At 45.3% G+C, this 123,071-nt stretch overlaps 6 protein-coding genes, 1 long non-coding RNA gene, 1 other non-coding gene and 1 pseudogene across 13 annotated transcripts; 6 read left to right on the top strand and 3 right to left on the bottom strand.

Moving 5' to 3' along the window:
* The first annotated feature begins 12,269 nt into the window (after positions 1-12,269).
* On the top strand, positions 12,270-13,153 carry LOC114695970 (5'-deoxynucleotidase HDDC2-like). Its single transcript, XM_037208822.1, has one exon. It carries the CDS (start codon positions 12,300-12,302, stop codon positions 12,705-12,707), a length of 408 nt encoding a protein of 135 aa, XP_037064717.1. The 5' UTR covers positions 12,270-12,299; the 3' UTR covers positions 12,708-13,153.
* A 2,030-nt stretch (positions 13,154-15,183) lies between these two features.
* Positions 15,184-23,196, bottom strand: LOC114696010 (O-sialoglycoprotein endopeptidase). 2 transcript variants are annotated; one of them, XM_028873529.2, is made up of 11 exons: positions 22,974-23,196; positions 19,945-20,064; positions 19,632-19,807; positions 18,047-18,142; positions 17,618-17,667; positions 17,396-17,474; positions 16,767-16,832; positions 16,577-16,667; positions 16,290-16,365; positions 16,097-16,195; positions 15,184-15,605 (listed from the first exon to the last, which is right to left on the bottom strand). In XM_028873529.2, exons 1-11 carry the CDS (start codon positions 23,086-23,088, stop codon positions 15,521-15,523), a joined length of 1,053 nt encoding a protein of 350 aa, XP_028729362.1. In that variant the 5' UTR covers positions 23,089-23,196; the 3' UTR covers positions 15,184-15,520. The 2 variants fall into 2 exon arrangements, with proteins under 2 accessions (XP_028729362.1, XP_028729363.1); XM_028873530.2 differs by lacking the exon at positions 15,184-15,605 and adding an exon at positions 15,625-15,834.
* On the top strand, positions 18,626-18,728 carry LOC114696062. The gene has a single exon (XR_003734952.1). It is a non-coding gene; the product is annotated as a U6 spliceosomal RNA (small nuclear RNA).
* Positions 23,197-23,240: 44 nt separating the features above from the next.
* Apex1 (apurinic/apyrimidinic endodeoxyribonuclease 1) lies at positions 23,241-25,567 on the top strand. 2 transcript variants are annotated; one of them, XM_028873531.2, is made up of 5 exons: positions 23,241-23,343; positions 23,521-23,635; positions 23,851-24,038; positions 24,523-24,715; positions 24,824-25,567. In XM_028873531.2, the coding sequence occupies exons 2-5, from the start codon at positions 23,581-23,583 to the stop codon at positions 25,339-25,341; spliced, it is 954 nt and encodes a 317-aa protein (XP_028729364.1). In that variant the 5' UTR covers positions 23,241-23,343; positions 23,521-23,580; the 3' UTR covers positions 25,342-25,567. The 2 variants fall into 2 exon arrangements, with proteins under 2 accessions (XP_028729364.1, XP_028729365.1); XM_028873532.2 differs by having other exon boundaries at positions 23,263-23,348.
* An 80-nt stretch (positions 25,568-25,647) lies between these two features.
* On the bottom strand, positions 25,648-29,264 carry Pip4p1 (phosphatidylinositol-4,5-bisphosphate 4-phosphatase 1). Of its 4 annotated transcripts, none has more exons than XM_028873533.2 (7): positions 29,030-29,262; positions 28,540-28,730; positions 27,951-28,057; positions 27,607-27,712; positions 27,405-27,457; positions 27,220-27,310; positions 25,648-26,467 (listed from the first exon to the last, which is right to left on the bottom strand). In XM_028873533.2, exons 1-7 carry the CDS (start codon positions 29,190-29,192, stop codon positions 26,324-26,326), a joined length of 855 nt encoding a protein of 284 aa, XP_028729366.1. In that variant the 5' UTR covers positions 29,193-29,262; the 3' UTR covers positions 25,648-26,323. The 4 variants fall into 4 exon arrangements, with proteins under 4 accessions (XP_028729366.1, XP_028729367.1, XP_028729368.1 ...); XM_028873534.2 differs by having other exon boundaries at positions 29,051-29,261; XM_028873535.2 differs by lacking the exon at positions 27,607-27,712 and having other exon boundaries at positions 29,030-29,264.
* A 15,646-nt stretch (positions 29,265-44,910) lies between these two features.
* On the top strand, positions 44,911-53,204 carry LOC114696009 (purine nucleoside phosphorylase). The gene is made up of 6 exons (XM_028873528.2): positions 44,911-45,185; positions 48,296-48,465; positions 51,458-51,561; positions 51,744-51,919; positions 52,032-52,222; positions 52,573-53,204. The coding sequence occupies exons 1-6, from the start codon at positions 45,022-45,024 to the stop codon at positions 52,791-52,793; spliced, it is 1,026 nt and encodes a 341-aa protein (XP_028729361.1). The 5' UTR covers positions 44,911-45,021; the 3' UTR covers positions 52,794-53,204.
* Positions 53,205-69,136: 15,932 nt separating this feature from the next.
* LOC119088586 lies at positions 69,137-71,210 on the bottom strand. The gene is made up of 2 exons (XR_005092253.1): positions 71,171-71,210; positions 69,137-69,713 (listed from the first exon to the last, which is right to left on the bottom strand). It is a non-coding gene; the product is annotated as an uncharacterized LOC119088586 (long non-coding RNA).
* Positions 71,211-109,363: 38,153 nt separating this feature from the next.
* Positions 109,364-112,237, top strand: Rnase10 (ribonuclease A family member 10 (inactive)). Its single transcript, XM_028873486.2, has 2 exons — positions 109,364-109,511; positions 110,922-112,237. Exons 1-2 carry the CDS (start codon positions 109,406-109,408, stop codon positions 111,569-111,571), a joined length of 756 nt encoding a protein of 251 aa, XP_028729319.2. The 5' UTR covers positions 109,364-109,405; the 3' UTR covers positions 111,572-112,237.
* A 2,883-nt stretch (positions 112,238-115,120) lies between these two features.
* On the top strand, positions 115,121-115,628 carry LOC114695954 (annotated as a pseudogene).
* Positions 115,629-123,071: the final 7,443 nt, after the last annotated feature.

Below are 123,071 nucleotides of genomic sequence, written 5' to 3'. Positions count from 1 at the left end.
AAAAATCTAGAATACTGGGCAAAAGATATAATATGCACTTTACATGCTTATGAAGAGATGTTTAATCTCATTAATAAATTAAAAAATATAAATCTAGGGACTGGAGGAATGGCTCAGAGGTTAAGAGCACTAGCTGCTCTTCCAGAGGTCCTGAGTTCAATTCCCAGCAACCACACATGATGGCTCACAACCATCTACAATGAGATCAGGTGCCCTCTTCTGGCGTGCAGGCAGAACACTGTAGACATAATAATAAATATTAAAAATAACTTGATTTCATGTAAAACTAAAGACAAGAACTAAAATTTCACAAGTCCCGCTTTTTTTTTTTCCCCTTTGGACTATTGCTGTGGTTTTCCTTCTGTGTGAACATCTGCCAGAGAGTTGCTACAATGAAGAAGGCCTTGTTTTGAAAGTGTATTATAACTGGGAAGTGCTATTTGTCAGAATAGTTTTGGCTACTATGGGTGGAGACACAGCCACATCAATCATCAGATTAGGGTAGGAGAGAGTTGCTATTGCATTGCCCAAGCTCAGCACATCCAGGGAAATCTCATCGCAGACAGCAGCTCTTGCCCGGGCTGAGTGAGACCTGACTCCCCTGCATGGTCTTCTCCTCCCCTCAGGAATTAGCATAGAACTCTAGTTCTGATAGGCTTAAGTGCTGTGGATATTGTTCTATATAAATAAAACACTGATGGCCAGTGACCAGGCAGGAAGTAGGTGGGACAAGGAGAGAGGAGAATTCTGGGAAGCGGAAGGCTGAGGGGAGAGACACTGCAGCCACCGCCAGGAGAAGCAGCATGTGAAGACGCCGGTAAGCCACCAGCCACGTGGCAAGGTATAGATGTATAGAAATGGGTTAATTTAAGATATAAAAACAGTTAACAAGAAGCCTGCCACGGCCATACAGTTTATAAGTGATATAAGTGTCTGAGTGATTATTTGATAAGTGGATTGTGGGACTGCGGGGCTTGGGGAACCTGGAGAGAAGCCCTCCAGCAACACTTAAGTCTTACATTTAGTCCAGAAATCAACTTCTGAGACTGCGGTTGGTGACTCACGTGTGAAGGGTTTATAATGTGGGAACTATGAGGTCATTTTCACTTTTGCAGTTGTGGGGAGGAAAGTCCACATTTTCCACTGTGTAACCCGCCTGGCAGGGATGAAGATGCTCTGAAGAGACACTACACCCCTCCCACTTGGCTATCAGACTGGGAAACTAGGCACTCCAGTGCTGTGGGATGTTCTGTATGTCCTGTGGGAGCCCTTCTTGGGTTCTTTGTGGCGTTACCCAGCAGGTCCGCATAGAGGATGATTAGGACCATGGGCCTGAGTGCAGGTGTCTGAGATGGTCTGCACTTGGCTGTGCTGGGGGATGGTCTGTATGTCAAGTTGCTCTGATTGGTCAATAAATAAAACATGATTGGTCGTGGCTAGGCAGGATGTATAGGCGGGACTAACAGAGAGGAGAAATAAAAGAACAGGAAGGCAAGAGACACTGCAGCCGCCGCCATGACCAGCAGCATGTGAAGATGCCGGTAAGCCACCAGCCACGTGGCAAGGTATAGATTTATGGAAATGGACTAATTTAAGCTATAAGCACAGTTAGCAAGAAGCCTGCCACGGCCATACAGTTTGTAAGCAATATAAGTCTCTGTGTTTACTTGGTTGGGTCTGAGCGGCTATGGGACTGGCGGGTGACAAAGATTTGTCCTGACTGTGGGCAAGGCGGAAAACTCCAGCAACACTCCAGGGAACTGGAATTTCTCCCCTAGAATCTTATGCTGGGAGAAGGAAAAGGCCATGAGGAATTTGTCTCCCAGAAAGATTTCACAACTGTGGTAGCAAGAATTCCATAAGGTGTAGCATGCAGGACAGAGCTTGGCAGGGGTAGATGGTGGTGGGTTCCTGAGGGTGGTCTGGACAGGTAATAGTGATGCCAGGCTTCAGTTCAACAGTGAACATCTTTTATAACTCTCTGGAGTAAACCATCTATCTGTAACACTGGTCCACTAGAAGGCAACTTTACAAACGACTCATGGGACCACACTGGGAAACATTCTGGTGAACCTAGAGGTGAAGCAATGCTAACTTTAAAGGCTTCCAATACTCCTCAGATGCCCTGGAGAGGCAGCAACCTTGGGGAGGAGGCCAGAGGCTGGAGTGAGTCCTAGTACCTGATGGAGGCTTCCAGTGGTCCCTCTTCCTTTAAATCAAGTGTCCACCCCTCCCCCACCCTTCCTTCCCTCCTATTTCAGAACCCAGGCCATGCTAACAAGTACAGTGTGAATAATAAAATATAGTTACTGCAGTGAGACATCAGCAAATGATGCCTTTTATGAAGAGGAACTCTGTTTTACAGGGGTTGTACTAACTCAGAAGAACAGCATGCTTCTCAGGAAATCAAAGTGGGTGACCACTCTAAAATGACCAGGACAAGATTCTCCTCCTTTTTGGGAGACCTGCTGTTGCTGGACAGAAGAGTCACTGGCCTGGTGACATTTTCAAACATGTCTCTGTGCTGACTGTTGTATTTTAAGATAACTTAGTTGTCCCCTCCCCATATGCCCACTCACTTGTTATTCAGTGCCAGACACTATAGAAATTCAGAAGAGTCATAGATGCCCTTTAGGAATTTCAGTACAGAAGGAGAGATGCTTGATAGTACAGGTACTGATAACAATAGCAGGTGTTGATTGATAATGTACTATTTTTAAGTACTGTTCTAAGGCCTGAAATTTCTCTTCATTAAAATAACGATTGCCAGTCATGGTGGTGCATTCCATTAATCCCAGCACTCGAGAGGTGGAGGCGGGTGGGTCTCTGTGAATTTGAGGCCAGCCTGATGTATATGGCCAGTTCCAGGCAAGTCAGAGCTATATAGAAAGATGCCTTCCAAAACCAAACAAACAAAACACACATACAATCAACCAACTAAACAAACAAAAGTGCTATTAATATGAGTGGCGGGGACCATCATCTCAGCTAAAAAAATAAGCAAACAAGGCCTAGAGAAATGTTTCAGCCATTAGGAGAGCCTGCTGCCCTAGCAGAGCGCTCAGATTAAGTTCTCAGCACCCAGGTTGAGTGGCTCACAACCACCTCTAACTCCAGCTCCAGGGAATCCAATTCCCTCTTGTGGCTTCTCTGGGCATCGGCACTCATGTGCAAGTACCCTCCCCTGCCCCCCATACACACATATACACACATACACAATTAAAAATAAGTCTTTTAAAAAAGGGTGGCTGGAAAGACAGCTCAGAGGTTGTTGAGTCCTCTTCCAGAGGTTTGGTTCCCAGAAACCACATGGTGGCTCACAACCATCTGTAATTCCAGTTCCGGGGGGATCCAACACCTTCTTCTGGCCTCCTCAGATACCAGGTATGCACAGACATACATTCAGGCAAAATATTCATACATATTCAATAAAAATAAATAAATATAAAAAAATGAGGGGAAACAGATCTGTGGAAGTGAAGCAACTCACGCAGAGACACGCTTTGCTAACCCACCATAACACAGTGAATTCAGTGACGAGTCTGGCAGAGTCTAGGAAGGCGTGGTGGCTGAGGCTGGATGACGGGATACACCACAAAGGAGGCAGTGCAGAGCAAAGCCCTAGCAAAGTTCACTGTTATTTAAATCGTGATTCTCAAGACATGTCCACCTGGAACCTGCGAGTGTGACTCCATTTTGGAAAGGGCCCTGTGGTGGTTTGAATGAGAATGGCCTCCATAGGCCATCTGTTTGAATGGTCATAGGTCATAGTTGGTAGAACTGTTTTATAAAGGAGAGGGAGTGGTGGCCTTCTTGGAGGTGTGCCACTAAGGGTGGGCTTTGAGGTTTCAAACACCTACGTCATTCCTAGTCTCTCTCTCTCTCTCTCTCTCTCTCCCTCTCTCTCTCTCTGCCTCTTGCTTGAGGATCAGGATGTACACTCTGAGTTCCTGCTCCGGCACCATGCCTGCCTGCCTGCCTGTCTACCACCATGTTGCCGCCATGATGGTCTTAGAGTCTAACCCTCTGTAACTGTAAGCCCCTAATAAGCTCTTTCTTCTATAAGTTGCCTTGGTCATGGTGTCTTATCACGACTAAGACAATCAACTTGCTAATGTGATAGTCTCAAGATGATGGGGATGGAGAGGACTCAGCAGTCAAGTGTCTGTTGATCTTGTAGAAGACCCTAGTTTAGTTGCCACACCCCAAATTGTGTGGCTCAGAACTACCTGTAACTCTAGTTCCAGGGGATCTAGCACCCTCTTCTGGCTACTTCCAACACCTGTACACACATGTGCACATATACATACTCAGGTATGCATACATACATATATATATATAAATACGCCTTTTTTTTCCCAAGAGATTCTTAATGTGAGCTTACCCTGAATTTAGGTTTGGCTGTAAATTCAGTCTCAGTTGCATTTATACAAGGCAGGTGAAGACAGAGATAAGATATTAAGAAACAGAGAGGATCACATGAAAGTAGACGGAAATGGCAGGTCTGAGATGACAAGAGCCCCGAGCAGTCAGCAGACACTGACATCAGCTGCCAGACCCTGGAGACAGACATGGAGCACATTCTCCTCGGCAGTCTCCAGGAGAAAAACAAAGCAAACAAACAAAATCAACCCTGTAACACAAACAGTCTTATTAATAAAAACAAAAAACAAAAAACCTGGAGCCAGATATTGGGGTGAAAACTGAGAGATCAGAGGAATAGAACAAGCCAAGCCACAAGTTCTTACTGCTAGGAAATCCTCAGCCCAAGAGAGAGCTACTTCCTGTATATTCACACCTATGTACCTTTCTGTGCCCTCCCATCTTACTTCCTCTCTCCACCCAGCTCTATCACTTCCTGTCTGTCTGTACAGACCTCCAGACCTCTACGGTTAACTAGTGCTGGGATTAAAGGTGTGTGCCACCACGCCTGACTCTGTTCGAAGTGTGGCCTTGAACTCACAGAGATCCAAGTGAATCTTTGCCTCCTGAATGCTAGGATTAAAGGCGTGTGCTACCACTCTATATTTAATATAGTGGCTGGCTTTTTCCTCTGATCCCCAAGCAAGCTTTATTTTTTAGAGCACAAATAAAATATCACCACACAACCCTGCCTGTTACTTTTCTAATGCTGAGATAAACACCATGACCAAAGCAGCTTATAGAGGAGTTTGTTTGGGGCTTATGGTTCCAAAGGGTTAAGAGTCCACCAGGGCAAGGAACTGTGGCAGCAGATGGCAGGCATGGCAGCAGGAACAGCTGAGCGCTCACATCTTGAACTATGAGCAGGAAATAGAGAGCGAACTGAGAATGGTGCATGGCTTTGAAACCTCAAGGCACGACCCTGTGACACACCTCCTTCAGCAAGGCCACAGCTCCTGAAACTACCCAAACAGCGCCACTAACTGGAGACCAAGTATTCAAACATCTGAGCCTACAGAGGACGATCTAGTTCAAACCACCACAACTGCACAGTATTTACAATTGTTCAAAATAGACCAACATTTAAGGTACAGGGACCATGTCATCATGACCCTGTATGACACACTCAGCTGGAAGTGAGTAACTGTCCCCCAGACATGGCAGGTGATGCTGCGGTCCACACTCACTTCACTTTATTCTTTAATACTAAAAGACTGCTTCCTTACAGGCGTTGAGTTTTATATCCATGCTGTAGAAGTAAACCAGCTCCCTCAAATTTGGTGAGGGAAGTGGAGGAAAAGGTAACAATAAAAGGCAGGCAGGCAGGCGGCAGAGTTCTCTGAGAGGGTGGCTCTGTGGGAAGACTGCGGCCCTAAGAATAAGTTCCCAGCTCCCCTTGCAATGCTACAGGATGGAGAGGCACCTCTGACCTGGTGTCTCTAAAACTCTTTATGAGTGGAGAAGAGCCTACTGTTTCTCTACATCATACATCCTTTCCCTAGGCCACAGTGGTGCTGACCGCCTCCCCCAACCCCCAGCTAGCATCCTGCCCTGGTGGATTTTGTGGGGACCTCCACCAAGAACATGAGTTTCATAATCTGTGGGGACACAATCAGGAAGAGAAGCAGCAATGTACAACTAAAGCTGGCAAGTGGACCAGAGGAAGTCAAAAAGATTAGAAATTCTGGTATGCTGGTACATGTCTGTAACCCCATCACTCAGGAGGCCTGTCTCAAAATAAAACAAAAATCCAAAACAGCAAAAAACAGGGATAGTGGGGAGAAAATGAGCAGTTGTTAAGACCAGGGGTAGTGGGGAGAACATGAGCATTGTTAAGGTCAGAGAAAAATTAGCAAAGCAGTGAGTGGTCAGGGCAAGGATGCTCAAAGGAGTAGCAGTCCCAAAATTACAGTTTTAAGTTCTGCTTCTGTAAAATTACAGTTATAATGTAGCAAGGAAAATAACTTTATGGTTGGATGTCATTACATGAGGAACTGTATTAAAGGGTTGCAGCATTAGGAAGGTTGAGAACCAATGCTGTAGAGCATTTTCTTAATTAGTGATTGATGTGGGAGGGCCTGGTCCAAGTGTGTCATGCCATCCCTGGGTCCTGGGTTCTATAAGAAAGCAGGCTGAGCAAATCAAGTAGAGGAAGCCAGTAAGCAGCACCCCTCCATGGCCTCTGCATCAGCTCCTGCCTTCAGATTCCTGCCCTGACTTCCTTCAGTGATGGACTATATTGTGGAAGTGTAAGCCAAACAAACCCTTTCCCGCCCAACTTGCTTTTTGTTCATGGCATTTCATTGCAGCAATAGAAACCCTCAGGTAGTATCCCAAACTGGCTTGGAACTTGATTATTTTGCCTCTGCCTCCCAAGTGCTGAACTTACAGGTGAGCACCACCGCAGCCAGTTCGGATCATTTTTCTCTTTGGGGCAGTATAGTCAACACTAGCAGCCTCGAGTGGCGGTCAGTCAAAGCAGGGCCTGCAGTCAGTGGACATGTACTAACTCAGGGATGATGGGGTAGGAAGCCTATGAGACCCTTTCCGTTTCGGAGGAAGAGAAGTAAGAGAAGTTAGTAATTTAATAGGAGGCACCGTTAGTGTCGGACATAGTGGTACATGCTCACAATTCTAGCACTTGAGAGGTCAAAGGTCAAGGGAGACAGCTCAGGGGCAGAGTGCGTGCATGGTGCAAGCAAGACCCTGGGCTCAATCCCGACATCATGCACAGAAAACTACCAAACAAGCCTAAAACACAGAAAGGCACTTTGTGGGGACCTGTGTAACTTAGTGTGAACCATGGATGGGGCACATTGCTGAATGTTCTTCCCACATGGTGTCCTTCTTGAAAGAATTGCAGAGCCAGGCGTTGGTGGCGCACGCCTTTAATCCCAGCACTCGGGAGGCAGAGGCAGGCGGATCTTTGTGAGTTCGAGGCCAGTCTGGTCTCCAAAGCAAGTTCCAGGAAAGGCGCAAAGCTACACAGAGAAACCCTGTCTCCAAAAAGCCAAAAAAAAAGAAAGAATTGCAGAAACTATGATAAATGAGCATACTTGAAAGCAAGGACCTGAAGGGAAGCCCTGGCATGTCCACAGTATCTCTGTGGGAAAGGCAAAGGCCTGGGAGTATTCTTGACTCTCTCATATGACCAAAAGTAATATTCGGAAAATGTAACACTAGGTATATTCCCTCGCTGCATGTGTATGTGTTTGAACTAACTATAACCATCACTTTATGCATTTCTCGCTCTAGTAATAAAAATGAGATGTGCTCTTCGCACTGCTCTTGTGCTCCAATGCCCGGAGCCCCAGACTCCCCCATTCAGATCCTCAGCGTTTCCTTCCATCTGCAGACTTCGCCTTGTGCTGGGGTGGGTCAACACTTTACAAAGCATTCATTGCCCTCCTCCCACTTGAGAAACCTTCAGGCCTTACACTTTCTCAGGGCCCCCTCCTCCCTACCCCGCAAAGGTGGACAGGAAGACTGCTTGTCATCTCTCTAATCTTCACAGGACTATGCTAATCCCCTATCTACTGAGATTCAAGAAAAAAAAATGGGCTCAATGACCTTTGTGACCTTTTGTGAGCAGCCCTGTTCTGAGAAGCTGCAAAGAGTGAGCTGGACATAAAAAATCCAAAGGTTATGGCCAGAGACCTAAAATGCAGAAGATCAAAAGAGAGGAAGGAATTGAGACATTCTGAAGATAAACCACTGCCTTGGTTCAGCTTAGAAGGAAGGAGGAATAGGATTTTGGTTAAATGTTGAAAGTAAATCCAAGTGGATTTGATTAACTGGGTGTGAAAGACAAACGTGCCTATCAGAGAATGCCAAGGCCTGCTTTATTTATTCGTTTTTTACATGAACCAGAAGGGTAGTTATCACTGAGCTAAAAATAACTGAAGGAGTAAGTTGGGGAAAATATAAGTTCAATTTTGGATACCTTAAATTCGAAGTGTGTGCTGGCCAGTTTTATGTCAACTTGACACAAGCTTGACTGTGGGAAGTCAATTGACCTCAATTGAAAAAGTGCCCCCATCAGATTGGCCTACGGGCAAGCCGATGGTGCATTATCTTCATTGATGACTGATGTGGGACTGTGGGGCGTGCCACCATCGGGCTGGTGGTCCTGGGTGCTCTAAGAAAACAGGCTGAGCAAGCCAGAAGGAGCAAGCCAGCAAGCAGAACTCCTCCATGGCCTCTGTTCCGGTGCCTGCAGGTTCCTGCTCTGACTCCCTTAGATGATGGACCACAAACGGTAAGATCAAATAAACCCTTTCTTCCTCAAGCTGATTTTGGTCATGGTGTTTTATCACAGCACTAGAGACCCTAACTAAGACCAATTGTCTAGTGAGTACCCAAGTAGAGATGCAAAAGGGCAGCTTGGTGTTTGGGAGGAGAGTCTAAGCTGGAACTGCAAGGGAGTTACCTGTATCCAAATGAATTTCATGGAGTAAAACTGGACAAAACCACCCCACACACCTGTGTCAACAGTCTGAGGACTAAATTCTAGCAAGTCAGGACCGCAGACAGGCATGGTGGCACACACCAGCACTCGTGAGACTGAAGGGAGAAGACAGCTCATTCCGAGCTAAGAGGCTGAAATGAGAAGCGGCAAAGGAGACAAAGAACGATCAGCTAGAGAGCAGACCACACAGTCTAAAACCATTTCAAAGAGCAAGTGTCACATGCTTCAGACAGACTTAGACATGAACAAGAATCTACCCTTATCTGTGACCAAGTCATTAATGACCCTGGGGAGAACAAACCTGTTGGGATAATTTTATTTTTATTTTTTTGTTTTGTTTTTGGAGACAAGGTTTCTCTGTGTAGTCCTGGCTATCCTGAAACTCGTTCTGTAGACCTGACTGGCCTTGAACTCACAGATCTACCTGCCTCTGTCTCCTGAGTGTTTTTTTTTTTCTTTTTCTTTTTTAAATAGTCTCATGTAGTCCAGGCTAGCCTTGAGCTCATTATATGCCTAGATGACCTTTAAATACTCATCTTCCTGCCTCTACCTGCAGAGTGCTGGGGTTCCAGGTGTGCATCACCACTGGAGGGCTTTGTACTAAGCAAGCATTTTACATCCCAGGCGCCATCCTCAGCCACAGAACAGACTTTAATAGAGGATTCAGAAAGAAACTGGAGACCACTTTTCTAAATTGTGCTGTGAAGTACACTTGTCCTGTCAATTCACTCACACTCAGTGGCACCTGCTGGATGGCTGTTTAGCAATTAGGACATAGCTCAGAACTGCCCAAGTCAAGCAACTGTATATAGGTACCCCATAGAGTGCAGTGGGAAGTTTCTCTGGTCCCGCCTTGCCCAGCAGTTCAGACGAATCTCTCTCACCCACAGTCCTGCAGCCATTTATAAAATAATCGCTCAGAGGCTTGTATTAGTTACAAACTGTATGGCTTATGGCTTCAGCTTCTTGCTAGCTAGCTCTTTCATCTTAAGTTAACCCATTCCTATTAATCTATATGTTGTCACGTGGCCATGGTGTTACCGGTCTGCTGGCATCTTGTTGCTCCTTTGGCGGTGGGTTGGTGTCTCCCCCAACTCACCCTTCTTCATCTTGTCTTTAGTTTGAATGTACTGCCTAACCTTATTCTGCCCTGACAGAGGCCAAAGCAGCTTTATTTATCAACCATTCAGAGCAACACATAATCACAGCATACAGAAAGATATCCATAGCAATAGAGTTCTTAAAAAACCAAAACTAAAACCAAACCACATTTTTCTGCCAGACGGCAAGACCTACTTCACATCCAGGAGCAGGAATATGGGCTGTTTGGAGCAGTTTTTCAACCTTGATACCAATGACATTTTTGCATAGAGCTTCATTTATAGGGCTTTGCTATACACTGTAGGGTATTTTCTAGCATCCTTGGCTTCTCTTTTTAGGATTTACTTATTTCATGTGTCCTGGGTGTTTCGCCTCGTGTCTATGCACATGTATCCCTGGTGCCTGAGGCCAGAAAGCATCAGATCCCCTGCAACTGAAGTTACAGACAACTGTGAGCTGCCACCTGGTGCCGGAAATGGAACAAGTCCTCTGCCAGTGCTCTTAACCACTGAGCCATCTCTTTGGCCCCTCCTTGGCTTCTCTTTAGTAGCATCATCATTTTGTCTTCCTAGGACAAAATCAGACCTGGTTGAGAACCTCTGCTGGTTTGTGGTAACAGGACAGAAATCAGAGTATGTGAGTGGAAATGCTAGAAAGTATTCAGTATGCTGGGAACTCGGTAAATGTGTTCTCTTTGCTTCTACTTTAAAGAACCAAGGGGTGGTTTGAATGAGGATGGCCCCCACAGGCTCATATATTTGAATGCTTGGTCCCCACTTGGTGGAACTGTTTGGAAAGGATTGGGAGGTGTGTGACTGGGGGTGGGCTCTGAGGTTACAGACGCCCACACTATTCTCACTTTCTCTCTCTCTCTCTGCCTCTAACTTGTAGATTAGTTAGTGCTCCCTGATGTGATAGTCATGGACTTTATTACCCCTAGAAACAGAGAACACCAATTAAATGCTTTCTTTTGGTTATGATATACTGTCTCCTCACAGCAATAGAGTAACTTTTTTTAACTTATTAAAGTACTTAAAATTGTTAAAATATATACAATAAAAAATAGTTGAAAAGTAACTAAGGTAATAATGAGTACAGGAGAGAGACATTGGGGATTTGAGGCTCAAAAGATAAGGCGTTATTAAAGACAGTGAGAGGGTTAGGAAGGTAATGTTGCTGAGTGGCAGGAAGGACTCCCTTTGGCTTCATTGTGATCAACTGGTTAGAGTAGTCAGCATGGCTACTTTGCTTGTCCTTTCAGTTGCACAGATACAGGTATAAAGTAGGTGATGTGTACGACATAAATAGAATGGGAGGTTAGGGATTCAGCTCAGCTGGCAGACCTCTGGGTTCAGTTCCTAACACTGTGTAAATTGGGTGTGGTGGGGTACACCTGTAAGCCCATGCTTGGGAGGTAGAGGCAGATCAGGTCATCCTCTGCCAGCTTGTTCAAAGCCAGCCTGAGCTTGATGAGATCCTGTTTTGTTTTGTTTTTTAATGGCAAAGGGAGATGAAGCATCAGCAACAAGGTGTTTATTATTGGAATTTAACCAAGGAAGGAAAACTATAATATAGAAAGAAGTAAGATCAAGGGGCTGCAGGTCCTAGCAAAGGGATGAATTCAGCATAAAAAACAGAATAACCAGATTATGGGAAAAAATGGGATGAGACTGAGGTATATGTTGCACAAATCCCAAATGGTCTTAAAATGAAAACCTGGAGCCAGAGTTAAAGCTGAAAGATGAGAGGAAACAAGCCACGGCCACTTCTCACCTTGTCAACTCCTCAGCTGAAGAGAAGACCCTGTCTCCACGAATCCTCAGCTGAAAGGGTCTCTAGTTCCTGTCTCCTACACCTTATGTTTCTCTCCGCCCAGCCATTTCACTTCCTATCTCAGCCTTCCTAGTGCTGGGATTAATGGCGTGTGTGCCTCCCAAATACTGGAGTTAAAGGTGTGTGCCACCACCGCCTGGCATAAATGATTATTTTATAAGTGCTGAGGGACCACAGAGCCGGGTGGGACTGGAAAAACCTTCCTACTACAAGCCACCCTGGATTACATGAGATGAGTCCAGTCTAAAAGAGAAACAAAGCCAGGGAGTGGTGTGGTAGTATTGTGTTCCCCAAAATATTGTGCACCCTAATAGACTTATCTGGGATCAGAGAACAAAACAGCCACTAGACAGACATAGAGGCCAGAAAATGGTGGCACACATGCCTTTAATCCTATCAAATGGATCTCTGTGAGTTTAAGGCCACACTGGAAATAACCAGGCATGGTGACTCACACCTTTAATCCCAGGGAGTGATGGCAGAAAGCAGAAAAGTAGAGGTGCACTCCGGCATGGCTTCGGCCTCTTCCTGCGGCGGGGCTGGGTTGTTGCGTTTCCTGCGGCTGGTCGGGCAGCTCAAGAGAGTCCCACGGACAGGCTGGGTATACAGAAATGTGGAAAAGCCAGAAAGTGTGTCAGATCACATGTACCGGATGGCGGTTATGGCTATGGTGACCAAAGACGACCATCTGAACAAGGATCGATGTATATGCCTAGCCCTGGTTCACGATATGGCAGAATGCATCGTTGGGGACATAGCACCAGCAGATAACATCCCCAAAGAAGAAAAACACAGACGAGAAGAGGTTGGTGCTGACCATTGGCTCTGCAAAGGACCGCGAGGAAAAGCTGTCGCTGAAGTGAAGAGAATTCACCAGCTATAAAGAAAGATGGGGAAGGTCGGAGAGGATGTGCTTAGAGTTTTAGGATGTGCTTAGAGTTTTAGGGCCAAGGTGTTACGATGGAGCGCATCCGATGATAGACAACTAGCTGGGTCTGTATAGAGTTTAGTACTTAATGGCTCACGTTTGGTGGGAATAGCGAGGGAAGGTCTTCAAGAGAGTCTTGAAGTAATAGTCTTCTCTCAGCAAGGGTTTCTTGGCCAGCAAAGTTGTTTTAGCTTATTCTCAGCAACATTTTATATAAGAATAGGGCTACATCCCTGCTCCAGCCTTGACACTGGAACAAATAGTCATGTTGGCGTCAGTTCTTGTTAGTGTGCATGGAGAGATGGCATGGATTTCATAAGAATAGTACAAATAGCAGGGATGTAAGTCAGTTTGTGGAAATTATCCACCCCCCCCCCCCACACACACTTAAACTATTTGGAGAGAAATTCTCTAAATCACAAATATATTTAGTATTATAATTACTATTTAGTAAATTTTAAGTTTGTCCTTTAGAGGCTAGAAATTTAAAAGGTAAAAGAAAACATTTGCATTCATAGACATAAATAGCATTGATAAGCTATTAAATCAAGGTCAGTGGCTGCTCTAAACTCAGAGCGCAGGACTACAAAGAGACATTTTTGAGGCAGAAACAGAAAAACACAGGAAGAAGGCTACCCTTATCCCTTCCTCCTTCCTCCCCTGCTCCTCGCTCTTTCATCCTTTAAAGCTGAAGAGGTGACATTCAGTGTAATCATTATTGCAAATGACTGTTCGTGTAGGCCTTTGAGATTGGTCCTAAGTTATTTATTGAGGAAGCCTTTACTAAGATGGTTTAATAGAGAAGGTGGGTTTAAGTAGCTATTTTCTGAGCTGATGGAGACTAGATCTAAGTAGCCAGTAGGGCTTTTGCCCATGTAGAAGCAAGATCCCATACGGAAGTGAAGGTAATTTAGGTTCCAAGCCACCCTAAAATACAGGCATCTTGGGAATAGAATAAGGCTGTATCCTCCATCCCTCTTCTTCCCAAAGGACAGGTCCAAAATATAGCCTGTGCATCATGACAGAAGGAAATATTTCTCAATATAGGTCCAGACTGTTGTGACTCATATAGGTCCAGACTGTTGTGAAAAGAATTCTTGACAGAATCCATACAGAACGAAAGCAATCTGCTTAAATTCTCAGTTGTTGCCGGGCGGTGGTGGCGCACGCCTTTAATCCCAGCACTCAGGAGGCAGAGGCAGGCGGATCTCTGTGAGTTCGAGGCCAGCCTGGTCTACCAAGTGAGTTCCAGGAAAGGCGCAAAGCTACACAGAGAAACCCTGTCTTGAAAAACCAAAAAAAAAAAAAAAAAAAAAAAAAAAAAAAAAAAAAAAAATTCTCAGTTGTAGAAAGGAATCAGTCAGTACTTGAACCAGAGGATAATGGGTAATGAAGTGTCACCCGGGTTAAGAGGATGGAGAAAAAACTCCTCGTTCGTAAAGCCCGTTGGAGGATGTTGGTTTCATTTCTGCATAAATATGGACATTAGAGTGAAAAACCATGCTGAAGGTGACTGGGGCCTTAGACTGAGGAGCAGGCATGGGGAGATATGACAGAAGAGAGATGCTGTTCCTCTGGAAGTGTGCAAGCATTTTCTCCACAGAAGAGCATGCCAGAAGCTTCTAGAAAAGAACCACAGACACTGTAAAGGAACTGCAACCAATGCGGGAAGAGGAAGCCTATGACTCCTCAGACAGGATGGGTCCTGATTAGTGTGGCCCGAGGGAGGGTCACTAGGTGCTGCTGTCTTCTTGTGTGCCCACCCCTGCTGATTCACAGAGGAATAAATGTCAGAGGCAGAAGGACCAGGAAAAAAAAAAAAGAAGAAAGCAGAAAAGTATATAAGGTATGAAAACCAGGAACTAGAAGCATTTGGCTGGTTAAGCTTTTAGGCTTTTGAGCACAGTTCAGCTGAGAGGCTTCCAGTCTAAGGAAACAGGATCAGCTGAGGAATTGGCGAGGTGAGGAAGCTGTGGCTTGTTCTGTTTCTCTGATCTTCCAGCATTCACCCCAATACCTGGCCTCAGGTTTGATTTTATTAATAAGATCTTCTAAGATTCATGCCACACAGTGGTCCCAGCACTAGAAAGGATGATACAGCAAGTGATATGCTGGGCAGAGAAAGAAATACAAAGCAGGAGACAGGAGTTCGGTGCCCTTTCAGCTGAAGACTCGGGGACATTCAGTCTGAGGATTTGTGGCAACAACAGGATCTTCCCCTTTTGGCTGAGGAGTTGGTGGGGTGAGAAGTGGCCATGGCTTGTTTCCTCTGAACTTTCAGCATTGACCCTGATACCTGGCTCCAGGTTTTTATTATAAGACCATTAGGATTCGTGCAACAGAAAGACACATGGCTGCTAGTGGGTAAAAGAGGAGCTTGGTAGTTCAGGACCTCGTGTGGCACTATATACAAGATAAAGGGCATGGTGTCTGTAGTTCTGATGCTTGTATTGGTGCAGAGGCATTGTATATCTGGGGTGCCCCCCAAATTAGCCAGTGAAGTGTTTGTAGGAGTACATCAATAAAGTTTATGAAGGACAGGAGTTTTAGTTATGAATTAGAGGTATTTCCAGGCCTTGTTAAGGGGCATCCTGAATATCTACTTCAGTGAATGTGAACACAATTCATTAGGTGTAGAGCAGTCATCACAGGGAGGGGCACTAGAATACTCTTAGTTAGGACACCGTTGTTAGTGGGAAGGTAGGAGAGCATCCACGGCTTCCTCCACGGCTTCCTCCAAGCAGCCGCCATCAGAACTCTCTGCACCATCAACCGAGGGCCACTTGGGCGCTCACCCGCTTGTTCACTGACCTCACCAGTAAGAATTTCCTCAGCGCCAGTTCTGTACTGGTCCTGAAAAACAATCCAATTATCAATGTACAAAAATATTTTTTTTATTGTGGAGTTATCCTGGGGTCCCACAGGGACCCCACGCCTTGTATGGGGTCCCTACACTCTCGAAAGAAGAGGGGAGTCCGCAGCACTCCCCAGACTCCCTCCCACGCCAGCACTTGGAAAGCTGTTGTGTTCCTGTTCACGTTGTCAGTCCCTCCACGTCACCTCTACTTCGTCTGTCCTGTACCTGCGGAAAACAGGAAACCCTGTGACCACCCCTTAGCACTCTGTTTTCTGAGACAGCCTCTGCAGGCCAGGCTTATCTCAAAATCAAAATCCTGCTGCCTTGGCCTCCCACATGCTGGGATTAGCGGTGCACGCCACCACACCCATCACCCACAGCATTATCTGTTCTTCTTGACCCTCACGCTCTTCGACTTGCTTACCTGTCGATTTCTGCCTCTCTCCCGTACCTACTCTCTCCTCTCTCAGAGGGGGATGACACTCACCTCTGCGTAATTCCAGACTCTCTGAGAGGGGTCCTGTGTCCAGCCTGAAACATCTCCCAACCTGCTTGGGCTATCATGGCTCCATTGTCAATGCAGAATCTGGGGAGGAAGAGAGAAGGCATCTTGTGGTCTAAACACAGAAAAACCACAATAATGGGAAGAGAAGAACTCAAGACGAAGGAAAGGACCTCACCTCTCATCCGTTGCAAAGAGCTGGGCCCCCCGCTCCTGGCACATGGCCGCCATCATCTCCTGCAGCCTCGTGTTACCTGTGAAGGGACGAGAACCACAGTGAACTTAGAGTTGGCCATCTCACTAGCAAACCAACTGTGCTCCCAGGGCAGTTTCCTGCAGGAGACTGGGGAAGAGGATTGGGAAGGAGGTGAAGCAGACACTCCTCCAATCTCTGGTAACTGAGAACATCAGGAGGAGGATGACTATCAGAACTAGGAGGAAGGCACACTGCCTGGTGATACACACATCCAACTCCTCCTACGATGAGCGCTTCCTTGGAGCCGCAGTGTGCCATGGCTCGCTCTGTGATCTCCACTAGCATTGCAAACACAGTCTCCTGTGGGAGACAGACAAGGGAAGACATGAGAGCAGCATCCCACCTTAGTTCAGCTCTGCTCCAGAACAGGCTTTGCATCCCAGCTTTTCCCTCTTTTACCTGTAAGGAGAAACACAGGTCCTCGGGGGTACATTCCCCCGTGGCCAGCATTCTCTGTGCTGCATCCTGCAATTAAAGGGGAAACAACCCAAAAGATGAGTAACGGTGTGAGGCTCCCATGAAAACAAAAATTCCTGTACTTGGAAGGATTGCTGACTTCATCACAACTGAGATCACAGGAGTGCTGTACCCCACATCGTCTTCTTTCCTTTTTGTTTATTTGTTTTCAAGTCTTTTTGGTTTTTTGTTTTGTTTTGTTTTCAAGACAGGGTTCCTCTGTGTAGCTTTGGAGCCTGTCTTGGAACTCACTCTGTAGGCCAGGCTGGCCTCGAACTCACAGAGATCCGCCTGCCTCTGCCTCACGAGTGCTGGGAAAGGTGTGCATGCACCACCACCGCCTGGCTGTTTTCAAGTCTTTTTCCCATGTAGGGAGGGACTGTTTTGTCCTACACTGCATCCCTATTATTAGAATAGTGCCTGGCTCACAGAAGGATACAGTACCTGCTAAATGAATCTACCCGGCACCTATCATGAGTGAATGCTTATTCAGGAAATTAACAGTGAGCAAAGTAGAGACATCACTTTAAAAGCAGGGATGTGCTCCTGTCTCCTTACCCTCTCACACTCACCTCGATGAAGGACAGAATCCCTGAGAATGAGACATCCATCCCCTTCACAGTGTATGGCAGCTCAACTAGCTTCTTGCCTCTAGTAGAAATGAATAAAGGCACTAAACGTAGAGTCAGCTGGCTGCTCACCCTCCAAACCCCCTTCCGCACCCCATCGCTACATATGAAAAGAAATCTCTAAAGCACAAGTGGCCAGTGCTCTTCAGCGTTATGTCCTCTTACCGCTTTGCCATCTGCTCAATGTTGTAGCCTGGACTTGGGTCATTGGAAATCTACCAGCAGGAGGAGAGAGAGAGAGGCAGAGAAGCGTGAATACATCATGTAAAAAATGCATTCTTCTACACACATGAATATACCCATCACTCTGGGTCCTCCCCAAATCAAGGTGAAGAAAAGCAATCAGTATATATTTTTATAAACTGTATACACAGAGAGAGGAACAAACATGTTTGTACCAAGTAATAGATAACATATGGACATAAATGCTTAATTATGCTACCTATGTTAAATTATATCTACCCATGCTAAAGAAAGTTGCAGAGAATGAAATTAGATATTCAAAAGCCCAAGATCTATTTACTATTTCCTGCAATTTCTTTCTTTTGCTCTGCAGATCCACATCTTACGCACTCCACAGTCTCAATGGCCTACCTTCAGCACTCGAGCAAAACGGTCCAGACAGTTTCCCACAGCAATGTCGATCGTTTCCCCAAAGATGCGGTAACGGTGTTCTGAGTAGGAAATCACCTAAGAAGGATGAGAATGCCCAGGAAACTTCAAGTCTATAGAGAGGAGCACTTAGCTATGTGGAAGAAAGCAACACAGTGTCAACACTAGACATTCCAGTAAGAAGGGAAGGAAGTTGTCTACGAATGGCTTAGCCCTGTAATTCTACTACTGGTGAGGCGGAGACAGGCAGCCATGGCTGGCTACACCGTGGAATGTAGGGCCAGCCTAGACATACAGCAAGCCCCCATCTTAAGAAAACCAAACCAGGAGTTGGTAAAATGGCCCAGAAGGCAAAAACACTTGTCATGTGAGCCTCGAGACCTCAGCTTGATCCCTGGAACCTACATAAAAAAGGTGGACTCCAATAAGCACGCACACACACACATCCGCATCTCACACATCTCATACACACACAAAATAAATAAACCCAAATATGATCAAGATATTACATACATGTATAGAGTTGCCAAATTTAAAAAAAAATCAAAAAGCAACAAACCAGTGTTTACTTTGCAGCACACAGACTAAAATTGTAATGATGCAGAGATTAGCAGAGCCCCTGTGCAAAGATTACACAAACTCATCAAACATCCTGCATTATGTAGCCTTAACAAACAGAAACCACACACAGACACAGACAGACAAACAGACACACCAAAAACAAACCCTAAAAAATAAGAATACAAACCAAACCCAAAGCCAAAACAGAGTTTGTTGTGGTGATCCACACCGACATTCCATGAGAAAATAGAAAAAGAGTGTGCCAGATGTGGTGGCACACACCTGTAATCACAGCCCTTGGGAGGAGTTGGGAAGATCAAAACAATACAGGGAAAACCTGTAACCACAGCGAGACCCTGTCACAGACAGCATAAAACAACAAAAATGGCAGTCTTGTGATCCTAGCTGCTTAGGCTGAGACAGGAGAACCATGAGTCTGGGGCTGGGTTATCTAGACATTCTGATTTTCAGAAAAGGAGGGGAACAGGGTGGACAAATGAAAAAAAAATATATTTGTGGGGCTGGAGAGATGGCCCAACAGTTAAAAGCACCTGCTGCTCTTCCAAAGGACCTGGGTTCAATTCTCAGCACTCACATGGTAGCTCACAACTGTCTATGACTCCAGTTCCTCAGATCTAATGCTCTCTTCTGTCTTCCTTGGGCTCCTACATATATGCAGGCAAAATACCCACATACGTAATAAATAAATAAATAAATAAGTGTGTGCGTGTGTGCGTGTGTGTGTGTGTGTGTGTGTGTGCGCGCACGCGCGTGCGTGTATCTTGAAGGGTTAAATCCACATTCCTTCCCTTTTAAACTGGAAATTCTAGTTGCATGTATAAAGTTCTAGCATTTTAATTCTCTTCTAAAACTTGCGACTCTACACCTCTGTTCTGCTTCCTGTATTATCTGAGGTCCAAAGAGCCTGGTTTTGTCTCAGCAGCTCCTACTACTCAGGTAGAACACCTCAGAATTAGGATGAAACGTGAAGATTACTCTTAAGTACCTGAGTATTTCCTCCGCTGACATACAAAACAGTTGGGCTAACGGCTCCAGTGATGAGACGGCCCATTTCAATATGGCCTATGCAGTGGTTCACACCTAGCAAAGGCTTATTCCACAACTGGGCCACAGTACGGGCAACGACAGCTACAGAAGCCAGTGGGGCTCCCATACCAGGACCTAACAGGGTACAAATGGGAATTAGAATCCTAGAAATTAGGAGAAGCAGGTGAAGAAAGGAGATTTGAGAATGTGTACCGGTAGTGACTGTGGCTCCACCCATATTCCTCCCTTGCTGACCACTCTCCCAGACTGACCTTTGGTGTAAGCAATGCAGTCAATGTCCTGGGAGGTTAGTCCAGCCTCTGTTAGTGCCTCTTGCAGTAGATCAAGGATAACAGCTCGATGGTGCCTGGCCGTATCACCTGGGAGGAATCCTAAGCAAAGGTACACAGATCAAGAACCGCGAAAGAAGGTAGGTATTAGCTTGGTGCAATGGCAACTGTGATATGGGGCTATAAATTGTAAATCATTATAACTAGGTTCAAACACATTTTTATTAATCAAAATGGGAACCATTTTAACCAACACATTTTGCCAAGAAACCAGTTTGTTAGTTGGGTGAGGTGGTGCACGCCTTTAATCCCAGCACTCAGGAGGCAGAGGCAGGTGGATCTCTATGAGTCTGAGGCCAGCCTGGGCTACAAGGGGAGTTCCAGGACAACCAGAGCTTTGTACAAAGACCCTGCCTCAAAAACAAACAAATGAACAAACAACAGCAAAATAAACAAATAAAAATCAAGACAAAAAAACTGAGTTTGTTTATTCCCAAAGCAAACCTATGTTTCAACAAATTCTCAGAAGGCACTTTCTGCACCCTCCTCGGTGTGGAAATGTTTTCAAAAAGTTGTCAAGATGCTGAAGAGATGGTAGTCAGTTGATGGGACGTCAGGCAAGTGTCGTGGATGAGGTAAAGCTTCCACAGTTGACTTGATTCAGCTTCTGAAGCACTGGTTCCGCCACACGCAGTCAGACACTGTTCTGTTTGCCAATGCAGACTGCAGTTTTGGTACATCCCAATGACTTGCTGAGAACACCTCTCAGATGCAATGGTTTCACGGGGATTTAGAAAGCTATAGTGGACCAGAGCCCTAGCAGACCACCAGTGTCTGCGACCTTTTTTGGTGAAAGTTTGGCTTTGGGAAGTGCTTTGGCACCATTAAGCTGGTTGTGGCCAGTTTTCCTACACAATCCACCTTTTGTCATGGTCATAATCTGACTGAGAAATGGTTCACGGCTGAGAGCTGAAGATAATGGCTATTTCAGCTCTGTCTGTTTTTGAGGCAGCAACTTACTGAGCTTTTTTAAAAACTTTTCAACTCACTTCAAATATCCAACCATCACTGACTGGTCCACCCCGAGTTCTCTGGCAAGCTTTTCTGCAGCTGTAAGACTGGCTTCCACAGCTGCTCACAATAACAAGGTCACAGTCAACTTCCAATAGCCAGCCATTTCAGGCCTCTCAAACAACCCAGGTCCTGCCATTAGCAGTTCCAGGGGCCAAGATGTTACGGACTGTTTATGTTTTCAAGCTGTCTCCACTGCCCCCTACCCACTCTGAACTCAAAGTAATTGTTTAATTCTATTTCTATTATCTATTTATTTTGAGACAGGGTCTTACAATGTAGCCCTGGATGGCCTGGGACTTGCTCTATAGACCAGGCTGGCCCCAAACTCAGATCCCTGCTTGCTTCTGTCTCCTGGAGTACTGGGATTACAGGTTTGAGCTTTAGTTTTACTTTTTGTCTAACATCATTGCCATAGTATAAGATAAATATAAATAAACAGCAAGTAATGTTATTATCAAAAAAAACCAAAAAACAAAAAACTCACCCCAAACCAAAACAAGATGTGATAAATGCACATTAAAATGAGACCCTGCGGAATTTTCCTAGCTAAGCATAACGGCACAAGGCTGCGGTCCCAGCACAGGGGAGGCAAAGGCGGGCAAGAGGGGAAGGAGGGAGAGGGAGAGAATGATAATGAACAACTACACATTTATTCCAGTCTCAAACAACAAACTTCAACAATGCAAAAACTGCAGTTACTTTTGCACCAAACTATTAGAAATAAAAACCTACAAAATAATGTTTTAAAGATGTAGGGGGAAAAATCCATTTACTCGCCTAGGTTTTAAGAAATCCTCGACTCAAGGCCCTAAATTTGAGACAAGGTCACACCCAGGATGGCCTTAAACTCAAACCCTCTCAGCCTCTCTAGTGTCATGTTTACATATTGCACCACAACTCAGCTTTCTTTCCAACCTCTATACAGGCTACTTAGGTTTCAGAGATGCCCATGTTCACATACAACCTTCAGAGTCAATTCAACGTACACATACCTCCTACTCTTTAGTGACTTTCTCTGTGCTCCCACAGAACCCTACCGCGCACAAGGTCATGTTGTTGGACTTAACACATAGTAACTACAGCACTACAAGTGTCAGTAGCTTCCCCTTTAACTAAGTAACCCAGTCCCAGTGCCTAAAAGAGGGAGTCCTAAGCACACATATTCTTCTACCGTGTAACCTGAAACACCACACCTGTTTGGGGAGCCTTTACAGCTACATGCAGCTTATATGTGTGTGCAGATGCTTTGGGGGAGGGTAGGCAAGATACAATTTGTAAACAATCTTAACTGAGAATTGTGCAGTGTCTGGTGCTTTCACATAGTTCTCAAAACCCACTGGTATTCATTTCCACTCTAACAGTAATGGAAAACAGACACCTAAAACAGATTGAAAATACAGTAACTTCTGATATCCGCCCTCCTGTCCTTTCTCATTCTAAACTATTACACGTATCATGGGTAGTATAAAGCAATCTCTATGTGCGACTACAGAGGAGCCTCGGAACACTTATTTTCGAATGCTTAGCACATAAAAGGTGCTCAATAAAACCTGAAGACAACCGGGCGTAGTGGCTCACACCTTTATTCCCAGCACTCAGGAGGCATAGGCAGACTGAGTTCGAGACCGGCCTGGCCCACACAGCAAGTTCCAGGACAGTAGGGGTTTGGGGTTACATAGTGAGACCCTGTCTCAAAATATTAAAAAAACAAAACCCTGAACGAAGCCACTTATGTCCACGTGCCTGTGACACTTCTGGCCGTCAAAGAGTTAGCAACCAAACGCGATCAAGTCTTTGTAAAAGGGTGTCGGGGCGCAGATACCAACACCCGGGAAGCCGAAGCAGGCAGCGGGACAGAATATCGGGGAAGAACCCCCCACTGGACAAAACCCTGTGAACGGGACAAGGCGCCCGCGACCCGGGCCGCAGCCACTCACCGGTGCCCGGGGCCGTGACGTAGGTGCGCCGCGGGTTCGCCAGCACCGTGCCGTCGCGCACCACGCCCACGCCGATCTTGTTGGCGCTGCCTTCGAACCCCAGCACCGCGGGCATGGTGCGCCCGACTCCGGTTCCCGGGTGGCAGGACTAGTCGGAACCGGCACCACCACGAACAGCCCAGAACCAAGCGAAGGGACCTTCAGGCGCCAGAAGTGACGTCACGAGGTGCCAGGCGGACCAATCACCGCACTCCCGGTCCATGTGGGGGGGGAGGGCGATCTCGCGTCACGTGACCACGCCAATCTCCCACGTGGGAGCGGGCAGGCTCCATTCTTTGTGCTGCGAGGGGCTCCCTGGCTTCGCTGGGAGGTCAGGTAGCTTGTTCTAGCGGGTTCGGCGACCCTGCTCGCTGAAGGGCCTAACGGGGGCGAGGCGCTGCGATGCCCACGGCGGGGAGGCTGGGGGACCCGAGGCCCCTCGGCGTGCGAACGCCCGAGGGGTGGCTCGCTTCCTCCTGTGTTTGATTTCACCGTTTCTTATCTGTAGGCAAGGCAGTAAACACTGCTTCTTCGGTGCTCCGGGCGCCTGAGGGCTTTCGTCACAGGGATGCCAAAGCGTGGGAAGAGAGCGGCGGCAGAAGACGGGGAAGAACCCAAGTCGGGTAAGGAGGTGAAATGAGCATGGGCCGTACCCCCCCCCCCCCGACAAGTTTATAGGACTCGGTTAGGAGACCACCATGAACTACGGTAAATATGGACCAAGTCACATTGCAGGAGTCCGAGAAGTTAGGGTAACCAGTGCGTCTCAGGGGCCTGTCGTCAACACTGGCCTGAGGTTGGAAACAGCCAGCTCTTAATGCTTTACTCGTTTCCACAGAGCCAGAGACCAAGAAGAGTAAAGGGGCAGCAAAGAAAAACGAGAAAGAGGCCGCAGGGGAGGGCCCTGTTCTGTATGAGGACCCTCCAGATCAGAAAACCTCACCCAGTGGCAAATCTGCCACACTCAAGATATGCTCCTGGAATGTGGATGGGCTTCGAGCCTGGATTAAGAAGAAAGGTTTAGATGTGAGTACAATTCAAGAGGGAAGTAGACTTTCCTTGATAGACTAGTCTTGAGAATGAATCATCTTGTTTCCTTGGAGTCCAGAGGGTGTTACTTTTCTCTTGCCTGTTTTTTTTTTTTGGGGGGGGGAGGTTACGACGACGACTGTCTGTTCCTTCGATTCCAATCACCTTGTTTCATATCCTTTTTAACTAGTCCCTAGAATGTCGGGGTAAAAAAACTCCGGTCTCTAGCTTGTCCTTGATCCCCATAACTAGTGAAGATGAAAGTGGGGGAGGGGGCTGGTGAGAAGGCTCAGCAGTTAGGAGCACTTTGCTGTGCTTTTGGAGAGTCCAATTAGGTTTCCAGCACCCAAGTCAGGCCGCTCACAGGCATTTTTGTCACTCACGTGATTGGTTATATTCTGCTGCTTGAATTCCTTATGTACAGGGACTTGTTAGGTGCATAGTACATATAGCTCATTTAACTTTTCACGGTTTCATTCAGTGGGTAAAGGAAGAAGCACCAGATATCTTGTGCCTCCAAGAAACCAAATGCTCAGAGAACAAACTCCCGGCTGAACTTCAAGACCTGCCTGGACTCACCCACCAGTACTGGTCAGCTCCATCAGACAAAGAAGGATACAGTGGTGTGGGCTTGCTTTCCCGCCAGTGCCCACTCAAAGTCTCTTATGGCATTGGTGAGACCCTATTGAGTTTTATGTCTGAATGTTCTTCAGCCAGTTGCTAACTCTGCTGCTGCTTAGATTTTTTTTTTTTTAATCTTATGCTGATTTTCATTTCTTTAGGCGAGGAAGAGCACGATCAAGAAGGCCGGGTGATTGTGGCTGAATTTGATTCCTTTGTCCTGGTAACAGCCTACGTTCCCAATGCAGGCAGAGGTCTGGTAAGACTGGAGTACCGACAGCGCTGGGATGAAGCCTTTCGTAAGTTTCTGAAGGACTTGGCTTCCCGAAAGCCTCTTGTGCTGTGTGGGGATCTCAATGTGGCCCATGAAGAGATCGACCTTCGGAACCCCAAAGGGAACAAAAAGAACGCCGGCTTCACCCCCCAGGAGCGCCAGGGCTTTGGGGAGTTGCTCCAGGATGTGCCACTGGCTGACAGCTTCCGGCACCTCTACCCCAACACCGCCTATGCTTACACTTTCTGGACTTACATGATGAACGCTCGGGCTAAGAATGTCGGTTGGCGCCTTGACTACTTTCTGGTGTCGCACTCCCTTCTACCTGCATTGTGTGACAGCAAGATCCGCTCCAAGGCTCTTGGCAGTGACCACTGTCCCATCACCCTTTACCTAGCACTGTGACACCCCTGCTGAAGTAACTTTACGCTTGGGAAGCAGCCGCCTCTCCCCCAGTAAACTTACTAGCTTTCTAGTAAAGGCCAATGTATTTCTTACCTCTTCTTTAGGTGTCCTTTAGGCCCAGGTTTTGGTTTTTGTATGTGCCCCCCTCTGTTTTAATGGTTAAACTAAACCTCTGGTTTACTTTCAACCATCCAACTAAAAATAAAAAGGCCCTACTTTCAACTTTGCTACCTTTGTTTCTCTTTTGTGAATCTACAAATTCCCTTTTTTATTTTTTCATACACAAAAGTTGTTAAATGGGAAAGGTTAGAGTCATGACATTATTTATTTACAAGCACAGATGAATCCCTAACCTCTCCCGAGACAGTGACCCTACCTCAGCCCAGTTCAGTACTGCAACTGGAAGTAAGGAAGGTCGGAAGGAGGAATTCAGGGGAATACAGGATTAGGGGAACATATCCCATATTAAATAGTTCTATCTACATCAGTTCCTGTAGTTCTGTACAGAGCAGTGGCTGACCCCACCCCACAGGACAAGAAATGTGGGGAGACGGGACTGAGGATGAGGCCAGAGCCAGCCCCTGGTGAAGTGCAATAGCAGCAGCAGGTCCTAATGGTGCACAAGAGGGAGGGCAACACCCCCCACACACACTTCCCACCCCCACCCTGCCCTGGAATGTATAAGGGTCAGGAATGGTTCTCAGGGAGCACAGAGGAAGGACATGGCTAGAACCATCTTTAGGATCCAGGCTTAGGGGCAATGTTCGCCTAGTTACCCTAAACAGCAACCCTTGGAGGAAAGCAGACAGCCAGCAATGGTCTTACCTACCCTTCCAAACCTAAGTAAGGGACTGGTTCCTTCCTACCTCTCCCCAGGGAAAAGGGAGGCAGCTGCTTGGCTTCCTTGCAGAAGTCCAGAGAGCCTTTTGTAGTGTTAATGTTGCTGCCAGGCAGTCGCCAGGCACAGACTGGATCAAGGGGCTCAGGAGAAGTTCTGGACAGGATGGCTGACCTTCATACAGCCCCAATAAAGGGCCCGGCCCAAACATAGAACAGCCAGCAAAATGACAAATGCCCAGGCTGCGTAGATACCTCCATATTGCTGTGCATGCTTCCATGTGCCAAACTGACAGATGAGGAAGAAGAAAAAGAAGAGGTTACTTTCAGTGTCTGCTACTTCAGTGTTAGGAACAGTAATCAAAGCCAACTTCTGCTCTGTACCCTAGTCCCTTGTAACCCTTCAGGGACCTTTCCAAAGATCAGGTGGTTTAGCTTCCTTCCCTTATGCAGGAAAGTACTCCTGCCATCCCAGACATCTGCCAGTGTTTCTCACGTCTAACAAGTGAACCAGGATTCCTAATAACAACTAATTTTTCTCTCTAGAGTGGGAATACCTTCTTTTACTTCTTAGTTTATTAGTCACTTTTAACTTTAGTTTATCTGTACCTGAAAGTGTTCCTCCATCCTGTCACCACGTTCTTTCGATTTAGTTTGCTTTTTTAAGGCAAGGGTCTTACGTAGCCAACCTGAGCAGCCTCAAATCCTGTAGTTGAGAATGACCTTGAAATCCGATCCTCGTAAGTGCTGGGACCTAGGCTTGTACCACCATGCTTAGTTCATATGGTGCTGAGATTAAATCCAGGGCTTCATGCATGCTAGGCCAACACTCTGACCAGCTAAGCCACATCTGGAACTGGCAACAATCCCCTCCCTGTTTTTGTATTATAGATGGGGTCTTGCTTATGTAGCCCGGGCTACCTTACAACTGCCTCTATTCTTGGAGTCAAGGACATACTCTTTCAGCATCCTTTAAGGGACCAGCTTCTCAGATCTTAGCCTGTTGATGAGACAAATAAGTCCTGCACCAGGACTACTCACAGCAAGGCCAGTGGCAGTGACTGCCAAGAGTAAGCCAAGCAAGAAACAGCAGACACATCTCTTCCGAGGATATCTGCGCCCAATAGACGACCTGTGGGGAGCCAACAGAAATGGGTATTTGGAATAGGCCTGCTGATTTTATGCCAGACATTACCCAGTTACCAGTGCAATGCCTAACCACTTACACTTTCCTGCAGTGAGGGCATCGTGCCAAGGTTCGGTCTGTGAATTCTGTCCACTATGGAAAAAGAAAAACAACCATGGGAAGCAGGTTCTCCTCAATGAGAAGCCCAAGGCAAGAAAAGTGAGAAATAGGATAGTCTTTTCAGGATTTATTACTGTTCCTAGTACTTGCCTCCTCCAGGGTTTCCCAATATCCCTCCTCACCAGAAACGTATTCTTGCAATGTCCACAGATGACCCTGACACCCATTGGCTGTGGTTCTGGACTCAGAGGTCCTGGATGCACAGGCCCTAGGTTGATGATTCTTTTGCTATACAGGGGGAAAAGTATATTTGTAAAAGTTCTTCATTTTAACTGGATCTGATGACACACAGAATCCCAGCAGAACAACCAGGAATCCAAGATGCTATCCAAAGACTCCTGCCTCCGCCTCACAGGTGCTGGGACTGATTATAGGCATGCACCACCTTGCCCAGCTTCAGGTTTGGTTTGGTTTGGTTTCTTTACAGTTTTGCCCAAGCATGGCCTTCCCACCTTATGTCTCTTACCAGTAGGGCCGAGGGCAAGCAATCCGCTGGGAAGTCACCTTGCAGATAAGGAGACAATTACAGGGACATCGAACATACTTCTTTCCGGGGGGTGCATTCTTGATGGGCTGGAGGACAGTGAATAAAGGAACAATGGGTATATCAGCAAGCAAGCCCGTTATGCCAACCCTCTCCAACAACATCACTGAGAAAGGAGAAGTCAAGACATTTGAGAGATACAAATGTTGCCAGCATAGTAGTCTGTAATCTCAGCACTCAGGAGGCAGAGACAGGAAGAGTGCAGTCTGGGGTGAGCCTGGATCACTGTGAGACTGCCTCAAAACAAAACAAAACAGGAGAACCCCAAAATACAAAAATCAAAAGCAACTACAACAATTGCCAGTGAGAGCTAAGCTTTAGGATCCAGGAGAGGCGTAAAAGTGAGAGCTGGCGGGCGTTATCTTTGGTGAGCGGCTTCTGAAGAAATGGCTGCTGAAGATCCAGGAACTGAAAGTGGGTGTCATGAAGAGGTCTTGAATAGGGTCTAGAATCGGAAAGAGGATGCAGGAAACGGGGCCCATTTTTTTGCAGATAGGTATAACTAACTCACAGTGGCTTCGTTGCAGACACCACATTTGACTACATGCTGATGCATCTTGCCTTCCACATTGATCGGAGACTGACAGACTCGACAGGTAATCATGGGGGCACTCCCACTATCCGGGCTAGTCAGGGGTGAGTAGGGGGGTGGGTCCTCTCCAGGCAACACGGCTGGGTGCCCCTCGGGGAACGGGGGAAATGCTGAAGAGGAAGCAGATACACGCACATCATCATTCGGGCACTTGCCACGGGTGCTTCCCCCGGCGGTGGGGAACCCTGCTGACAAAGCTCGACGGGCTTCTGGTGAGCGGCGGTCGGTCGGAGCGTCTTCCTCAGACCCCCTTCCGCGCCGGGCTCCGGCGGCAGGGATTGCCGCCGAGGAAGGATGCCTCGCCCGGTGACAGGTGCCATGGAGCCGCACCTGGCGCCGGAGCAGGCTCCGCCCCCCTCCGCCCCGATCCGCCCCTGGGCCCCGGTGCACCCTCCGACCGCCGGCTTACCCTGGGGCGGGGCATGTTTACCGGCTCCGTACGGAGGTGCGGAGGGCGTCAGGCCTCCACCGGGCCCAGTCGCGCTCCCGCCCGGGCCCGCTAAGCCGTTGCCTCCAGCGCCGCCATCGCCGGCCTCGGACAGCAGCGGAGAGCGCTCTCCGTCCGCCGCCATGGCGCCTCCCGCTCAGTCAGCCACCAGCTAGCGCCGCCGCCGCCGCCGCCACCGCCGCCGCCGCCGCCACCGCCGCCACCGCCACCACTGCCGCCGCCGCCGCCGCCGCTACCGGGTCCCCACGGCGCCTGCGCGCCGCGGTCGCCCGCAGCCAGTGACGCCCCGCCCCGCCCCGCTCACGTGACGGTCTGGCCCCGCCCCTCGGCGCTGTCATTCGCGGAGGGAGAGTAGTTCCCGGTTTGCGAGGGAGCGTTCCTTACTCCATTGGACAGCGGCGGGGGGGGGGGGGGGGGGTCGCGTCACGGTCACATGACCCGCCAGCCGCTGCTGAGTCCGTAAACACCGCACGTGACTGCGAGCCGTGCGAGCCATTGGAAGTGCGGCCATCGCGCTACCCCCGGCCCAGGTGGGCGGCGGCCCCGGCACGCGTCACGTGGCCAGCCTGTCGCGGGAGCCGCCCCCTCATTGGTCCGAAGTCTCCCGGGGGACTCGGCGCCACTGGCCCAGACTTAGCGCCGGAACGTGAGGGCGCCTTCCGTGCTTCCGGGCAGCCCGGCCCGGGGGGTCCTGGTCTGCAGTGGGCCGCGGGGACCGCCCCGTGTCCTGGACAAGCGGTGGAAAGCCCCGGGGAGCTGGGGGCGCGCTTAGCGCGTCCTGCCCGGCATGGCACAAGGCCCCGAGTTCAGCCCCCAGCGCTGCAGACAACTGGGGACATTGGAAGCGCGCGCCTGTAAATGCACGGAAGGTTAGGAAGCCAGGGGATTGCAGGCCAGCCGCGGAAGCAGCGACATATCCTGGACAAAACAAGGTGAAACAGGACACAGGTGGGCGGGGCACTGGAAAGATGGCTTGCTACTTAAGAGCACGTACTGCCAAGTCAGAGCAGCCTAGTTCGAGTCCCAAGACCCTCCTAGGGCGGTTGCTACCTGAAACTCCGGCTCCAGGAGATCCAGTGCCAACTGATGGCTTATCCACACCCATGTGGTTTATGTGGGTGCGTACGTACACATACATAAAGCCACCCAAAATTAAAAAAACAGCAGGTCACAGTGTAGGGCTTTAATCCCAGAGTTTGGAAGATGGAGACAGGAGGGTCAGACATTCAGGTTTGAGGCCAGCCTGAGCTACAGGGAGACTGCCTCAAAACCTAGTATGGTGAACATACTGGTTAGTCCAGCATCAATACTCCGGAACTAAGGATGGCTGAGGCAAGGGGATCAGGAGTTTGAGACCAGTTTAACACACAGACAGAGAATTGAGTGATGATGCAGGCTACTGATGGTATCTGGTTAGTTTAGTGGTGACCCATGCTGGAAGCCCTAGGTTACCTTTCAGCACCTAAAAAAAGTAATAATAATTTAGCTTTTTTTAAAAAATGGAAATTGGACCCAGGGCACAAATATGTCAGAAAAGTACTACCACTGCTACATCCCCAGTCCCTTTTCAGTTTTGAGACAAGACCCTCGCTGGCTTGGAACTTGGTGATTCTGCCAAGGCCTCCTGAATAATTGAGATTGCAGGCATTTGCCACTATGCATGGCTGTGAAATTATAATTATTATTTCTACAAGGGTCTCTACCAGGATTCAAGCTGGAACCGACTTGAAAGCCTCCTCCTAGGGGATTAGCTCTCATTAGCTTCTCAAGGTGCTGTGCAAGCTGCCAAGGAAGAAAAGCAGTTAAAAACCCTGAGCAGTTAGCTGTAGAGCCTACAAACAACAACAATGACCAGGACAGCAGGATTGGGTGCAGTAGTGGTGCCTATATCTCAAGGATAACCTACAGTCACCTAGTGAACTTTAGGCCTAGAATTGTGTAGTACTGTAAAGCAACCATTGCTGTCCTCCTAAACCAGTTTAATTCCCAACAGCATTCTAAATACCTATGCATATGTCTACAAATATGTAAATGTGTATAACCCACTTCCCACGCACCCCCACACACCCTATTTAAGAAACTTTGCAGCAGATGGAGGCCACTACAGTGATCCACAACTAATCAAAATGAAGAGAACAACTGGCTGGTGTGCCTGTCTCCAGTTGATGTATCTACAACAACCCTTACACCTAAGGGAACATTTTGAAGTGGGGGGCAGAAAGACTGAGAGTGAGAGGACCAGGATGTCTGGTGTACAGTCGTGTCTTCTGCATATGACAGGGATCTGCCCCCATGACATCTTGACAGTTATTGTCTAAATAAGACCTGCACAATGCCAATGCCAGTTGACAGCCAGACATGGATGGGGCTCTCACAAGGCCCCACCTTTAGATGAAGAGCTACTGGAAGGCAATAGCAGCTAAGAAAAGGACAGTCTGGTTTTTCCAGGGATGGGCCCTCTGATAGAGTACCCATCCATCCTCCAGTGGTTATCCCTAAACACATATACAGATAAGCAACACTAAATCGACTCAGCAGCTTGTATTTATATATAGGTGTGTGTGTGTGTGTGTGTGTGTGTGTGTGTGTGTGTGTGTGTGTGTGTGTAACAAAGAAGATGAGGTCATGAAGATGAGAGGAGTTGGGGGAGCATGAGAAGAATTGGAGGGGGAAGAGATACACATGTTTGAATACTCAAAATGTTTTTAAAAATTACCCACAAAAATAATAAAAAATAAATGTCTTCACCACTGAAATGAAAATTATATTTTTGTGAGTGTGTCCACAGATGGAAGGAGAGCTCATCATTTTACTTGATGTATACTGATCCCTCAGATACCTACACAAATGTTTGTTGATTCATCTAGTAAATCAAATCCACAGATACTTAGTCATATTTGGTAGATGGAAGACTCTAATTGCTATTTTTTATCTTCAGCCAAGAAACTGAATAGAGGTTATTTTTTAGGTTTTGTCTTTGTTTTGGTTTTTAAATAGGGTCTCATTCTTAAAGTAGGCTGGTTTTCAATTCTTGTCAAGTCCCACATCTCCCCAAAGGTGGGAGCCACCATGCCTGACTAGATCCTGATATTCTTAGACACAGTTTTCCCAGGTCAATTTCCATCATCGGGTCCTTGAACAAGAACCCCATCACTCTCCAACACACACTTGGAAGAAATGAGGAGTCTCCAAACACAAAGTTCGAAAGGGTTATAGTTCTGCAAGGAACAGGCCAGTTTGCTGTTCTTGCTGATGTTTTGGTACAAAGATTTTCAAGTATTAATTCTGTGTTCAGGGTAGGTTTCATTATTTGGGCCTTGGTTATGCACAAAACCCCAAATCTACCCTTTTGTGATACCTCCATCCTTGCTAATGTTGTAGTTTATGATCACTTAAATCTGGTTCTAGCTATGCCAAAAAGTGAAAAATAGAACTAAGACTGTAGCTCAGTGGTAGAGCACTTGCCTACCATGCATTATCCCCTGGATTTCACACTTTGCCCTACCCCTCACCCTCAACTCACCAAAAAAAAAAAAAAAAAAAAAAAAAAAAGTGGAAAAAAGAGTCCATTTCATATTCTTAAAGGATTGAAGTAGAAAAAAAAAATGAGTAGAATGGTTTATGTATTAGCTATTCATTCATTTTTCATTTAGCCTGTAGGTGATGTTTTTATTATAAGTTAAATATAGGGATATATGACTAGAAATAAAATGAAGTAAATGTTAGCCAATAGGTCAGATATTTTCTGACAGGTATGTGAAGTGTTGAAGGAAGTACATGATGGATGAAGTCCTAAGTATATATTTTTATATCCTTTTGTGCGGTGTTTTGAGACAGAATCTCTGTATGAGACCTAGGCTGCCGTATAGTCCAGGCTCTACTGGACCTGATGATTCTGCTGCCTCGGCTTTCTGAATGCTGCGATTACAGGCTTGAGACGCAACACCTGGGTTAGATACAGACACTGCCCTCCTTGGCTTCCTTTAAACCTCTCGGCCTTAACTAACCTTTGCCTATGCAGTTGTGGGAAAGGTTCAGAAAAGAGTGACTCTGTAAGTGTTCTTAAGACAAAACTGTTGTAACGAAAGTCTTGGAAGTTTTTTCTTTTTTTGTTTTAATTATTTTTGTATTGATTATTTGGAAATCTCACATGATGCACCCCAATCACACTGAACTCCAAGTCTTCCCATATCCCCTGTGCCCGCCCCCCACAAAGTACATTTTGGGTTGTACATATATTCACTGGAGCATGTTCAAATTCCTAGTGACCAGCCCTCTATGGAAGGATGAATCTTTCTCTGCCTGTATCCACTCCAGAAACCATCAATTGAGGAGAGCCTTGCAGTGGGAACAGGGCGAGGCCAGCTCTCCCATTGTCACTGCCTGTACCACAGTGCTGTGGGCCAGCAAAGGCTGGGGCTAACTCTTTTGAGATGGGCAGGGCCAGTTCTTTCGGGCTCTCGGGGGTATTAACATGGTTTCAGGTGGTAGCCCAGACCACAGGAGTTCACAAGGACTTCAGTGGTAACACAGCTACAGACCTCAACATGGTCCTTGGCCACATCAGGACCCTTGACCCACTCATGGCCGTCAGTGGCTGCATGGGCCACAAGCCTCGACATGGCCTCAGGTGGGTACCTATGCCAGTCACATCAGCATAGCGCCCTGAGGCAGCAAAGCTTGAAGATATCACCAAGGCCTCAGGCAACAGCACAGAGGACATATGATCACATGGATCTCAGGCTTCACTGTAGCCTGGGACAGCAGCATGGACCACAGATACCAACACGGCCTCTGGTGGCATCGCAGGCCACAGTGGTCCTTCAAGGTCCTTCAAGGTGGTCCAATACAGAATGTGAACTTCTCCTCATCACAGGTGGGCCTCTGTCATTGCCAGGTCCTGATGCCAGGTGACAGGTTCAGGGGCTGAGTCTGCATCTGCTTAAGCTCCAGGCTGTTATACGCTACCCTGTATTTGCTCTGCCCGTGACCTTGAGCTATAGGACCCAAAGGAGGCAGTGCTTCCTGCCTTTGTGTGTGACCTCTTAAAAGGAGAGAGAGAAGGGTCACATGCATGTGACCCTTCTCCCTGCTCCTGCTTGCAAGGTGGATTCATTCCCTGTCAGATCACAGGACAACTTCAGCTGTCTGTTCTGTATTTGTGAGTGAATTTCCTCAATTTATATCTTAATAAATCCCTATTACCCATTAAATAGACTCACATGGACTGATCTTAAAAAGTGGCACCCAATGGGGGACAAGAATTTTCACCCAAAACCTGAGAAAGCTTTTAAAAAGGGTTCTAAAATGGAGCCAAGAGCATCTGCCTAGTTGTGTCTCTCAGGCAAGCTGTGATACAGAGACGCAGCAGCATGCAGGCTTGAGCTACAGTATGGCGGGTTCACAGTATGTGAGCTTGACCCACAGCATAGCAGATTCCTGCCGCAGTACACAGAGGCATCTCCAAGTTGTGCAGCACACTGCATGGGTAGATTTAGCTTTTGCTAGTACAGACCAAAAAAAAAGTTTCTGAGCTACATGCTGCTTGTTGGAGGCATAGACCCACTGCTTCCAGGAGTTGGTGGTAGGTATATCTCTGCCATGTTGGGAAACTGAGGTGGGTGGAGTCAGCAGCCAAGGCTGCTGTTTTAGTCCTAGCCACAATGCAGTTTAAAGCAATGATCAAAAGAAGATTATAGATACACAATAAGACAGATTCAGATGGGATAAACCTCTAAGTGGTTTACAATGTGTTAAAAAATATAAGAAGGCTTGGGAGAATAAAGAGAAGGTATAGACAGTCATTGGAAAGAAATGTATAGTTTTAAAGTAATAAAGTCCTTAAAAAGGGAATAAAGTAATATAAAAGCCACATAAAGATGGAAAGTACACAGAGTCTGGATACTGTATGTTATTGTGTTGTCTTTGAATTGTTTGGCAGCTGAGGAAGGAGCAACAGCTGCTAAGAGACATTTGATTATAAATGTTACTGGATTAATCCAACCTATATGTTTTGAAAATGCCTTGACTTCAAAATTTAAGTCAAGGGGCTGGAGAGATGGCTCAGAGGTTAAGAGCACTGACTTCTCTTCCAGAGGTCCTGAGTTCAATTCCCAGCAACCACATGGTGGCTCACAACCATCTGTAATGAGATCTGATACTCTTTTCTGGCCTGTAGACATACATGGAGGCAGAACACTGTATACATAATAAATAAATAAACCTTTAAAAAAATTTAAGTCAAAAGATATGTTACTTTGGAGAAGAGGTTATGCTTTTATATCCACAGGAAATGAGAAGCTGTGGATTTATTCTATGTTAGGAAAAATCATATTTGATCAAGGAAAAATCTCCAATGGGAACAGACGGCCCAGGTGATCCAACATTTCAGAGCACCTCTGTTGCAGTTCCTTCTGAGTTCTGCATCCAGAAAGGCTTCAAGGCTGCTGGCTGAAATGATCCAGCCTCACAGACTATTCCAGTCAGGACTTGACCATAATCCTAAAATTTCTCATAAGATTAACAGCACCCCCAATAAGCAGGAGGTAGCCTAGAAAACTATGTCCACATTCCCAAAAAATGTATTATGGATGTTTGTCTTTGTTTAGGAGGTTAGTTACAAATTGCTATTGGTCATACTCAATATCTTTCAAAAAGAAAGGGGAATATGATATAGAAATTATGATATAGGGATGATAAAATAAAAGGATAGATTATTGAATCTAATCTAAAAAACAACTATTAATCTTATATATTTTACATTACTATGGATTTTGGTTTATTGATACAAATTTAAAGTTAATTTTATTATACTATATATTTCTACTCTTATTTAGGATATTATATTTATGCAGCTCATTTAGAAATGTAATATATAATTAAGAAATACAGCTTAATAGTAATCTTAATAGTTAAACTTGCCGGGCGGTGGTGGCGCACGCCTTTAATCCCAGCACTCGGGAGGCAGAGGCAGGCGGATCTCTGTGAGTTCGAGGCCAGCCTGGGCTACCAAGTGAGTTCCAGGAGAGGCGCAAAGCTACACAGAGAAACCCTGTCTCGAAAAACCAAAAACCAAAAAAAAAAAAAAAAAAAATAGTTAAACTCATAGTCATGTTAGGTATGTTTTGATGAAATATATAATTAAGAAATACAGTGTTGGGGATTTAGCTCAGTGGTAGAGCATTTGCCTAGCAAGCGCAAGGCCCTGGGTTTGATCCTCAGCTCCCCCCCCCCCAAAAAAAAAGACAACTTAATAGTAATCTTAATAGTTAAACACATAGTCATGTTAGGTATGTTTTCAAGGTTATGCAGAGATATATTTCAGATAGATAGGCAATCTTCAAACACTTCAAAAACGTACAGAATATGGCATTTAAAATATTTTAAGAACTTAGACTTTTCTTGACAGTGAGACACATCTGCTCCTGGCAGCACTGGTTTACTTCAAAGAGGAAGATGGGCATCAAAGACACTCCATACAGAGTTTATCTTCTTCTTGGCAAAACTAGCCATTTGGGCAAGAAACTGCTCTTGCCTGGACTGCTTGACAATATGTTGTATAGACTGGACATGCAGGACCTATGGGGAAATGACCACTAAACTTTGCCTAAACAGGGTGAGATGGTCCTTCAGGTTCCTGCCTCATGGAAGATGCTGCCAGACATTCTGCAGGACACAAGAAGAAGCAACTGATGAACTTTGCCAATAGGCAAGACAATCCTTAAAATTTCCCGCTTCACTGAAAGCTGTGCCAGAGACTCTCGGCATGTAGGCTGAAGATAGATGCCCCAACATTACAGAGGAACTTTGGATGACTGTCCAGGCAGCCAGATGTCTCAGTCATTTCTAAAATAATGGAAGTTGCTTGCAATGCATTTCCTGTTTACTCAGGTAATATTATATCTTTCTGGGGTCTTTAATGTAAACATTGACAGATAAAATGTCAACACTAGTAATCTTTTATTGTGTGAAAAAAATCAATGCTAGAAAGTCATGATACAGCATATATGCTTCCCAATAAATAACAGTGTAATTCAAGTATAAGAAAAGAAGAGTGTTGGGGATAAAGTTCAGTTGGTATCATACACAAAGCTATGGGTTCAATCCCTATCCCTAGCACATCAATTGGTGTGAAGATTTATGCCTGTAGTCCTAGTACTTAGGTTGTATGTAGGATAAGGAGGATCAGAACTTCAAGTTCATTTTCAGCCACATAGAAAGCCTGGATGTATGGGAGTCTGTCTCAAAAAAACAAACAAACAAACAAAAAACAAAACAAAACAAAACAAAAAACCAAAAACAATGACAACAAAAATGAGATCACTTCTATCTAATCAGGATAGCCCAGAAAAATGTTTGCTTTTTGGTTTTTGGGTTTTTTTTAGTTTTTAAATTTTATTTTTAGACATATTTATTTTATGTTTTATGTGTATAAGTGTTTTGCTCATGTGTATGTGCACTAAGTGCATGCCTGGTGCCTGAGGAGGTCAGGAGAGGGCATCAGATCCTTGGAATTGGAGTTATGGATTGTTGTGAGCTACCATGTAGGTGCTGTGAATAGAATCCAGGTCCTTTTCAAGAACAATAAAGGCACACAACCTTCAATCCTGCATTTGGGAATCAGAGGCAGGTGGATCTCTGTAAGTTCCAGGCCAGCTTGGTGTATATGGTGAGGCACTGTCTCAATAAATAAACAAACAAACAATAATATTATCATGAATGAGTAACTTGAAGTTGATTTATCTATAATAATAGTTCAGTGGGCAGAGAAATGCAAACAATATTTCTAACTTGCTCACAGCTAATAAGGCTCATTTTCTCCTGCCTCCCTTTAGTTCTTCTGTCTTTAGTAATTATTCTTACTTCTTTTTTTATTTTTTGTGTGCATACATGTGTCAATGAAATCCAGAAGAGGGTGTTAGATGCCTTGAAGTTGGAGTTGCAGTCATAAGCCATCCTGGGTGGGTGTTGGGAACCTAACTTGGATCCTCTATAAGAACAGCATGGGACTCACTTGGTAGTCCAGGCTGGGCTCAAACTCACAGAGATCTGCCTGGCTCTGCCTTCCAAGTGCTGGGATTAAAGGTGTGCGCCACCACCGCCCAGCGAAAGGCGCAAAGCTACACAGAGAAACTCTGTCTCCAAAAACAAAAAACAAACAAAAACAAAACAAAACAAGAACAGCATGCACTCTTTAAAAAAGAGAGAGAGAGAGAGAGAGATTTATTTTTATGTGTGTGGATGTTTTGCCTGCGTGTATATCTGTGTACTGTATGCATGCAGTATCAGAAGAGGTCAGAAGAGGGTCTCAAATCTCCTGGAACTGGAGTTATAGACAGTTGTTAGCTACCATATGGGTGCTGGGAATCAAACTCAGGTCCAGGAGGAAACAGCCAATGCTCTTGTTTGCTTTTGTTTTTATTTTTTGAGACAGGGTCTCTATGTAGTCCTGGTTGCCCTGGAACTCACTATATAGACCAGGTTGGCCTTGAACTCACAGAGATCTATCTGCCTCTACCTCCAGTGTGCTGACATTAAAGGCATGAGCTATCATGCCTGGCTTAGCTTTTAACTATGAGCCATCTCTCCAGCCCTAGCCTTCATTTTTCGAGACAGGGTCTCTCTCTGGCGTGGTACTTGCCTATTAGAAAGTAGGATTACATTTAGGTACCACCATGCTTGGCTTTTTTGGTGAGTTCTGGGGATCAATGTAGGTCCTCATGTTTGAGCTACAAACACTTTACTAACTGAGCTGTACCCCCCAACCCAAGTGATTTCATATCTCCATATCACAACTCCCTGTAAAATCCAGGGAGACATCAAGATCATATTTTAAGGATGAGGATATCTAAACTCTACAAAGTATGGTCATTAGAACTGAGATTGATGTGGGAATAAAAATCCAGGTTTATACTCATGTAATATGATAGCCAGATTGGAAATAGTAGAGGCCAGACATGGTAGCACATGCCACTAACCAGAGGTACATTGGGCTCCCAATCTGGAGGATTTAGCCTGGACAATGCAGTGGAATGCTATCTCAAAAAGAAGAAGGGAAGGGGAGCAGTGAGGGAGGGAAATTGATGGAGGTTGGTTACTTTCCTTAGAACATCATAGACCAAGCTGGTGGACCTTGCCTGTAATACCAGCATTTGGGAGACTGTGGCAGAAAGATCAGGAGTTCAAAGTCACCCTCTGCTATACATAGCAAACTCAAGGCCTTCCCAAGAAACATTGTCTCGAAACAACAAACAAATCCCCCAAACAACAAAATACCCCAGACCTTCAATTGTGCTTATTTTTTAAAATCCAAGGTTAAGGGGTTAAAAGGTTTAGTTTCTTTCTTTTAGATTTATGTTTTGTGTGTGTGTGTGAAGGTGTCCTCTGAGGTCAGAGGAGGGTATGGAGTCCCCTGGAGCCAGAGTTATAGGAGGTTGTGAAGTCAACAGACATGGATGCAGTGACCCAAGCTCAGGTCCTCTGGAAGAGCATCAGGTGCTCTTAACCACTGAGCCATCTCTCCAGCCCCAAGTTTTGCCTTCTTTTAAGACAAATTTATATTATTATGTATGAGAAATTGACTCACTGAAACTGAGTAATCTTCACTAGGTCAATAGGCAGAGAAATGCAAAAACTAATGATATTTGTAAGTTGTTCACAGTTAATGATGCTCCTTCTCCTTGCTTGAAGTCTGCATGTAGCCTTTTGTCTGTTCCCCTGGTTTCTCTCCCTCTTCTTATAGAACATGGCTCTTATTTCATTATAGCCCTGTTTTAAATAGTGGAGATTCATTCCAGGATAGCCAGGGCTACACAGAGAAACCCCTGTCTCAAAATAAATAAATAATAAAATAAAAATAAATAATAAAGATTCTTTCTGAGTTCAATAGAGAGATGCATTGAGCCTGATTTCAGGCAATAGGTTCTTTAATAATGCCAAACACTCACAGCAGTGGTGGGGGAAGAGGCTGGGATAGGAGATACAATAGCAACCTGAATAACAAAGAAAATTCCTTACATTTGTAGGCTTTAGAGCAATGAGGCATCTGAATGTAAAAGAGAAGAGTTCCTGAGTTTAGCAGATTTGAGAAGGTAGTAGACTGGATATAGAAAGAGCAGTAATTTAGAAAGTTGATCCTATTGACCCACCCTACCTTGGGACTGTTACATGCTAAAAATTTAGCAACATATGGAAGGTACTAGATGGGATATGGGGTGTCTTAGTTACTGTTCTGTTGCTGTGAAGAGACACCATAACCAAAGCAACTCTTAGAAAACATTTAATTGGGTCTTGCTTACAGTTTCAAAGGCTTAGTCCATTATCATGACAGGAAACGTGGCAGCCTGGAGCATGGTGGCAGGCAGGTGTGGTGCTGGAGAAGTAGCTAGCTCCCTAATGACTAAGCATTCAAATGTATGAGACTGTGGGGGCTGTTCTTATTCAAATCACCATATTCCACTCCCTTGCCCATAGGCTTTAACCATATCACAATACAAAAATATATTCAGTCCAACTTCAAAAGTCCCCATAGTCTATAAACAGTTAAACAGTGTTTAAAAGTCCAAAGTCTCTTCTGAGACTCTAGGCAATCTCTTAACTGTAACCCCCTGTAAAATCAAAATCAAAAAGCATTATCACATACTTCCAATATACAATGGCACAAAATATACATTACCATTCTAAAAGGAAGGAAAGGGAGCATACTGAGGAAATACTGGACCTCACCCACATCTCTCCAGCCCCTTTATTTTATTTAAAAAGAAAAGAAAAGGCCGGGCGGTGGTGGCGCACGCCTTTAATCCCAGCACTCGGGAGGCAGAGCCAGGCGGATCTCTGTGAGTTCGAGGCCAGCCTGGGCTACCAAGTGAGTTCCAGGAAAAGGCGCAAAGCTACACAGAGAAACCCTGTCTCGAAAAACCAAAAAAAAATTAAAAAAAATAAAAAGAAAAAGAAAAAAGAAAAAGAAAAGAAAAGAAAATATTTAATGGAGAAGAAAAGAAAAGAAAAGGAAATACTGGACCAACGTAAGACCAAAAACCAGCAGGGAAAATTCCAAATTCTGCATCTCCATGTCTGATGTCAAAATGTCAAAGCACTCTCCAGATCTCCAACTCCTTCCAGCTTTGTTGACTGCCACATGCTTCTCTCTCTTGGTTTGGTTTCCATACCCAGTCTGCAGCTCTCCTTGGCAGGTATCCCATAACTCTGGTGTCTACAACATCTTGGGTTCTCCAACACTATCCAGGTTTCACATTCACGGATTCACACAGTGGCCTCTCCTGGCCTCCATGAAGAGACATCTCTGACACATGCCTGGCCTCAGCAGCTTTCCTTAGCCTCAGAGGAAGATTCCACAGCCCCTTTCTTGCATCCTTGACTCTAAAGCCAGAAACACGTGGCTGAAGCTGCCAAGTTCTTCTGCTTGATGGTGCTGGAAGTTGCCCCCTTTGTTCAATTACATTTGCATCAGCTTTCTGTTATTGATGGTTTCCTTCCCTGCTTAAACTTTTCTTTAATTTCTTTTCACAAGTTGAAAGCTTAGTTAGGTGGGGTCTTGCTCTGAGGTCACTGAGAAAACACCCAGCAGTGCTAATGGCAGGAGGAAGCAGTGTGGAGCCAGGGTCAAGCCGCTATGAAGCAGGGTACCCAAGGTGAGTGTGGGCGTGGAGCTGGCGGCCCAACTCTGGCTGGCCACTTTCCTTGCCCACTCAGAGCCCTGCAGCCTGCTTGATCTTGGCAGCCAAGGGTAGGCCAATCAGAAAATTGGCAGAAAAGATCCTGCACTGCCCCCCTTCTCTTTCTTTTTGATACATCTCTGGACGTGCCCTGACATGTCCAAAGATGCCATAGCCAATTAAGTTTAAACTAGTGTAACTGTTGCTTGTTTAGCCAATTGTGTTTTCTGGAGATGATCTAACTGTCCCTGGAATTCTCCTAGTGGTGTATAAAAGGAGCCTGTGAGCTTCTCTCGGGGTCATGGCCATTTATTAATCAATGGGAAAAACATATATCCACAGCATACAGAAAGACATCCCCCAGCATGCATGTAGCTCCAGGGGATTCAACACCTGGTTTCCATAAGCACCTGCATTGGTGTACACTCCCTTCCCACAAACACATAAACATATTTAAAGGCTATAAATTATATATATTTCAGAGACAGTCTCTCTGTGCAGCCCTGGCCATCCTGGAATTCTATGAAGATCATGCTGTCCTCACAGAGATCCACCTGCCTCTGCCTCTGGAGTGTTTGGATTAAGGGCACGTGCTATCATACCTGCATAAAATAAATACTTAAAACAAGGGTTTTGACCTGGAGAGATGGCTCAGGGGTTAAGAGCACTGCTTGTTCTTCCAAAGGGCCTCAGTTCAATTCCCAGCAACCACATGGTGGCTCACAACCATCTGTAATGAGATCTGGTGCCCTCTTCTGGCCTGCAGGCAGAACACTATATACATAATAAATAAATCTTTAAAACAAAAACAAAAACCCATGAGTTTCATAATATGCCGAGTGAGTTTGTCCAGATTTCGGGGTTGGACAGGGTGGATAGGAGTGGGAACTTTTCTGGGCTTTCACTCCCTTGTGTTTCATGTCTTTCATGAGCCCCAGTTCTTCTTTTTATTTAGGAGGTGGTCTTTCTCCCTCTTTGGAGCCATTCCTTGGGGTCAGAGCTGTTGGTTACTTCTCAATGTCCACCCAGTTATTCCAAGCACTAAGTGAAGCACACGTGGAGACATGAAAATGAAGAACAAAAGTGATCATTTAAACAAAATAAACTAAAACAATATTTTAATTTCAATAATTGGAGACTATTGTTGGTAGTGAGAGTAAATATTTCAAATGGGGAAAACTATTTCGTGTATTACCACTCATGAATATAATATCATAATTTTATTAAGTGTTAATAACCCCATGTGGCTATTATGAGTATTGTGGGATCCGAGATGATGCTGACATACTAAATGAACCACTGATTTTTCTTTGATCTGATTTAAAGTTAGGTGGGTATTAAAAGATAAAAAGAGATAATGGGAACTAATAACAGCCAACATTTACTGTGTGTTTATTATATTTATAATTATAGTGCCAGGTACTTACCAAAACACTTAACCATATTTTATATGATCCTTGCAAGAGTAGCAAATAAATTACGCTAATCATTTTCCAGATGAGACAGTTTAGGCACAGGAATTTTATTGGGGAGGCATGACATAATTGGTAGGCAAAGGGTAGAGAATGAACTTATACATAGGTTGTTTGGTTACAGAGCCTACTCATTTATATTGTATAAACTCAGGAATGAGGTTACATCCAAGTGACTGAGACCATAGTTCCCAAACTCTGTGCCCTGCAGGTACCATTTGGTAATTTTAAATATATATATAATTTATTTATTTATTTATTTATTTATTTATTTATTTATTTATTTATTTATTTATTTAAGATTGACTCTCCCTATGTTGCCCAAGCTGGCCTCAAACTTCTGGGCTCACATGATTCTTTTGCCTCAGTCTTCCCAGTAACTGGGACTCAGCCAGTGCCAACATTCTCGATCCACTTACACTCTCACACATAGCAGTATTGAAAATGGAATCCAGGACCTCATGCATGCTGGGAAAGCACTCTTCCCCGCCCCCCCCCCCAGGGTTTCTCTGTGTTACAATCTTGGCTGTCCTGAAACTCACACTGAGGCCAGGCTGTCCTCGAACTCACAGAGATCATCCTCCTTCCTCCGCCTCTGGAATACTGGAATTAAAGGCGTGCCCAAGCACACCTGGCCCTAATGTTTAAAAAAGCCCAATAATGATGATATTAATCAATTAAACCAATTAAAAATTAAAAAGAGCAATCAAATATAGGTTTTTCCTTGAACTAGTTTTCTTTTTTCTCTTTCTTTGTTCTCCTCCCCTCCTACACCCCCACCCCCTCGACAGCACAGGCTGGCCCAGGCTGGCCTCAATCGTTTCAATTCTCCTGCATCAGCCTTTCCCAATGATGGGATTACAGAAGTGAGCTACACTCAGCTGCTTCCCATGCTGCTCCTTCTGCTATTGAGACAGGCTCTCACTGTGAGCAGCCCAGGCTGGCTGGGAACTCACAGAGATCCCCGGCTTCTGCCCTGAGCGCTGGGATTAAAAGTGTGTGGCACCTCACGCAGCTTTCCAGCTATTATTTTTATCCTCTTATTCCACTAAAACCGGTGTGCAGTTAAGACTCAATAAATACGGTTAAGTGAATGAGCGAAACAGGATTGGAAAACAGTGGCTTGAGCTGTGGTAGTTAAACAGCAAGCAGGAGAAATAAGCTCCCAGGAGAGGGGCAGATAAAGGATTTCAAGATCTAAGCACGGGCTCTGGAGTAAGGTTTGGTTAAGGAGAAGGAATACCGAATGCTTACCATGGCGTTGTACTGTCTAGTTCTGGGCTGTGTGGGGTGTGTGTACATAATTCTGTTACGTGAATTTTTCTTCTTGACAATGTTCTCAGGGTTAGCAGAACTGCTCCATTCAACCTGTCACCATCCTGTCTGTGCCTAGGAGCCAAGCATTTTAGAGTTCACCTCGATCTGGGCCTCTGTGTGTTTCCCCAAATCCTGTCGGCACCAAGTCAGCACTGTTACCCGCGCGGCTTTATTTCCCTATTCCAGAAAGTAACTCAGACATCGTTTTGCTTCATTTTATTCTAGGATTGCACAATCCACGGCTTGCATATTTTCTCGATTTTCACATTCTTGCACAATAACACAGCGGAGAACGGAGTTGCTGACAAGCGGTTTCGGGGCTCTCCACCCTGCTTCTGGTCCTCTTCCCACACAGGCCTCCTTTCCTGGCTGGGAGACTCATGAATGCGTGCGGGGACGACATGCTGGATGCCCTAGACTCGGAGAGGGTCCCTTTGAAAAGAACTCTGGCGAGGTTTCCTGCCACACCTCTGGATGAGGGTGTGTCGCCATGGAGACGAGGCCGCTGCCATTGGCTGGCGCCTCGGCCCCGGGGTATAAAGCCGGGCTCAGAGAACGGTGCACTAACAGTGTTGACCAGACTCAGGCGGTGTCGCCCGCGGAGCGGAAAGGGCAGGATTTCGGCGCGGCGGTCGGTGACACTATGGAGAACGAGTAAGTGTCAGGCCCGGGGACTCGGACGTTCTGCCGAGGGGGATGGGCTGTCGCCGAGACCCGGGAACTTAGAATCCGGGCCCGGAGAAGGAGCCAGTCTGCTGGGGATGCAGAGAGGCCTGGCACGGAGCCCGGTGGCGGACTCAGGGCTCCGGAACGGTGGGGCGGCTAGCGCGCGAATCCAGCGGTGGGGGCGCCGCCGAGCAGGAAGGAACAGGTTAGCGCAGGGTAGGCGACTCCTTTCAGGAACTGTTGTGCCTCTGTGGTGCGCTGGGATGTTTGTGGAAAAGCAGGTACGAGCCCTGCCTACTTCCCAACACAAGTTTCCATTCTAGGGGTCCAGGTAACCCAGGAGAGAATTCGGTTGCGCTGTGTCCCGCCGTTCCTCCTTTAGAAGGAAAATTGCTCGCTTTCCAAGACAGCCCCTCTCTTCCTTCCGAACTAGAGGTCGCATTAACAAGTATAAATGGAGTCTCCTTAAGGCTGGGAAATCTGTGTTTATTTATTTTGGTTTTTCTGTACTTATTGATCTGCTCAGAAGGCACCAACTCCTTCCTGTCCACTTAAAAAAAAGATCTCTTCCGCTTTGCGTCGGGAATTCCCAGATTAATTCACCAGCAGAGCTGTAGGGATCACAGTAGCTTTGGGATGACCACAGGTCCGGGGTGTCCTCAGGGACGGACTGTGGCTGGACATGGCCGGTTGCCCTTTGGAATGCTGTTTCATTGGTTTCTTGCTTCTTTCTGTCACCCTGTGGCTCTATCAGTCCTCGCCCTGCCGAACTGTTTAACCGCCTGTTGTGTGTAGTCCTGTGCGTTTCCTGTAATAGACTCCTGTGACTGTGTGTGTGACAAGGTCTTGCTACACTTCCAGGCTGGGCTCAGTTAACTAATTAATGTCTGGGTCTGCTGTGTGGCTGGGACTTAAGACTTTCTTGCTGGGAGGAAAAAGAAAATTCTTTCTTTCTTTCTCTCTTTCTCTCTTTCTCTCTCTCTTTCTTTCTTTCTTTCTTTCTTTCTTCTTTCTTTCTTCTTTCTTTCTTTCTTCTTTCTTTTTTTCTTTCTTCTTTCTTTCTTTCTTTCTTTCTTTCTTTCTTTCTTTCTTTCTTTCTTTCTTTCTTTCTTTCTTTCTTTCTTTCTTTCTTTCTTTTCCTTCCTTCCTTTTCTTTTCTTTTCTTCTTCTTCTTCTTCTTTTTTTTTTTTTTTTTTTTTTGGTTTTCCGAGACAAGGGTTCTCTGTGTAGCTTTGGAGTCTGTCCTAGATCTCTCTCTGTAGCCCAGGCTGGCCTGAAACTCACAGAGATCCTCCTGCCTCTGCCTCCCAAGTGCTGGGATTAAAAGTGTGGGCCATCCTGCCGGACTAGAAAAGAATTTCTTGTTGAGGTTGTGTTCAATCCATGGACACCACAGTTCTTCCACTCCCAAGACCAGTCTTTGATCTTTGCAGCTGGTTGTGATGGAACTGGACTTGGGACTGTGAGGAGGTTCTGGGTTGAGGTTTTTTTTTATTTTAACCCTTTGGTTTCTTGAGACAGGGTTTCTCTGTATACCAGTTCGGGCTGTGCTAAAACTTGATTTGTGAACCAGGCTCACCTGGAACCCACAGAGATCCACTTGCCTCTGCCCTCCTGGGTCCTGGGATAAAAGCATGTTCCGCCACTCCTGGCTTCTTAGTGAGCTTTTTAATCTGAAAGGATGGGCCCAGAAACTTCTATTTTCAACAAGTGTCTGCTGAGAATCCACGCAGTACTGGTTTAGAATTTTAAAACCAATGCTGTGAAATAAGCTTGGTTCTTGTTTTGTTTTGCAACCGTGTGACTCAGTACACAGTGTCATCCCAGTACCCCCAGTTGGAGACAGAAGGATCAGGAGCTCAAGGGTAGCCTGGGCTACATACTGAGTTTGAGGCTGGCCTAAGTTACAGGAGACCCTGTCTAAAAACAACAACAAACTCTACCAGAAACAAACAGACAAAAAGTTTAGTTTCTGATTATATTTATATATATAATATAAAAATTATAGTCTTTGATTTTGAAATATATCTATGTAGCCCTGAACTCACTATGTAAACCAGATTGGCCTTGAGGTCACAGAAATCTACCTACCTCTGCCACCCCAATCCTGGGATTAAAGATGTGCGCCACCAGGCCCGGCCATTGAGTATCTTTGTTAATTCCATATGACACAGGTCTGTACCCAGGAATCAAAGAAATATGTCCAGAGGAACTAAGGCTCTCATATAAACTTCTACTAGGAGTGTTCTTATTAATTAATAATAAAAATAAAAAAAATTCAGGGCTGGTGACATGACCCCAAAGGTAAAGGTATTCCCTGCAAAGCCTGATCCAAGTTCCATCCTTGGGACCTACATGGTGGGAGGAGAGAACTCATTCCCAAGTAATGCTTTGACTGGCGCACACACATGCTGTAGCATGCTTTGTACACATCACACACACACACACACACACACACACACACACACACACATACATGAACTAAATTAAAATTTTAAATTAAAAATTAAATTAATTTTTTTTTTTTTTTTTTTTTTTTTTACCCAAAGAGCTGCCTAAAGTCATAGCTACGCTAGTAGTAGGCTGAGGTGAGAATCCCTTGAGCCCAGCGGTTGGGGATTACTTTAGGCAATGTAGGGAGTCCCTGTCTCAAACAAACAGACAAACAAAAAGCATAACAAAAGGCGAGAAACTTGTCGTCTTCAGGAGGGCCTTAGTTCATTCAGAGTCCTCTCCTTGATTTGATTCCTGCAGCATAGCTCTGAAACCCTTGGTTCTATGGCTGCCATAAGGAGAGGTGTGGGCCTCCTGGTGCTGGGGTGCAGCTCAGTGGTGGCGCGCTAGAGGTGGGGCCTTCATGGAAACAGGCTTCACCAGCTACCATGCTCTGGCATGAGCTGCGTTTCATGGCAGACTTTTAGTGGGCCTGATTCAAAAGAGAGAAGGGGACGTGGTTGAGTCAACAGGGTGGGCTCCCTCTGGCCTATCGTCTCTGTCCTCTGATGCCTTAGAGTCCCTGCCAGGTTTTCTGTGCGAACAGTCACTTTCCTGTGTACTTGGAAAAGAAGGTGAATTCACTTTGTTTCTTCCCCCCTTAGATTCACGTACGAAGATTATCAGAGAACCGCCGAGTGGCTTCGGTCTCACACTACGCATCGACCTCAAGTGGCCGTGATCTGTGGTTCTGGGTTAGGAGGTCTGACTGCGAAATTAACTGAGGCCCAGGTCTTTGACTACAGTGAGATACCCAACTTTCCCAAAAGCACAGGTATTGTCTGGGGCTGTTGATGTTGATGGGTGTCCTAGTCACTGTTGCTGTGAAGAGACACCATGACCAAAGCAACCCTAATGAAAGAGAGCATTTAACTAGGGGCTTTCTTTCAGTGTCAGAGGGTTAGGCCATGATCATCATGTCATGGAGCATGGTGGCATGTATGGTTCTAGAGCAGTAGCTGACAGCCACATCCCAAGGCCAAGAAAGAGACTGGGCTTGCCATGGACTTTTGACACCTCAAAGCCCTCCCCCGGTGACACACTTCTCCAACAAGGCCACACCTCCTAATTCTTCTAGTACTTTCAAATAGTGCCGCTGGCTGGTGACTAAGCATTCAGGTATATGCACCTGTGGGGGGCCATTCTTATTCAAACCACCATACTGGGCTTATGTGGACTCTGATCAAGGAGATGTTCCGACTTCTGCCCTATCATTTGACCAAAGACAAGTGTAAGACAGGGAAACAGACACCGTGGAATCAGAATGAGCTTAGGAAGAAATGACCCTGTTTTTACCGTGTGTGTTGGGGTGGTGAAATTCTGTAGTGTGTTGTGTGGTTTGTTGCTGAGGTGGCTGAGCAGGAAAAGTTACCTATCCCCACACGTGATGTCAGTGCCCAAGGCCCGTGGACTGGAAGAACTGACTCCCACTGGTCTTCACACTATAACACACTCTGTCACTCTGTCTCTCTTTCAGTCTCTGCCTGTCTCTCTCTCTCTCTCTCTCTCTCTCTCTCTCTCTCTCTCTCTCTCTCTCTCTCTCACACACACACACACACACACACACACACACACTTACTTCTTCCAGTCTGTGGCTTCAGTGGAAGAAGCAGTACCTGTAGCCCCAGGACAAAGACCTGTTTCCAGTGTCTTCCTGCCCTCCTTCGTCTCCATCCCAGCTGCAGCCTAGACATGACAGCAGTGAGCACTGTGACCACCATGTGGCTACCTGGGACCGCAGGGATGAAGCTAGGAGAACACTTGGCGTACAGCGGTCTTTGGAAAGGGACCCAGGTGCCCCGTGTACTGTGGAGCTCTGAGATTTCCAGGGGGCTCTGGGACAGCAGCGTGGAAACACTGGTCAGATCAGAACGGCAAGGTGAAGGCCGGGCGGTGGTGGCGCACGCCTGTAATCCCAGCACTCGGGAGGCAGAGCCAGGCGGATCTCTGTGAGTTCAAGGCCAGCCTGGGCTACCAAGTGAGTTCCCTGTCTCGGGGGAAAAAAAAAAAGGCAAGGTGAGACAGAGCAAGCAAGCACAAGAGTACTTTGTCTTAAGTTTTTTTTTTATTTATTTATTTATTCCCTTTTGCTTTAAATAACTAAGTTTGGTTTACTTATTATTTATATATTTTCTTATCTATTTTCCTCTTTCCTAAGGGAGTTGAAACTTTCAATAAATACTTAAAAGCGCTTTAGGAGAGCCAGGCAGATCTCTGTGAGTTTGAGGCCAGCCTGGTCTACAGAGTGAGTTCCAGGAAAGACACAAAGCTACACAGAGAAACCCTGTCTCAAAAAAAACCCAAAATAAATAAATAAATACATAAATAAATAAAAGCCCTGTGGGGTCAGTCTGGAAGAGCAGAGTGGGGAGGTGTGGGAGAAGGGGTAGGAAAGCTAACATTACAGAGAGAAGGGCAGAGGGAGACAGTGGTGGTGGCTCTGGCCCCTCCTGCCTCTCCTTCCTTCAGGGACGAGAGCCCTGTACTAAGTGATAAGCGAGTCAATTTGAAGTTTATCAACTGACTTTTTTTTTTTTTTGGTTTTTTGAGACAGGGTCTCTCTGTGCAGCTTTGTGCCTTTCCTGGAACTCGCTTTGGAGACCAGGCTGGCCTCGAACTCACAGAGATCCGCCTGCCTTTGCCTCCCAAGTGCTGGGATTAAAGGTATGCACCACCACCACCCGGCCATCAACTGACTTTTTATTTGGGGAATTTTCCAGCTGTGCCAACTTTGTTCTATTACTAGTATTTTTTAATGATTCTTGATTCTGGTCCCTCTTCTTGACAGATCCATTCTTTAAAGGCGTGAGTATTGGTTGGCCATCCATTAGAGGACACTGTTAGAAAATGGGGATGCTAATAATGGTTAATCTTTGTGCTCCCATGCCCTATGTACCCCAGTATGGGTATTGTTCCCCCAGGACTGTTATATGGGTCAAAAAGAACGAGTTGTATGGTCTCAAAGGGGCTCTTCTTCCTCGTTCATCTTACGATGCCAGCGTATACCAGGAGCTCCCTAGCTGGAATAAGGAGGTATACAGTTTAGTTAGAGTTGACTATCAGACACATTTTAAGAACTTGGAAAATCTTGGAAGAGGCTTGTAATGACTGAGTCCACTATTTCTAACCTTGGTTTGTACTCACATTTGCTCTACAAGAAGAGTTTCTCTTTGATGTGCCCTGTGTGTTGATACTCAGGAAGAGTGGATTAGGAGGCGGGAACAAAGGGGGGGAAGGAAGGGAGAGGAGAGGAGCGAGGGGAAACTCTGGCCAGGATGTAAATAAAACAAACAAACAAACAAGCAAATAACAATCCGAGTTTCTCCGTCTTTGCAAAGGTCTTTTGAAATTCTCTTTGTAATTGTGTTATATGTTCACATCAGGTATTCTTACCCACATCTCTAACCTCAAGTTACCTTTGTATGATTATGGTGATCTGGTCACCAGACTTCTGCTGTCTCTTGTTTAATTATATCACCATATTGTTGAACACAGTGAGTGGCTTCTAGTAAATGCCAGTGTGTGTGTGTGTGTGTGTGTGTGTGTGTGTGTGTGTGTGTGTGTGTCACAGCAAAGAATGATCACTTTTCTTTTTGAGGCAGGCAGGGTCTCACTGTGCATCCCTGGCTGGCCTGGAACTTGCTCCATAGTCTAGGCTGGCCTTGAACTGGCAGGGGTCTGCCAGCTTCTGCCTCCTGAGTGCTGGGTAAAAAGCGTGTGCCACAGCACCTGGCCTAATCACTTTCCTTTTCCTTTTCTGTATGCAGTGCAAGGTCATGCTGGCCGACTGGTGTTTGGCTTCCTGAATGGCAGAGCCTGTGTGATGATGCAGGGCAGGTTCCATATGTATGAAGGGTACCCACTGTCAAAGGTACATCAGGGGCACGAGCTTGGTTGGACTTGGAGGAAGATGGGAGGGCTGTCCTACTTTATTGTCTAACTATTGGGCTTGGTGAATTTTTGATTTCTTGTTTCCTGGTGTGTATTATGCACGCCTTTGTGGGTAGGCTCGTGAGGTTTTGAAAAATCTCTTCTGACCTTTTTGCATCTAAGGTGACATTCCCGGTGAGGGTTTTCCATCTCCTGGGTGTGGACACTTTGATAGTCACCAATGCAGCTGGAGGGCTCAACCCCAATTTTGAAGTTGGAGATATCATGCTGATCCGCGATCACATCAACCTACCTGGTTTCTCTGGTCAAAACCCTCTCCGAGGCCCCAATGATGAAAGGTGAGCATCTTAACCCTTTACTCTGGATGCAGAGGGTCTGGGTTTATCCAAGAGCTGAGAAAGCAAGTTTGCTTGGTGCCATTTAGCTGAGACAATCCAATCTGTGCTCCAGGTTTGGAGTTCGCTTCCCGGCCATGTCCGATGCGTATGACCGGCATATGAGGCAGAAGGCCTTGAGTGCCTGGAAGCAAATGGGGGAGCAGCGAGACTTACAGGAAGGCACCTACGTGATGTTGGCAGGACCCAACTTCGAGACTGTGGCGGAGAGTCGCCTGCTAAGGATGCTGGGAGCAGATGCTGTTGGTGAGAAGGGGGATTTGGCTGGAGGTTTGAGGGAAGTATCTGGTAGAATAGCCAAGGGGAGGAAGAGGGTATGGATCTGGGGACGGATGAATCAGATTACTAGAAAAGTGGTGACTACAGGCTTGAGCTTCGACACTGTTTCAGAATATCAGTACAGCTGCCCTCTGTGCCCGTGGCTAGGAGTTGGCCTCATATCATCAGTTGCCACGAACGACAGAAACAGATTGTATTGGTGAAGTGTATAAAAAAACTAGTAAGGCTACCTGAAGAGATGTCGGACAACATATGCTCAATATGAGTGGAGGGTGAGGAAAGTCACGTGAGCGCCTTCTTCTCTTTCTCCCCATCAGGCATGAGCACAGTCCCAGAAGTTATCGTCGCGCGGCATTGTGGGCTTCGTGTGTTTGGTTTCTCACTCATCACCAACAAGGTCGTCATGGATTATGCCAACTTGGAGAAGGCCAATCACAAGGAAGTCTTAGAGGCTGGGAAAGCAGCTGCACAGAAATTGGAACAGTTTGTCTCCATCCTTATGGAGAGCATCCCACTCCAGGAGCACACTGCCAGCTGATTGGCCTCGGAGTGCTCTGCTGCTTCCCTGTTGGGGTCCAAGTAGCTGTCTACTCGGCTCCCTCGATGGGGCCGCTAGTCTATGCTTAGATTATAGCAGAAAGGGAAGAGGAGGATACCTCTCTTCGCCTCCCCCGTGTCCTTTCACCATTCTGATGTCTGTCCCTCTTGCCCAGTTGCCTTCTCAAAACAACTTAACTCTCACTCCTGGAAGAGCCGGCACTCATGCCCCACCACACTTGGGATAGATCTATGCCTTCAAACAGTACCTTCTAGATCTGGAGATCATACACATGTTCCTCTGGGTTCAGTCGTCTTTCCCCTAAAGCACTAGAGACCAAAGACCAACCCGATACCTCTTGGATTTTATTTAGTACCACAATGTTTTAAGAATAAAGAGATCAAACACTTCCTTTTTGTGTGTAATTTGGTATCAAGCTGGGGCATAGGCCAAGATAGGCTTGGAAAGCGTTGGGACCACATGTCTTGTATGAGTCTCTGGTTTTCAGAAGCAGCTACGGATGGAGAAGAGGTGGTAGGTGGGTAGCAAAGGATGACGGAGAAAGAATGGTGGTGTAAGGGGCGGGGTGAGCGACCACTTCTTTTAGACTCGTCTCCCTCCTTCATTTCTGCTTTGCTCCGGTCACTTTCATGACTATCTGCATCCCACAGCTTCACGTCTGTACCTTAGCTGCCACTTTCTTATGCATCCTTTTTATGCTCTGCTCTAACTTTTCAGTCATTATTTTCCACTCCATCCTGGCAAAGCAGCAACAAATACCTTTTGCTATTTTTCACACTGCTGGCCAGGTTCTTTCCAACCCCAGTCAAGCCTGTAAAGTTGATTCATACTCAGTTTCTCTTTAAGCACCATGTGATGGTTCTTCTTGGTTGTCAACTTGACTATATCTGGAATTAATTAAAACCCCCAATGGAGGACACACCTGTGAGGGATTTTTGCTTAATTGAAATGAAAAGATCAACTTCTAGTCTGGAGCTTTGAAGTAGAAAGTCACACCTTTAATTCAGATCTTGAGTTGGCAAGACACACATTTAATCCATATCTAATCTGGACCACTCCTTCTGGAAGCCTATATAAGGACATGGAAGAAGGAGGCACTTGCTCTTTGCCCACTTGCTCTCTCCCTGCTAGCAAGTCCAGTCCTTCACTGGCATTACAGACTACTTCTTTAGGATTCCAGTATATACTGAAAACCAGATGAGACATCCAACCTCATGGACTGAGAAACTACTGGATTCTTGGACTTTCTGTTCATAGTCAGCCAATGTTGGATAGGCTGGACCATAGCCTGTAAGTCATATCTGTCTGTCTGTCTATCACCTTGCTAACACATTAAGGAAACTGCACTACCCTGTCATCCAAAACTGAACAAATCTTAGGAGACAAGCTCAAAATCAAGGGAACTAGATCTGGAAGGATGCCCTAATCAAAAGAATTTCTGGGAAAAACTAATGAGTTCACTCTTTTGTCGAGAGGCCTACAGGGTGCCTGCAAATGGACTGGGTTTCCTTGGTTTCATGGAAGGTATCAAAATTTACACTCAAATTGTATTTTTTCCTTGATTCTACCATGGCCAGCTTTATCATCAACAAATACTTATGTACTATGTGTTTTTCATTGTCTTAAATAATTATAACATAAGCTAGTATAAGAGGAAGTAGGTGGGATACAGAAAATGTATATAAAAAATAAACAGAAAGGCTGAGATAGTCATGCCTTTTGTCTGTCAATGACTTTTTACTAATCTTTAACTCTATATTGTCATGATTCAGAATCATTTTTTTCCACTAAACTTTGAGGACATCCTAATAATTTTTTTAAAGGAAAAGAAAAAATACACTAATATGTGGAAAGCAGTATACTGTAAGGGCTAATGATCAGATCTGCTTCAGGAATTCAAAGGAGAACTAACTTGGGAGTGGGGGAAGAGGGTGTGGAAATGTATTCATGAGACTTGAGTTAAGAAAGACAGGTGCTGAAGATATCCCAGAAGGCACTACTTAAACACATTTGGGAATGTTTCATTATTTAAAACAAAATGGCTAAGTTGAAGAAATGAACAGAAAGATAGGAGGTAAAGTAGGAAAGGAAGACGTTGTTCAGGTCCCTGATCTAGGTTGAGGTATAAAAACTGCATTTTCTAGTCTAAATAGATGGCCACTGAAGTCCAATAAAGCAAAGACCTGCTCTAACAATTGCACTGATTATTTTGTCTGCCTGAAATGAAGCAAAAAGTGCTATTTTTTTCAAATGGTAATTTTTGCAGTGGAGTCTTGTAGCCCTAAGCAGACTGGGCCTCAACTCACTGAGTTGAGCTACAGCTTTTAAAAAGGCTTGAAATGGGGGCAGGACAGGACAAAAGGAGGAGCGAATGAGAAAGATGCATCATGACATGTATGTGTGCTCACCTAAAAGATGACCGCAAAAGGCTTTGTGATGGTGAAACTGTGTTCACCTAAAGTGAACTCTAAAATAGTAAAACTGTTAATATTAGATCTTTAACCTTTTCTTGGGTTGCAGGTTTGTTTTCTTTTCTTTTTGTAGTGTTAGCTGTTAGAGGCTGTGAAGACAGCTTAGTGGTAGAGCACTTGGTTCGTGTGTGTGCAAGAGCCTAGCTTCAGGGCCCAGCATCACACACACACACACACACACACACACACACACACACACACACACAGTAAATCTAATTTTAAAACCTAACATAGTGGCGCATGCCTTTACTCCCAGCACTCAGTAGACAGAGGCAGGAGGATCTCTGTGAGTTCAAGGCCAGCCTGGTTGGTCTGCATAGTGGTTTCTAGGACAGCTCGGGATATACAGAGAGACCCTATCTCAAAAAAACAAGCAAAACCAAACCAAACTACCTAAGTCCTACAAAAATGTAGATGATGAAAATTCTCACCACGACAACCAATATTCTAGTTTCGGTTGCTTTTATCCAAGATTTAGGCCGATAAAAGGAATACAGCTTTTCTACTTCTATTATACATGCCAGTTAGTGTGTTAACTGCACTGGTCTGCATCACGCTCCTTTCAATCAACGGATTTGGGAGAGACTTTACACCAGTACATTGGGTGTTCCCTTGATAACGCCAGTGCAGCCAAGAATACCTTTTATTGTCTTAATCTGGGGGGAAGCAAAGGAAGTGTGAACAAAACTCCAGAAAGAAGCTACCCTGCAAACTGAGCCCTCGGCAAAGCTGACTCTTAAGAGCTGTAGTGACTGGGGTGAGTCCGGGCTGTTACAAGTCCAGGGGCAAATGACCTTGGGCCACCTCAGTCCCCTTAACAGCCATTCACTGGCCTTCTTTGTCGCTGGCTGAAAGCTTTGTGGCTACTGGGTAGGTCACTTGCAATGTACCAATAGGGACTCAGTTTCCCTTCGGTAAACCAGTGGTTTCCACCAACCAAAAGCTAAAAGTGCCATCAGATGACATCTAAGACCTTAGCAAAGGTTTCCCCACTTCATTGTAGCAGCCTGCTTCTTGGATGTCTCTACTTATGGATTTATTCATTTCCTCATTCATTTATTTAGTGTGTGTGCTCACGGGCATGCACGCGAGTGAGCTTAGTGTGCCATCATGCGTATGGAGGTCAGAGAACAGCTTGCGGGTTCTCATTTTCTGTATGGGCCACAGGGGTCAAACTTGGATTGTCAAGCTTGGTGGCAAGTACCTTAATTTGCTGAGCCATCAAACCCCCACGAATTGTGTCTTGATGGATGACTTTCTTTGTTTTGTTACTATAACAACTTCACGAAACTCTTCCATGTTGGGACATGGAATTTGGGATAACCTAAATCTGTGTTCCGGGCCACTGTCACTCATATTTGGCTCCAGGATAAACTATCTTTTCTCCACTTTGGGTTGGGAGCTGTGTTTCGGCGACCACAGAAAATTCTGATATTAATTTTTTGTTTCTTTTTTTTAAAAGCTGTTTTCTAATGCGTAGATTGATTGTCTATGGGAACGAAAGAACAATGTCAGCACACAGAGGATAAAGGAAGGTTACCTCCCCTCCAGAATAGCCAGAGGGTAGGAAAGAGACAATGCCACCCTCTCCCTGGCATAGCCAGAGAGAGCGCTTGACTATGCTGTACCTTCTACCTAATTTTGATTTGCCTGAGATCTGCGTGGCTCTTTTCCTGGTAAATTGCGTATGCTTTGTGTAATAATATTTTGTTTCTAAGGAACATCTTTTGAACTAACACTGGCTGCATGCCTGGTTTTTCTGCCACTGTTAATTTGTATTTCAATAAAAATGCAAATGTTCTTTTCTATAGCCTGTCTCCCTCATTTTTAGGTTTGGCCTAAATTAGATTGAATACTTTTCCAGACTCATTTGCCTTCCTGCGTCAGACCAAAAAAGCCCTTCATTTGGCTTCCGCTTTCCTTCCCTTTGTCAGTGTGCTGGGTTCTTGCCTGGTTTATTTCACTTGCCAGTTCCCTCCTTTCCCAGCTCCGTTCTCTGGCTCATTTCCCTGGTTGTGTGGTGTTGGGGAAAGGACACTGTTTTGCTTGTGAGCTAGCGGCTCGGGGTTTGGTTTCCCCTTTCCCAGTTTCGTTCTGAACGCTGCTGTTCCGAGCTCCTGCCGTGGCTTGAAACAAAGGGAGAATGGTTTGCTGTACAGCACTGTAGGCTGACCTGCTTTGGTTCATCCAAAGGTTCCTTAGCAAGGGTTGCCTAAGGCCATTTCTAGCTCAGACTATGAATCATCTCTCTGCTGGAAGAAACAGTACACAGTCACTACCATCCTATCTCCCAACTCCAACAAAGCATGGAAATCATTTCATTGCAATCAGGGGATAAAGGTGGTATATTGTTATTTTTTTTAAATTACATTTATTTATTTTGTGTGTGTGTGTGTGTGTGTGTGTGTGTGTGTGTGTGTGTAGACAAGTACAAAGGTGTGGAGATCCGAGGACAGCCTGAGGATTCTCAGCTTTCACCATGTGACTCCCAGGACTCAAAGGTTGTCAGGCTTGGCAGCAAGCAACTTTACCCACTGAGCCGTCATTCTCCTGCCTCAGACCAAAGAGCCCCCTCCTCCATCTGGCTTTCACTTTCATTCTCATTGTCAGTGTGCTGGGTTCTTGCCTGGTTTATTTCACTTGCCAATGTCTTCCTTTCACAGCTCTGTTCTCTGGCTCTCTTCTCTAGGCAGCATTTTGCCTCTTGTTTTCGTTTTTAAGAGTCAGGGTTTTTGATAGTAAAACGGCACTGGTCGGTGGCGGTAGTTACCGGTGGAAAAGTAATGGTCCATGGCCACAACTATCAGAATTAGAAAGAGCTTTAATAAAAGGGAAGGGTGGGTGGAGGAAAGCGGGGGGGGGGGGGGGGGGGGGGGGGGGGGGGGGGGCAGGCCTGGGGGAGGGAGCAGAGCAGAGCAGAGAGGAAACACAGAAAGAGAGGGTGGGGGTCCGAGTCCTGCTTTTTGTAAGGCGGGGATTGCATGACCTCATGGTGGGTACGTAGTTGCCAGTGCCCGCTGATGATGTAAGACGCTGCACATGTACAGGATCCTAACAGTTTTACATAGGCCGGACTGGCCTTAAAGTTTTTATGTAGCTGAGGATGACCTAGAACTCCTGATCTTTCTCCCTCCACCTCCTGCATGCTCAGATCACAAGCATATGCCGTAATGACCGGCGGCTTCAGGTGTTATTTTTAGCACAGGTGTTTTAAATATTCTCACTCTGAACGTAATGAAACGCTAGGGAGCATCTCAAGCTCTTGAGATGCAAAACTGAGTAAAAAGTTTCGGGTGGGTGGCCATTGGGTTTCCTTGGGTGCCGGCTGCTCTTCTCCCTCACAAATAGACAGGGGCAGTTAGTCCCAAAGACGGGAGAAGAAAGACTGCCAACTCAAATCATCATGGCCACATGAATTCAAGCAAGCAATTAATTAAAAAAGCTTTGTTATTTGTGTACACGGGCTGCCTCCCCCTAAGGCGGGGCTCGAGAGGTCAGTATGGAATATGAGAAAGACAAGGCCTTTAAAGCTCAGGAGCTGGGGTTTCAAATGGGGGATTTGGAGGGCAAGATAGGTGGGGTCACAGGAGCAGAGCATCATAAACAAAAACATGCTTGCAAGGTAGACCAAGCAAGGTAGTCACGGGTGGTCATATAACTTTCATAACAAAGGTAGGCTTGCAAGATGGTTATAAACAACTCTTTGAAACAAAAACATGATTGCCATTCCTGGAACATGCAGCACAGAATCATTTGTAGTTAAGGTTAAAGGTGGGTGTAGCCCAATCCCTGAGAAACAGAGGTTTAATCATAAACAGGAATGAACCAAGCTTATGGTGATATTTTAGTTGAGCTGAAATGTGATTTTATTTGTATGTTAATAAATAAAGTTGCCTGGGGGTCAGAGCTTATAGCAAGCCATTTAGCAGAAGTCTGGCAGTGGTAGCACATGCCCTTAATCAGATCACATGGCAAGCAGAGTCTGTGTGTTCAAGGACACAGCCAGCATTGGAGACACACGCCTTTAATCTCAATACCAACCATAGAGACCTGGAGGTCTGTATAGACAGGCAGTGACAATGAGGTCATATGGTTGGGTTTACAACCAATGAGAAGGCAGAACAGAAAGGTCAATAAAAGGACAGACACACAGGAAGTAGGTCTCTTTTTGAGGGGAAGGATGACAGTAACAGCAAGGGGTAAGAAGGTGGTCTTAGCTCTTGGCTGCTGCTCGATCTCTGGGCTTTTAACTCTGCATTTGGCTCTGTGTTTCTTACTTAATAAGACCGTTCAGAATTACATCTACACAAGCTTGTCTTTACTATAAGATGTCTTTTTAAGCCTAAGACGGAGGCAGGCTAATTCTTCAGAATCACTAGTAGGCACCCTCAGACTTATGGAGTACCTTTGCCCTGATCAACCAGCCTGCCTCCATCATCATCACTATGACTCTGCCGGTGTTTGTCAACAGTATGGCTGTTGGCTTTGCAGAACCATAATGTTTATTTACAATTCTGTACTGCTTTTATCTTGTGCATTTTTTTCTACTGGTTTTGAACTTCAGTCTTTTTCAAAATTTACCTTTACTTATTGTAGAGGGGCATGAATGAGCCACAGCGCACATGTGGAGGGTTCTCTCATTTATCTGTCTAGAGCTTGGGTATTGAAGGCAGGTTGTGCTTGGCGGCAAATGTCCTTCCCCACTGAGCCATCTTGCCCACCTCACCCATTCTATTCATTAATTATGTGGTGCTAGAGTGCTAAGCAAACACTCTATCACAGAGCTATCTCAGCCCATAACTGTATCCTTCCAATAATAACACTGTAGCTCGAATTATATTTGGTCTTAATAATAAAAACCCAGAGGCAGATATCAGGGTGAAAGTTGAAAGATCAGAGCAGCCAGCCACTAGAAAGACTTCTTACCTCTAGGAATCCTCAGACTGAAAGGGGCCGAGCTCCTGTCTCTACCCTGCCTTGTTACTTCCTCTCTCCGCCCAGCTATATCACTTCCTGTTTCCTCCTCCCAAGTGCTGGGATTAAAGGTGTGTGCCACCACTGCCTGGCCTCTAGTGGTTAACTCTGGACTCTGATCTCCAGGCAAGCTTTATTTGTTAGAGCACAAACAAAATATCACCACACAAAATGTGTTATAAAAGGAAAACAGATGTACTAACATGTACTCAGGTGGGAATGCCAGGAAGTATGTGCATATGTGTACCTATATACACACACTTGTAAGCACACATATGCAGCTCTGCAACTCACAGTCAGTGTCGTTTATTAAACCTCAAGGAAGTCTAAGCATTCTCATATTCTTGTCAGGGCCCCTGGAATTGTTTTAGGATGCTGATGAGAAATGCCCCCACAGACTCACAGTTTTGAACACTTGGTATCTAGTGGGCAAGGATTTGAGGAGGTCACGGAACCTTTAGCAGGTACAACCTTGTTGGAGGAAATACATCACTGGGGGAGGGATTTGACTCCACCTCCTGCTGACTTTCTCTGCTTTCTGTGTGTGGTTGGAGATCTCTCAGCTTTTTCCCCTGCCCACCTCTGGTGCCGCGCCTCCCTCATCGTTATGGACTCTCCCTCTGTGACTGTGAGACAAAATAAACTCTTTTCTTCCAGAAGTTACTTTTGGTCATGGTGTTTTATCATAACCACATATCATAAAAGGTAGAGTACGCGTATTCATTTACTTCAGTGACCTAGTGTTGGGAGTTTAGAGAAAAGCCACGTGACAGTGTTGCGGTTGTCACATTTAAATTAAGGGAGTCAGACTACAAATAAATGCAAGTGTAAAAATTATCTAAGTTAATAATAAGCAAAAAGGAAAATATTGGGGCCTGAAGAGATGACTCCACAATTAAGAACAATCACTGCTCTTGCCAAGGACCCAGGACTGGTTCCCAACCTGCATGGTGGATCACGGCCACCTGTAACTCTAGTTCCAGAGGACCCAGTGCCCTCATTTGACATCTGCAGGCTCAAGCACTCATGAGTTGCATGTAAGTACAACCAGTCATGCACACACACACACAAAATATTTTTTTTTTAAAGAACAAGGAGAAAATAATAAAGCCAGATGTGGTATACACTTGTAACTCAGGTCTTTGGGAGGTAGAGACAGGAGCATCAGGAGTTCAAGGCTATATAAGTTACTTTTTATAACTTATTGCTGTGATAGGACATTGTGACCAAGGCAACTTATAGAAGGAAGAGTTTATTGGGGCTTATGGTTCCAAAATGCTAGAATCCATGATGGTGGAGCAAAGGCAGCATGAGGTAGGTATAGCAGCTGGGGCAGAAGCTGAGGTTTTGCCTCTTAAATTGCGAGCACAAGACTTGTGTGAGCTTGCGTGTGCATGTGTGTGTGCGTGCGCGCGTGTGTGCGTGCGTGCGTGCGTGCGTGCAGCCCCCCCCCCCACACACACAGAAGAGAGAGAAAACTGGGAATAGCATGTGACTTTTGAACCTCATTTCCAGTGACATACTTCCTAGAGCAAGGCCAGACTTCCTAAACTTTCTCAAAAAGTGCCACCAGCCAGGGACCAAGTATTTAAATACTTAAGACTATCCCCTTCAAACTGCTACAGAGGAGGAAGAAAAAAAGAATAAAAAATCAAATCAAGACAATGAAGAAAAGACAAACCAAAAACAAGTACAGAGGTGGTTGCTTCTTGGAGCAGCATCTTTTTCCTGAGCCATTGTGGCTTTTCACTGGGCAGCAGGATTCCTTCAAGCCAAGAAAACTGTGGGAACGGGCTAAACTCATGAGAAGCCACACAAGAGAAAGGATCACCAACCTTCTGCCCCACAGCTGACCAATGAAGCTGCCCCGAAGGATCCCTGTGCCTGCCTATCTGAGGTATGTGAGAGGTTTCCAGTGTCTCCCCCACATCACTTCTCCAGAAGAGTGAAGAAGACTTCCTGGAACTCAGAACCAACCTGGGGCTTCAGAGTGTATTATCTGTGGTTTGAGGAGCTATTACAGCCTGCCTGGTGGGTCTGTGTGAAGATGCAATCTGTGCACATGCCTAACTTGAAAATAAAAACTGCAGGGCTTAGGGGAGATGGCTTGATAGTCAAGAGCACTTCCTGCTCTTGCAGAGGACTGGACTTCATTCCAAGTGTGAATGTCAGATAGCTCACAACTGCTTGCACCCTCAACTCTGGAGGATCTGATATCTCTGGTCTCCTTGGGACCCTGCACTCACATTCACACACCCATACTCAGGCACACAGACATACACATAGTTTTTTAAAATTTAATCTTTTAAAAATAAATAAACAGTTACAATGAGATAACACTTCACTGGGGACTTGGCTCAATGTTGCATTTGCCTTGACCCTGAAATCCATCCTTAGCACTGAAGACGATGACCTGTGAGATAGCATTTCCACTTGCTAGAACGGCTGTGATAAATAAGACCAATATTAACAAGTGTTGACAAAGATGCCAAGAAACAGTGCACTCCCCTGTTGCTAGCAGGACTGAAAGTTGGTTTGACTGACCATTTTAGAAAGCAAGTTGGTCATTTTCAAAATGTTTAGCACAAGGGGCTGGATAGATTACTCAGTGGCTAAGAGTACTGGATGCTCTTCCAGAGGTCCCAGGTTCAAGTCCCAGCACAGATGCAGTCCTTCACAACCATCTTTAACTATAGTTTTAATGAACCTTGATTCTGGCCTCTGTGGGCACTTCTGGAATGTGGTGCAAAAAGCATACACATAAAATAAAAATAAAGCTCAGCATGAGGTCCACGCTTAGCTACACCTTTTTAGGCAGGTAACCATGGATCAATGTGCCAGGCCAAGTCAGCTGGTTAAAAGATACACCAAACCTAATGGAAAGAATTCCAGATTGCTCTGGCCACAGCAATAGAATGTTCTTTAATGGGGTCAATGGCATATTTGGGAAACGAGTCCCATGCCTATTATGTTCTTGTGGGTGTGGTATTTCATCCTAGGGTCAAGAAAGGAGGTGTGAAGAGATCATGATGTCAAAACTTGCCTGTGTATTTTATGCTTGCCTTCTCTCCCTCCTTCTAAGATTTTCCTATTTCCACAGCTTACATATTTGAATGTTTGGTTTCCAGTTGTTGGTGTGTTTAGGAAGGATTAGGCGATGTGGTCTTGCTGGAGGAGGTGTGTCACTGGGGTGGGCTTTGAGGTTTCACAAGCCCAGGCCAGCCCCAGTCTCACTTTCTTTCTGTCTCCATCTTGCAGACCATATGTAGGTGCTCAGCGTCTGCTTGAGGGCTATGCCTGCCTACCTCCCGCTCTGCTCCCCGCCATGATGGCCACAGGGATTCACCCTTTGAAACTGTAGGCAAGCCTCCAATTAAATGCCTTTTTAAGTTGCTTTGGTCATGGTGTTTCATCACAGCAACAGAAGAGTAACTAAGGCACATGTACAGAGAGACATTCACAGTAGCACTATTCATGATAGATGAAACCCAGAAATAACCGAAGTGTCCATCAGTGAGTGGATGAATACATTTCTGTGTATGTTGGCCTGTACGATGGCATACCAAACCACTGACACAGATCTCAACATATGCTAAGTAAGTGATCATGGACTTGTGATTCTATGTACATAGAATGTTTATAGAGATAAAAAGCAGATTAGTGGTTTCTTGTAGTTCAGAATTGAACAACAGTTAATATCCTAAAGATCTCATCTGTAGTACTAAAATAGTCTAGGAATGACTGAAGGTGATAGTTGCAACACTAAATAACGTATCTAAAAATCACTGGTTGTACACATGAAACAGGTGAATTTCATCGTATGCAATACACCCTAATAAGATGTATGTAGTCGAAAGTTTTCTCCAGTCCCAAGTTCCTCTGGTCCCACTCGACCCCGTGGTCCGGCAGCCATTTATAAAATAATCATTCAGAGGCTGAATATTATTTACAACTGTATGGTCTATGGCAGACCTCTTGGTAGCTAGCTCTTATATCTTAAATTAACCAATTGCTGTTAATCTGTGCATTGCCACCTAGCTTCATGACTTACTGGTACTTTCACATCTTGCTTCTCTTGGTGGTGGCTCACAGCATCTCTCTCCTCTCCTTTCTTCTCTCTGTATATCTTCTTGGAATTCCTGCCTGCCTCTAAGCTGCCTTGCCATAGGCCAATGCAGCTTTATTTATCAACCAATCAGAGCAACACATATTCACAGCATACAAAAAGACATCCCACAGCAGATGCTTTATATTATTTATTTGCTTAAGACAAGATCTCCCTCAATAGCCTAGGATGGCCTCAAACTCACATCGATCCTCCTGTCTCAGTCTTCTAAGAGCTGAGATTATAAATACACATCATTTCACCTACCTTAATAAAATGGATTGGGAGCTGGGCGTGGTAGCGCACACCTTTAGTCCCTGCACTTGGAAGGCAGAGGCAGGTGGGTCTCTGAGTTTGATGCCAGCCTGGTCCACATGTAGAGGGAACTGCAGGACAGCTAGAGCTACAAGAGAAATCTTGTCCTGAAAACGTCAAAATAAATAAAATGGATTGGGGCTGGGGGAAGACAAGTGATAATGTACTACTGGTCCTTGCAGACTCTGGTGGATAGAGGAGGACTGTGACTCCCACAGTTACACAGTACCTCTCAGGTGCTGCTTAGGAACCACTTGGCTGGATTAGCATCAGTGAGGTAAAACTAGATCTTGGGGCTGCAGCAAGGAGCCATCCCTGTAGGCAAAGTCAACACTGAGATTCCCAAGACACATTCCAGAGAGGAGTAGAGCCGTATCCAAGGTCAGACATCATCAGGTCTTCACCCGCTTTATTGTTACTTTAACGCTCTGATTTGAGAACATCACAACTTAAAACAAATATTAGAAAGGAATGAGTGGCTAATGCTGAAAAATATATTGCATATATGGATGAAATTGTCAAAGAATACATAAAAAATAATTTAAAGAAAAAGTATCATATCTACGTTGTTAGCTCTCTTCATAGCAAATGTTGGTGATTGTGCTGGTATTCCTGACTATTGCTTGGCAGAAGGTTTCACTCATTTCTTTCCATGTCCCCACAATTTCCCACCTTTCTATCCTGCCTCAAATAAAGAACTTATTACTATAATAACAATATTATTAATTATAGTAATTAATATTAATTATACACAATGGATAATTTATATAATAAATCACTGTTATTGTTTTATGTGATGGAAAATACTTTGGAACAGAAAGATGTCAACCAATGGGGACTTGAGTGTGACATGGAACAGGGCAGAGAAGTGAGGAACCTCACAAAGGCTGCAACATCAGCACGTGTAAAGAGCAGGCTGGCAAACAGGAAGGCTGGAACTCCCAGCAGAATCCCACTAAATCTGGCCACTGGCATCAGTGCCAAGCACTCAAAAGTGTCTGGCATTGACCTGTGGCTCATTATAATACAAATACACACACACTTGCTCAGGGGATACACTGACTAAGGAAGAATTGAAAGACGGAGAAAGTGATGTACATGAAAATGAAGGGATCCCCTCACTCCAGAGTCTGGGTGAAATCTCCAGCCAGCTGAAGGTCAGATTTCCTGACACAGCGCTGGTGATGAGTCTCAGTAGGCTAAAAAAAAAAACACTTGTAAGCAAACTTGAGGACCCAAGTTCAATCCCTGCATCCCATGGTGGAAGGAGAGGAACAATTTGAGAACGTTTTCCTCCGACCTCCAGATGTGTGCTGAGGCTCACACACATGCACACACACCCCTGCATTCAAACAACATACACACAACAACAATAATAAATTTTAAAAATAATTCTAACACAATGAACATTTATTACGGCCTTGTTCTTTTCCCAGTTTTAAACCCACATTTTCTAGAAAACCCCAACCACTATTCATCATAAAAGGTATTTCCCATCCCCCTTATATACCCCTAGTGGTTCTGGCTTTGCTTTATTAGATTATTATTCCATCAGAGACATGTCTGGAGCCACTTTTATTTTAAAAATAATGATAATAAGGGCTAGAAAAGAAATGGCTCAGTGATTAAGAATATTGGCTGCTCTTCCAGAGAACTGGTGTTCGAGTCCCAGCCCCCACATGATGGTTCACAACGGTCTGTAACTCCAGTTCTAGGGGATCCAATCAATGCCCTCCTCTGGCTTCTGAGGGCATCAGGCATGCACTTGTTTACTCTCTCTCCAGCAAAGCTCTTTCCATTTTTAATGACAGCTCCTTTCATATTGGAAAAAGCTCATCCTGGTTTGATTTATTTTTTTCTGATTGAAGCCAAGGATCCAGTTTTACTCAAGACCTCTAAAAAAATGAAGAGAACTTCCCAGACTGCTGGAGGTGACAGCGTGGAGCTGCACCTCTGTTTCTGATGCTGTTCATATGAGATGCACAACGATGCATAAAGTTGTGAGTAGAACTGTGTGCAACAGAGCACACACGGAAAGCCTGCGGTATGCAAATGAGCCCAAAGTGACAAGAGCAGGAAGTACAAACTGGTCAGCCAGTCTTCAGGAAGGGACCTTGGAATCAAGCAGTTCTAGTTCTTATCCTTGGTCACAGGCCAGAAATATCCTTGGTTATGACTTTGGCCAGAGGCAAAGCTTTCCAGAAGAGAGCGCCCTAGCTCCTTACTGGTTTCTTGTGATCTTTTTCCATTCCTCTTTACACAACAGATGAGCACCTCAACACTCACCCACCCACCCCCACTCCCGTCTTGGAAACTACGTGTGAGGATCTGATTGAAACTGAGAAGCACCTGGACCCCTTGTTGGTCCGCCACTGTCCTGATGGGCTACCTGTGCCTCACCGGGTTTAGGCCATCACTCCCGTAAAACAGTTCCCAGTAGCTGCTCGATGGTGCTGGCCTCACAGACAACAGCCTGTGAATTTCATTCCTTGAGTTGGTGAGACAAAGACGCCATTGGATTCCTTTAATGTTGTGGATGAGAAAGCTTCTTTCATTCTCAGAGATCACAATTGTCCCCGTTTTACAGGGACATTTTCTTTTCTTCTTTTTTTGAGACAGGGTCTAACTATGTAGACCAGGCTGGCCTCAAACTCAGAGATGGCCTGCCTCTGCCTTCTGTATGCTGGGCCTAAAGGTGTGTACCACCATGCCCGGCATGGACCAACCTTCTATTTTCCTGCTTAAACTTTACCTTCTTCATCTTCCCCTTCCTGCCCTCTGAACTCAGCTCTGTACCAAAGGTCGGAGGTTTGATGGGCGCTGGTCCCTATCTCTCCCCTTTGACACACTCCCCTTTTTGTCCAGGTTTGTATGCTAGTGTGAATGAAAACTCCTGAAAAAAAGCTTTGCCTGCAGAAACTGGTTGGCTGATTAGAATTTCAGTCCTGTGGAGAGACTGGAATGTTGCAGGTCCGGATGCTAACGACCTTATCTTGAGCTAAGTTTTAGCCACAGTCCCGCCCCACTGAATTCCTTGACCACCTCCGTGTCTGAGTGAATAACATGTTGTAACTAATAGGGAAAAAAAAATCTTTTAGAATCTATTAACTTAGCAGACCACTAGCTTCCACCAACCTGAAAGCGAAACATGTCATCAGATCCATCTTGGGCCTGTAGGAAAGCTCCCCCATCTCACTGGCCCTGTCTCTCTGATGGACCCACCAGTGTATTTTAAACTTGCTTTGATTTATGGCTTTCTTTGTTCTGTAAAACTATGAAACTTCATGAAATTGCTTCCACATTGGAACACTGATTTTGGGGTGCCTTAAGTCTGTCTACTCAAGCCACGATGACTTAAAATGGCTGCAGAATGAACTATCTCTTTTTCCCTTTAAGATAAGAGCTGTGGTTTTTTGCGTTGACCTTCTCCCTGCCTTCCTTTCTACGGCTAGGGCCCTTGTGAGCAGAGAGAACCTAGGCGGGCAGAGTTGTGTGGGGCCTACACTGTGCCTCTTAAGAGCCACCCACTGCCAGCGTTGACTGATTTAATGCTCCTTCTGATACTGTGTGGAGGCATAGGACCGGGTTTCTTTTCTCTACCAATGAAATGGTTAAAAGGCAGGTCAAGTTTGGAAGTCAAGCAAATGCAACGTTTATTAAAGGGGGACACATTGTTTAAGAGTTTAAAAGAAAAGCCTCCCAAACGGTAAATTTCAGCAGCTTCCCAGAGCAGGAAAATTGAGGGGAAAAGCAGAAAAGGTCATTTGAGTCAAGCTGGTTTAGAGGTCAGCCACAGGGCAGCAGGCAGCTTCATAGACTGAGCAAGGAAGCCCGAAGTGCCTGGAAAAGGCATATATGTAGGTTTCCGGTCAAACAAACAGGAAAACAGAAAGCAGGGTAAGTTGCAACTTTCTGAGTCAGCACTAGGCGGAACCTCACCCAGCTAAGCAACAAGACCCAGACTTCCTTCCCTTCCAGCTCCTGTAGTCACACTCGCCAGGCTGGGCTGCAGTCCCACCCAACCCCCCCATCCTCACTGTCCACTTGGCTGCCTTGGGCTCCTGGCTACAGCAGGCTAGCCCTTGCTCTCCAAACATCCCCCCACCCCCACCCCATCTGATCTTCTCCATGTCCCATGAGGAAGGGGGAACCTTAGACTTTGTTTAAATTTCAATACCCCCATCACTGCTGTCACCCCTATCCCAAGTGACTGCCCCTCAGCCCCACCATGTAGTCCTGGCCGGCCTGGGATTCTCAGAGATCTCTTTGTCTCTGCCCTCCTGAGTGCTGGGATTAAAGGCAAATGCTGTTAATCCCCAAGATGGGAGGAGCAAAATCAAGGAACCAAATCATCCTGGCCAAATTAATTAAAGCAAGCAATTAATAAAAGTAAGCTTTTTAAATCGTGCACATGGGCTGCCTCCCCCTAAGATGGTGTTCAAGAGGTCAGCACTGGACAAGGGCAAGATAAGGATTTTTATAGCTCAGGGGTAGGGGGTTTCCAAATGGGGGATTTGGAGAGCAAATAGGCAGGGGTTACAGGAGCAGCATAATAAGGTGGTCATAACAGCCTTTTGAAACAAGGTAGGGTTGCAAAGTGGTCATAACAACTAAAGGCATGGTTGTCATTTCCAGGAATAGGCAATACAGAACCGTTTGTAGTCAGGGTTCCCTGAGAAACAGAGGTTTGATCATAAACAGGAATGAATCTAGTTTGTCTTTACTATAAGATGGCTTTTAAGCCTAAGATGGAGGCAAGCTGGTCCATAAGTGCCACCACACCTGGCCCAGATTTATCTCCTGCAGACTGTGGAGAGGTATAGGAAGACAGGAAAGAGATTCTCCTGAAGAGCAGAAGAGCTCTAAAAATAAGAACTTGAAGGGGCTGGAAAGCTGGTTCGGTGCTTAAGATCAGGGCTGCCCTTCCAGAGGACTGGTTTCAGTTCCCGGCATCTGCATGGTAGCTCACAGCCATCTCCGGTCCCTGGGGATCCGATGTCCTCTTCTGGCCGGTGTAGGGGAAACCTCCCATGCCTACAAACATTTTTTTTTTTTTTAATAATTAAAAAAAAAAGAAGATGTTGCTGGTAATATTCTGAAGAGCTGAGTCAGAGACCAGGGAATTACTGGTTAGGCTTTACAGAGAAACTTTTTACCCGTGATGTCTAAAATACTTTTCAAGTCGTGTCATCCAAAACATTAGGGCTGGGTTGATTCACAGAGTGGGATGTCACAGCACTGCTGAGTTACATTAATTACATCGTCACAGACCTGTTTCTTTTGACCTGCTGCAGGGTGAGATCCAAGGGCTGGGTCTCCGGAGACCAGGCTCCAGAGAAACATGAAAGAGCAACTTCTTAGCTTAGTGACCGAGAAACCCTCAACCCTCAAGCCAGCGTTTCTGACTCAGATGATAGGTGGGGTAGGAACCTTTGTGGGTGGGATCCTTGTGCACTCGGTGGTGAAGGAAGCCATTTGTTCTGGTAGAGCAGTTTAAGGGGCCGTTTTGTGTGGGCAGTAGTTCCCGAAAGAAGTGTTTGGAGGAGGCTGAAGGAACTAGTGATTCCCATTGAGGAATGTGGTCTGTAAGGGGTTTATTTTGCTGAGTCCCAGATGCAAGGGTGTAGTGGGAAACAGCCGAGAGACCGAAGAATAAGTCTTTGTGTTGCTTAAGTTTTATATAAATACTATATGGATACAAAAGCAATACATATGAATGTAGAACAATTCACAATATAACAACAAAAAGAACCCATCCTCCCAGCCAAATACATTCTTAGGAGTTATAAGTGAGCCCATATTTGGGGGACAATGTTTTATACATATTTGTCATTGACGTTTTAGGCAGAACATCCTTACGCTTAGGGAAGATCATGTGATGAGCACTCTTGTGCCTTTCACCTAATTCCTTACCTCACTGACTACTCAGGTACTACCTCACCCCAGGCCATTTGAAAATAAGTCTCTGCAGACACCCTGTTGGTTCACCTTTGGCTACTTTGGCATGCCTCGGCAAGGACAAGGCTTTTCTCTCAGATAACCTCACCATGATTCTGCCCATTCTGCTGGATCCTTGTCTTAATTATCAGTCTGTCTTATGACAGTTCTAAATTCTTTCCTTCTTCTTACTTCTCTAGCTCTTGTCTTTTGAAAGTGCAACCGCGGTTGTTTATCTAGGCAGCCAGGGCAAAACAGTGTAGTCTACTGTAGCAGGAATCTTAAAAGTTCTTATTAATAAAATCAAACCTGCCGGGCGGTGGTGGCGCACGCTTTTAATCCCAGCACTCGGGAGGCAGAGGCAGGCGGATCTCTGTGAGTTCGAGGCCAGCCTGGTCTCCAAAGTGAGTTCCAGGAAAGGCGCAAAGCTACACAGAGAAACCCTGTCTCGAAAAACCAAAAAAAAAAAAAAAAAAAAAAAATCAAACCCGAGGCCAGTTATTGGGGTGAATACTGGAAGGTCAGAGAGACAGAACAAGCCACAGCTATCTCACCTCACCAGTTCCTCAGCTGGTCTTGCTTGTTTCCTCAGACTGGAAGCCTCTGAGTCCTCATCCAGAATAAATCCCAGCTGAACTGTGCTGCTTCAAAGACTGAAAGCTTAACCAGCCAAATGCTTAACCAGCCAAATGCTTAACCAGCCAAATGCTTAACCAGCCAAATGCTTCTAGTTTCTGGTCCTCACGCCTTATATACCTTCCTGCTTTCTACCACCACTCTCTGGGATTAAAGGCTTGCTTCCTGGGATTAAAGGCGTGAGTCACCATGCCTGGCTGTTTCCAATGTGGCCTTGAACTCAAAGAGATCCACAGGGATTTCTGCCTCTTGAATGCTAGGATTAAAGGCATGTGCTATCACTGCCTAACTAGTGGCTTTTCTGTTCTCTGACCCCAGATAAGTTTATTAAGGTACACAATATTTTGGGGAACACAATACCATCACAGTCTACAGTCTTGGGGGATTAGAATGAGACTGGGAAAGTGTGTCTGGTAGCCTGAGACCTAAGAATCTAGGAAGGATGACGGAAAGGCATCTTTGTGTAGACATGTCTAATGTTTTTTCCCACCCATGGAGTTCATCTCAACTCCCTTTCTCCAGACACTGCCCTGGGATCTCTGACTCCTCAGCTATCCTAACTCCTATGTCAGTATCTGCCAATCAAGTGAACTTGACCTTTGGTCTCATGAAAGTTCTGAAAAGGTGGTTTTTTTCACTGATAAATTGTTCTCTTCCTAGGCTTTGTAACTGACCATCAAGCTGATGGGAGTGAGCGGCTTGTTGATCAGGTGCCCTTACCCAGAAGCCCATGGACTTCCCAAGGAAAGGAAGGGCTAGTTTCTCAGATATCAGATGCCTTGACAATCATTGTTAATGAAGAGAAAATATGTCTCTCCAGCCTGAAATTACTTCTGCTGTGATGATTCTTTGTGTAGGGATGGGGGATATGACTTATAAATTGAGGAGTATCATCTATATTTCTTGACTTGAGTGGAGGGTTGTGGTTTTTTTTGTTTGTCTTTTTTTAGTTTTTGCTACACGCTCTCACTATGTAACTCCTGCTGGTCTGGAAGTCACTATATAGACCAGGCTGCCTTCACGCACAGAATACAGCCTGCCTCTGCCTCCTGAGTGCTGACACTAAAGGGGTGCACAACCCTAGCTTTTTGGGGCAAGAGGGTTGAGGCAGGTTTCTCTGTGTAGCCCTGGCTGTCCTGGAACTCACCCTGTAGACCAGGCTAACCTCAAACTCAGAGACCCCCCCCTGCCTCTACCTCTTCAGTGCTGGGATTAAAGGTGTGAGCCACTACTGCCCGGCCTTTGTTTTTGCTTTTTTGAGAGAAGATCTCACTATAGGCTGATCTCAATAAGGCTGATCCTGTACATAACATCAGCATTATTTTGCCCATTCAATTCCATCTTTGTGTCTTATTATTAATTATTGTGTCGAATTATTAATCTGTCTTATGACAACTTTAAATGTTTTTTAATACTACTGTTTCAGCCTCCCAGGACTGTGGGCATGTACTACTGTGCCTAGAGACGTTTTAAATAAAACAGGGTTGGAGGTTGGTCTCATGTAGCCCAAGCTGGACTAGACTCATGTGGATGAGAATGACCATGAACTTCTGATCCTCCTGCCTCTACCTCCCCAATGCTGGGATGACAGCATTGGCCACTGTGCTGTTTTTGTTGCTAGCTTGTTTTTCTTAACATGATGTTAGGTATTGAACCCTGAAGTTTATGAATGCTAGGTGAGCACACTAGTGACTGAGTAACATACTCAGTTGCTTGTCTATGTGAAACTCTGTAGATTAAATTGGCCTTTTGTAAGTGTTACAGCTCTGAGGGGTATCCTGGCAATCAGGACACAAGGAAAACCATAAAGTCACACCTCACAGTAAACCTCACACAAGAATGTAGCTAGAAGTTTTCCTGTGTCCCGCCGGGTCCCACAGCCACTCGGTCCCAAGTAAACACACAGAGGCTTATATTAATTACAAACTGTGTTGCCTATTTGTATTTTGGTTATATTAGATAATAATATTAGGAAATAAAGAAAATATTTTGTCATTTATCCTATTTTTGTGAGTTTAAAGTCTTATATCTAATTTATCTTTTATTATGACTAAGGAAAACTATAATTATAACTATCTAGTCTTCAACTCCACCAAAGACCCCAGAATGATATACTATTACCTAAGTAAACAGGAAGTACATTATAAGCAGCTTCCAAAATTCTGGAAATGACAGGGACATCTGGCTGCCTAGACAGTCACCAAAAGTTCCTCTGTAATGTTGAGACTTCTATTTTCAGCCTACAGACCTAGAGCATGAAGCAGGAAATTTGAAGGATTGTCTCACCTATTGGCAAAGTTCATCAGTCTCTTTCCTCTGTGTCCTGCAGAATGTCTGGCAGTATCTTTTGTGAAGGAGGAATCTGAAGGACCATCTCACCTTGTTTTGGCAAAATTTAGTGGTCAATTTCCTATGGGTCCTGTATGTCCAGTTTATACAACTTACTGTCAAAGCAGTTCAAGGAAGAGCAGTTTTTTTGCCAAAATGGCTACCTTTTGCCAAAAAGAAAGCAAACTCCATCTGGAGTTTCTTCTATGTCCATCATCTTCTCCGAAGTGGATTGGTGCTGCCAGGAGCAGATGAGTCTCGATATCCAGAAAAGTTTAAGTTTTTAAAACATTTTAAATGCCATGTTCTGTAGGTCTTCAAAGTATTTGAAAATTACCTACCCATCTGAAATATATCTTTGCATATCTATAAAACCTAGCTAACATGACTATAAGTTTGACTATTAAAATGACTATTGAGTTGTATTTCTTTCTTTCTTTTTTTTTTTTTAAAGATTTATTTATTTATTATGTATACAGAAGAGGGCGCCAGATTTCATTACAGATGGTTGCGAGCCGCCATGTGGTTGCTGGGAATTGAACTCAGGACCTCTGGAAGAGCAGTCGGTGCTTTCAACCTCTGAGCCATCTCTCCAGCCCCCAAGTTGTATTTCTTAATTATATATTATACTTTTAAATAAGCTACATAAACATAATACCTTAAACAAGAGTAGAAATATATATACATTATAACAAAATTAACTTTAAATTTGTATCAATAAACCAAAATCATAGTAATGTAAAATATGTAAGCTTAATAATTGTTTTTTAGATTAAAGTAGATTCAATAATCTACCCTTTTATCCCATTATTTCTATATCATATATTGCTGTATCATATCTCCCTTTCTTCTTCTAGAAAGAGATTGTCTATGACCAATAACAATTTGTAACCAACCCCCTAAACAGAGACAAACATCCATAATCCTTTTTTGGGAATGTGGGTGTAATTTTCTTGGCTACTTCCTGCTGATTGGGGGGTGCTGTTAATCTGATGGGAACTCTAAGAAATTTTAGAATTATGGTCAAGTCCTGACTGGAGTAGTCTGTGAGGCTGGATCATCTCAGCCAGCAGCATTGAAGCCTTTCTGGATGCAGAATTCAGAGGAAACTGCAACAGAGGCATTTTGAGATGCTGGATCATCTGGGCCATTTGTTTTCATTGGTGTCTGGTCCCCTTATCCTGAAAATACATAAACTTTTAAAGGTAACATATATATCTGCATTAATACAAGTGCAGACCGTGTATTGTACATAAATCAGACAACAATAATTTCTTGTTATGTGTTTGAGCAGGTAAAATATACATCCTGTGTCTTTTTTTTTTTTTTTTTTTTTTTTTTTTTGGTTTGGTTTGTTTTTTCAAGACAGGGTTTCTCTGTGTAGCTTTGTGCCTTTCCTGGAACTCACTTGGTAGTCCAGACTGTGTCTTGCAGTTCTTTCAGGTTAATTTTTTTTATGTCTATAGTCAGGGTTTCAGGGGTCTTCCTCAATCAAATCTTGTCATCTTTAATTTTTAATAAATCCATAGTCTCTTATTACCTGTGGAAACAAAAACATAAGCCCTCCCCCAAAGTGACATAAATTTTGGAGTCAAGATATTTTTAAAATATGTAGTAGGTTGATTTAATCCAGCAGCTTTTATAATCAAATGTCTCATAGCAGTCAAAAATTTTAAAGACAACACAATAATATACATAATCCAGACTTTTTGTGCATTTTCCATCCTCATGTGGCTCATTTTCTTTATATTACTTTACTCCTCTTTCTAAGGACTTTATTTTGCTATTTTAAAACCATATATGTCCTTTTTATGACTGTCTATACCTTCTCTTTATTCTCCTAAACCTACATATACTTTTAAACACACTGTAACCCGTTTAGAGTTTTTTCCATCTGAATCTGTTCTTATTGTGTATCTGTAATCTTTTTCTGACTGGGAGAGATTTTAAACTGTTAAGCTGCATGGCTGGGACAAAGGGGGCCGCATTCCTGGCTGCTGCCTCCACCCCACTCGGCTCTTCGACACAGGGCAGGCACCAATGGGCCACGCTTTACCTCCCCCATTCTGGGAAGCGGTCTTAAGTAGTATGCCTGTGCTTTTAAGCCTGCAGCTGTGTTCCCAAGTCCCCAGGCAGCGGCGGGGAGAAGCTCCTCTGTGTTGAGGCCCATGAGAGGCAGCAGGAACCTGCCATGTGGCTGCTGTGCTGCAAGCCACAGGAAAACGTAATGGAATTCTGTTACTATCACAAAAGCCCCTACTTGGAAAAGTCAAGGACTTCTCCATGGCTTAAGAAGTCTTGGTGATATTTTAGCTTTTGTATATATATTAGCTGGTTCCTACAGTAATTTTCTTGTAATGCTATGTGTGCCTCCAAGAACTAAAATACCTATCAAGCATCCAAGCCCAAATGAAACAACACCTGTCTCCTAGGTCAGGAGGATAGCTTTATTTCTTGTGCAATTTAGGGTGAGAGCCTCCTTTCTTACTGATAGACTCCTAATTTCTTACCTAACCACTTCTAGGAATGTAGATTGAGCACATAAATTCCCTTCTTCATATACTAACCTATCATTAGCTCTCTCCTCCTTTACCACTTCCCTTTGGGTTGTAAAAGAAAGCCTGGTGGTCACTGCCTGAGGAAAATTCTTACCTGCCTTTATGACCCCATAAGAATTCAAGCCTGGTGACCTTGCTCTTGCCAGAGGATTGCTATTGCTTGGGTTTATAACTGGATTCCTGAGAGATTTAGAGGGAATGGAGAGAATAAGGAGACAGAGAGGAGGAGAGAGAGGAAAAAAGAGAACAGAAGAACTAGATGGGTAAGAACTGGAGAGGAACAAACTAGATGGGAAGAACTAGATTGAAGGGCTAGAAGAGAGTACTAGAGAAGCAAGATGGAAGATGAGGAAGAGCCAGGTGGGGAAGAACAAGATGAGAGAGAAGGAGATGGGAGAGGAGTCGAGATGGGAAGGAACTAGATGGATGAGAACCTAGATTGGGGCAGAACTAAGATGAGAGAATTAAGATAGAACTTAGAGGAGACAACAGATAAAGGTAGAGACAAATCAGGCAAGAAGGGAGCTAGGCATGAGAGCAGAATAGAGGCTGTGTAGAGAGAACTGACTCAGAAGAATAAAGTGTGTGGACTAAGGAGTTTCGTGTACAGAGATTCATTTCTTTTTGTCAAAGATTAAATTATCAGCTGGTTGTAGATTCTTCCCCAGACCCTGGGAGGGGACTATTAAGGGGCTGGACCCCCTTAGTTTCCGAGTCTGCTGAAGCCCATCGTGACCATGGCCCATAATGAGAGTCAGGGACTAGGAAGCTGCTTTTAGCTCTGTTCTAGAATTTCTTCTTAAGTTCTCTCAGGTTTTAGGTAGAAACTCTTGCCACCACGTATGGGCACTAAATGTAGCTAGAAGTTTCCTGTGTCCTGCCCAGTCACAAGTAAACACATAGAGACTTATATTAATTACAAACTGTATGGCCTATGGCTCAGGCTTCTTGCTAGCTAGCTCTTACAACTTAACTCAACCCATTCCTATTAATCCATGTTTTGCCACGTGGCTTCATGGCACATCTGGTCTCTCACATCTTATTTTCCTGGTAGCGGCTCCCAGCATCTGCCCCAACACATATTCACAGCATACAGAAAGACGTCTCAGCTGGGCAGTGATGGCACACCTTTAATCCCAGCACTGGGGAGGCAGAGCCAGGGGGAATCTCTGTGAGTTTGAGGTCAGCCTGGGCTACCAAGTGAGTTCAGGAAAGGCGCAAAGCTACACAGAGAAACCCTGTCTTGAAGAAAAACAAACAAACAAAAAAATTGGATCAGAAAGACATCTCACAGCACAAGAGATTTATTGGGAGGGAAAAACCACGAGGGTGGTTGTCTCTGCTCCAGAGAGAAGCAGCAGGGAGCTGAGCAGATGTCGGGTTTTATATAGGGTTTCTTGGGGGAGGGGGAGCTTTCCAGGGTAGCCTGGGATTGGTGGAATTTTTGTGGCCTGATCTTGGGGCAAGCTCAGAGATTGGTGGGAGTCTTTTTCTTTCCCTTGGCCCTGGTCTTAGAATCAGGTCAGGGTAAGAGAGTTCTTTCCTTGGCCCTTTTACCCTACATTCCCCCCTTTTTGTTTATTATTAATAAACAGCTTGGGTTGGACAGGGGATGGTGTTATCATTAGACTACTTCCTGTTGATTGGGGGCAAACTTGACCTTCACCAGGGTATGATTGGAAGTTGCAGACCTCTGGCACTGTAACTAGGGGCTGGTAATCCTATAAGAGCAACTGATTAGAAACCTGGGTAGAAATCTTTTGGATCTGTTGTTGAAGAAGTCTAGACAAGGCGTTTATAAGGCAGGGTGTGGGGGGAGTGGGAGAGTGGTCCCCACGACTTGTCTGTCACCCAGAGGAGTGGGCAGGGAGAGATGGCCTCCTTACCCCCTCTCTGCCTGTGACCGATGAGGGAGCCGACCCTCCCCCTTACCAGCTGCAGCACTCAGGGAGGCGGGACCTGCTCCATGCCTGGGCAGCACAGTAGTGCTGACCCTACCGGTGGAGGCTAGGGTGAGCTGGCCTTGAGCGTGTAGAGTGGGATAGCTGGCCACTTCCCCCTCCTCTTCCATGCGGTGGCGAGGGCTCGTTCACCTCTTGCATCAGTGATGGTAGTGGTGGGGCCAGTTCTCCTGCTTTCCTGCTCTCACACCCTCGGGGTCAGCTCCCCCATACTGACACCACCAGGGGCAGCTCTCCCATGCTGTCCTGGCGAGGGGCAGGAATAATTGGTGCAATGGCAGGAGTTGCCATCATTGAACATTGAGCATGCTAACTTAGGCCATTTGAACTGTCCTGAGGCCAAGCTGTTTGTAGTAACAGGGCCAGGCTTTAATAAAATCTGAGTCCGTAGAAAAAGAGAGGAAGGGTCACAAAGCAAACTCCACTGCAGGGAGTTTCTATAAGCTTCAAGTGGGAGCTGAGGGGCAAGAGAGAAGCCCAGGAGGGCATAGAAAAGCTGGGAGACTTCCAGGATGGAGCTGAGAGACAGGAGGGACAGGGTCATAGAGGCCCAGAAGGGCTTAAGGCAGCTGCGGGACTTAGCAGGCAGCTCCTAGGGGGAGGAGGCAAAGAAACAAGGAAGATTCCAGCACAGGGAGAGGAGCAAGTGTCTTAATAACTAGAGAGTTGCCCACAGGGTGGGGCCTGGAGGGTGTAGCAGGCTCCAGGTGCCAGAGAGAGGACGCCTACTAAGTGGGCAAAGACAGAGAGATTGCAAGAGCAGGTGGAGGAAGAGGCAGCTGAAGAGACAGACTCTAGAATTTGGAAGCAAATATGATGGGTGGCAGAAGCCAGCAGAAACAAATGATCTGTACATACCTGGACAGAGTCAAACCAGCAACTTGAGTCCGTTTGAAATGTTGAGATGTGAGCGTGGCTGAAAGGTAAGTATAGCATCCTCTACCAATGCTACCTGAAGAGAGAGAACTCTGGAAGGAGATAGCGTTTGGAGACCCTTATATGTTAGGAGAGGATAGGTGGAGAAAAGAGAAGACATTAATGGGTGACCCAAAGGTTAACTTTTTTGATTTGTGTATAAGAAGTTTGGCTGTGGCCAGAGCATACAGCCAAGGTGCTCATCCTTGGATAGTACGGTCCAGTTTTTTTGATAAGTATTCAACAGGAGCAAAGGAAGGTCCCAGTTGGTGACTCAGGACCCTGAAGGCATATTCCTTCCTTCTCTATGACATACAGTGAGAAGGGGTGAATCAAATCTGGAAGGTGTAGGGCCGGGGCCTGGAGGAGGGCACAATGAAGCTTATGAAAGGGCTTAGTAATGTGTACAAGGAAGGGTTTGTGTGAGGGGCCAAAGGCTGCCTCTTATAGGGGGTGGGCAGGAAGAAGGGGATCCAAGAGTGTAAGAAACCAACCATCCCTAGGATGGACAGCAATTCATCCTTGGTTGTCGAGACTGTGAGTGACCGAATTATGTGTTTTTTATCTAGGGTAATGGCCTTGTGGGTTGTTGGAGTGATAGCTAATCTCAGGTAATGATGGACCGCTGGACCTTAGAAAGTGAGACCCAGCCGGGCGGTGGTGGTGCACGCCTTTAATCCCAGCACTCGGGAGGCAGAGGCAGGCGGATCTCTGTGAGTTCGAGGCCAGCCTGGGCTACCAAGTGAGTTCCAGGAAAGGCGCAAATCTACACAGAGAAACCCTGTCTGGAAAAACCAAAAAAAAGAAAAAAAAAAAAAAAAAAAAAAAAAAAAAAAAAAAGAAAGTGAGACCCTATATCCCAGGCTGAACAGAAAGTTTAATAAGGTAGAGGTATTGGTCTGTCTAATTTGCAAGGGTGGACTACAAAGAGAAGATTGTCTATGCATTGCATAAGCTTGGATTTAGGAAGAGACAGAGAGGATAAGTCAGAGGCCAGAGCCTGGCCAAATAGATGTGGGATGTTCCAGAACCCCTGGGAGAGGACAGTCCAGGAGAGTTGGGTGGAAAGGTGAGTATCCAGGTCAGTCCAAGTAAAGGCAAAAACATTTTGTAATCGGGGATTGAGAGGAATGGAAAAGAAGGCATCCTGAGGTCTAGGACAGAGAAATGGGAGGTCTCTGAGGGGATGGCGGAGAGGAGAGTATAGGGCTTGGGTACTACAGGGTGAAGGGGAACCACCGCCGAGCTGATAAGTCAGAGATCTTGAACAAGGGGGTAGGTGCCATTGGGTTGTTTAACCACAAGTATGGGGGTGTTAAAGGGGGAAGAAGTGGGGCGCAGCACATTCCTGTTAGAGGTCAGAGATGAGAGGCGTAAGTCCCCCGAGGCTTTGGAGAGAACGTGGGTGTTGAGCCTGGGTGCATACTTGGTGGAATTTTACAGTTGAATGAGGAGAGGGAGGTGATGTTTGGCTATGGTGGGGTTTTGGGTGTCCCATACTTGGGCATCCATCCGAGAGGCCAGTGAAGGGAAAGGTGTATTAGATTATGTGGTTTGCAGGAGGAAAAGGAGGAGGAGGAGAAGGATGATGAGGAGGAGGGGAATGGTTGGCAGGCCTGGAGTCAAGCAGATTGGGGAAACAAAGGAAATAGAGGCTCCCACGTTGGATAGGAAGTCCCTTCCCAGCAAGGGGGTGGGACAGGTTGGTGCCACTAGGAAAGGGTGGGTAAGAGGGATACCCTTAAAGATACAGCTATGTGGTGGGGTTTGGTGAGGCTGGCAAGGCAATATTGTCTCATACCCTGAAAATAGGGGAATGAGGAGAGTTGGATCCCCAAAACTCCACCAGGACTGAAAAAGTGGCCCCAGTGTTCAGAAGGAAGGAGATGGGTCACTCTATACTGTGATGACTACCTGAGGCTTCCTGTCAGAGGTGGTGGTGGTCAGGCCAAGGGAGCCTGGAACTCCTCAGTTGTCCAGGGCTGTAGACAAATTTCTAAATGGTCTTATTAAATAAAGAACATGGAGCTCAATATAGGGGTGAAAGCCTTAGAGATCAGGGAAATAGTGATAGCCACCAACCTTACCTCTCCAGCTCTGCAGCTACCAAAAGTGCTCTACTTCCTGTCTACCCAGGCCTTTATTGCCTTGCTGTTCTGCCCTCTCATTGTCTCTTAGCCCAGCTACCTCACTTCTTTGTCCCTGCCTGTCTGTACAGACCTCCAGGCCTCTATGGTTGGTACTGGGATTAAAGGTGTGTGTCACCACGCTTGGCTGTTCCCTAGTGTGTCCTTGAACACACAGAGACCCTGCTTGCCAAGTGATCAAATGAAGGGTGTGTGCTACCACTGCCTGACTTTTGTGTTTACTGGTTTGCTATTTCCTCTAATCTCCAGGCAAACTTTATTAACATACAAATAAAATATCACCACATTTCAGCACAAATAAAATATCACCATACAGGGCCAGACCTAGGTGGTCGGCTGGAGGGCAATCCTGGCCTGATGTCCCCATGCTGGAAGGGACATGAGGACAGTCAGTGACCCAATGTTCCTCTTGATGGCTCCATGGGCCTGGTCTGAATGGTTTGCAAGGGTCCAGACAGACCTGGACCCGATGATCCTTCTGACAGCATTTGAAACAGGGACCTGGAGGTTTTTTGGGGCTTTGGGAGCCTGGGAAGCTGCTATAGCCGGATGAAAGGCCTTAGCTATCAGGTAGTTTTGTTTTCAGGCTTTCTCATCTCTCCCATGGTATGCACACTTTGAAGGCCATGGCTAAGACTTCTGCCTGTGGAGTCCAGGGGTCCTTTCTCTAGACATTTAAATTAGGCCCTAATATCAGGGAAACTCTGGGAGAAGAAGCAGGTCATAAGGAGTTGTTTGCCATCAGGGGTCTTGAGATCCAGACTGGTATATAAGAGGGCCTTTGTAAGGCAGTCTAGGAATTGAGGTGGGTTTTGATGTTTATCCTGGATGGCCTCTTGGCTTTTTTCATAAATTGCCGCTCTAAGGGTAGCCTTGCAGAGACCAGTTAGGAGGCAGGTTATAAATTAATTCTTGGCTAGGATGTCCCTAGGGTCTTGTAATTCCATTCAGGGTTCCTGGGGCATGGCCTCAGCCCTGACAGGGTGGGTGGCATTAGTTTGGTGGGTTTCGCCTGCATGTGCCCTATCCTGGTCCCAGGCTTGCCTGTGTGTCCCTGCGAGAAAATTGTTGGTGAGACTCATAAACGTCATGGAAGGTGAGGTTGTGAGATTGGGTAATATACTGGAATTCTTAATAAAGGTGGGAGAATTAGTGGTATAGGATGCCAATCTCTTTTTTATCTGACAGAGTTCATTTAGTGAGAAGGGGATGTGTACTCTGACCAAGCCATCCACTGTGGCAACCTCCCACAAGGGAGAACCATGGCCTGTTTAGGCCAGGTAGGGGGAGAAAGGGGGTTCCGTGGTGGAGCAGGAGCAAGCAGCAAGAGGACTGTGGGCTGAAGGTGGGCAGCCGAGAGGGTTGATTTAGGTGGCCTATAGCTGAGGAGGGGGAATGGAAACAGAAGAGACCAGAGAAGGAGAGAAGGGACTATGGGTTGAGGATGGTAAGTGTTGGAATTCCTGGCCACTCCCCCAGCTACATGCGCTGTCCAGTAGCTAAGCAAGAGGCTTAGTCATTCCGGGGCCTTACGTCCTACGTAATCTGTGCATGGCGTGGTCACATCATTTGCGCACAGTGTGATCATGTAATCTATGCACATGCATGTCGTAGCTACGTAAGCCCATATGCACATGTGTAGGGGAATCCATAAAAAGCAGGTCACAGACTCCTCCCCCATCTTCTTCCTGTCTCTCCCTGCACAGTCTTCCATAGGCCTAAGCACATTCCTCTCTGTTCCTTCTCTTAATAAACTCGTATAGTGGGCTTTGTTGTGCCTTGTGGCTTTTCTCGCACGGTAAACTGCACTGCTTAATGAATAACACAGCACCGCATAATAACTAACAATAAGGAGGAGGATCTTTAGCATGATCAAACATAGTGGAAGAACCATCTGGCTTGGGCTTTATACCTAGGGAGAGCTGGTTTTTCCTTGGTTGGCTTATGCCATGTGGTCACTTTTAATCAAGATGGATGTGAAGTCACATGTCAAAATCCATCCTTTCCAACCCTAGCAAAGATAGCTGTCAGTCATCATGGCTGCCCCCATCCCAGTGCGGGGACAGCAGCTAATATGGCACCAGGCCACATGTTTCCTTTAAAATTACTCAGGTGTAGATTTTTAACTAGCAACCCCTGTGTTACGAGTTTTAAGTGGACGCTTTTGTTACAGATTTTACAAGGTTTTAATCATACCCAGTATGCTTACAAATCTTGAGGCACAGTAAGTTTACACAACAGTCTTACAAATGTTGAGGTAAGATTTATACCTTAGCAAAAGTTTTAGAGAGTTAACCCAAAACTAAAGGAGTATGAGATGAGTAGTGATCGTCCCCTTTGGGTACAGTCTGTCCCTTTATTTAGTTTTTCTCTCCTTTCTTTGCCACACTCTCAGGTGGCTCACCTGATATGGGACAGAGATTTTTGGAGGCAACCTTTAAATGAGCATGCTTGGGTCTAGAGGAGGGGGAGCCACGTCCCAACTCCAGAGCCAGCTTTTCATCGAAGTGGGACAGCATAAAACAACAGTCTAACGTCCCACATACCTAAAAGACACCCGAATCCCTGTAACACTGAATCCAAAGAAGGCTTAGAGATAGGAAATGTTTGGGCCCTGGCTATAGACAGAGGACTCTGAAGAAGGCAGTGGAGGGACACACAAGCCAGCAAGGAGTGTGTCCCCGGTGTGTGCTAGCTGTAGCTGGCCTGCTCTTGCTCTTCTCCCCCTCCTGCTGGTTCCGGCTCCCCACTCGTCCTTTGCAGCCAACTTACAGATCCATCAAGGGTAATTTAAAAGACGGGACATTTACACAGTGTGGCTGGGAGACCAGACCCACCCCCCCCCCAAAAAAAAATGCTCGCAGAAGAAAAAAAAAGAAAGTTTGAACATAAGGACGGGAGGTTTCTTTCCATTTCTCTGATTGCATTCCTATTTGTAAATGTCCTGAATACTACTGGGATCTAGGGTGGCATTAGGCAGAAATTTGAATTGATTATCTAAGGGACATTGAGGCCAAATTTGATTGCAAAGGCTAACAGGTTTAGGCCCTTCAGGCTGGGTGCCAGGTATAGAGGCTGAAGGTTTTTTGAGAGGTATCCCAAAGGGGAGGGAAATGAGGGAGTATGGAAGCCACCATTCCCATGGATGAGAGAGGGGGCTGGGAGGAAAACCACAGCGCAACCTATAGTCGAGGGCGTCGCCAGGACTCAGGGGGGCCTGAAGGATGACACAAGCCATGGGCCATCAACACACTCAATAGGGGTGAGGGGCCTAGCCTGGCCAAGCCCAAGGACAGACTTGGTGCCTGGTACCAGGGCTTTTGTGGAGGCCAGAAGGCAAAGAATGGGGGTCACATCCACAGGAAAGGGTCAGGAATGGGGTTGCAAAAGCCATAAAGGCCAAGAGGAGCCGTGGGATTACAGGTAGCTCCAGAGAAAAGGTGGGAGAAGAGGGCAGAAAGGGGGTACAATGGCCTAAGGAAACTGCAGGATTGCAGCTCTAAGGGCCGGGATGGGGCCAGGTGGAGAGGGCCGGCCAGCCGTAGCCCTAAAGACTGTGCCTGGGTGCACCTCCCCGTCCAAGAGTACCAGAGGGGTGCCGAACTCAGTGGTCACTTCCTCTGACTCAGGGAAGCACCCACCGAAAGGGGGACCTTACCTAATTGTCACTGGTGGATGGGGTGCTGAGTGATCGGTGAGCGCCAAGGTGAGTCTTTTGCAGGTAGACTTAGAGATGAGGGATAGGGTCAGACCCCGAGGGGAAGCACAATCACCAACAGAGCCTATCCAAGTTACACCAATGCAAGTGTTACATCTCTGAGGGGAAAGGTATCCTGGCAGTCAGGAACCACCATAAAGTCATATCACACAGCATACCTCACACAAGAGATTTACTGGGAGAGGCCCAAGAGGGTGGCTGCCTCTGCCCCAGACAGAAGCATCAAGGGAACTGAGCAGAAGTCAGGCTTTATATAGGGTTTCTTGTGTGTGTGTGTGTGTGTGTGTGTGTGTGTGTGTGTGTGTGTGTGTTGGGGGGGCAGGGTGGAGCTTTCCAGGGTGGCGGGATTGGTGGGATTTTTGTGACCTGAACTTGGGGCAAGCTCAGGATTGGTGGGATTCTTTTTCTTGGCCCTAGTCTTGGACTTGGGGTCAAGTCAGGGTCAGGGTGTTCTTTCCTTGGCCCTAATCTCAAGGTCAAGTCAGGGTCAGGGTGTTCTTTCCTTTGGCCCTGGTTTTGGAGCCAAGTCAGGGTGGGGGTGTTCTCTTCTTGGCTCTTTTACCCTATACATCTCCTTCTCCAAGCTCTGGGATTGCTGGGATGTGCCAACACACCCAGCTGGCTTTGTTTTTATAAATGTTGAAATGTATTTCACGAGTACTTCTGGGTGTCAAAAACATAAGAAAAATGGAAGTCTGTGAACTCATTTTAATATTTCAGAGATCTTCACAGAAACTGTACATTTACTGGGAATAACTACATGCTAACTACAACCAAGTTTACTTGAACTTTTTATTTTCTATTTTTTATTTTATTTTATTTTATTTTACAATGCCATTCAGTTCTACATGTCAGCCACGGGTTCCCCTATTCTCCCCCCTCCCACCCCTCCCCTTATCCCCAGCCCACCCCCCATTCCCACCTCCTCCAGGGCAAATCCTCCCCGAGGACTGCAATCAACCTGGTAGACTCAGTCCAGGCAGGTCCAGTCCCTTCCTCCCAGACTGAGCCAAGTGTCCCTGCATAAGTTCCAGGTTTCAAACAGCCAACTCATGCAATGAGCACAGGACTTGGTCCCACTGCCTAGTTGCCTCCCAAACTGATCAAGCCAATCAACTGTCTCACCTATTCAGAGGGCCTGATCCAGCTGGGGGCCCCTCAGCCTTTGGTTCATAGTTCATGTGTTTCCATTCATTTGGCTATTTTTTTTCAATAATTGAGTAGAACCGAAATTTATTATAAGCCACCGTTGTCCTAGGGACCTCCATACTATATATATAGCCTCTATGGTTCTATGGGCTGTGGTCTGATTGTTCTTTATTTTATATCTAGAATCCACTTATGAGTGAGTACATACCATGACTGTCTTTCTGGGTTTGGGTTACCTCACTCAGGATGATTTTTTCTAGTTCCATCCATTTGCCTGCAAATTTCATGCTTTCATTGTTTTTCTCTGCTGAGTAGTACTCCATTGTGTATATGTACCACATTTTTTCCATCCATTCTTCCGTTGATGGGCATCTAGGTTGTTTCCAGGTTCTGGCTATTACAAATAGTGCTGCTATGAACATAGCTGAGCATGTATCTTTATGGTATGAATCAGCATTCCTTGGGTATATGCCCAAGAGTGGGATGGCTGGGTCTTGAGGTAGTTCGATTCCTAATTTTCTGAGAAACCTCCATACTGATTTCCACAGTTTACATTCCCACCAACAGTGGAGGAGTGTTCCCTTTGCTCCACATCCTCTCCAACATTGGCTGTCATTGGCGTTTTTGATCGTAGCCATTCTGACAGGTGTAAGGTGGTATCTCAGGGTCGTTTTGATTTGCATTTCTTTAAATGTCTTTCAGCCATTTGTAGTTCTTGTTTTGTGAATTCTCTGTTTAGCTCTTTAGCCCATTTTTTAATTGGACTGTTCAGTATTTTGATGTCTAGTTTCTTGAGTTCTTTATATACTGTGGAGATCAATCCTCTGTCAGATGTGGGGTTGGTGAAGATCTTTTCCCATTCTGTTGGCTGTCTTTTTGTCTTATTGACTGTGTCTTTTGCCCTGCAAAAGCTTCTCAATTTCGAGAGGTCCCATTTATTAATTGTTGTGCTCAGGGTCTGTGCTGTTGGTGTTTTATTTAGGAAATGGTCTCCAGTGCCAATGCGTTCAAGAGTGTTTCCTACTTTCTTTTCTATTAAGTTTAGTGTAACTGGATTTATGTTCAGGTCTTTGATCCACTTGGACTTGAGTTTTGTGCATGGTGACAGATATGGATCTATTTGTAATCTTTTACATATTGACATCCAGTTATGTCAGCACCATTTGTTGAAGATGCTTTCTTTTTTCCATTGTATAGTTTTGGTTCCTTTGTCAAAAACCAGGTGTTCATATGTACATGGATTAATGTCAGGGTCTTCAATTCGATTCCATTGGTCCGTATGTTGGTTTTTATACCAGTACCAAGCTGTTTTTATTACTATAGCTCTATAGTAGAGTTTGAGGTCAGGGATGGTAATGCCTCCAAAGGTTGCTTTATCATATTGGATTCTTTTAGCTATCCTGGGTCTTTTGTTTTTTCATATGAAGTTGAGTATTTTTATTTCCAAGTCTGTGAAGAATTGTGTTGGGATTTTGATGGGGATTGCATTGAATCTGTAGATTGCTTTAGGTAAGATTGCCATTTTTACTATGTTAATCCTACCTATCCATGAGCATGGGAGATCCTTCCATTTTCTGATATCTTCTTCAATTTCTTTCTTTAGAGATTTAAAGTTCTTATCAAAAAGGTCCTTCACTTGTTTAGTTAGTGTTATCCCAAGGTATTTTATATTATTTGTGGCTATTGTAAAGGGTGATGTTTCTCTGACTTCTTTCTCAGCCCTTTTATTGCTTGTGTATTTACTTGAACTTTTAAATCACTTGTGGGACCAGCAAGATTGACACATGGGTAAAGGCTTTTGCTTCCAGGACTGGAGACCTGAATTGTAGAGGAGGGTTAGAGGGACATAGAGAAAAAAGTGCCTGAGGTGGTGACTTCTTGCTTCTGGAAGACATTGAGAAGAGAAAGGGTAGGATGGCTTAGGGGTGGGCTTCCAGACAGGACCAATAAGAGAAAGAGGACAACCCTATGAAACACCCAAGCTAGGGTCCAGTGAGCAGACTTCCAGCCTTAGGGTCCCTCCTGCCCTGAAGGGATGAAGCGGTAACTTATGCTTTCTCTGCGACTTGGTCTTCTGTCTTCCCAGACATTTTGATTCTTTGTGCCAGGGAACACACTTGGAGATCCCCTAGAAGAATACCGGCACTCCTGTTACATTTCTTGGGGTCTCTCATCTGGAATTTGAGAAGACCTCATCTCAAGGTAGTATACCTCACTGAATATCAAGAAGGACTTTAAAGTGGACATAATGATCTTTCAGCACTCCCAGGGACCCTTCAAAGTGAGTGGAGCCCCTCATCAGGACTAGCATGGTGGGAACCACTAGTTAGCTCCCACCAGGAGTAAGGAGGGTAGGGGGCTCATGCTCTAAAGGAATGAGGCACTTCATTCTTTTTTTTTTTTTTTTTTTTGGAGCTGTGCTTGCTAGGCAATCGCTCTACCACTGAACCAAATCCCCAACGCTGGCACTTCATTCTTTTGCAGCGGGGTAGAGGTTCCTCCCAAGAAAACCAGGGCAGAAGCCTATGCCACCACTCCTAAGTCAAGAGACAAGGCAAACGAAACCCCAAGGAAATGGTCATCTTCCCAGGAAGGAAGCTGAGAGAAGGCAGGCTCCCCACGCACTACCCCTGGGAAAGGTCTGTGGGGAAAGGCCACTGCTCAGCTCTATAGCTTCCTCATCCCAAGGAGAACAGCTAAGTGTACATACTTGGGGCAGGCTGTCAGGGGAAAGGGGAGAGTTGTATAGGAAAGTGATATCCAGCTTCCTCTGAGCAGGAGGAGAGAAGCGTCTGAAATTTGCATGGAGGCAGCTACAAGTGAGGTAGGAGGGAGAGCTCTGTCTCTGTGTAGAAAAGCTTCACTGGACTTGACAGTCCTGCAGGGCTTTAGCTGTTTGTACAACACCCATGTGGCTACTGCTACACACAAATGCCTCCTCTACACACACACACACACACACACACACACACACACTCACACCTTCTCTAGCCCAGGTTTCCCCATACCCTGTTGTGTGTATGGAGTTCTCTATTGCAGGAGACACTGGTTTTTGGGGTTCCCTGGGCTGATGGGGGAGTGGGGAAGAAGATGGCAGGAATGCTGGCTGGGGGGCTGTAAACACATGGGGCCCTGGTTTCCGTCTCCGCACTCACTGCAACTGTCAATCAGTGGAGAAAATAGAGAGGACCCTTTGTCTCAGCATCATAGTTTTCCTGGTGCCAGTAACAGCTGAAACCAAAGAAGGTGCAGCTTGCTTGGGTGGAAATCACTGGGTTGTGTTTGGTAGGGGAACAAATGCCTCATATGTATACATTAAATCATCCCATGCTGTTTGAGCTCACTGAGAAGTTTGCTAAGGAGATGGGATTTGTTCCTCTCACTTCAGATACAAGCATGGTGTCTTACAATGTTTTCCCAAGCCCCTTTCCTGAGCAAGCTGGTCTCCCGACTCTGTCACATAGAGAAAGAACAACAAAGCAGACAGAATATAGTCATTGTGAGTATTATTGATCTCATGATATAAAACTGTATCTCTAGCCACTGCCTACACTTATTCAAAGCCAAGTGCACAGATTGCTCTGTGTACTGTGTGCAGACTGTCCTGTGTTTTCTATAAGATTAACCTTGGGACTTAGCAAACCCCATAGTCTGACAGCATCTACACAGGCAATATTAATTTACTGTGTATGCAGTTTGGATTTAATCTTCTTTTATAAAGGCCGTGTTAACAATGCCAAGTCAAACAACTACCATGACATCGGCCTGTGCCTGCTTGGAAAAGATCAATGGCTAGGCTTGTTGACTGTTGGTTTGTTAATGTTGTTATATTTCATAAGACGACTGGATGTTTCTCCAGAATGAAAAAGAAAACTGGAAGCTTGAGCAAGTCACAAAGGTCTCAGCAAGTTACACAAGGCATACAAAAAGTCAAAGCTCATTGATATCAAATTTCAGCTTAAATCAATAGTTATTGGCATACTCCCAGTAACAATTACAAGGGCTGGTTTAAGTGTTTGGTTTTTGCCCAAGCTTTATCTAAGTATTACAAGTAGCTAAAAGCAGCACACTGACCTCCTGAGTGTTCAACAACCGTACCTGGATGCTATACTAATGTGGTCATGTAACACACCCCCAGACCTTAGTAGGCCCCCAGACCTTAGCAAACTGACTTCATAATGGAAGTGCCATTCAGACCATAAAACTCAGCATAGCACCACCTGCCTAAATGAAAATAAAACTAATCTATCAAAGTCCATAGTTCCAGGAAAGTCTCTAAGTGTACTAACCTTGCTTTTTGGATTCTATAGTCCCACTTCTGGCTGTTTTTATTAAATAAAATATGGCAACTTACCAAAAAAAAAAAAAAAAAAAAAAAAAAAAGCTGCTGTGGGATGGTCTGTATGTCAAATTGCTCTGATTGGTCAATAAATAAAACACTGATTGGCCAGTGGCCAGGCAGGAAGTAGGTGGGACAAGGAGAGAGGAGAGTTCTGGGAAGCAGAAGGCTGAGGCAGAGAAACTGCCAGCCACCACCATGACAAGCCGCATGTGAAGACACTGGGAAGCCACAAGCCATGTGGCAAGGTATAGATTTATGGAAATGGATTAATTTAAGCTATAAGAACAGTTAGCAAGAAGCCTGCCACGGCCATACAGTTTGTAAGCAATGTAAGTCTCTGTGTTTACTTGGTTGGGTCTGAGCGGCTGTAAGACTGGCGGGTGACAGAGATTTGTCCTAACTGTGGGCAAGGCAGGAAAACTCTAGCTACAAAAAGCTGGGCGGTGGTGACACATGCCCTTAATCCCAGCACTCGGGAGGCAGAGCCAGGTGGATCTTTGTGGGTTCGAGGCCAGACTGGTCTACAGAGCGAGATCCAGGAAAGGAGCAAAGCTACACAGAGAAACCCTGTCTTGAAAAACCAAAAAAAAAAAAAAAAAAAAAAAAAAAAGCAACTCAGGATTTTTATTTATTTATTTTTATTTTTTTTTTTTTTTGTGCTTAAAAGCTCACCCTGAGAAAGGCTTGGGCTACACTGGAATCCGGAACAACCAGTGTAGTTGCTGGCTAGCTAATAAAATAGTTCTATTGGCTTAAACCCATGTTCAAGTAGTCTTCTCTGGTGGATACCCTACAACAGTCAGAGGAAGAAAAGGAAGAATATTTTCTCTCTTGTTCTCCAGTGAATTAGATCCCAGAGGACTACCAGGTGTAACTGTGGAGAAACAGCTGTTCTCTGGTTCAGGGAGCCACGGAGAACTCACCCAGTGAGCTACACTCAATATCCAATCTGTAAAGAGGAGGCTCCTGAGTGGAGCCATGATCAAGGAATACCTTGGGCTTATCCTTACACAGATGGGACTGATTAAAAAGAACAACAGAGGAGCCAGAGGTTCCTCTCGAACCCAAATGACCCCTGAGAACAAGATCCTCAAATGGCTTTGACAGTTTAAAAAAGAAGTGATTGATTTTGGACATCTGTGTGATCTTAAACTCCCAACAGGGAAGTATGACCTCAAAATAAAATGACCAGTGTGTTTCTTCTTCTTCTTCTTCTTCTTCTTCTTCTTCTTCTTCTTCTTCTTCTTCTTCTTCTTCTTCTTCTTCTTCTTCTTCTTCTTCCTCCTCCTTCCTCCTTCCTCCTTCTTCCTTCTTCCTTCTTCCTTCTCCTCCTCCTTCTGCCGCCCCCCCCCCCAGAGCTGAGGACCAAACCCAGGGCCTTGCACTTGCTAGACAAGTGCTCTACCACTGAGCTAAAAACCCAACCCTGGTGTGTTTCTTTTAACAGTTTAAGGGACCCCACTTCCTAGGTATTAGGGAAGATGTTAGGTAGACAACTATTTCCCACCAGTGTTTTTTCTTCTTGATAAGGAAAATGCTACCCAGATATAGAATATCATGATCTTGGCTCAACTCAACACTGCAGTGTCTACTTGCAGTGAGAGACGGGCCCAGTATTGTTTTAATGCCCAAATTAAATGTTGGTTAAGTTTCTTCTCTCTCTCCTTCTCTAGAAGCCCTTAGGTAAGACCTCATGCTGTGAGTCTAGCCGAAGTACCTGAAAGCAGGTCCGGGGGTCATCACTCTGAAGACCAGCTTCAGATTGATTGCTACCATATAAGATTTTGCTGGGAATAGTTGCCCTATTCTGGGCTATACTGTAATGACCTTTAGCATTCTCTTCTCCAGTCCTTCAGCCTCTCTGCTTCTACAGATGGTCCTGCAGGTGGAGCCCTAGATGTACTACCAACTGGAATTTTTCTACAGCCCCCCAAAGTCCCCCTCATACGGGCCCCCTCTCTCTTGGTCTGACACACCCTAGTCTCCACTTGCTCTCATCATGAAGTAGCTAGAGCAGTCACTACCCACCCCAATAGCAGTAGTGTTGATTTCTGAGAATTAAAGGGTTGTCTTGGGGTTCCTATTGCTGTCAAAAGACACTATGACCACAGCAACCCATGAAGAAAACATTTAATTGGGGTGGCTCACTTACAGTTTAGAGGTTCAGTCCATTATCATCATGGCAGGGAGCATGGTGGGGAGCATAGCAGATGTAATTCTGGCTACATTTTGATCAGAAGGCAACAGGAAGTCAACTGAGACACTGGGTGGTATCCAAGCATAGGAAACCTCAAAGCCTGCCTCCACAGTGACACACTTCCTCCAACAAGGCCATACCCACTTCAACAAAGCCACACCTCCTAATAGTGCCACTGCTTATGAGATTATGGGGGCCAATTATATTCCAACTACCAGAGGGTAGTTTCTTATTCCTGGAAGACATTGTGACTAGAAAGGCATGGGGGTAGTTTCTAAACAGGATCAATGGGAAAGGGGGAATGACCAAGGCATCCTATAAAACCCCAACCCAGAATACGGTTGACAGAGTCCCTCCCTGCCTTAGGGCTCCCCTCATCCAGAAGAATAGAGCTTTACTTTTGCTTTCTAAGCCTTTATTGAAGCTTTGTCTTCTGTCTTTTCCAGACATTTATTCTTTGTCTGTACCAGGGAACAAGCTCAGTGGTTCCCTAGATGACTACTCCTGTAATAGTTTGATCTTCAGAACCAACATGGTGCAAAGAGAGAACCAATTCCTATAAGCTGTCCTCTATACTCCACACACATGGTATTGTACACATATGTGTGTACACACAATTCCTTTCAAAAATAAATAAATGTAATAAAAACAAAACAAAACCAACAATAACAAAAAAAATCCACTACGGTTACTACCTTATTGAAAGTATTTTTTTTAAGTCATGGTGATTAATAAATGTAGGAGTCAGCAGGGTATTGTGGCTAATGTGTGCAATTAACAAAACTTGGGAGACCGAGGCAGGAGAATTCCCTTGAGTTTGAGGTTAGTCTGGAATACAGAGTGTGACCTGTCTCAAAAAACAAACAAACAAAGTAATTTTAATTGAAAAAAATTAGCAGGGCCTGGTGGCAAATACCTGTGATCCCAGCACTCAGGAAATAGAGGCAGAAGAATCAGGAGATCAAGGTCATTCCCAGCTATATAGCAAGTTTGAGGCTGGCCTGGGATACACGTGAGACCCTGTCTCAAAAACAATAACAAAACCCAAAATGATACTAAAAGAAAATACAAGCAAAATCTCTCCAAAAATATGAAATGAAATCAAGATAACTGAACCAAATCAAAACAATATTTAGTAAATAATTAGCTAACATTTGTGATATTAAGTTACCTAAATTCCTAATCTATTAATAAGAGGATAAAATTTTAAATTTATAGATTCTGGGGCTGTAGAGATGAATCAGTGTATAAGAATACTTGCTGTTAGGAGGCCCTGACTTCAACTCCCTAGCGTCCATGTAAAAGCTGGGTGTGGCCTTACATGCCAGTAAACCCAGCACTGAGGGACCTAGGATATTCTGATGTACCCCTAAAGATCACAACACAACTACTGTTGTCTTCTCCCTTAAGAGTTAATCCAACTGGGCCGATCAGTTACTCGGCCGGAGAACAATTCTTGGGAAAGCAGATTCACCTGCTAAGGAGACTGGAGGAATAATTATACCCTTATTGAAATAATTTGCTGTGATGGCTATTCTTGGTTGTCAATTTGCCTACATCTGGAATGAACTATAATCCAGAAATGGAGGGCACATTTGTGATCCGGATCTTGAGATAAGAAGACAACATGTCTTTGATTCGGATCTTGAGGCTGGAAGATACATGCCTGTAATCCAGATCTTGAGGCTGGAAGGCACCCCTTTAATCTGGACCACACCTTCTACTGGAAGCCTATATAAGAACAATGGAAGAAGAAAGGATTCATTCTTTGCCTACTTGCCCTTGCCTAGCTAGCACATCCATTCCTTCACTGCCACTGGAGCCTTGCTTCTTCAAGATTCCAGCAGGTACCGAAGACCAGCTGAGACACCCAACCTTATGGGACTGAGCAACTACTAGATTCTTGGACTTTCCATTCACAGCTAGCCATTGTTGGACTGCAGCCTAGAAGGAGAGAGAGAGAGAGCGAGAGAGCGAGAGAGAGAGAGAGAGAGCGAGAGAGAGAGAGAGAGAGAGAGAGAGAGAGAGAGAGAGAGAGAGAGAGATTGATTCCGTAAGTTCTGTGACTCTAGAGAACCCTGACTCATACAGATTTTGGTACCAGAGTGGTTCTAGAGAAACAGAAGCATAAGGATGAATCTTTTAAGTGTCTGGAATAAGTTTTTTAATTCACCAGCACCTTCAAATTCACCAGAACTTTCAACTACTGAAACCTCTCCAGTCACATTCTCTCTTGGGAACTCAGAAATTACTGAAAGCTCATGGTATAAACTGTATTTCAGAATTAAAAGAGATAAATGCCTTTAATTACCTTGATTCATCAGTAGTGAGTGGCAATGGATTTAGTGATGTTATATATGAAACTTCTGACATTTTTGGGGAAAATGCTGCTGCTGGTTGGTTGCTCTTAATCTCTCTGGATAAATTGCTAAAGGATAGGGAATGAGCTCCATGATAAACTTAACCAACTTCAGAATACAGTGAAGGACAACAATGAACTTGGTGATGAAGTTGGCCAGCTCCAGAAGCGAATAAACAGTCTAAAGGTTTCTAAGTGTGCTGTGGGCGAGAATCTTCTCTCCAGCAGCCACAGAGTTCCAGTTGCAGAAAATGAAACTGAAGCCCTCATTATAAGGTAGGCTGAACTACAGCCAAAATTCAAGTCTCAGCCTCAGTGGTGTCAGCGGTTAAAGTAAGGGCGTTCATTGGTTAAGAATGGGATCCTGTCACTTGGGATGGGGATGTGTGGGAAGACCCTATGGAAGCTGAGAACTTTGAACGCTCAGATTCTCAAGGACTTATCTCACCTGAGTACCCTCAACTCCACCCTTTTCACCTCCACTGAGGAAATTAATCCTGCAGTGTCTGCTAAACCAGCAGGGACTTTTTCTGAAGGAAATGCCCTGCAAGAGAATACCAATGTTCCTCAAGGCCCACCACTAGTTGCCTGTAGACCTATAACCAGACTCAAGGCAAAGCAGGCTCCTAGAGGGGAGGTAGAAAGTGTCCATGAGGAAGTACGCACGTTACACTACTAAGGAGCTTAATGATTTTGCTAAATTGTTCAAGCATAAGTCTGGGGAATATGTGTGGGAATTCATTTTAAGGGTGTGGGATGATGGTGGAAGGAACATAAAACTAGATCAGGCTGAGTTTATTGATATGGGTACATATTAAACCTTGAGTGCCACCATCAAGGACTTGATGCGAGTTTCCATATTAAACCATTCTAGGTTTAATATGAAAGCTTACACAGTTGAAAAAAAATGTGAAAGGCTTGTTTGAATGGTTGGCTGAAGGGTTTATCAAAAAAATGGCCTACTGAAAAAGAAGTTGGAGATGCCTAATATCCCTTGGCTTGGTGTTGATGAAGGGATTTTAAGGCTCCAGGAAATTGTAATGCTAGAGAGTGTAAAACTCAATCCTCTACAATAGGAAGACTCAGAAGACATGCCCTTCACAAATCCTATAAGATGCAAAATGGCAAGGGGCACCAGCACGTTTGACAAGTTTTGTTGTTGCCCTTTTCCGTGTGCCAGACTGTAGCAGGAATCTTAAAAGTTCTTATTGATAAAATCAAATCCGGAGCCAGGTATTGGGGTGAACTGGAAGATCAGAGAACAAGCCACAGTTAACCTCACCTGGTCAACTTCTCAGCTGGTCTTGTTTCCTCAGACTGGAGGCTTCTGTGTCCTCATCCCAATGGCTCTCAGCTGAACTGCTGCTCAAAAGCCTGAAGCTTAACCAGCCAAATGCTTAACCAGCCAAATGCTTCTAGTTTCTGGTCCTCACGCCTTATATACCTTTCTGCTTTCTACCATCACTCCCTAGGATTAAAGGCTCGCTTCCTGGGATTAAAGGTGAGTCACCATGCTTGGCTGTTTCCAATGTGGCCTTGAACTCAGAGATCCCAGATGGATTTCTGCCTCTGGAATGCTAGGATTAAAGGAGTGTGTTATCACTGCCTAACTAGTGGCTTTTCTGTTCTGACCCCAGATAAGTTTATTAAGGTACACAATATTTTGGGGAACACCATATCACCACACCAGACCTTAGGGTTGGAAATGCTGCTGCTCAGTTTGATAAACTAAATGCAATGGGTTTAATTGGGCCCTGAAATAGCAGGGGCCAGATGGCAGCACAAAATCATCAAAGGCAAGGTGATCATAGTTATTGTGATGGGCAGCGCAGACAAAACAGTGCTCATAATGGCCTGACCCATAATGCTTAGCACAGGCACGGAGAATTTTATAGTGGCATGACTTGTATGGACCTTTGGTACTCGCTAATCAATCATGGTGTTTCCAGGCATGAAATAGATAAGAATTCTACTGCATTTCTGTTCGATCTGTACAAGCAGAAAAAATCTCAAACAAAAGAAAGTAAGGCTGCATTGGATCATGGTAAAAGGCAATCTGGGCCAATTTCAAAACAGACTTGAGCCTGTTTGTAGACTAAAAACCTCTTGAATGAAGGGGTGGCCAGGTTCCCCCAAGGAAGGACCCTGATAAGATACCTAATAGTTTAGCCTTTCTCCAATTCTTCCCCAGAGGGACCTACGGTATTTTACAGGTAAGTATACACTAAAAGAAAGGAAACAATCAGACTTCCAGGGTCTGTTGGATACTGGTTCTGAATTGTCACTAATTTGGGGAGACCCCAGGAAACACGGTGGCCCTCCAGTTAAAGTAGGGGCTTAGGGAGGCCAGGTTATTAATGGAGATTTGGCTGATGTCCCACTCACAGTAGGTCTAGTAGGTCCCCGAACTCATCCTGCAGTTATTTCCCCAGTTCCAGAATATATAATTGGGATACATATACTTAGAAGTTGGCAGAATTCTCACATTGGTTCCCTGACCTGTGGAGTGAGGGCTATTATGGTTGGAAAGGCTAAGTGGAAGCCTTTAGAGCAGCCTTTGCCAAAGAAAATAGTGAATAAAAACCAGTATCGCAACCTTGGAGGAACTGCAGAAATTAGTGCCACCATCAAGGACTTGAAAGACAGAGAGGTGGTGGTTCCCACCACATCTATCTTTAACCCTCCTATCTGGCCAGTGCAGAAGACAGATGGATAGTGGAGAATGACAGTTGACTATCAAAAATTCAGTGAGGTAGTAACTCTAACTGCAGCTGCTATGCCAGATGTGCTGTCCTTACTTGAGCAAATTAACACATATCCTGGTACATGATATGCAGCTATTAATTTAGCAAATGCCTTTTTCTCAAGTACCTGTCCTTAAGAACCACCTGAAGCAATTTGCTTTCAGTTGGCAAGGACAGCAGTATACCTTTACTGTTTTGCCTCAGGGATCTATTAACTCTCCTGCCCTGTGTTATAACTTAGTTAGAAGGGATCTTGATCGTCTGTCTCTTCCACAAAATATTAATTACATTGGTGCATTATATTGTTGACATTATGCTGATTGGACCAAGTGAGCAGGAGGTAGCAACGCCAGTGAACTCACTGGTAACACATATGCTTGTCAGAGGATGGGGAATAAATCCAACCAAAATTCAAGGACTCTAGAGAACCCTGACTAACACAACACCCCAGAAGCTCTCATTCAGGGCAGTTGCTTTCTGGTCTTTACTGATAAGTCTGCCCATTTTTTTCTGAGTTCTAACTTTAATCATTTTATCTCCCCCACCCCCATTTTACCTCTTCTTTAAATACGAAGCCCAAATTTAAAACATGTTTGCCCTGATATTCTGGACTTTTTCAATGTTTCTCTGAAACTTTTCCTCCATCTTTCCCTTCTATTGATGCTTGCAGACCTCCATTGTTGACCATAACTCAAAAGACAACTTTCTTCCTGTTCTCCATCTTCTTTTTCTTGAAAACATCCAGGACTTGTGACTTGTCTACTCTCCATGTTTCTCTCAAACTCTACTTTAACGGTCCCCAAGCTTCTTTCTGAAGCCATTTGAAAGTTATTTATCCACAATGCTGAGAAGCTACAAAAGGGAACTTCATTGAAGCTTTTTGTTTTCAGTGTAGCCTCTGCTACACTGTTGGAAGACACTGCTGGCCGGTCAGAGGCTGCAGCCTTCCCATGGCCTAAAGCTCAGCAACATGGAGCTCCCTCTGCCCAGTAGAACTTCCTGCCTCTACCTGCCCTTATCTGGAGACTGTCTCCAGTCCTGAAGAACTAATCTTATCTAAAAGCTGTCTCTAAAACCAGATGCCTGATTATCTTTAGCTTGGCCCTTGGCTCAGATCTCTGCTCAGAAGACTTGTGCTAGGGACCCTACTGCCACATACAAAGCCTTGTGATAGGAGCAGGCCACTTACTGCAATTAGGGTTTATCCCCAGGCTCCCTAATCCTTATATATTCCTGATAATTGAAATAAAATGAGCTAATTTACCGAAATCTGTCTCTGGGAGGGCAGAATTGTTTGGTGTGAGTCAGTCATAAGGAACCCAAAAGCCTTCCCACAGTTTTGTCTGATGCATAGGCAGAATATATTTGGACCCGAGCCAATGTGGCTAATTGTGGGCTTCTCTTACTTGAAATCCTTTCCGGGAAGTCACCTGACCTCTTTGGGCTGAATGCCTTTGTAATCTCCTTGTAGACTAAACAGGAGAAATAATTGAAACCAGTCCATGATCACATGTGTTCTGAGCCTGAGGCACAGCAACCTGGGACAGAATTCTGGGAAGGAGGACCATCTTCAAGGCAGACAGGATGAAGGAGAAAGACCACTGTGTTCTTGCTCATCTTTCTTTCCTTCAAAAAAAGTCCCCTGTCCTTCCACTGATTTTTATACATCAGCAAGAAGAGGAGCAAAAGACCTCCCCCTTTCAAGGTTGAGGTATAAAGTATCAACAAGGTAAACCCTTCAAAACACCTGGTAGCCACCCCTTTGGCCGAATCATCCCATTATGCAACCCTGCTGGGCAAAGCAAGCTCAGACTTTCCGGCCTTGAGTAAGGCCTAACTAGGGAGCCTCTGTGTGTCCCCACAGATTAAATCAAGACAGTTTTCAAATCCATTGATGGAAACATCAGACAGGTTGTAGCACAGTAGGGAAATCTCTTCTAGGGATGCTCTGGACCACCAACATTCCAGCCTCTCTACAATTGTGTAAGAGTCAATCAAGCTGTTTATAGGGGCTCATGCCTTTAATCTTAGCATTCAGGAGGCAGAGGCAGTTCACGGCTGGCATGGAGTACATGGAGAATTCCAGGATAGCCAGGGCTACACAGAGAGGCCTTATTTCAAAAACTAAAACAAAAGTCTCTAAACAACAAACATCAAAAACCAACAAACAAAAAAACAAACAAAAATATTTAATCAGTAAAGTAGCCTTGTAGAAAGTTCAGTAGAAGGTGTGGTTACTGTCTCTGAATTTTTATTTACATAAGCAACTTTGAATAATCAACATGTCTTTGGAAGAATATGAAAAACTTATTTCCTTCATAGAAAAGTCAACTTCTTGGATTCGTGTTGCTCTACTAAATTCCTAGCAAAGTGGTGTGGTTGTTTGTATGATGAAGGTTTTTGCTTCATTACTCCCCTGACTACAATTTTTCCAAATTACCATGCATATATTGCATAGTGCATTCTTACCTCCCATTTCTATATTTTGTTGACACAAAATATGAATATATCATTTAAGCTCAATATCAGAGAATCTTTGGCTCTGAAAGAGGATGTTCAAGTTGAGTGCCCCACCCTTCTGCCCTCTGCAGCCTTGTTCTTTCTTCTCACTTAGTACTGTTAATGTCAAGTACTATCATGTGCCTCCATGATTGCCTGGACTTCCTCACTGTGGGGTTTACGGGATAGTGTATTTCTGTACTTCTGTATTTTTTTTCTGTCTATACAGGAACTTCTGTGAATACAGATTCAAAGTCAGACAGATCTGAGTTCAAAAGCTAGTCATATGCTAGCCATGTGGTCTTTGGTATTTTTCTTAACTTTCCTAATAATTCATCTCTAAATATACAAACTGAAAATACAGCATCAGCTACTTAGGGTAGGGCTAGGTGAGATAATGTAGAAAAGGTGCTTAACATAGTTCCCTGGGACTTTAAGTGAGATTATGCTGAAGGGTTTAGAGTCAAGTCAAAATTAGCATACAAGATATATGTCTGGGAACCCCACCCCACCAAGGCTCTGGGAGATGGACACACACAGGGAAAGTGCACATCGTACGAATTGAAGGGTTCACAACACGCACCCACGGTCGGGCGTGTTTGTATATGCCCGGCGGACACTTCTGCCTACCCAGTTCCAGGTCAAGATAGCCATTTCTAGGTCAAGGCGTCTCTCGAGATCAGGATCCGTGATGTTTCATGGCGACGTAAGTGCGCAACGTGGCCATGTGATCTACGCACATGCGTGGAGTAGTGACGTGACCTGGGCACGCCCAGCCTTTAAAAACAAGTGCCATATTCCTGGTTCCTTCTTCTTCTCCACACACGTGTCTCTTCCACAGGCTTGCACACTCTCTGTCCCTTTATCTTTAATAAAACTCTTATAATCGGATTCTGTCGTGTTTCGTGACATTTCCTTGCAGGGTAAGAACACAGTGGCCAATTAACTAACACGGATGACCTGTGAAAGTCCAGTCTTGGGGTACAGGAACCACTGAGTGTCTAAACTTTCTGTCAGGTCTGGTCCACTTTCCTTGAGAGCGCTCTCTCAATAAATTGTCCCTGTTGCCCTATCACTATCCACACGTCCCTCCATGTCCACGAACCTGGATGTGTTATGTCCTGATCACGGGGACCCCCAAAAGACCACCACGGAGACCGAATCCCGCATGTAAAAGCAAAGAGCCTTTATTTCAAGCTCCCGAGCTTGGTCCCTCTGTCTGTCCCACACAGAGGTGAGAGCAGAGAGCTCTGAACTCAGGTGGGGCAGAGTTTTTATCATAGCAGAGGTTGGGGTGAGGGGATTTCCAGGCTCCGGGACCCTGATTAGCTGACAATTGTCTAGGGGTATCTGTAAAACAAAAAATAGGCGTGTGCTAGACTCAAGGACATCTGGCCACCTTATCTAATGGTTGAAATGTTTGGGATGTTAGGTACTTCCTCATCCCTGGGTGGATCCCTGGGTGGTATCAGTTTAAGGCTTTCCCTGGATCTGGGTATTGCCTGCCAGTAAGCCTGTCACAGAAGCTGTGTCTAGGCCCCTAAGCCTGTCATGGCTGCTGTGTGGTCAAGCTATTTTGGGGCCCCTTCAAAGACGTCCAGGCAAATACCTTCCATACTCCAGTCCTCACCTGAACAATATTACCTCTTTTTATCTCCCAGAGACAACAGTTCTGTTACATGACATCATACTAAGCTGTTCTTGACTGCAAGCATTGTTAAATAGTCAACCCTTTCCAAGGTAACGCCCCTTTGAAAAAGAAAAACTCTGGGGGAAGAAGATCAATGTTAAAGGACGGTAATTAAAATTTCCCAATCCTACTCAATGTGAACAATTTTGGAGGGGTGTTAGTGGGAAAACTCTAAAAATATTATGCCACTAGATAATTTTTATCCTGTGCTTACAGTAATGTTGGCCCTTCGCCTGGCAGTATGTCCTGATGAGCTGAGTTCGATCTTTGAAATAGAAGCAGAAGCAGAGAACTGACCCTTGAAAGCTGCCCTCTGACTTCCGAATACGAGCCCGGGCACACTCACACCTGCACTCATGTGTGTACATAGCTGAGAAATACACACACACACACGTAATAAATGAAATTAAAGTACAAAATGAAAACATTAGTGCTGTCCCTGTGTAAAACAGTAGACACGGAACGTTCATACTTCAGCACCAGTCCCTCTTCTGTGTGCTCCGGCCCAGGGCTGACGCCATGTATTCCTAATTCCCTCCAGGAGAGGGTAATGAACAAGGCCCACACCCCCTCCCCACAGCACTGCTGTTTCTCCTTGATGATTCCGAGCTGATCCAGCTCTTTCTTGTAGCTACAGTTTTCCTGCCTTGTCCACAGTCTGGACAAATCTTTGTCACCCGCCAGTCCCACAGCCGCTCAGACCCAACCAAGTAAACACAGAGACTTATATGCTTACAAACTGTATGGCCGTGGCAGGCTTCTTGCTAACTGTTCTTATAGCTTAAATTAATCCATTTCCATACATCTATACCTTGCCACGTGGCTGGTGGCTTACCGGAGTCTTCACATGCTGCTGGTCATGGCGGCGTCTGGCAGTGACTCTGCCTCAGCCTTCTGCTTCCCAGAATTCTCCTCTCTCCTTGTCCCACTTACTTCCTGCCTGGCCGCTGGCCAATCAGTGTTTTATTTATTGACCAATCAGAGCAATTTGACATATAGACCGTCCCACAGCACTTTCTGTTCTCCATTTCTCAGGACAACCTTTGACCCCACCTCATCATGTCTGATCTGGCAGGACCCTGGGTGTGGGTGTGCTGACTTCTGAACACTTAGAGTGAAACCAAGTCACGGGAGTGTTCCCTCCCTTGGCTAGCTCTTCCCAGAAGCCTCTACTGTTTGTCCTCAGCTAAAACAGGAAAGTGTGCGGCAGGAAGTGGTTTGGATTCCTCAGTGTGAAGACCCAACATAAAACAAAGCTGCTCTAACGGTCCCTAAGCTCCTTCCTCTCCTCGCCAACAGACTTTAAAATGTCTTTCTCCTCCAAAGACTTGTTTTGTTTATATATATATATATTTCAGACATGCTGAAGTACAAAGACGAATATAATCTCCAAGTGCTCATCACATGCACTTTTAACGGTCATCACATTTTGCCCATTGTGTGCCCATTCCTCCTGATTTTAATATTTTAATTTTTAAAAAAATATTTTTTAAGATTTATTTACTTATTATGTATACAGAAGAGGGCACTAGATCTCATTACAGATGGTTATGAGCCACCGTGTGGGTGCTGGGAATTGAACTCAGGACCTCTGGAAGAGCAGTCAGTGCTCTTAACCTCTGAGCCATCTCTCCAGCCCTAACATTTTAATTTTAACTTTTCATTTATTATCTGTTGTATATTGGTCATATCCCCATGCCCTCTTCTCTCCCCTGCCATTAGTTCCTGTTGTCTCCTTAGACGGTTTGAATTCTACTTTCATGGCATATATCCATATATAATTTTATCTCTCTCTACAAAACCTAGGAACCACTGATGAGAGAAAACGAACATTTTTCTTGCTGATAACTTTCTCACTATGATTATCTCCAGTTGAACCCATTTTCCTGCATTGACAGAACTTTGTTCTTTCTTCGTGGCTGAAAAAATTCCATTGTGTGTGTGTGTGTGTGTGTGTGTGTGTGTGTGTGTGTGTGTGTACTACACTTTCCTTATTTATTCCTCTGTTGTTGGACATGGAGGTTGGTTCCACAATTTAGTTATTATCCAGAGTTCTGTCTTTACTTCATCATTTAACAGTTTTTATCACATTTATTTGTGTTGTATGTGTATGTGAGTGCACCCATGCCATGGAGTGAGTGTGAAGGTCAGAGGACAACCTACAGGGGTCAGTTCTTTCCATTCTACCACGTGGGGCCCAGGAATCAAATTCAGGCTGCCAGATTTCAAGGCAAGCAACTGAACCTACCAAGAAGAAAAAGGAATAATCCCAGTTTTCTGTTGTGTTCTGAGACAGGGTCTAATGTAGCCCAGGTGGGCCTTGAGCTGTATAAGGCCAGAGATGAGCTTGAAGTCCTTATCCTCCAGCTTCCACCTCTGGAGTAGCTGAGATTACAGGCCTTTAAGCTCCCACTGCCCTGTTTTAGGCAGTTCTGAGGACTTGAATCCAGGTCCTTCAATACGCTAGGCCTGTTGGAATTTCTAGCCACTCCCCTATCACTGCACATGCACTGGCGAGATGCTTAGTCGTTCTGGGGGCCTTATATCCTATGCAATCCATGAGCTGCAGCGTGGTCATGTAATGTGCATGCAGTGTGATCACGTAATCTATGCACATGTGTGGCACAGCTATGTAAGCCCATATGCGCATGTGTGGGGGAATCCATAAAAAGCGGGTCGCAGACCCCTCCCCTCTCTCTCCCTGGGCCTAAGCACTCCTTTCTGCTCCTTCTCTTAATAAACTCTTAGAGTGGGTTTTGTTTTCCGTGGCTTTTCTCGTGCTTAATGAATAACACAGTGCCGCATAATAACTAACAAGGCCAGCCTTCTAGCCACTGAGCTACATGGACATTATTTTATTATCTTTGTTGCTGGGATATTTTAAAGCTAGCCATGGGTTTATTTTAGTGGGATCTCTGCCCTTCTGGTCCTAAAACTGGAGGTTGGCAGAGCAATCCAGGCTCCGTGAGCTCAGCCTCCCTCCCTTTCCCTGCTCGGTCTCTATTGCTGCCACCCGGTAGAATCAGGTGCAATGGGCCGTCATCAGCTGGTAACTATTCTGCACATAAGCACTGCTGACTACCTTGATTGCAGACAGCGTTTTGCTCTGAGGAAAAGAAGAAAGCCGGAGACGGGAAGCATTCACTGGGAAAGAAAAAGTAAAGGCAATGTGACCCTTTTTGACTCATGAATTCAATTAGTGTTCTAGAGCATTCGCTGCTCACACAGGTTGCCCCTTCCGGCTTGTTCTACAGTTGATTGACAAGGCTGCAGAATGCAGTTCTTCCTGGAAGTCCCTTTAAGTGGTCTCATCGTGCTCTTTTCAAAGTTTCTATTATTCATCTCACAAGTTTAGAAAAAGTAAAGTTTAAAAACTCTTCTAGCATGTTTCAGTTGAGTGAGTTCTTTCCATAGTTCTTACATTTTCTTCAAATACTGGACCTGCTGGAAGGTGATGACCTTCATCTCTCATAGGTGGATAGGACCTGCAATCCGGGGCCTAGCAGGCTTTCCTGAGAGGGTATTGCAAGTAGTCCTCACTGTACCTGACTGGTTGAGCACTATTGTTAAAGATGAACTTCTCGGGGGCCACGTTGACAAACTGACTTTTCCATTATATACATATACATATACATATACATATACATATACATATACATATACATATACATATACATGTAAGAAGGATGGGCCTTTACTGTCCCTATGCAACAGCTGTCCTCACAGGAAAACAGGAGTGTTGCGGGGAACTTCTGGATTGTCGTTTGGGGTATATGAGTCGGGGGTATATGAGTCAGGAAGGATTGGTCCTGGTTTCAAAAGGCCTATTTTGTTGTTTTTCTTTTGTTTGTTTATTGATTTGTTGCTTTTTGGGGAGACAAAGTCTCACTCTGTAATGAAAATTGGCCTTAAACTCACCGTGAAGCCTAGGGTGGCTTTGGATTTGTGGCAGTCTCAGACTCCACCGTACTGGGATTATAGGCATGTGGCACCCCACACAGATGAATAAAATGCTTATTTAGTTTATAGAAGTAGAACCTAGTGTAGGTGGGTTTTTTCATCAGGACTGCTGGCTCCCCAGTAAGCTCACAGAGACTTAGTAATTAGTTATAAACACTTGGCAGATAGCTTAGGCTTATTACTACCTAGCTCTTACAACTTAAATCAACCCATATTTATTAATTTCTGTGCTGCCTCATGGCTCGTTACCTCATCTTCTACATGTCCTGCTTCTCTTGAGTCTGGCTGGTGACTCTTCCTAATTTCTTCCCATTGTTCTCTCAGTCTGGCTCTCCCTCCTAACCTCTTCCTGCCTAGCTATTGGCCATTAGCTCTTTATTAAACCAATGAGAGCAACACATCTTCACAGTGTGCAATAGGATTATTCCACAGCAACCTAGTAACTTCTGAGGAGCAGAGAGTTAAGAAAAAAGAAAAAGGCTCCAGTGCGTGCTCAGAATAGAACACAAAACATCAGGGTTAGATGAGAGCTTCGAAACTGTATTTTAAACAACTGCAGGCTGTGTACAGCAGCTTGCTCACTTCTATTTCTTATTCTCTTGAGTTAAGAGATTTATAGAGCTATTCTTTTTTGGGATGAAGAGAGTTCTGGAAAGTTTGAGTTAGTCTTCATCACCGTGGCTGCAGGCACACATGAGATCATGCCTGGTTCAATACATGGGTGCTGGGATCTGAACTCAAGATCTTCATGGTTGAGCAACAAGTGTTCTTAACCATTAAGCCACCTCATAGGATCTCTCTGTTTTCTTTTTTTTTCTTTCATTGAAAATAGATTTTCCCCCATACAAAGTATTCCAATTACCGTTTCTCCTCCTATTTCTTCCAATTCCTCACTATCACCCTTTCCAGCTGGATCCACTCCATTTCTGTCTTTCATTAGGAAACAAACAGGCACCTAGGGGATAATAATATAATGTAATATAGTATAATATAATATAAAAGACAAAACAAAAATAAATCCATCAGAATAGGACAAAACTAACAGGAAAAGAGGAAAAGAGCCCAAGAAAAGTCACAATAAATAGATATAGAGGCAGAGATCTACTTGTTTGCACATTAAAGAATTCCACTGAAACACAAAATCAGAAGCCATAAGATATACACAAAGGACCTGTATTTTAAAAAAGAGAAAAAATAAAAAGATAAAATTTAAATGAGAAAAAGCCCCCACATGACATTATGAGACAAGGAACCTTGAAACATGCCGGTGAGTTTGTTTTCTGTTGGCATCTACTGCTGGGCATGCAGCCCACCCTTAAGAGTAGTTTGTTTCCCCAGTGAGATGTCTTCAAAGGGGACATGATTTACCACTCTCAACCTTTCATTCTTAGATCATAAGGTGAGTCAAAAACCACTCAGTCCTTCCAAGATTGACACCTATGTGATAAGTGTGGAGTAGAAATAGAATGAGATACACTGAGTAAACCTCACTCCTACCTCTTTAAGGGCATAAGGATGGGTAGGATGTGCTAACAATATACAACTGGCCACTCTGTTCAGCTAAATAATCTTCACTGTGCAGAGACACACAGCCTTCCAGGATAACAGGGCTTATAATCCAGTCCTCCCCACCAATTTATCACATGAATTTATCCTTCCTTCCCCTTCTTCCCTCCCCCTCCCATCCTCTCTCTCTATTTCTTATTTCTTTTTTTTTTTAAATGGGTGTAGTGGTTTATTCTTTTTTGTTTTGTTTTGTTTTGTTTTTAATGCCAAATGCCTTTTATTGAAGGAGGGAAGAGGTCTTAAATACAGGCTTACAGCACAATGGGAGAACCCCAGAGGGCAGAAGTTCACTATCGATGTTTTACAATCTTGCATCTAAGCCGTTAACACCCAATATGCATGATACACAGACAAGGAACTTCCCTTAAGCATTTAGGAGGGTAGAACCCGGCAGGGAATTAGCATAGGGAGGACATCAAGGTCAAGGTCAGCAAGCAAGGCAACAGTTACCCAAAATGGGAGCCAGGGCCCTACAGGTACCCCGTTTTACTAAAAAAATGAGCTTCTGACTTAGGTTGTGTGGGAAGTCAGCAGATCACCTTACCCATCATGGAGACACCTGCCCAGGCCACACAGGTGCTTTGTCTTAGGCTGGTGAGCGCCCTCCAGTCATTACCCGTCTCTGAATACTCATTATCATACAGGCTCAATCGTGTGTGAGCTGCAGAGTTAACTGCCTGCAGTTCTTATCTTGAAGGGAATGAAAGATAGCCATTGTGAGTGACCAGGGCCTGGGAACACAGATTTAGGTTACCTCAAATTCCATGTTCCAGTGTAGACACAGTTTCACAAATTTGGCAGTTTTATGGAATGACGAAAGCCATACATTAAGGCACATTTAAAATACAAATACGTTGGTGGGTCCATCAGAGAAGCAGGTACAGCAAGATGCTATCTGATGACATTCTTAGCTTTTGGGTTGGTAGAAGCTAGTGGTTTGCTAAATTAATAGATTGCAAAAGATTTCTATCTGTTAGCCACAAGATGCTAGTTCAGACACTGACACAGACAAGGAATGGCTGTTTGGGAAGGAAGGCTAGAACTAGCCCAAGATAAGGTCATTAGCCTCTGGACCTGCAACATTCCAGTCTCTCCACAGTGCTGACATTGTAATCAGTCGATCTCTGCGGACACAGCTTCTTTCAGGAGTTTCTGTTCACAAAGACAAGGGGCAATGAGTGGGAGCTGGCAGAGCAGGAGCCCATCCTGTCCTTCCATATCCTGCTAATGTGGCTTCACAGGTCACTAAACATCTTGTGGCTTCAATTGTATCATAAAACTGGAGGAAGAATTCTAAACCTCATCTGCTAAAGAGGCCAGAGGGCCGTATGAAGTGACTTATGTGAAAATGAACTAAAATGTAAAAACATCTACCTAAATCCTCAGATCTGGAGAGGGTCTTTGTAGTGTCTTAACCATCCCCAGGTGATCTGAAATCCAGCCGAAGGGAATGTCTACATGGTGAGCTGACTGCTTCTATTCACCCCGTGCAGGAGCTGATGAACTCTTCCGCTTTGGATAAACTTTTTCTAAGGGCCGAGTAACTACATTTACAAAATCTGGACTTTTTCTTTTCACTACAAATAGTCAAATGAAATCATGATACAGTTGTAAACTGTGAGAAGCAGTGTTGGAAAGGCAATGCAAATAGAAGACAAACAAAACATAAGAAACTAACATTCCAGAATCGATAGGAAAGGACTTAAGGCAGTACATGTAGAAAACAAGACCATCATAAGGCTTGAAATTCATGCACAGGGTCAGACGGCTCTAAACCACAGGTTAGTGGGCGTAACTCAGAGTAGAACAGTTGACTGATGAAATAAAACCGTCTGCAGTTTCCCCTGGCTAAAGACACTTCCTGTCATTGCCTAAATTGCTTTACTTCAAAGTGTTTGTGGGAGCAGAAATGCAAATTAGCCGAGTGTGTTTATTCTGTGCTGGGAAGAAGGGGAGCGGAATGGGTTCAGGAAACCCGGCTGTGTTTAAAAGCCCACAGCTCACAAGGAGATAGGATTTTATGGAGAGTGGCTTCTGGGTACTGCTCACAGACAAGAAAGCTCTAGGAGGGCAGAACCAGGGGCACAGAAAGAGCCAGGACTATCTGAGGCTGCTTTCAAGTATAGGTAAGCCACAGCAGTGTCTCGGGGAGCAATCCGGGGCCTCAAGCACACTAGGCAAGAACTCTACCAACCCAGCCACATCTACCACCAATTTGGTTTCATTTTTCCTTCCTTCCTTTCTTCCTTCCTTCCTTCCTTCCTTCCTTCCTTCCTTCCTTCCTTCCTTCCTTCCTTCCTTCCTTCCTTCCCTCCCTTCCTTCCTTCCTTCCTTTCTTTCTTTCTTTCTTTCTTTCTTTCCTCTTCTTTAAAACAAAAGCAAGCTCTATCTAGTTTTATTAAAGAAAAGCTTTCCTGGTTTATTTCTCACTGGTCTGTTCTGGCAAGCTTCTGATAACGTCAGAATCACTTGAGTCAATGACAGCTAGTGTATACATGCGGTAGCATTTTCCACATGCGGTGCCCAATTCAATATTTATTGCCACCGGAGTGATGGAAGCGAATTTTGGCCAAGAGCATAGTATTCTATTTCCGGTTTCCTCAGAGCTGGGCAGTTGTTGACCAGGATGACCAACCAGTTTTATGCTTCCCTGTCTCATCATCTTCCGAGTCTGCTAGTACCCAGCGTGTCCTTCCCACTTTTCGTAACAAGGTGGAACCTAGAATTGGCGACTCCCAAGACCTGTCTTCTTTTCAACTACCATCTTCCTGCCTTAGTTGTGGGACGGGACCCAACCAAGAGCGGCGGCCATGATAGCTAGAGAGTGGGAAAGCGCTGCTGCGTTTCTTCCCTAACTACAAATAGAAGCTCGAATGGCAAGACGTAGCAGAGGCCTGAGCTGTGACTGGACATTCCTGAAGCTTTACTTTGGGAGTGAGAATGAATCCAGTACTTTTCCTATTCATTTTTGTCTCTCTTTGGGAGAAGGTAATAATGACAAGCAAAATCAATCTGGGATTTAAAAAAAAAATGGATACATTGTCTACTATGATGAGTCTAGTCCTTTAACTACAGCAAGGCTTTCGGCAAGAATTTCTCTATACTCATTCATTTGGCTTAGCTGTCCTCTTTGGTGATTAGGAAGTAATTTCTGTTTAAGAATTGACCGATGGGCTGGGGCCAGAGCTCAGAGGGAGAGTTCCGGCTTAGCATGTGCAAGGCTCCAGCACCACAAGAAAAAGGATGGAGTGGTACCCAGATTCCTTATTGATTCCTCAGATGCAAATCTGTTTAAAACCACTTCTTCTGGTCGCTTTCCAATCCTCAAGACCCACACTTGATTGCACAGGAAAGGGGAATGTGGTGAGGAGGGGCAAAAGGAATGTTCAAGAAAGAGATTCATCCCCTGAGGTGGGTAGAGCAATGTGGAGAACTGAGTGGAGAATCTGGGGCCTATTTTGCTGACTTTGGCTCACCATGAGTCCAACCAAGACTGTCTCTACATCATGCCTTCATTTCCCCCATTTCTTCTCCAGGCAAAATGAAGGTGACATTAGTGAACCTATTGTTTATGATGTTGCTGCTGCTGCTAGGCCTGGGGATGGGCCTGGGCCTCGGCCTTCACATGGCTGCTGCAGTCCTGGAGGACAGTGATCAGCCACTGAGTGATTTTTGGCTTGGCAACTCCCGGGACACAGCTGAGACTACGGAAGAGGGAGAAGACACCCAGACCACAGAAGCCCTGGTGCTTGGCTACAAAGAAATGGCACAACCTATTGGGCCAGAAGAAACTGCCCTCAACGAAGACGAAGTTGGAGGAAGTAGGATGCTGAGGGCTGACGCTCTCTTTCAGAGCAAACAAGATCACCTGAGGCTTGACTTGAATGTCAGAGAATGTAACACCTTGATGGCACCCAAGATGAAGGAGCACAATCACAGTTGCATAACCCAATACACATTCATCCACGAGGATCCAAGCACGGTCAAAGCAGTCTGTGACAGTCCCCCGGTGGCCTGTGGCCTCAAGGGGGGCAAATGTCACAAAAGCTCCCGTCCTTTCGATCTGACATTCTGCAGGTTGTCCAAAGCAGGCCAGGTCACTCCCAACTGCCATTATCTGACTTACATATTTGAAAAGGTCATTGTCACAACCTGCAGTGACACAAAGCCACTGGAGGTTAACTGAGGCAGCTCCTGCCTTTGCCTTCTCTTCACCTCATTGTCTTTCTTCTTTTGCATTTCCGTTTGCTGATGCTTCTGTCCCCCACTGGAGTGCACTGTAGAGAAGATCCTGGGAAGAGAGGATGGAGCACTGCTGATCTTTGTCATCTGAAAATGTAATTATTCTTTGCATTAGGGGTCATCCAACTGGCATTTTATTCTGGGGGTCAGAAATGGCAAAACGCTGCCTAGTTTCTCCTAGACATCTCTCACCTTCAGTCCTTGCCCTACAAAGGTCAAGCTCTAGACCCCCCCCCCCCCATTAGCCATGGTCATCAGCCTGATGCCTGGACTGAGAACAACTTGGGCACAGATTAGAAGAGTTCCATACATCCTTGACCCATCTCCTTCCTTGCTACCCACGTGGGGCCTCTGTGGTAATCACAGACTCCTGGGCCCTGCCTGTACAAAGGCAATGCACTTCTCTGGCACAGATGTAATTAAAGTGATTCTATCTAGGACTGTGTCGGGAAAGCCATGTGGTCAGGCTTCTTATCCTGAGCCTGGAAAATTACAGAGATGGTTCAGGAAGAATAAGGGCTTGGGTAAGGACCCCTTCCCCTCTTCAATCCCCTTTCCTCTCTTCCTGTTTTCACAACCTTTCTCTTTGCTCCTTTTTTCTTTGTTTCTTTCTTCTCTCAGACTTTTCTGTCTTCTCCTTTTCTTCTACCTTTTCTTTTTGGGCCCTCATTTCTCCAGATTTTTTTTTTTTTTTTTTTTTTTAGCTACTCAGTAAGCTAATGTGTTATCTGAGCTATACTAGGCAAGCAGATGTTGGTCCCACAGATTGAATCTGGCATAGGGAGTTGGAGGTTAGATGAAGAGAAAGAAAGGAAAGAAAAAGAGAGAGAGGGAGGGAGGGAGGGAGGAAAATAGATAGATAGATAGATAGATAGATAGATAGATAGATAGATAGATAGATAGAAATGACTGTTCTTGGTTGTCAACTTGACTACATCTGAAGTTATAAAAACTTACTTTGTAGACCAGGCTGGCCTTGAACTCACAGAGATCCACCTGCCTCTGCCTCTGCCTCCTGAGTGCTGGGATTAAAGGCATGTGCCACCACTGTGAGGCCTAATCCAGGTCTTTTGAGGTGGGAAGATGCACCTTTGATCTGCACCTTTTGGTGCAGCCTATACAAAGCACATGGAAGAAGGATGCTCTCTCCCTGCCTCCTGGCCCTCACTCTTGCTGCCAAGTTCATTACTTCACTGGCATTAGAGACTACTTCGAGATTCCATTGTATGCTGGAGACCAGCTGAGACATCCAGCTTTGTAGACAGAGCAACTGCTGGATTCTTAGACTTTTTGTTGGTAGACAGACATTGTTGGACTAGCTGGACCAGAGCCTGTAAGTCATAGATTTTTGAGATTTGCCGGATCCATACTTTCCCATTATCCTTCCTCTGCTTATTATACTTCAACTAAATGTCAGTTACATTCCCGTTACTGTCATAAAACACCTGAGAACTAACTTAAAAGAAGGAAGCATTCATTTTGGGACCTCTGGAAGAGCAGCCAGTGCTCTTAGCCACTGAGCAATCTCTCCAGGCCCCATAATTTTGCTTTTTGAAAATCCAAAAGGTTCCAAGTTCCAAAAAGCACAGGCCTCAGAAGTTTCAAGTAAGGAACTGTGTTGCAACATATACATATTATATAATTAATCTTTGATGAATTTGTTTACATATGACACTAGTTAGGCTGTAAGCATCTCTGTGGGAGCAGCTCTATTATATGTTTCTCCCATATTCTTCATCAGTACATTTACAGGTCACTGATAATCTCCTTAGTGATTATCCATCCAGTGCCTCCTCAGAGGTTATAATAATTACAGTGAAACATAAACTCACTTAGGAGAAGTGAAAATTTCTGATCCTTGTCAAGTACTGTACTTGTATTTCAAAGGACTGTAAATGGGCTCTTTTTTCTAAGACAAGCAGGAAGAAAACTACCATTGTATGTCATGCACACTCTTACAAGCTGTCCTAGAGTCATTTGGCTTTATTTAATTACATTTAATAGAAAAGTAACAAGCTCGAGGATGCCCACTGTATGCCCACTGTATGCCCACTGATGACTTTGCTGTTGCTATAACAAAATACCTAGAGTGAGGCATTTATAAAGAAAAAAAAAACCGTTTCTTTAGCTCACAGTTTGGGAGACTGAAAACCCAAGTTTGGATGTGGTATTTGATCTGGACGTGGCATTTCATTTGGGCGTGGCATCTGAGTGAGGTGCCTCCACAGTCTCAGGCTTTTGCGCACTCGGTCTCTAGTTGGTTGGCGCCGCTTGGGGAGGTTCAGGTGGTGCAGCCTGGCTGGAGGAAGTACATCACCGGGGGCGGGCTTTGAGATGAAAAGCCTCATGCCACTTCCGGTGTGCCGTCTCTGTTTCGTGCTGGTGGTTGAAGATCTCAGCTTCCTGTTCCTGCAGCCGTACCTGCTGTGCCTCTTCATCGTGATGGAGTCTTTCCCCTCTGGAACTGTCAACCCCAATAAACTCTTGATTATAAGTTTCTTCTGGTCGTGGGTATTATCGTAGCAACAGAAAGGTGGCTAATGCACTGAGAAACCCCATCAGCTCAGCCTATGGTGAGGGCGCCTTCAGTTGGGTCACGACGGGGCAGGTAGACATGGCGCTAAAGGGAGGGATGTAGACCAAGACAAGACGTTGGAGACTGAAGCAGAGAGCTTTGCTCTTTTGTGACAGCCTGCTCTTGCGAGAACAAACTTCTCTGTGTGACCAGCACTGACCCTTTCAGAAGCAGTAGCACCAATGACCTCCCTGCCCCTCACCAGGCCTCGCTTCTTAAAGGCTCTTCAGCACTGACACCCCGAAGAGCAAGCCTCTACCGCATGAACACTTCAGGGACAATCCTCACCAAAACATAGTCCCAGCCTCTGTGAGCCAAGACCACCCAATTTACCAGCAGCTGCTCTGCTCCTGAGTCGGGGGGGGGGGCTCACTGCACCTCCCTCTCCTGTCTGGTACATCACGGAGTTTGCTTTCCTGTGTTCCTCAAAGGGAAAGATTCAGCTCTAAAGAAAATTTGACGACTTGGATTCTGTAGTGTATGCTTTCTGTGTCAATCAAAAAGCATTTACAAGCCAGCATGGTGGTATACACTTGTAATCTCAGGACTAGGGCAGGAAAATCTTGAATTCATGCTAGCCCTGGGATACACGTAGAACTTCGGGACAGGCTGAGCAGCAGAGAAAAACCTGCTTCAAAAAAAACCTCCACAGATTATCTCTTTATCTCTCCATCTCTATCTGTCTATCTGTCTATCTATCTATAATCTCAAGCACACACACAAAAAACAATTTTTCAAAATAATCCTATTATTTACACTTTGAAAATTTTATACAATATATTTTTTTAAAAATAGTGTTTTTCATGCAGTATATTTTGGTCATGGTTTCCCCTCCCCCATTTCCTCACAAATCCTCCCCACCCTTCCAACCCTATGCTTTCTTTTTCTCTCTTAAGAAAACTATCTCGGGAGCACATGATGGTGTTCCTAACAACGCGGCTCTGGCTACAAAACCGCATCACAGACCTCTTTGGGCGAGTTCAGGAGGTGTTGAAACATGCTCAGCATTTTAGGGGAAGGAAGAGTCACTGCTACCAGCTGGCAGTCAAGGTGGTGACCAGAGCCTTCCTTAAATGTATGCAGGCCGGCAGACTGAAGAAGCGGAACCTGAGGACCCTCTGGAATTACATCTGCCTCCCAGGAACGTGGCTTACAGTCCTCAGCACTCACTGCCAATTTAATTAAGTGCCAGGTGGAGCTCAACAAGAAAGTACTTGTGGACCTGGCCATCTATGAGCCAAAGACTTTTAAATCTTTGGCAGTTTTGGCTAAGAGGAGGCAGCAAGAAGGATTTGCTCCAGCTTTGGGGCCTGGAAAGGAGCCTGAGGGCATCTTTTCCAGAGTGGTGCAGTACCACTCAAGGCTGCAGAGCTATGGAAATTCTTATAAACAAGATAGTTGCACAAGGATTGTCTATCACCTGTAAGTCTGATTTGTATTTATTTACATTTTAGCAACAGGCTAGAGAGAACAGGTTTTTACTCAGTGGCACAGCCCAAACCTGCCCTGTAAAGATTATACAAATAAAGCTTTGGAAGTGTTGAAAGAAAGAAAGAAAGAGAGAAAGGGAGGAAGAAAGGAAGAAAGAAAACAAACAGGCAAACAAAAAAGACATACAATCAAGAATAAAACAAAATAAACTAGCAAATGAACAAACAAAAAGAAACAAAGACCATGAGAAACACATACACATGCAGATATATACACATACACACAAACAAAACCCATAAAAACACAAAATCAGAAACTTTAATATACAAGCAAAAGACATTTAAGTTAAAAAAAAAAATACCCAAAGCCGGGCGGTGGTGGCACATGCCTTTAATCCCAGTATTTGGGAGGCAGAGACAGGTGGATCTCAGTGAGTTCAAGGCCAGCTTGGTCTACAAATCGAGTTCCGGGAAGGCCAGGAATGTTACACAGAGAAACCCTGTCTCGAAAAACAAAACAAACAAACAAACAAACAAAAAACAAAAAACAAAAAAAAAATCCAAACAAATCAACATGAGCCTCCCCTCGCCCCCCCCCCCAAAAAAAAATATCAAAAAATGCCATTAAGTTCATACACTGGCTTCTTTCTGTGTGTAGTTTGGGCCATGGAGCAGTTTGGGTTTGGGCAGGGTAACCAAGATCTGGAGAGGCCCCCACTAGTTCTAGGACTGCATTCTGGGCATCCACGTCTGTTGTCCTGTTTCCTTGGACCTCTGGAGAATCCCTCTTTTGATGTCCTTTGTAGTAGACAATGGCTACCTTTTTGGCAGCCTTGTGGCCTCTAGTAAGATCACGATTTCTTCTTTGTTTTTGATTTCCTTTGTGACTGAGGGGAGGAGTCCCAGTTCTAGATAGAGGTCCCTGGACATGGGCTGTGAGTATGCAATGATGGCTTAGCCCTTCCCTAAGTGAGGAGCTTGGGTTGATGCCAACAGCTCACCCCTTTGTGCTGAAGTCCCTCGGCTGAGAGACGGGGCCCACCTTGTCCTGTCCAAACGAAACTGTTTGCGTCAGTGTATAGTACCCTCTTCCACTTTTCATAGCAGGGCATCTGTTAGGTCAGGTCTTATGGTTTGGACTGCAACAGTCACTTCTGGGCTGTCACGGAGGGGCTCTGTTAGATTATCATCTGGCAGTAGGCTGGCCAGCTTGATGGTTGAAGTTTTACAGAATTAGATACAGGGCTGGTCTAGGAGAAGTGTCTGGGGATGCATTATTTGGGCTTTGGACGTCCACCTCTCTGAGTCCCTCTCAAGGGGCCTCGACAGAGTGTGAGCTGGTTAGGAAGAGTTCCTGGCCCAAGCTCAGATTGTCAGCTTCTTTCACTAGGATGGCTGTAGAAGCAACTGCCTGAAAACAGCTGGCAGGGAGAGAAGCTGCAGGTATCCCGAATCTTGAGCATCATTTTCAGGTAACAGTTTTGGTTGGAAGAGCTATTCCTCCAGTAGAGGGCAGATCATAAGAATATGGGTTGGGGGCTTAGTACAATTCAAAGAAAGTGGGCTGTGGCCTCCCCCAAAGGATAGGGTGGCCCATAGGCTTTGTAATAAGTACCCCCAAGTTAGGGAACAGGAACAGTCTGTCATGACTAAGAAAAAGTGGGTCACAGTACCTGGTCCCAAGTCCACCACCTGAGAGTCATCCAGGGAAAGAGAACAATCTGTCCAGTTGCCCTTTGGATGGCTGTTCATAGAGACAGACCTCCTCTGTCAGGACTGAGTGGGCTGTTCCTGGGTCTACCAGGAATTTCACAGACTTGCCCCCTACCTACCTTTAATGTTACTCTGGTTCCTGGGGGCTCAGTGGAAAGGAACTCTGGCTCTGTCAGTCCTCATCCAAATGAGGACAGGGTGTTTTTTCCCCTCGTTTTTCTTTTTCTTCCAGGGTCATTTTTGTTTACAGTAAGCACACTGGTCCTTCCAGCCTCTGCCTTTCCTTGTGTCTCTGGCTCCCCCGTGGGATCTCTCTTAGTGGTCTCCCTGAGCACTGTCACTACCGCCTGGATCAATCTTTTGTTTTGTTTTTCTTCTACAGAGTCATGGTTATTGTAAACCTTTGGCACAATCGCCAATAATTGGGGCGTATTTATACCCTCAAACCCCTCTACCTTCTGAAGTTTCTTTCTAATGTCTGGGGCCGACTATATAACAAAATCAATGCTGGTTGCTCACTGGTTTTCTGACATGTCTGGGTCTGTGGGTGTGAACACCCAGTAAGCCTCACAGAGGCACTCCAGGAATCCAACTGGCGATTCTTGGGGACCTTGTATAAATAACCTCATTCACCTTAGATAGATTGGTGAGTTTTCTAGCAGCTGCTTTCAATCCGTCTAACAAGGGCTTGCGGAAACTGTTTAGAGCCTTCTTACCTTGGTTGGTGTTGGGGTCCCAGTCAGAGGAAAACCTTCTCTGTTTGGGATGCATTGTCCTCAAGTGATCCTTTACTCAGGAACATCTTTTCTCTTTTCTTTCTTTTCTTTTCTTTTTCTTTTCTTTTTTTTTTTTTGAGACAGGATTTCTCGGTGTAGTCCTGGCCATCCTTGAACTCATTTTATATATCAGACTGGCCTCAAATTCAGAGATTCCCCTGCCTTTGCTTCTTGATTTCTGGGATTAAAGGTGTTTACTACCACCTCCTGGCTGGAGAGCCGCTTTTCTAGTTTCAAACCAGATCTTGTCCCAATCCTGGGCCATAAAGAGGGTGTCCAGGAGCTATAGACTTTCATTCCAGGTGGTTGATAGGTATAAAAGACTGTCTCAGGGAGACTAATGAGAGCCTGAGGTTTTTCAGAGAACGGTGGATTCCGAGTTTTCCAATTATACAGGTCATTGGTTGAAAAGAAGACATAAACCATGCCTGGGGTAGAGAAGGAATTTTCAGGTCTTGGGCCTGCTGGGTGCACCTCCCTTAGAGAGAGAATGGGGGCTTCCTCCACCCAGCCAGAGCCACTACAGCATGTGGAGGAAAGAGGGGCCATGAGGTGGAAGAGACTACCTCTTCCCCCTGAGCACAGCCAAGGGAAGTATTTCCCTCTCAATGGTCATGGCCAGAGTCTATGCTGAGACACAGGGAGTGGGAAAGTCAACATCCTCTGTGGGGTTGAGAGAACAGACAGAGGCTTGGCTTTCTCTGACCAAACCAAGAGGATTTGGGTCTCCAATAAGAGGGCAAAGATCTTAAGCCAGGAGTGTGGGTCTTGTACCAGAGAAAGCCACCGATCAATATAGGGAAATTGATTGGGGTGGCCGGAGTCTCCAGTCACCATTTTCCAGATGGCTTGAACAGTTTGAGGGTCCAGAGGTACTTCACTGGTCCACCTGACTCCAAAAGAGAGTCACAGAAGGTTTCTGGGTGAGAAAACAACACATCCATTCTCGTCCACAAAACCCTCTGTCAAAGTTAGGGTTCTATTGCTGTGAAAAGACAGCGTGACCATGGCAACTCTTATACAGGAAAACATTCAACTGGGGCCAGCTGGCTCACAGTTCGGAGGTGTAGTCCATTATTGTCAGGGTGGGAAGCTTGGCTGCATGCAGTCAGACATGATGCTGGAAGAGGTAGCTGGGAGGTCTACATCTGGATCTGCAGGAAGCAGGAAGAGGGACACTGAGCCTGTCACTGAGTGACCTTTGAAACCTCAAAGCCCACTCCCTGTGACACACTTTCTCCAACAAGGTCACACCTGTTCCAACAAGGCCACACCTCCAATAATGTCACTTCCTATGGATCTATGTGGGCTATTTTCATTCAAACCACCACACCCTCTTTGAAGTGTCTTAATAGGCACTTCAACAGTGTTGTCTTAGTTAAGGTTTCCATTGCTGTGAAGAGACACCATGACCATAGCAACATTTATTTATTTATTTATTTATTTATTTATTTATTTATTTATTTATTTATCTATCTATCTATTTATTTATTTTTTAGAGATTTGTTTGTTTGTTTGTTTGTTTATTATACAGTATATAATCTGGCTGCATATACTCCTGCATGCCTGAAGAGGGCACCAGATCTCATTACAGATGGTTGTGAGTCACGATGTGGTTGGTAGGAATTGAACTCAGGATCTCTGGAAGAGCAGCCAGTGCTCTTAATCTTTGAGCCATCTCTCCAGCCCCCAGCCCCCCCTCATTCCCCACCCTCCACCCCCACCCCTGCCACACACACACACACACACACACACACACACAGCACCTTTTCTAAAGGAAAACATTTAACTAGGGTAGCTTACAGTTTCAGAGGTTTAGTCCATTATTGTCATGGCGGGGAGCATGGCGGCATACAGGCAGAAATGGTGCTGGAGAGGGAACACAGAGTTCTACATCTTGGTCCACAGACAACAGGAAGTGAACCGTGTCCTATACTGAGCATAACTTGAGCAAAGGAGACCTCAAAACCCACTCCCACAGTGACACTCTTCCTCCAAGAACACCACACCGACTCCAAGAAAGCTGCATCTCCTAATAGTGCCGCTCCCTCTGAGGGCCATTTTCTTTCAAACCACAAGGATCTTGGGACCGATCACTCCCCTTATATCTGTTTCTTCACCTGGCAGAACGGACAGAAGCGCAGGGATAAGCAGACAGTAACGACAACCAGCAGTGCTCACCACGTGGACTTGAGCCAGGGCTCATGTGACACCTCACAGGGATCTCAGACACCAGCATTAGGGCTGCAGCCAGCCTTTCCTAAGTGTCCTATTCAGAAGGTGCCATAAACAGACCTGCCCTTGGAGGTGACAGTCCCATCTGCTGAAGGTCAGACTCTGTTCTTTTTCTGCCTTCTATCTCTTTATGCTTTCTCAGAGATCCACCACCGCCACCACCACCTTCTTTTTTTCTTTCTTTCTTTCTTTTTTTTTTTTTTGTTTTTTTTTTTTGGTTTTCCTAGACAGGATTTCTCTGTGTAGCTTTGCACCTGTCCTGGAACTCACTTGGTAGCCCAGGCTGGCCTCGAACTCACAGAGATCCGCCTGCCTCTGCCTCCCGAGTGCTGGGATTAAGGGCGTGCACCACCACCACGCCACCACCACCTTCTAACTACGTTCAATCCCAAGAGCCAGCGCTCTTCCCTCTGCAGCTTTAGAAATGGTGTCTTTTCTATGTATTGACTTTTCTGCTGACTTTGCATCAGAACAGACAGACAGACAAACTTGCTGTCCCCCCTCACTTCCCTTGCTCCGATTTCAGCTCTCCTTTCTTGGCTTTCTAATTTAGTAATATATGAACGTTTTAGGATGTCTTTGCCGTGTGTTTCTTTGTTTTAGTTCCCTGATGTCCTTTCTGCCCTATCCCTTCCCCAGGGACTGGTTCTCCAAAAGAAGGAGCCACCAAAGGAAGGAAAGGGAGACCCAAGGCAGGCAGGGATGGAGAGGACAGAGTTGTGCAGACCCAGGCTCACTTTCCCCACCCATACTGGCCCTTAGATCACTACCTTGGGGATTCTGGAGTCCACATTGCACTGTACAAACTGGGAGAAAGATTCCTGCCTACAGCCTCCCAGGACGGGCCATAGCAAGATTTAAAACTTCCCTTTCCAACAAGAAACAAGCTACAATTCCTGGAGATCCAGGCAGGCAGAGAGAGGCCAGCAGAAGCGGGTGGGGAGGAACCCCAGGAGGTGACACTCCCCAGAAAGCCCAAGAATGCATTGTTAGTGCCTATTGAAACTCTCTTATGAGTTCCTGTTTATAAAGTGATCTTTATCATTCCTTCCTATAATTTTACAACCTATGTAATAGGCCTGGCAGAAGAAACACTTCTGTCCCACTTAATCTATCAGACTATTAAAACAATAGACTCCAAAGAAATGGGTACTTCCCCCAGGAATCTCAAGCAGGAGAAGGAAAAGGTCCTAGCCAGAGGTGTGGCTTATCTTCCCAGGAAAGAGAAGTCAGGCAGTTGGGACAGCTTGTCAGACCACCTTACAGGATGAGACCGAGGACTCCAGGGTGGGTGGGACCACGCTTGGACCGCTTATTTTGTTTGTTTCTTTTGTTTTTCAAGATAAGGTTTCTCTGTGTAGCCCTGGCCTCTCAAACTCAGAGACCGACCAGCCTCTGCCTCCTGAGCGCTGGCGTTAGAGGTGTGCACCAGGGACTGCTTATCTTCACCTCTTATTTAGACTTCAAGCTTTGTTTCAGGACCTAAGAGGGATGGGAGATTTCACGGGATCTCTTTGTCCCTCATCCCATGAATGCATCTCCTTTTTCTGCTTCCCACGATGACTGTGACTCCTGATTGAGGACAGGTGGCTGAATCTGGCTGGGGGCATGGGCTGTGACTCCAACAATTGAAAATGAAGCCATATTATGTATTTCTTGCAGGTTATTATTGACTTTCATTTTCCTTCCACTTCTACCTCCTCCTCCTCCACGGGAATCCTCAAATCCACGGATGCTCTTAATTAGAGTTTTCCTCACAAATCCTTGCACTTTTGAGGGACTGAGTTTGACAGGTTTCCTGATAGACAAGTGGAGAGGGAAAGAAGCCATGATAGGTAATAAAGATGGCAGACTTCTAAGATGACTGCCTTCTTCCTCACTCTCCTGACCTGAGAGAAAAGCCTGGAAGCTTAAAACAAAGGCCTTTCAGACATTTTCTCCAGCTAGTCAGGGTTCCTGCTGATGGACTGGCTCACCAAGTTCGAAGCCAGATCGGAAGAGGTTTACACAACACCAGTCAGCCACCCTGTCTGTTTTCAAACGGAGTACCCATTAATTAAGGGGAAATCCATCAAGGACTTAAAGTCTCCCCCAACACACACACGCCAGCCCTCTAGGAGAGGGTGGATTTTTAGGGTTCAGCTTTCCTCCGTCTGCTTTGCACAGGCCCCCCACACCCCCAGTGCATTTCTTACCCCTAATAAAAGCCATCCCTATTACTGGCTCACCATCTGCTGTGCTTGACGTCCACCCTCCGTCCACTGCCCGTGGCTCTGTTTCCTACCTTTTAATTCTTTAACTGGCAGAGAAAATGGAGCAGATCGAGACCCCTAGACAGCAATCATTTCACTGGCGGTTTCTTCCCTGTGGCATCTGCCAGAGGTCTGTTCGGATCGGTTACTCTGTCTTCAGTGTTTTCGGTAGTCTCTTTCTCACTCCACATGGCCACCTGTTTTTTTTGTTTTTTTTTTTGTTTGTTTGTTTTGTTTTGTTTTATCCGCACCCCACCTCCCCCTTCAAAAGCACATCCTCAAGTAAGTGTGTGAGAATGTGTGCTTAAGAGGAACATTCTGTAAGCTCTGGCACGGCTGAAAGTGTGTATTGCACACTGAACAGTAGTTATTCTGTTTGACTCGAGGAATAGTTTATCTGGTGATGCCATTACAGACTGGCTTTGAGTTTCTGCCACAGAGCCATGAAAACACATTGCTTTAA

The sequence above is a fragment of the Peromyscus leucopus genome, chromosome 9 (assembly GCF_004664715.2).
Source record: "Peromyscus leucopus breed LL Stock chromosome 9, UCI_PerLeu_2.1, whole genome shotgun sequence".
Classification (NCBI taxonomy): domain Eukaryota; kingdom Metazoa; phylum Chordata; class Mammalia; order Rodentia; family Cricetidae; genus Peromyscus; species Peromyscus leucopus.
The sequence above is the reverse complement of the archived record's forward strand: the minus strand, read 5'-3'. Positions and strand labels throughout refer to the sequence as shown.

Coding starts and splice junctions, on each gene's coding strand:
- LOC114695970 (XM_037208822.1), top strand. CDS start 12,300: ATGGCAGAAAGCAGAAAAGTAGAGGTGCACTCCGGCATGGCTTCGGCC.
- Pip4p1 (XM_028873533.2), bottom strand. CDS start 29,192: ATGGCGGCGGACGGAGAGCGCTCTCCGCTGCTGTCCGAGGCCGGCGAT. Junction 27,458..27,606: donor ATTGCAAGAATACGTTTCTG/GTGAGGAGGGAT, acceptor CTTTTTCCATAG/TGGACAGAATTCACAGACCG. Junction 26,468..27,219: donor TCACTGCCACTGGCCTTGCT/GTGAGTAGTCCT, acceptor CTCATCTGTCAG/TTTGGCACATGGAAGCATGC.
- LOC114696009 (XM_028873528.2), top strand. CDS start 45,022: ATGGAGACGAGGCCGCTGCCATTGGCTGGCGCCTCGGCCCCGGGGTAT. Junction 45,186..48,295: donor GGTGACACTATGGAGAACGA/GTAAGTGTCAGG, acceptor TTCCCCCCTTAG/ATTCACGTACGAAGATTATC. Junction 51,920..52,031: donor CGAGGCCCCAATGATGAAAG/GTGAGCATCTTA, acceptor TCTGTGCTCCAG/GTTTGGAGTTCGCTTCCCGG.
- LOC114696010 (XM_028873529.2), bottom strand. CDS start 23,088: ATGCCCGCGGTGCTGGGGTTCGAAGGCAGCGCCAACAAGATCGGCGTG. Junction 19,808..19,944: donor CTGCATTGCTTACACCAAAG/GTCAGTCTGGGA, acceptor GTACCCTGTTAG/GTCCTGGTATGGGAGCCCCA. Junction 18,143..19,631: donor TCAGCGGAGGAAATACTCAG/GTACTTAAGAGT, acceptor CATCCTTCTTAG/GTGATTTCCTACTCAGAACA.
- Rnase10 (XM_028873486.2), top strand. CDS start 109,406: ATGGAGAGTGGCTTCTGGGTACTGCTCACAGACAAGAAAGCTCTAGGA. Junction 109,512..110,921: donor GAGGCTGCTTTCAAGTATAG/GTAAGCCACAGC, acceptor TTTCTTCTCCAG/GCAAAATGAAGGTGACATTA.
- Apex1 (XM_028873531.2), top strand. CDS start 23,581: ATGCCAAAGCGTGGGAAGAGAGCGGCGGCAGAAGACGGGGAAGAACCC. Junction 24,039..24,522: donor TTAAGAAGAAAGGTTTAGAT/GTGAGTACAATT, acceptor GGTTTCATTCAG/TGGGTAAAGGAAGAAGCACC. Junction 24,716..24,823: donor CAAAGTCTCTTATGGCATTG/GTGAGACCCTAT, acceptor TCATTTCTTTAG/GCGAGGAAGAGCACGATCAA.